The sequence below is a fragment of the Diadema setosum genome, chromosome 13 (genome assembly GCF_964275005.1).
Source record: "Diadema setosum chromosome 13, eeDiaSeto1, whole genome shotgun sequence".
In the NCBI taxonomy this organism is placed as follows: domain Eukaryota; kingdom Metazoa; phylum Echinodermata; class Echinoidea; order Diadematoida; family Diadematidae; genus Diadema; species Diadema setosum.
The window spans coordinates 26,485,306-26,629,484 of NC_092697.1; the positions used below are offsets into that span (position 1 = coordinate 26,485,306).

The following is a 144,179-nucleotide window of genomic DNA, read 5'->3' on the forward strand; positions in this document are numbered from 1 at the left end:
GGATATGACAAAAGTTATATGTACATACAGTCAACCTTGTTTAAGTTGCCCTCCATAAGTCAAAGTCGAAAGTCTTTCACGTCCTCCTCTTTTTCTATGCTATTGATTTTAATTCCTCATAAGTTACATTTTCTCTAAGTCAAAGCTATTTCTTCAGTCCAAATAGATTCGACTTTGGCAAGGTTGACTGTATACTGTACATATTTCCCAAGCGCTGGAATAAGGGCCCCATACTTTCAAAATACAACTGTACAAATGTACAAGTGCCCAGTAGTTCTACAATTTGCCAGACTGTGACTTCTTGCTGAACTGTTTTTGCACCTTGATCAAATGACAAGATTTGAGAATACCTCTCGAACTTTAACAGTGTAGGTGTGCTCCCCCTATCTTTGCTGCCATGTGGATGTAGTCAGGGCTGCCAACACTGGAAACTAGTCGAGAGTGAGACTCCCATAGGCCAATGCTATAATTTAGGAGTCAAAATGAGTGAGATCAATAGAAATGCATGCAAATAAAATAAAGTTTTAGAGTGAGAAAGGACCAAACTGTGCGAGTCTCACGCTCAATGCGTGAGAGTTGGCAGCCCTGATGTAGTGTACATTGTTTTGGTAATATGTGGTCATATGCATTATGTGTTTATCATACTTTCAGTGCAACAGATAACCATTTACATGTACAATGTATTTCTCACAGTGATGAGACACTTATTTTGGTGTATCATATGAAATGAGTATGGAACAATTTTGATTTTTTTTTTTTTGGTAATGTTTTTCGAAATATTTAAGTATGGATGTCCATAGAATTGTTCTTTGTGAAATAATGTTCTTTCTGACAATCAGAAATTCCTTGGCTATATAGAACATGATCCTGTGTGTTTTCTAGTGAAGTTTGTCAGTGTGAGCCCTTTGAAGAGAATAAAGATTTTATATGTGGCGATATTTAACATCACAGTGTCTATTTCAAACCCTGAGTTATTGTGTGTACTCACAGTACAACTGTATAAAAAATCACTATACCTTGCGTAAACTGATTGGTCTATGTGCTGTATTATATATATGCCACATACATGTATGGTGCAATTGTAAATACATGTATGTGTACTGTGCAATGTACTAGTAGTTGATCCATTTCGAGTGGACAATTTCGAGAGGCCTATTTATAACACAGGATATTTCAAAAGTCAACTGCTGCCCTTCATCAATCCCACAATGATGTACATGTATTAGAAATACATGTATGTCAGTTTCGTAATCTCATAAAGTTCGGTGGAATTTTGTCATTTTTTAAAAACGTATGACAAATGTTACAAAATTCTAAGAGCTAGGACTTTTTTCTTAACACATACCTATGCAATGACTCTAAAACCAATATTTCACACAAGCACTTTTCTCTGAATTTACATTTTAATACACCTACCATAACTATCTGCATGCTTCAAAGATACTTGTACATGTACAGTACATGTATTTCCAGGGTGCAGAGTGAAATAAAGGCCCGAATTCACAAAGGTGGTACAATCTTGTCCATGGTTTAAACCATGGACAAAGACTGTATTTTTTTATGGGGCGCCAAGTGTCGCATGGCCTATTTCGTAATGAAATGAACATTTCGTTAATGAAATGATAATTTTGTCAATACGAAATGATCTTTCGTTGATGAAAAGTCTGATTTCGTAAATGAAATAGGACACGCGACACTTGGCGCCCCATACAAAACTACGGTCTCTGTCCATGGTTTAAACCATGGACAAGATTGTACCACCTTTGTGAATTCGGGCCATAGGGATTGGAAGATGTTGTGGGAAGAAGAAAAAAAACCAAATCTGTAGTGTGCATCCATGAATGTGATGGATGTACAATGTATCACTTATCTGTTTACTCAACTTTAATTATGTTGTTTTGCTGCTGTATGTTATATCATAATACGTATATTTAAATAATGCTGTATTTTTTTTTAATGTCATACTTCTTCTTTTTTTTTCTTTTTTTTTTCCTGATCGATGCGCTTAGAAACATCAGTATTAAGCGCTATATAAATGTTATTCATTATTCATTATCATTATCATTACATGAATGTGTGTGCATGTGCCAGCGTGTAGATATGTTTGTGTGGGTGTGTGCATGTATGTGTGTGTGGGAGAGAGAGAGAAAATATGACATGTAAAGGTGAAGGAGAGGAAGGAACGCGAGATGAAAACAGGAGGAGGAAGGATGGGAGGGCAGGGTTCATACAGGTCATGGAAAACCTGGAAAGTCATGGAATTTGGATAAGTCTTTTTCCAGGCCTTGAAAGTCATGAAAAACTGATACATACGCTTGTATTTTCATCAAAAGGTCATGGAAAGTCATGGAATTGCAAAAATTATAAAAGTTTAAGTTTGTCTGTTGTTTGTGTGAGATGTGTAGGTACCCCCTTTGCTTTGCTTTGATTCGAGATCAAATTTTCAGTCTAATATGTAAAAAAAAAAATTAAAAATTGTATGAAAGTCATGGAAAGGTCATGGAAAGTCATGGAATTCAATTCATGAGAGAGAGTATGAACCCTGGAGGGGTACAGGCTGGGGTAAAATACAGAGGCTGCACGGTGGTGATTGAGCAATCTCGGGTGCACTTGATTGCCATGCAGTCTCTGCAACTTCTACAGTGGAAACTCGGTATAACGAGATCCTTGGGTCCAAGACAATTTGTTCTTTATATCAGCTGTTTTGTTATATCAGTAGTCAAGAAACAATACAAAACAACAGAAATAAATCATTTTATCTTATTTGCGTCGACGTAGGGCAATTTGTCAATCAGTTGCAATAAAAACACCTCAACGGAAGAATTTCATGAACCAACACTTGCTGTCGGGCGGAAGCTCGGTGGTCTAGTGGAGATGATGCCTGTCTGGAGATCAGGAGGTCGGTAGGTTTGAATCCTGCTCGAGTACATACACCAATGATTTTTCATCATGGTTACTACTAAAACACTGATCAATTCAGTGCCTACATGTATTTCAATACATTGATGTAGGACAATTTGTCAATCAGTTGCAATAAACACACCTCAACAAAAGAATTTCTTAAATTTAAAGAAATAAATTAAGTGGGACCAGAGAAATTAGTTTGTTACAATGTATATCAGATCTCTTTAGAGCGAGCTTCCACTGTACACAGACATCGTGGACTGAGCAGTAGCCAGGCTGTGCCTCTCTGGGGATTGTGCAATGCCATGTAAACCATGTCAAAGCTTATGGCCTTAAAAATTCTATTAACTATAGAATAAAAAACAAACAAAAACAAAAACTACCGAAATCACAGAGACTTCAGAGTCCCTGAATACAAACAACGATCCCACAACCACCTCCTGCCTCCACACACAGGGGCAGGGTGATATAGGTACTGTAGAATGCAGAATTCTTAGACCAATCACAGGCTGAAGATGAAGAAGGTTGGTTGCACTCCATGCACCTCATTCCTACTTATTCCTATAGACATTTTAAAACTGTGCCATAAAACACAGAATGCTTCAAACAACTGTTATTCAAACACTGAAGACAACAAGGAGGTAAATGCACACATGGGTACTGAAAATATATTTTCTTTTTATTACACATAATTAAATGTACAGTTTAATACAGGAATACCACTTGGGCATGTACATGTACAAAGATGTACAAACAATTTTCTTCACCCTGTTTGGTTGATTCTGCAGCTTGATACAGTATTCATGATTCACCGAAATAGATAAATGAAAGTAGCACACATGGGACCTCATAATCCAATATAGGACTGGTAAAGGGAAAAGCCATGACTAAATTTGATACCAGCATCAGCCCATGCTGTTTCATCATTTTTCATGTAGGCCTAGTGATGCTGATGTTCCATCAAATGAATTGTAAGCTTTCTACGTAATTCCGATGCACAGCCTGGCAATCAAGGCTAATGCAGCCCAAGAGAATGTTTCTGTTTGCTGGCATTTCATTCACTGCATTCAATCTCTGCATTTACAGCTTAACTACCAAGTGAAAGTCCACTGTACCATTCTGATGCTTTTGACTGAAGCAATATCCGGTATCTCTTCATTCCATAGACTGATGACTGAGACTACTAGTTTTGTGCACTCTTCTTTATTGTGTACTGTTTAAGCTATCATATTCATGAGGGTTAATTTCCGAGAATTGCGTGAATCATCATTGGACTGTGAATTTAACAACATGCGAAAATGGTACCATGCGCTTGGGTAATAGCGCCACTTACAATAGCCTCAGTGCAAATTTGTGAAAACACCATCTTGCGAGAATGTCGGTGACCTCATTCGCAAAAACATCTCTACGCCAAAATAACAGATTATACAGTACTCTTTTGTAATTGCTTTGTAAGCATCTTCTTGAAGTTTAAATGTACACGCTGACTGCTTTCCTCCGATGGTTTGTTTTTCCGAACGTAATTTGATTCCACAACTTGATGTTGCTTAATGATAGTGCATTTCAATTTTTATTTCTGTTTTCTGGCAAATGAGTCTAGTCAGGGTCTAATAATTTAAGCTTGATAGTTTACCAGCCTGGTGAGAGAGTCTACCATGGGTATCTGATGCTTTGCACATGGTATTGTAACTGATACAAAGTGATATCAATTTGCAGCCTGGTGGTCGAGTCTAGTGCAGGCATCTGAGGCTTTCTCCTTGTTGTTCTCCAGCTTGGCGATCCTGGAGCCGAACTGGATGGCTCGCTTTGGTAACCGTGACGACGCCCCCAGACCGAGCTGCTGGGCAGCGACCCGAAGCAGCAGCTTCTCACCAACTCCCCTGGGAAGACTGAGATCAGCCTAGAACACACAGAGGAAGAACAAACTAAATATGGTTAATGGTACTGCACACTTATAGAACTGTATGCCATCCATCTCTTGAATGTAATACTTTGCTAACTGGGACTTGAAGACAATTTGCTAGTGACCTAATTTATGATCAAGAACCACAGTAACAGAAAGAGAAATGAGAAATATCCTTTTCAGGTGAAAACCTTGTAATTTACCACCTTGGATTATGATATACCACGTAACACATTAAACAAACTTCTTACACCAGCCTAATTGATTGCTCAAAGCGTTCCTGACCAACTGTAGCATCACTACATTTATGCATTCTAAATGTTATCTGTGTAAAGAAAAAAATGAACAAACAAGTATTTTGAGAATGTAATTTAAGCTAGAATTTTCATCAACTTTCAATCAATTCTCCACAGATTTGATATTATTTTAATAAATGAAGTATATTGATGCAGACGTTAATCACGATGGCCAAGGCAACAATGCACAAGTAAATAAATTTAAACAAATGAAATAAAATGGGGACAAGAAATACTGGGTGTAAAATCTCTGGTTATTGACAGTATTTAAGAGTCTGGACATCCAATGCCAATGGTGAAAAAAGCAAAATCATAGCAGACGGGCCTATAAATCAGAGAAAGAGTTTAGCCAAATATGAAAAAGGGGGAGGGGGAAATAAAAATGCACAAAGATAATATCCACATCCTCAAACTGTAATTAATTTTTTTCTGGGGGGGGGGGGGGTGCAGTGGAGAATAGGAGATAGGGATCACTTTGAACCATGATAGGCCAAAGCATGTGGCTGTTTCAGATCTTCAACGGTCTACGATGAGCAATTAATGTCACTTGTTCTCAATTCTACTTCCTTGACTGGGATTAGCTTTGCTGACATGATTTAGCAGTAAGTCAGGCCATCCCTGGGCAAACCCTGGGGTTGCTTAGGGTTGGGCACATGGGAGCATGCACAGAGTCTGAATACTATGAGCATGGCACGACTACAGATACAATGTTTTCAACCTGATACACTCTTGTAGAAGACTATGACATGGAGTCGGTGTGGTGATCATCATGGTAAAGCACACTGAAGATTGGGGTCATACCTTCAACCAGATGGGAAGACCGTTGAGGTAGGAGACGACATTCTCGTCCAGGTAAGGGTAGCGGGACTCCCTCCCATGGTCAGAAATCACTCTGGATACACAAGGAGTGTATAATAAGGTAGACAAGACAAGATTAGAGCAGATACAGAATGTATGCATAAGATATAAACATATTTACATACAGTCTGTGCAGTTTACTGCCATTGAGTCATTTAACTTTGAAATGGTCATATCTCACTTAAACTGATGGATTGCACTTCATCATACACAACTTTTACATTGTTACCTGTGATGTGCATTTACCATTTGTTTTGACAGTGCATACAACTTGACACATTAACCAAAGACTTCACCGAGAACTTTTGAGCTGACATTTACTGTGATATTTTTGATATCACATTTCCATTTAAAAAAAAAGTTGTTTTGGTGGAGTAATATGGTTTGAAAATTATCAAAAAGAAACAATGAAAAGTTATAACCCAAAGAAAAATCACATGGTGAGATTGACAAATAGATATCAAGGAATTATTATTCACAAGGCTACATTTTTTAACAAAGATACCCTTTGCCGAGGTGAATACTTGAATGTGTAAAAGCATGTGTATGTTTCAGGTAGGGTGCCAGGGTGTTGCAATGCAGACACATAGGCCCGAATTCACGAAGGTGGTACAAATGAAACCATGGTTTAAACCATGGACAAAAACTGTGGAACGCCAAGTGTGGCATGGAATATTTCGTTACGAAATCAGTCATTTCGTTGATGAAATGATTATTTTGTAACAAAATGACATTTTGTAACTAAATTAACATTTCGTCCACGAAATGATAATTTCGTTAACGAAATGGTCATTTTGTCGACGAAATGACCAATTTCGTAACGGAATACTCCGTGCGACACTTGGCGCTCCATGGTTTTTGTCCATGGTTTAAACCATGGTTTCATTTGTATCGCCTTCGTGAATTCGGGCCATACTGTACATTCACACTGTGCTAATTTCATGATACAGGACAGCTTATCAAATCCTGGCCATCAGCAGGAGTTTTACGATGACATTTATCGCAGCTAAACCTCCAGCTTCACCCGGTGCATGATCTGGTCGACAGGAACTAAGTCTGCCATAAACCGGCAACTGTCCTCAACCCTGTCCTGATCGTTTCCTCTGATGTATCAAGTAAACACAAAACTTCTGTAGTCCCACATGTAATCTTTCAATGAGTTCCTTTTCAATGGTTATAAATCAACTGTGTGTCCATTAACCAGAACATGATTGTTTCTCACAGGGTTCCCATGAATGTGGTCAGTATCAAGGGACCATTGCACAGCCAAACCATTTGGGGGCAACTCTTTTTTAAAGCAAGCACACTACCTCCTGAAGAGGGACCATTTTTATGGCAGTCACAGCTGCACACCACATGCAACATTCTCCGAGAACTGCTACGCCTAAATTTGCACCTCTCACTACATACAATTGTAGTAGGCCATTTCACTTTCATATAAGTTGAACAAAAAATAGTGGGAGTAATAACTCAAATTTAGTAAAATCATGGTCAGCTTTGATGTTTTCAAAACGATGTCAGAAAGCTGTAAAGATAAAAGAGCATAGTAACCGAGGGGGCCAAAAGCTAAAAACAGAGGTCGAGTTGCACTCTCTCTACAAACTAAGTAGACCATGCTTATTTTCAAGTTTTTATTGTAACAAATAACATTCCACTGGTCTACCTCAAAAAATTTGTTGCGAAAGCCTCCAAATCCAAGATGGCGTCCAAGATGGCCGCCATATTTACTGAATTTGTTATTTGCAAGATAGAATTTGATTGAAACATCAGACTTCGACAAATTTGATGTCATATGAAAGAGAATAAAATTATCTACAAGTTGATACCATTCTTGTGGGTTATTGTGATCATTGGATTGAGATTTTAAGGAAAAAACACTCATTTTTTGATATTTTTCTGAAAAAAGGAAAATCATGAAAATGCTTGATTCAGCATAAATCAAAGAAAGACTGAAGGATTATCTTGAAACGTTTCAAGAATTTTGTTTGACATATAATTAATATTTGGAGAAAATTAGGGGACAGTACCACTTTCGGTTCAGGAGTTATAATGTCTCAAACTTGAAAACTCACTACGTAAAAATGGCCACTTTAGTTGTGACCAAGACCTTGTTGGTCATAATAAAGTCTGCGCGCGCTAAGACTACTACACGCACCACTGGCACTGGCGCTTGTAGCAGTACCAATGGTGCGTGTAGTAGTCTTGGTAAATGCAGACTTTTTCTTTGACAAACAAGGGTTTGTGCCTGCAAACTAACTTTTCATACCAAGTGGTAGCTCAGGTGATACTGATCGCTATTATTTCAAAGTAGATTGTTCTGAAGCAGATGAGATGAAGCCAAAAAAAAAATTCAAATAGAGGTAATAGCTTGAAACTTAGCATCAACCTTGTTGTAGATAGTTTAAGACAGAATTTAGATCAACCGCTAAAAAAAAAAAAAAATCAAGATGACAGCCATCAAAGTTGACATAGTGTATTGCGCCAAATTAAATGTATTATTTCGATTTTGATACAATTTTGTCTGTTGCGCTATCTTAAACCGTCTTAGGTTTTTATGGACATATTTTTAAAACCAGTGATATTCTATTCTCCGAAAAAGAAAGAAACAAATCGAGTGGAAGTTTTTACTTTTGATGTGAGGAGTGAATAACAGAAAACGGTGAATTTAGAGTGAAATTGGAGTGACTTTTGAGTGAAAATGTTCATTTTCACTCATTTTAGAGTGACCTTAGGCAGGGCCCCACACTAACTTTTATTTTTGGTGGCCCAAAGGCAAATATCCGACCTTTTTCGTTGGCCCGATCAGGCCACCAAATTCTTCATTTCTGACATTTTGTTGGCCCGATGTGCGTTTTTGGTGGCCCTGGGCCACCGGACCACCGTTAGTTTCGAGCCCTGCCTTAGGGATCACTCGTCACTCTTCGAGTGATCCACGAGGTCACTCTAAAATGAATGAAAATGAACATTTTCACTCTCGAGAGATCCTTATATCTAATATGGGAAGGCATCTAGACATACCAATGGCATAAGTTCAGATCAATTGTGACACTATAAACCCACATGAAATCAGCCTAAAAACAATGTAAGAAAATCTGATAACAGTAAATACAGTTTTAGCATGCTTATTTGTAAATGTGAATATACAGCACGAATAATAAATTTGGACAATTTTATTCGAACAATATACTGAAAAGTAATTTCGCACAACACATTTAAGAGCAAAGTTGAGAAATTGCCGCCATGTCGGATTTTTGTTTTGTTTTGTTTTTTTTTTTGTTTTTTTTTGGGGGGGGGGGGTTCGGATCAGAAGGGCTTTCAAGGACATCTGCGGATCAGACATTATTACACACATACCATCATCATTCACGTTTCTACAACAGCAGAGTAACATACAAGTAAAAAAGCATATCTTTGATACAGAAGCATTTCTTTTTTATCAAAGATTGGGCCTTACCCAAACACAGGAATGAGCTCCACCCCCCCCTCCCCCCCCTCCCCCCCCCCCCCCCAAAAAAAAGACCCTCAATATGGTTTACACTAGTACAATATCGTTCGGATGTATAGAAACATGTAATAGACAGCAATATAAGAAGATTTAAAAAATATATCAAATTATAAGTTACAGTATATAAGTTGAGATTTAACTTTCACGCAAAACACACTAAAGGTATTGTTTACCATTGGGATAAATATCACATTCGATTTATATGTGCAGGTTAGTTGTATCACAAAACATTCTACCATGTAAAAACAAAAATATATAATAAAGCCTAAACCATACGGAGATATCACCATTTCTTTTCAAGAAACCATAACCATAATAACTGTTAACAATTTAGTACATTAAAAAAAAAACATTCCTATCAGATCTATTTAGTATATCGAACAATATTTAGCATTAATTTTACTGATTTAAGTTTGTACATTAGTTGTTCTATCCCTAAGTCACAGTTTAGAACTAGTTTGAGACATTATAAGTAAAGCTGGGTTTTTGTTTTACGTGCACTAATGGGAAATAATGCCTTGAACGACAACCTTGATTAATTATCGCCATCTTGAATTTTGTGTGGATACTATTTTTATCGCTAAATATTACACATTGGCCAAATTTGTGCCAAATTCTAAGCTCCTATCTCTTTTTGGAAAACACTTTCTGTTCAATCTTATCTGCCTCAGGACAATCTACTATGATGAAATGCTACAGTATAGCGACACCTATACACCACTTGGCATGAAAAGTTAGTTTGCAGGTACTTGCAAGTCACTAAATCATAACAATATTGCATGTGACCATGTAAACACATTGTATGCAAAATTTATAATGCATAAATATAATTTTTTCAAGTTTTAGATGTTAACTTGTCAACAGTGTATGATATTACCTATAATTCCAGAAATATGAATTATGTCTCAATCACAGTAAATCTCAATCTCAAGTTTCAAAACAATTCTTCAGTTCTTCTTTGATAAATATTAAATCATGCATTTTTACATTTCTTCCTTTTTTCAAAACAATATAAAATATGTATTCCCTCCCCCCCCCAAAAAAGAGAAGTAAACAACCCCCCCCCCAATTCATCACAATACACAGCTAAAGTGGTATCAACTTTTATGAAGTTTTGCTCTCCTTCATATGACATCAAATTTGTTGCAATCCAATGTCTCTATCAAATTTTATGTTTGAAATGTTAAATTCAATAAAAATGGCGGCCCTATTGGACCGCATCTGTACTTTGGAGGTTTTTGCAACAAATCTACTGAGGTGTACTTACGGAACATTGCTTAGTATACTTAATATTATGTATGGTCTTGTCTATAGAGAGAGTGGAACTCGAAAAGTAAGCACGATCTAGGATTTGACCCTCTGTGACGTCTTTGGGAACAGATGCGTGCAAATATATATTATGTAAAATTGGATTTCAAGTTTGAGACATTATAACTCCTGAACCAAATACAATACTGACCCCTAATTTTTTCCAAATACTGATTATATTATGGGAAAGATGTTAATTTCTGCATGGTTTTCATAAACATTTTTAATTTTATTTGTTTTTTTACTTTTTAGAGAAATATTCATGGTGCATTCTGAAAAATGTCTCCATAAAAGCCTAAGATGTTTTGAAATACCATTAAAATGTTCAGAATATATAAAAACCATATAAACAGACAGCAAAACAGACAAAATTGTATCAAAATCAAAATGATACATTTACTTTGGCGCAATACACTATGTCAGCTCTGATGGCCTGCAATCTTGAATTTTTTGAGTGATTGATCCAAATTTTGTTTTAAACTTTCTATGCAAGGTTAGTGTTTCAAGCTTCTACCTCTATTTGAAAGATATTTTTTGCTTCATTTCATCTGCTTCAGAACAATCTACTTTGAAATAATAGCAATCAGCATCACCTGAGCTACCACTTGGTATGAAAAGTTAGTTTGCAGGCACAAACCCTTGTTTGTCAAAGAAAAAGTCTGCGTTTGCCAAGACTACTACACGCACCACTGGCAGTGCTACAAGCGCCAGTGCCAGAGGTGCGTGTAGTCTTGGCGTGCACAGGCTTTTTTCACAACCAACAAGATCTTGTCACAACTAAAGTGGCCATTTTTACGTAGTGAGTTTTCAAGTTTGAGACATTATTACTCCTGATCCAAAGATGGTACTGACCCCTAATTTTCTCCAAATATTAATTATATGTCAATCAAAATTTTTGAAACGTTTCAAGATAATCCTTCAGTCTTTCTTTGATTTATGCTGAATCAAGCATTTTCATGATTTTCCTTTTTTCAGAAAAATATCAAAAAATGAGTGTTTTTTCCTTAAAATCTCAATCCAATGATCACAATAACCCACAAAAATGGTATCAACTTGTAGATAATTTTATTCTCTTTCATATGACATCAAATTTGTTGAAGTCTGATGTTTCAATCAAATTCTATCTTGCATATAACAAATTCAGTAAATATGTCGGCCATCTTGGACGCCATCTTGGATTTGGAGGCTTTCGCAACAAATTTTTTGAGGTAGACCAGTGGAATGTTGTTTGTTACAATAAAAACTTGAAAATAAGCATGGTCTACTTAGTTTGTAGAGAGAGTGCAACTCACTCGTTAAGTAAGCGACTTTTTGGGGTTTGGCCCTCCGGTTATAGAGAGCGAGAGCACTCAGGTTTATACAGGAACCTGCTGTCTCTGGTGATAAAAATCATTTGTTGGTTCCACCTGTAGGCAACCATCATCCTACACGGATTAAGCTGCCAACTTGACATTGATATAGTGTTCCTACGGTTGTAAAAATGCATTCTCCTATACTTTTCTGCAGATCACCACACTGCATACACAGTAACTGCAGCAAGAGGATGGTGTTAAAGACCGGTAGCGTGGGGATACCATGGAGTGTGAAGGCTGGCCTTGTGCAGATATATTTGAGAATCCTTCTAATGAATTGTAAACACCTTTATCACTGATTTCTATGCGAATACACACACAGCTGAAGAATCTTGACTTCAAGTTGACTGTTACCAATGAGTGTATGCTTTGATGCACATCTTCCCTACGGACCCTATCCGTGGTTAACGAATTTACACCGTTGGGCAGTGAATGAAGATTGATTCAATTGGACCATCCATGTTTCCCTACATTACCAGGTCTTTAGCCCGTTGAGGACGAGTCCTGAGTATACTTGGGCAAGCGTCTATGGGAAATGTGTGTTGTAGCAAAATCGGTCCGTCCTCAACAGGTTAAAGTTAGTCTGGTCTGCAGGAGTTTGAGATTGTTTGTTTGGTCTCCGCACCTGTCATCTCTTCCCAGATTACGGGCCGATATCCTGTCCACCTCCATCTGGATTTCTTCCAGGAGTCCTGGCCAGCCTTCAGCGCTGCACATACAGGGAAGATACAGAAAACAAGAAGAAGAGTTGGATAATGTTCCATGAGACAGGAGGAATACTGTCGCTTCTCATGCTACCGGTACATATCATCATCATAATCCTCCTCATTACAATGATCTTCATCATCTCCATCATCCACATCATCATCATTGAATTATTGTTTTAATTTAATATAGTCATAATGATGATGTTACATTGTATGATGAAGATGATTATGGTAATGATACTACCACTACTACTGCTACCATTACAACTGTTATTACTGCTCCTACCTATATGAATGACGGCAATGATATGCAATATTAAAATATGTCATTCATGATAAAAGACAGCTACATACATACGTAGATACCATGCAGCTCTGCTTCTAAGACCATCAAACTAATGGCGATAAAAGTGATGATATAATCTCTTCTTCTACCATTACTACTACTACCATTACTACCACTACCACTCATGACGATGGTAACAACTCCACAACAATAACAGTAAAAAATAGACATATCTATTAATTATATATGCCTCGACTGCTGAATCCAGTTATAATGAGGTATGATGCCGCACACTGTTAACTCGTTGAGGACGAATCCCGAGCATACTCGGGCAGGTGTCTATGGGAAATGCGTGTTGTAGCAAAATCAGTCCGTTCTCAAGTGGTTATAGAGCTGTTGTTGTTTTTTAACTCTTTGAAGCACTTAACTCTGAGCTGGACACCATACAAAATGAACCATGGAGGGTCAGCCACACACCAAAGGCTTTTCATAGGATTTAATCTGTCAAGAAATTGCAGTCCAAAGATCCAAGGAGGGTGCATGTGATAATGGCACCATTTTGAGGAGAAATCATTCTCTATTGAAGACAAGAGGGTATTTGCCATCTGGTCTACTTACTTGAACTTTGACCTGTGCCTGGAGTACCCCGCCAGCTGCTCATCGGCACCCATCCCGACGAGGACGACCTGTGCAGGGGAGAATGAATCATGACAGAGCAGTCACATTAGACGCGACATTTATTTGGCTCTCGACGGGACTCATGGGCTCATTGTTGCATGCAAATCACATTCAATGTCAGGTTTGATGAGATGCAGTGAGGATAAATCACTTTGAAGGAAAAATCCAAATTTTCCTCATGTTCACCAGATGTGCTGAAAATGCTGGCACAGTCAGTTCAATGTCCAACATTCACCAAACGTCTGAGATTTGTTTGTTTGTTTGTTTGTTTTTTACAAATCTATAAAGAAAACATAGATAAGTGTACAACTGCACACAGTATCTTTCACAAGTTGTTGTTGTTGTTTTTTTCAACAGTTTTGCACATTTCACGCTGTGTGACACCAATGCATGAACACAAACTTGCAGATGCCTTGTATACTGTATTTTGTCCATATAAATCTGTAATCTGGGATGCAGCACATCAAAGGCCCATGAAATGAGAATATTTGAACTTGTATCAGAACAACAGAAATAAGCTACAAGATGAGATTTGCTTTTAGCGTTGAGGTCAGATGCTGAAAGAGTAGACTCTCAGCTTTAAAATAAAATAAAAGCAAATGGTTTTCAACCCATCAAAATTAGGAAAAAAAAAAGACTTATAGAAGACACTGAACTACACTTGAGGAAAGAAGAGAAGTCCATTATAAGCCAGTCCAGGCCCAAGTCACATCGCATGCAACATTATCCCTTCCCAACGGAAGGAGGGAAGTTGGGCCCATCCACGCATGAGAGCAATGAACTCGGGGCAAGATCCTCAAAACCAAGTTTCCCCCCTATGCCTCCATCACCTTGGCAAAGTTATTAATTGGGAGTGACCCTCTGCGGGACTATTGTTTCTCTTCGTCTTTTTGTCTTTAAAGTGAGGGGATACTTTTTGTTGGAGAGGGTTGATTCCATCTTAAATCACAAAATCACCTTCAAGCATTATAGCGACAGTTGGGGTTCTTTGTGTATTTGTACAATCAAGAAATAAACAGCAAATTTTACTGCATAATCAAATCAACGATGTGCCGATTTCCACTATAACACAAAAATCCTCCCCCCCCCCCCCCCCCCCACAGTGTCTACCATGTGGTTGTCAATGTAGATGTTTTATTTACTGCAGCATAGCACTGGTTCAAAATATCAAAAAGCATACAAATCTATTTTTCAGGAGCTGGAAGTGTTATCGCAAGATTATCAATATGATGGCCACAATACTGCCATTTCAATCTGTCACATTACTGTACAGGCAATCTTATTTCTTTCCTAATACTTTTTTTTTTTTATCCCGCTTCTTTTTTTTAAAATCCAGCTGCTACATGTACCTTTCAACCAAGCACAAAAACCTTGCCTTTAATCATGCATATCATGTCTTCTGCTTTCCATCAGCTGCTCTTGAAAAACAAAAATCTAACAATCCTAATGGGAATGACTGTTAATGGGTCCACTGGTAGGGGAGAGAAGGGGGGGGGGGGAAGGAAAGGGGAAACCCCAATTGGGCTTCAGCCTCAAAGTTTGTTTCTCCCCCGCTCGCTCCGAAGGTGCGAAAGATGGGTCGGCCCAGATTTTCACTACACTTCGGAGGCCCATAAACGCTCGGCGTGACGGCTGGAAATGAAATGCATCGGACGTTTACGGAGGTTAGTAGGGGAAGCAGCCGTGGCAGTAAACACAGCTGATTGCCTGCTGGATAACTGGGAACACATGTATGTTTGACACCGCAATCCTATCGAGGGTAGCCTCAAAAAACCATCTCCTCGTTCCGACCCATCTTTTTGAAGACAACATTCTTCAGAGGATAAGCAGAGGTTGTAAATAAACTGCTTGTTTCATAGAGCCAAAGAGGACTCACATTCTTTTTTTTTTTTCTTTTACATTCCACTGACAGTGATCAAAGAGCAAAATAAATACAGTGGGTGATATATAACTGCCCCGCACATGTACTTTGAGCAGAGGGAAAGTAATGAATGTCTTTTGAATCATTCTGCCAGTTGTGACATTTTCGACCATAAATTATCATTCCTCCAAGTTTTTCTTGCTTTTATTCAAACTTTGATTACAATCTGGAACATGTGTGTGACTTGTATTCCTGTTTGGAGGCATTGCCCTCAATCTCTGACCGAACATTTTATAACCTCGTTATTTGCATTACTTAAAGTTAAGATTCCATCTTCACTTCTTCTTTTTTTGTATGACACATACACTTGTGGAAGCACAATCTACGGACTGGTAATCCATTTCTCACAAATTCCTGTAATATTGAATGTGTATGGCATAGATAATTAGACAATATTGAGCAAAGCACTGCTTGTCACATTCTAGAATTGACATTGCCCCCAAGCTCAGCAAAGAGACACAAATGTGGCTTGAATATTACGACTTTCAGTTTCCTAAATTAGCATGTTCTACATTGTAAATGATGTAGTAAAGTGCAAATCATGAACAAACTTTGAAGCCATATTTAGATTAGACCTCATCTAGAGCAAAGGCACTGCTGTTTCAGAGTTTGGTTAAGAAATGAAGAGAGCAGGCAAAGTATTTCTTCAAACTAATCAAAACAGCATCGCACAGCGGAGAGAGACTCCGAGTGGATCGGTTCGACAACTGCTCTTCCCTCAATCCTAAAATGTGTCCGCTGAGTCTTTGGCTAACACCACGACTCAAAGCCTCCAATGCCTGATTTATTTAAAGACTCCAGATGAACGACAGTAATTGACTCCTGCAAGAAAGACTCATTACATTTTTGATAGGTAAACAAGCAAATTTGAGACTCTCGGGGGATGATGTAAAAAGTATATAATCAGTCATGCACACAATGCAAGCCAAGACTGAGAGCTGACTGCGTGAAAACGTGAATTTGGCACTTCGCCATGAACACATGACTGCAGGCTCTCTGAAGGAGGTGAATAAACATGAACACAGTTAAAACGGTGTAAAAAGGGACATGTCTCATCGTTCATGCTCAAATCTCCCAATGGAGAGGTTGTAAACAAAACCCTTACGATGATCCTTTCTCGACTGGACTTATCACAGCAGTGCACCCAAGACCTCAATGAGAATGAAAATCACTCTCCTAAGGATCGCTTTCAATCGAGTTCTTTTGTCTTTCAACCATTGTTCCCTCCTGCCATCTTTCTTGCAAACAACACCTGCCCTGGAGCTGAAGAAAAAAAGACAAGTGGAAAATGGCAACACTGCTGCCAGAACCAGGCAACGCGTCCAGTGTGGACGCAGCGCCTAGCGACACATCGCCACGACTCAGCAGTGACGATGTGAATGTGAGGCCCAGGGGTGCAGTCCACCCAGGTGCAGTGGGTCCGTCGGTTGCCCCATGTCTCAAAGAGCCAAGTGCTATGTCGTGACAAAAAAAAAAGAAAGAAAAAGAGGCAGAGTTGTAATTTGCACGTCAACTTTATGAGGGGAAGAAGAATCACGTGTCAAAACACGCTCACATCCCCCGCCTATAAATCTTGTGCCTCTTTGAAACAGGATGCTGCTCAACTGAGCAGCTTGTATAACCCATTCAAAAACAAACACACACACATAAACAAAACAAAACAGCAAAGAATCAAAGAATGAAATGAAAAGACATGCAAGCATGCCGACTTTAATCCTACGATGAGAGGAGACAAGTAAGCTCTCGGACCCAAGAGGAAGGGTACGTTGAGAGGAAGCCAGGGGATAAAGCTTGGTGATCTCCAGTCACCCAGTGAAAACGTAGAGAGGGGTGGAGTTTGAACACTGACCCACTTGATGACTAGGGTTCAAGCTGGCTGAACATATCAGCTAACAATCTCTTACATACACTGGGCACATTACCAACTTTATACACTGATTTATTCCAGCTCATCCTGACTAAAATCTCACTTTTGGCTCATGTCTCACTCTTTACCCTCAAGATGTCATTGCATTACTACTATCTATGTGTTTCATTTTAAAATATACACATCTGCCCAACCCTAAATTTTGATCCTTTGGAAACTGCTTGCTGGGTCACATTTCAACTGTTATCTTATCATAATCATGAATCATTACTATCATTATTGCCATTATCATTTATTATCCTTGTTGATATCAATACCACTATCATTACTTGTTATTCTACTTCCACTGCTTCTTCTTCTATCATTATCATCATGGATAATGACCCTTTCATGCTAGTGACTCGGGTGAACACGCAGAAGATTCAACAGGGAATCCAAGATGGAGAACTCCGCAAGAAATTTCTTTCATACTAGCAAATGAGTACCCGCTTGAAATTTTTTCGCCCATTCTTCTGCAGTGCAATTATACACTGTGGCGCATGCACAAACCACTTGCAAGGTGTTACTGGTAAGCTAACCTTCACTTTTCATCCATGAGTTTTACTGCAATGCCCTCCCATGCTACAACTTCATCCACTTGTAACCCAAGGGATCTAATGGGGGCGCTGTGGCACAGTGGATACGACTCCCGACTCCCGATCGGAGGACCCGAGTTCCAATCCCTCCCAGTGCTTACATCCTTGGACAAGATGTTATTACCCACTATGTCCCTCTCGACCCAGGTGTATAAATGGGTACCTGGCAATGGTAGGGTAATAATGATAGCAGAGCCCTCTATAGTAAAGCAGTGGCAACGCTGAAGAGGCTACCCTGGGTAAATATATAAGACCTTATTACCCGTGTGTAAACCGAGAGATCTTGGGGACACCCACTATTTACCAGGGATTGGTGAGGGTGAGATTTCTGAGAGTCACACTGCATTTTACCCTGAGAGTTTACTTGCGATGCCTTTCATGCTACAGCTTTACCGGAGAGAAAAGGTCAATACATTAGTATTACCAACACCCTAATCGTGTGTGTCAACACACACACACACACACACGGAGCGACAACAAACTTTCACTCTCTGGTATCTTGTGTATCTGTACTTGTCTCCTTTTATTGTAAAAGGAAAAAAGGACGATTGCATGAAATATAAAAATCAAACCCGCAACCGTTTAAACAATGCTCCTTGTTCTTCTTTTTTTTGTATACTTTATGATGAGGCAATAAAACAACCTGTCAAGGCCTGTACTGAACATCTCTGAAATCCTCCTGACAGATAGCTGTCACTCATGATTTCCCCCATCTCTATTCCTACTTCCTGTCACATGACCACCCAGAAGACATCTGTATGGTCAGACATCCCTTGACCCAAAGGAAGAGGTTTGCTCCTTGAACTCCCTCTCTCCCAGGATGATATTTGTTTGTTTTTTGACTAGCTGATTTTCCAGAGTACTGGGGCTTTATTGCCATATACATGTGCAGTTGTATGATACAGGGTTCCATGACATTTGCTCTTACGACAATTGCTCCCATGAAATATCTGCACCCCAAGCCAAACATAAATTCTATCTACAAACATGACTCAAACTCTAATCTTAATCCTCACTTCGAAATGAACCTAATACCTGTCCCCATCACAACCGAAACCCTGACCCTAAGTCCTTGGAGAAAAAAAAGATCGCAGGAGAAAATATTGTGTCATTATGATACACTTTCCAAAGGGAAGACCAACTTGTTGGCAGTTTGATTCACATTTCACATCTTGTGTGAGGCCAAATGAAGTGGGAGAAATTTGCTAATGATTGCTCATCATCAGCAGAGTCTCCTGTAGGATATTACTGAACTGACCCTGTATTTTTAGTACGACAAATGATTACTAGTTTATATTAATTGCAATATCCTATGATATGAGCACTTACTTATTCGGGTGTAACTGTAACATCACTCACTGTCTTCACATAAGTTGTAAAGTACATTAAAGGACAAGTTCACCTTCATTAACATAAGGATTGAGAGAATGTAGCAATATTAGTAGAACACATCATTGAAAGTTTGAGGAAAATCGGACAATCCGTTCAAAAGTTATGAATTTTTGAAGTTTTTGTGCAGTCACCGCCGGATGAGAAGACTACTGCAGTGTATGATGTCACATGTGTACAACAATACAAGGAAAATATAAAGAGAATTTCACAAAATTTCATCTTTTGAAAAAAGTACACATTCCCTTGACTCATTACTGACATATGTTATAGGTAATATTATTCCCATTGCCTTTAGAAAGAGGCAAGTCAAGTGCTCTTTTATCATGCGAAAAAAGTGAAAATATGTTGAATTTTCTTTACATTTTCTTAGTACTGTTGTACTCCATATATCATGAGCCTTAGTAGTCTCCTCATCCAGCGGTTCCAACACAAAAATTTTAAACATTCATAACTTTTGCATCGATTGTCCAATTTTCCTCAAACTTTCACTGATGTGTTCTACTAATATTGCTACATTCTCTCAATCCTTATATCTATGAAGGTGAACTTGTCCTTTAAAAAGTCTTTTAATGAATGTAAACAGAGTTTGCATTTTGGTAGTGGTTAATAGAAATGGGGGGAGGGGGATGGGAGAGTTGTGATTGCTGGAGACGGAGACAGACAGGCAGACAGACAGAGGAAGAGGGCAGTAAGAAAGAGGGAGAGAGAGAGAGTTTAAGAAACTTTAAAGGGACAAAGGGCAAAGCAACAGACAAGGATTTTTTTCACAGTTTTGCTCAAGATCAAAAAGCTCCCCAGTGCAAGGGTGCTACCTGATTAAAGGCATAATTTACCATTTGCAGATGTAACAAAAACCCAGCATTAGTGCTTTAAAATAGTTCTAAAATATGAGTTAGGTATAGAAACAACCACTGTAAAAAATTGAATCAGTATACAGGTCCTCCATATTAGATATTGTTAAATACACAAAATGTGAACAATAGCCATGATAAAATGTTTCCAGACTAAACCGTCTACAGTTATGGTTTATTGAGAAAACTACTGATATCTCCTTATATTTTAAGCTTTATGGCAAAAATTGTAAATGGTAGGATGTTTTGTGATTCAACAGAACTACACATATGCGTAAATGTGATATCTCGAACATCTTTTAAATCACTGCTCCCAAAAGTAAACTGGATCTTTAAGTTTGCGCTATATGACCATCAAATTCTCAGTTTGCAAATGATCAGCTAATGAACTCAGAAAAAAAAAAATGTCACCCCATCACTATTTACTACATCACCTTACAAATAAGAATGGAAAACGTTGCCAGACGAATGTGCAGGGACACTAACTGCATGTTGTACTGTTTATGGGTATATGAGATAGAATCTGGCTTTTAAGACAAAGAAAGGACAAAGAAAAAAAGTATATCACACCTTGGCTGGACTATCGTAGATAATCCCTGGAGGTGCTTGCTCCGTCTTTCCACCAGCAGCGACGACGAGCCTGCCCCGTCCCCTGGCTGCAAACCAGATGGCGCACCCTATGCTGTCGTCAAGGACGGTCTGCTGAGGGTAGACCAGGTGACATAGCCTCTGAGACCTGCAGTTCAACACAGACCAAAGTATCTAACGATTTTCTCTTTTTGTTTGAAAAAAATAAATCAATCTGTCAACCACAAAGACAACAATTTGTTGTGAGATCTACAAGCGTAATGATTAAAGAAAAGAATATTATTATGTTCACTATCATAACGCTGTAGTTAAGCATTTCAAAAATGCATTCAATGACTCACTGACTCAATAAATGGCAGTTGTCTGTAGCACACATGGTTTGAGGAAAAACAAACTGTGACACTTATCTTCAGGTAAGAGCAAGATTGACCAAGAACATATTTATATAAAAATAGACTGATGTAAATACTTCTCAGTCATCCATTTAAAGTACAAGATCAAAGAAACCAATTGATAATTGGTGAAATGTTGCAATAAGTGAGTTTATTTCCAGTTTTTTTAATTCAAACAATCATGCGACATTGGAGAAGTACATTGTATATACAATTTGTACCACAGTAACTATGTTTTCAGGGAGCAGCTTGCAAAATTAGAGATACTTGGAAGTCTTCCAAAACTTCAGCCACTATTTTCTGGTCTTTTCTCCCTCTCTCCCCGTCTTCAACACCCACCCCCCCCCCAAAAAAAAAAAAAAAAACCAAAAACCCAACAACAACAAACAATCAAACAAACAAACAAACACAAAATAAAGGGGGAACACAATAATGTTAATAGGAAACACTGAATATAATGGATGGAAGACAAGAATCATTGCAGGCAAAAATTTGAGGTGGAGCTATCTGGCAGTTCAGATTCTTTCCCCCTCCCTCCCCCACCCCCCCCAAAAAAAAAATGTAAAAAACTTCTTTAAAGGACAAGTTCACAATCATATAGAGGACATGAGCATTGACAGAATGCAGCAATATTAATAGAACACATCTCAGAACCTTGAACCTTGAAGATATAATCCTGATAGCAGCTTGTCCATAAAGCTAAACAGGGATGGGTGAAAGGTGAAAGTGAAAGGTTTGAGGAAAATCGGACAATCCATTCGAGAGTTATGAATTTTGGAAGTTTCAGTGCAGCCAACCCTGGATGAGAAGACTACTACAGCTTGTGACGTTACATGTGTAGAACAATATATAGAAAATGTAAGGAAAACTCAACACATTTTCACTTTTCTCACAAAATGAAAGAGCACTTGACTTGCCTCTTTTAGAAGGCAGGGGAAATAATATTAATAAATCAAATTAATATATTTGATATATGTCAGTGACAAGTCGAGGGAATGTGAACTTTTTTTTTTCAAAAAATGAAATATTTGTAAAATCATTTTATATTTTCCTTATATCATTCTACACATGTGACATCACAAACTGTAGTAGTCTTCTCATCCAGTAATGACTGCTCATAAACTTTAACAAATCATAACTTTTGAATAGAATCACTGATTTTCCTCAAACTTTCACTCATGTGTTCTACTAGTATTGCTGCATTCACTCAATCCACATAAATATGAAGGTGAACTTGTCCTCTAATATTGATGTTTGTAGCACAGCACCTAATCAGTGACTGGGAAACTGTTCTAGTGAATCGGAGCACATCTTGAGTGTTTAAGCAGCAGCTGCAAGTACAACTACAATCGCAGATGTTACTTCACACATCAACACTGCAGAAACCAATGGAAATCTTTGTGAAAAACCTTAAGGGGTGTTTTCTTGACCCCGATGTCTTAAAGTACTTACGAACCCCACTGTCAATTGCTAGGGTCTAAGGGATCAGGGTGCATTCATAATGTATGGAATCAGCTCTCATACTCTGGTGTTAAGTACATCTGTAATTCAGGAGTTAAATGAATCACACCCCTTGAACTCGAAGACATCTGTTAGTTGTTTGTAGGCATGAAAGTAAAACTGTCATGCTGCAACCTTGCATCTAAGTTTTCAATTTACTTCTAGTCAGCATGGAACATTATTTTCTGTCAGATCCTAGTCATCGCTCCAACCATTTTGTAACATCAGAATCTATATACAGTATTCTCTTTTTCATTGAATACTCCACTTAACCCTAAAAGGGGCGGGGGAAGAATCTGCCTGCCCCCCCTCAACGTTTCACGCAATAATTCTGTAATGCGAGAAGGCCTCATCATGGGGCTTCTTGACTGTCTTTGTTCAAGTCATGCACAACTTTTGAGACCAAATTTGTAATGTCAGTGCATATTTTTACAAAGCTACGCCCATTTTTTGCAATGGCATGTCACCCCAAAACATGAACAATTTTTTTGTGATTTTGTGCACATTTCCTATGGAAAACTGTGCTCTGTCATGAAACTCATAAAAACCTGATTATTTTTTTTTACTATTAATCACTTCATACATTGATTAATTCTATGCTAATCATAGTAGAAAAGTGGTCAGTGACAATTTCCAAACAAAGAACAAAGATAAATCAAAAGTAAAAAAACAAAAAAACAATCGAATCCGCCCCCTCTGTTTTTAGCACAGCCAAAAAAGCCTGGCCTGATTAGTTAGGGATGATTGGGCAAAAAATCCTCTGCCAGACACTGCCTGATTAAGCAGGGACTACTGTACCAACATTCAAACAAATAGGACTTTCTTGAAAATAAGTGTGAATTGGTTTTACAAAGTCACTTTGATATTTGCCAATACAACATAAAATAGTTTTTTTTTTTCTGTGTTTTGGCTTGTTCAATCCATACCATATCAAGAGAAAGAAGACAGAGAGAGAGAGAGAGGCAGAGCGTAGTAACAGATAGTAATACTTATTAACAGTTGGTAAATGATACTTTTGTTTTTGAGAAAAAAAAAATTACTCCCGTTTACTCCCATGGTACAAAAGAACAACAGAAAGGAATATAAAACATATAACACACCTAAAACACATAACAAACAATGCCATTTTGTGATAAAAGGGTCACGACGGGTCAGACAACATAGTGACATGCGCTGGCTACGTCCCTGCAAAACTACCTGGGAAACATTTTTTTCGGCAATCAAAATCGGCACACAAAAACACATGCACTCCTTTTGACAATAAAAACAAAAGAAAACAGGACATTGACATACTAGGCTATTGTTAGGTAATGACTATCATTTTGACACATGCTGCTTGCAAGATTAAAAGACATCGGTCTCCATGCACAGTGGGGTGATAAGATGGGCAGTAGATTGACAGAGAGAACAAGCAGCAAAGAATGTGAAGAAAACAACATAATAACCCTGAAAGAAAACACCTGCAATTGTCCTGTATCATAAAGCTGGTTGAAGAGTGGCAGGACAAACAAAGCTATTTTGTGATAAAAGGGCCACAATGGGTCAGACAACATGGTGACATTCATTGTCTACGTCCCTGCAAAACTACCTGGGAAACACTTTTTCGGCAATCAAAATCGTCCCCAGTACGATCGCTGCGACATATTTTATCAGAGTTCTCTGCTACAGCTAGATTTCTACTCATCCTGTTATTGTCCTCCCACAATCTCACCACCAGGCATCTGTCCAGCTGGGCGGGATCTCCCTTCAGTACAAACATTTAACCTGCCCCCTACTGGGAGCCCTAGAACAATGGGCATAACTCAGCGTCTATTGACTCAAGAACATAATCCAATCACAAGGCTGGCAAACACAGTCAAAAGAAGCAACAAAGAAAAATTGCAAGTCTTGAAGACAATGCTAGATGAATGATTGTGCCTCATTAACAAGCCATTGGGGGATGGGGGATGGGAGGGGAGGGGGGTAGGGGTTAGACAAGGCAGGGAGGGTAGTGGAGAGGGTGTGGTAATGGGAGGGGGGCAAGGTTGGTGGGCTCAAAACCAAATGATGCACCATGTCTCCAAACTGGGGCTTTCATAATGAAAGCATTTGAAGATTTCACAGCTTTTAGCTTTTATGAAATCCACTTACACAGTATTTATATCTGTAAATGAAGAAAGATGCAAATGTTGCAGACACAGATAATTATCAATAGTATTTTTTCCTTTCTCTATCTTTTACCTGTTCTTATACCCATCAAACATTTTTTTTTAAATGCAAAATTCTACGCTTACAATGTACTCTGTTCAATCCTCCCCTTTTTCCAAAAGTACAGCTGTAAGTTACAGAGATGGTACCTGACAACTGATACTATGAATCAAACACACCTGTCACGGAATTGCACTGTTTGTCATGCTCAGAACTAGCCAAATTTGGGGCGAACCCCCTAAAAAGCGTGTGCAGTGCACCACAAATTCCCATACAGGAGTATACAGAATTTTGAGCATAAGCTGTGTGAGAGGGGTTCTGTCATGACATAGGCAAGGAAAAAAAAAAACTATTGCAGAAAACAGGTGTTCTGTCCTCCCAATGTGTGACAAGTGACGCTTTCTGTAACTATTCATCCTTTGAGCTAGTAAGACATATTTCTTTAAACTACATGTATTTCTACAGCTACTCAATGAAATAACAAAATGACTGGCCTTGATGTCTGACCCTTGACCTCCAGAGATATCAAGCTCACTATGACCTTTAGTGATAAAAAATGCTGTCAAGGTCAATCCATGAAATTTCAAAAAGTACCTTGACCCTTGACCTTGATCAGATCTACCACCTACTCTGGCCTATTCTAAATCAAAGGTTTTTGCAACTGTAAAATAAACTGTGAAACTGTTACTTTTTAGAGAATATTAAGTGATTTTTATGCTGTTTTCTGAGTTGGTCATAAACAATTATCATAATTCATTCTTTCATCCAAACATAAACACATTAAATGATACCTTAAAGACATTGGCTGACTTAAATAATAACATCACAGTGGTTCACGAATAGAAAAACTGTCAAACTTTGTCAACTATTAAGTGGGATAATGATGCCAAAATAGACATGAAAACACTCACAATTTTAATACAAAGTTTGAAAATTATGATGAAAATAATATGGACATTAGTATTACTTAAGTTACCATATACGTAAAAAGTGGGGATTAACACTGACCAGAGTCAAAAACTTGGACACACCTCGTAATGGCATTAGTTTCTAATTTGTTACCCGTAATTAGGATAGCTGCTAAATCTGGACAGAGGGCATATTCCTATCAAAAATGTTGTGGCAGCTGTGTGTAGGTATTAAACGGAAGTGACTGTAACAAGTGCATTTTTTTTTTCTCTCTCTCATATTTTTCATGCAGTGGAACCATTAAAAATGGGAATGTTTCAATAACTGAATCCAAATCAAATTCCGAGCAACTATGTTTGTTGTTCTGCTTTTTTCCCCCCACCAATCAAGGACACGTGACAGCTTCTCTTACAAGACACCGTGACACTTCACAGCCGGCATATCACATGATTTCACCTGTCAATAGCATTCTAGAAGTGTCTTTCACCACCAGGCTGGAAGTTACTACACACAGCTTAAACCATCTTGCCAGCTAGTGGTAAGAGAGCCAAGATTTTCTGGGTGGAGGAATTCTTACTTTAGCTTGTTGAAGTACATTGTTCTCTTTTTTTTTTGGGGGGGGGAGGGGGGGGGGGGGCTTTGATTTGCTTTTAGAAGTGAGAGAAAAAGGGGGAAGAAAGTGAAAGAGAAAGGGGATATTGGGCTTGATACAGGATCATTCCTTGACTCTGGCCAAATTTTGTGTCAGCACGAACACGCACCCAAGAAAAGAAGACGAAAATTTGTACAGGCCAGGGAAATGAAATATCTGGCATGCTCTAAACATGGATTCCTGGAAAATAGCACAAAACAGGAAAATGAGAGCATGTCAGATGGCAAAGTAGTGGCTGCTTCAAATATCAAATGACATTGAAGCACTTTCTTTCTTTCTGTTTTTTAAGCAAGGTGATGATATTCAGAGTGAATCTACACAGCATGTTCAATTTGACTCTGGTACACAGAGTAGAATCAAATAAGGGAAAGTTTGAGTAAAACTGAACAAATAGAAGGAAGCTATGGATTTTTTTAAAAGTTTCACATATTTCTAAATAACACCAAATAACTGGTATCAGTTAAAGTCACATGGCCTGTGGTATTCAGATTGGATGATGTAACAATGTCATAACTGTTGCTACAGCCTCACTAGTCTCAAGTTAACTTGCTTTAAAAATCCTCACTCTTTTGTTTGATGTGACTGCAAGAGGAAGACATTAGCTTTAAAAATGTTCAGTCAGCATCATATCCGCACCCTATATAGTACATGATTCTTCTTTAGGGTGATACAGATTTGGAGTAGCCATTGCATACCATCAAATACCACTTTCTTGTTTGTTTTTAAAATTAATAGTTGGTATCGAGAAACTCTGATCAAAGAGGACATTCATTGTTTGTTATTCTTTTTTTTTTTTGATCAAGAAAACAATTCAGAAATCATAATTACAATATAAATCATGAAACACCCTCCCTTGCCATCAGAGCACCTTTGCCTCAGTTGGCAAATCCACTCGGTATACCCACTGGGTGTACCCCACTGGGTATCAGTTGGCTCCATCTCACAATCACTACCACAAACATGAACATCCGCAGCCCCCCAGAGGACAGGAGCAGGTTAATGCCACTTGATGCGTGGACCATATTTCTTCATTACCAGCCATCCGATGCAGCCCCCCATCAACCCCATTTCCCCCTTCCCCCATAAAGATACCATACATGTAGTTCTTGCTAAATCTCTATAGTCAAAATCCCTCATGTTCTTCCTAGATACAATTCCTCTCTAGGCACCTGTATATTCTAAAATACCTCCACCCCCTTCCTCCAAAGAAACATTCCACCACATTCGCATCATACATGCTCCATCTGTTAACATCTGGTCTTCTGCAGAGCACTGTCCCACCTTTCGTCACTTCATCATCCCATTGCGACCGGCTGCCAAAGAAATTTTCCAAATTCGCAAAAAAAAGAATAAACAAAGGAGAAATGTTGCATTGTTCCCTCACCTCGCTTCTTGGAGCTCTTCCAAAGTGACATTAACCTGGATGGTTTCACGGAAAGTGGTCCGTGCAGAGATGGGGGTAGGAGAAGATGAAAGGACAAAAATTAACCAAACAACACCAAAAAAAGAAAAGAAAAAAAAGAAAATCAGCATTGTTTGTCATGAGCAACAAAGAAGAGAATAAACTGCAGTGATGTTGGAATCTACAAGAAAGGCATTGAATGAACTCTTCCAAGGTAACAGTACTTTCACTTTCTCTTTATATTTCCGTTAACACTTTTCAGGCTTAAAACTTGGAGGGGGGGGGGGGGAGGAAGTGGAGAGCATTTTAGAAGAAGAAGGAAAACGTGGTGTGCTCATATGGGATTGCTGAGTAGAGCACCATCTGTTGTTGGGGTGTATGTAGTCATTAACCAACAAACATTTCAGCGTCGGCAGAGCATACTACTCGGAACCAGCGCAACAAAAAAGTCTTCAGATGATTTCGGGTTCTTTTCTCAGTCCCACACAGTTGGGGAAAATATGATGCTATTATATGAATATCATGAGCCAAAACAAACACAATTATGCGGTGTAGGGATGAATTCATGTCACTGTCTGGTCCATTTCCACAAACTCTGCATCTTTCGTGAAAACACAATGATGATGTGGCATTCTCCGCTTCCCACGCACGTAGAGAAAAGCTTCATTCTTTGACGTTAAACCCTTTAATACTGCTTCAATCTATTCAATTCTATTTTTGGTGCTTTTGAGTAGAGTTACAGAGGCCCTGCTTTGTTAATGATCTTTAACTGATTGATTGATATGAAGTTCTGCCCTAAATTTGGAAAGGCCACCAGACCCTTTATTCTACAATGAGCGTTATCAAATTTCATAACATTACATCACAAATCTAACTGCATCAGAAGTGATGCAGTGAAATATGACCTTGATCTTTGACACGTGATCATGGCAACATGCTGAAAAAAAAAACCCAAAACATATTCCCATCAAACAAACTAATATGGATGAATTTCCATGCTACACATAATAAGTTGTTATGAATAAAACATTGATATCATCTGCAAGTCACTGCACTACACCTAACCTTAGAAACTGGATAAACATTTTCAACTTTTTTTTCAACTTTTTTGCAATTTTGCAAGTCTGAGTAAAGATTCGCGAAAGTACAGCGCATAGCAGAAGTGTTATCTACACAATGCATTGAATGCCAGTGGCGATGCGCGAAAGTTTCAATGCCTTGAAAAGACTGTTGTTAATATCAATTTATGAAATTTTCATGCCACAAATGTGTCTGGTTTTTAAAGTATTTGTTGTGGTACTCATGCTAAAAGTATACACTGACAAGTACAATGAAATGTGGAGAGGTCAAAAATTGGAACCTATCCATGTCAAAATGGACAATAACATCAATTGACAGGGCTAGATAAAAGGGGTGATGAAGGATTTTAAGTCATAGTTTAAGTTTATCCATCTCATGACAGGTAATAGAGAATCATGTTCCAGCATACACAATGTACATGTATCTCCTTCCAGAATACAAACAAACAACTGTTGTAGCAAAAATAAGTGGAATTTATTTTCCGAGTAATGTGTACTGTGATGATAGGATTGGTGGTTTTTTAATGTGACTGCCTTGACCTCACTGGAAATGTGACAGATCTACAAAAATATTTCCCTCTCGGCTCAATATGTACCTCCACGAAATTCCATCTCCTCTGTGGATTCAGAAGTTGAAGCTCCAGCAGCCCTGCCCTGCCCGTCTCCCGGTCTGGTACATCAAAGGAGGAGGAGGAGGTGGTGGAGGTGGAGGTGGAGGTGGAGGAGGATGATGATGAGGAGGAACACTCTCTGTGGATCATTAGAAAGTGGAAGGGAGGAAAAGGAAAAACATATATATAACTTCCTATCTTCTATACCTCTCTTCTCTTTTTCTTTAATATCATTTATCTATCAACCCATCTACTAGTACTATCATCCATCTGTTTTCACCGCTTTGCATAATATGTCGGCAACTTAATGTATCTTTTCGCTGCCTCTGCATATTCCTACTTCACACCTGTATCTCTCAGAGAGAGAAGTGACAAGGAGGGGGGGGGGGGGGTAGGGAGGGGGAGATATTGAGCTCTACCCTCATTTATCTCCCTCTTTGCCACCATCTGATTTAATTTTTCCCCATCTTTTCATGTGGGTGAATGAGCATCAGTTTGACTGGAAGTAAAAAGACATTATCACTCTCACAGGGAAAACAACATTTTTGCTGCAAAATGTACAGATACTGTATGCATTAGAAATGTGTTAAATAACACTGTAATAACACAATTTCAGTTTTAATAGGTAATGACAAAATGTGAAATATTAGCTGAAAAGTTCTCCAAAGTACTACAGTCTCAGCAAAGTAAACCAAATTGTGGTTACTACATATTCTTTATAATCAATTATTGATAATTACCAATTTGAGCCAAAGCAGAGGTATCCATCAATCTTTTGCGTTTGAGTAAATTGCAAGCAGATTGTTAGGAAATACAATTGCCAGGGCATGACTGATCATCACATTATGTTTGATATACCCCCTACTAAATGGGGAGGGCATTCCATGAATAAACGTTGTGTGCATATGATCTAAATTATTTCACACTTTTGATTTCAAAATTCTCCAAAACAACTTGTTATCCTGGCAAATCGTGTTAGCCAGGCAAGTTTCTGAGTAGATCCTGTCAATGTACTACTGTGCAGATTCCCAGATGGTGGAATATTAATTTTGATATATGTTTATGTTTATTAATTTTGATATATGTTTTGGCTTAAACTTTCACCTTGTTTGCTAATAATAATATCGATCATCTCCATTCCAACTCATTCTTCTATCTCTCTCTCTCTCTCCTGCTATGTTTTCTTCTTCTTTTTTTATCAAGAAAAGCTTAACCAAATTATAAATTTTAAGATCACTGGTTGATGCCAGCTCTCTCTCTCTATCTCTGCCTCCGTCTATTGCTGTCTTCAGCATGTCTCTCTATGAAAGAGGGTTTTTGCCAAGTTAATAGTCAAAACATATGAACAATTTTTCGCTTATTAACTCTCCACCTCTCTCTTCCCTTCTCTCTCATGCTCTCTCTCTCTCTCTCCCTCAACCTCTCTTTAACTCTCTTTAGAAGAGGGATCCTGTCAGTGTCAGCTGACATGATGGATCAACAGCACGCAAAGTGAAGTATTTCAAGCAGCTTTCCTGAATACCCTAACGCCACATCTGGTGACACAGTTAGCGCAGCGTAGAGAAGCATCTCACAGAATAAAAACATGACAACGAAAAGGAAACATGAATAAACAACACAAGCTTCCCCCTCCCATCACCCCCCCCCCCCAACACACACACGCACACATTCTTGGCACCACTCCAATATCCATCTCCTGATTAAACTGCACATGAACTCAGCGAACAATGCTGCAATGACTCCTTAAAGGAGACTCTCTCCCATACAGATGGCAATCTGTTTTGGGTGTAGTAAGCAGGGCATACAACTATTGTGGTATCCATGACAAAGGATTTTGGCTATATGACCGTTATCACATCTTTCAGCAATGGTTCTTTGTGGCAGTAAGCCAGTTTGGAGTAAACAGCTCATTTACAAATTGGTACAAATGGCCTTTCTTTCTTTTAAGTTGGAATAGGCACTTATCAAAATGACACACTGTAAAACACAATATTTTCGCGGCATGAAATTTTCCAGAATTGGGGTCGACGGCCTTTTTCGCGGCACAAAATTTTTGTGAGTTGCCTCTAACATTCAATGCGTACAGTGTAGACAAGAACTTTCACATGCATTTTACAAAATTCCAAGAAATGTTAATACTGTAAGAGTGGAAAAAGAATACACTGAAATTCCTGCAAAGCGCATCAACGTACAATTTGAAATGAAGGAGGTGCAACTAGTCCATTTCCTATGGATAAGAGTCATAAAATTTAAAATCTTAAAAAACAAGAGACCCTCGGGTCTAGCGCTCACCTGAGTATTCACCTTTTACGCAGTCACTAATCTAAATTACGCACAGCTCTACCAAAATTTGACCAGGCATTCTCAAGTAGTAGACGAGCATACCACAATTAGGGCTCAAATTCGGACCACCTCCCCCCCCCCCCCCCACTCATACATTGTAGTATCAATTTAAGCTCTATCATTTCTGGTTCTAGAGAAGATTTTTAAAGATATCTTAATTCGGGTGGGGGGGGGGGGGGGGGAGTTGGGCCCCCTGGGTGAGGCATGGGCCCATTTTAACAAATTGAGATCCTAATCCCCTAGGGATGCTACCTGCCAAGTTTGGTGAAAATCCATCATGAGGTTTTTAAGAAGATGATGAAAATGTACAATTTAGGCCCCAATTGGACCTCCCAAGCCCCCACCCCAAGGGGGACACCTCTGGATCTGCCATGAACAAACTTGAAACTACAGTTATTAATGTACTAACTCATAATACTAACTTAGCTCTATCACTTCTGGTTCTAGAGAGGAAGATTTTTAAAGATTCCTTAATTTGGGGGGGGGGGGTTTTGGGGCCCCCTGGGTGGGGCATGGTGCCAATTTTAATAACTTGAGATCATACCCCCTAGGGATGCTACCTGCCAAGTTTGGTAAAAATCGGATTGGGGGTTTTCAAGAAGGAGATGAAAATGTAAAAAGTTTACGCACGACACACGATGGACGCCGGACGAAGAGCGATCGCAACAGCTCACTTGAGCCTTCGGCTCACGCGAGCTAAAAACTGTATGACTCCATTTTCTCTTTTTTTGCATCAAGTAGCCCTCATTTGTTCACCGGTGGGCGTTGTCCAAGTCAAGCGTGTTGCTTATTGATAATGGTCTCCTCTACCTCCACCACTTAAAGATCTGTAATAATATTTATGTATTATTTCACATGATTATATAATGCAAAATTGTGTTTATATTTTCATGACTTGTGAATAATATGTTCAATATACTTATTTTCTGATATGTACAAGTGGAGAAATAAAACTTACTGAGACCATGGACTGTTGTAGGTCCATGCTGAGACTGAACTGAACTGAAACAGTGACGAGACTTTCACATGGAGTGTGCGACTTTAAGGCTCAATTCACCATTCTCTCTCTCTCTCTCTTGTACATTACACATTATTGGGCTCATTGGCACACTGCCACAAGCGCGCGCGCACACACACACACACACACGTACACACACACTCCCCTATACAAACAACATACAAACCAGAATATTCCAACACTGAAGGGACTGGGAAATGCCTCCAGCATTTAACAGAAATAGAGCAAAGGCAGAAAACATGTGTATTCCTCATTACATCCCTGGGTCTCCCAAGATTTGTAAATGTCCCATGTAGATTCGGTCCTTTGAAATTTGGAATTTTTTGGCACAGCACACTGTTTTCTGATGTGTGCTGCCACAAGTTTAGAGTATTGGGAATTGTGCGGAAACTAGGCGGACTTTGCAACACTAGCTTTAAGCTAAAGAAGACGAACATGGCATGCATATCCTGCTGACTGGAGCAAAGAAAAAGAAAAGAAAGATGTTGTGACTAAGAGAGGTTTCAGACTTTAAGAAAGAACTTATTTGTAAACGTGTATAGAAACAAGTTTCATGCTATTAAATGGAGTGATTTTTGGCAGCCTGACACTGCAACAGCGCACCTTAATCATGTCCTTGCATCCTGAACACGCTTCTCAAGTTACCCTTGGGCAATCGCAGCCTGGACTGATTTCAAGTTGAATTTTACCAAGCCTGGGGATTGTTTGCGGGCAGAATAGAATGACCTCTAAAATCAAAATTGAGGTGAAGCCTAGCTTGACCTTGTATTCGCTTCTGTGTACATAATATGTACCTACTCTTGCATATCAGGGATTTTGCATTTGATTGACAGGGCAAGTAGGTTGTGACATATGTTGCTGTTATATGGAATGTCTGTTGCCATTATGCTGCCAGCAAAGCAGAATCATTTTAATGTCCAAACACTCCATAACCCTAAACTTGTATAGAAATGACTTTCAGAAATAAGCTTATGAATAAGTTCTTTTGAAAGTGTGAACATCCCCCCCCCCCCCAAGACCATGTGAGACCAATAACAGATGAAATACAGTGTAGGTTTCCAGCTTCTGCTATGTTGTTGCTATTTCACTGGACCAACAATGATAATAACAACCAATATAACCAACTGACCAATCAATCAATCAATCAATCAATCAATCAATCAATCAATCAATCAATCAATCAATCAATCAATCAATCAATCAATCAATCAATCAATCAATCAATCAATCAAACAATCAATCAAACAAACAAACAAACAAACCAAAATTGCCTCACCTTTTGGCTTGCCCAGAGGCACATTGCTGTCCTTTTCCTTTTTTCCTGGGGGCCACGTTTTTCCTCTGCTCGAATGCAACATTGAACAGATCTATGGGATGGTCCACAGGCACAAACCTACGGGAGTTCAGAATGGCTGTGATGACGACTGCTATCGGTATTTTGATACAACACCACAGGAAAAACTGAATAATTGTGCCACGTGATAGCTGTATTGAAATATCATACTCGGGACTCATCCTCAACGAGTTAAAGGAGATATCATTTGTAGATGACAGAATGAAGTGCTGAAGACATGATGAGAAGATAAACAAGAGACCCAGTGGATCAAGCCCTCACCTGAGTATTGCAAATTCACCTTCAAAGGAACTCTTTCAGATTATTACCCAGAAAGAACACAGCAAACTTTGGGGGGGGGGGGGGGGGGGCTTCAGGGGCCTCCATATGGGTATGGGGTCCATTTGTATATTCTACAATTGTTGTATTACAATGGCAATAGTACCTATCAAGTTCCTAGAAAATTTGACCATGTATTTTCAAAAAGGAGATAAAAAGATATGAAACTGGTCCCAAATTTAGTCTGGCCCCAAGGGGCCATCCCCGGATCTGCCATAATCGAAGCTTGGAAAGTACACTCACTGGTGTACTCTGAACATTTCTGGTTTGAATAGAGGAAGATTCGTTCATGCTTCTCCAATTTGGGGGCTCTAGGGTACCCTGGGACACCCAGGGTGACAAGGTGTTCACTTGAACAATCACCCTGGTGATAATACAACGTGACAAGTTTGGTGACAAATTTGACTGTGATTTCAAGAAGAAGATGAAAATATGGAAACTGGCCCCAAATTTGATCGCCCACCCCACAAGGCCAAAAAGGGGGCACCTCCAGATCCGCCATGAGCAAGCTTGAAACCACAGTCACCAATAAACATACTCATAGCACTACCTTACCTCTATTACAAATGTACTTCTGGTTCTACAGAAGATTTTTAAGATTCCTTAACCCGTTCCACCCACAAGTCTCGAAGAACCTTCAATGCCCTTAAACAAGATTTCTTTTGCCTGCTGACAAAGAATGGACAGGTTGGTAATCCACCTTTGCGAAAGCAGTCAAGCAGTGCATGATTCCCCTTCCAAGGCAAACTGTAATGTGCCATTGAACAATGCAAAATATCGATTGGACTTGAGATATTGGTAAAACATTTCCTGGGCTCGCAAATAAATCTTTTGCTACATAGTATATATGCTATGAGGGCATGTGCATGGGGTCCACAAAAGTCAAAATCTAGTGAGGTTAGGCTAAATTGCTATGTGCATGTCTTCATACGAGTATTGCACTAAAACAAGCACATTATATTACCTTGGAAAAGGCAAATTATGCAAAAATACAAATAATCATAGACAGAAAAAGAACAGATAGCAGAAACTATAATCTTTTGATAAAAGTCATAAACATGAATTCAGGCCACAAATGCAGACACTCTTGAGTATATTTTGGGAACCATGTATACCAGGTTCTTGATGCCATGGGGACCTGGTATACCGGGTTTCCATAAGGAACGGGTTAATTTGGAAGACAGGGAGCCCTCTAGGGATCTCCTGCAGCTAGGACAGAGACAGACAGTGACATCATACAACAAGTCTTGTTTTTAAAGATTAATTGTACACAGGCATCTGGCAGTTATTCTCATATGTTAGTCATTACTCGCATAGAAACAACAGGAATAATCATATAGACAGTGACTTTATATCAAAATTGTGACTTTGAATGACAGCTCATTCAATAGACACGGAGCTGGACAGCATCACACCATTCTATGCATGGGGATGATGACTTAACTTTCATTCTAACACTCACATGATTCTTAAATAATATCTCATTCCTCTTAAATCTCCCCTAACACGTTGCTGGTGTATCACTGATTTAAGTCGATGCACATTCTGGTGGGTTTTTCTTTGAGGGCAGTGGGGGTAAAATTTTCCTTGTACTTCATTCTGTTCGGGGCAATTCTACCGGTAGTTTATGTATTGATAATTGGTAGTGCTTGTTTGCTTGCTTGGTTTTGTTAGTAGGTGTGAACACATCCCCAAATCTAAGTAACTTCCACAAATACATGAATACACATCCAATGGGATGAAGATCCTCATTTTACCTGTCAGCAAGAGCTGCTAGCACTATAGAGTCCAGACCACCAGAAAAGAGAATACCCACTCTGCTCTGCGCTTCTGGGACTGGACAAGGAGGGCAGCAGACAGGTTGGCCCTTCTCCCCGCATACTGACTGTCCCTCTTCCTGAGTAGCACAGTTAATTTCCTCACTGTGAAGCGCATGAGGGTGCAGTGGACTCGGTGTGCCTTGGGCCTCACTCATTGATGCTGAAATACCACATAGTCCGTCACCGTGGCAACGACCATCATCATGCTCTCCAGAACATGCGGTCCCGGATTCTGGGTCAGCACAAGAATGCTTTTCATCTCCCCCGCATCCATAAATAACACATTCCGAGTCGGCTCCCCCCGAACGGCTCTGAATGCCGGCGTACTCCTCTCCGCGTGATCCGATTTGTTTGCCATCGATGTTACATAAGCGACCACCGCAGCCTCCGGGAAGTGTGGGCAATTGTGCATTCACGTCACTCACACTGCACATTGCCCTCTTGGCGGAGTATTCTTTCCGGAGGGTCCTCTCGGTCCTGCTTAGATCTGGGCAGAAGGAAGTCCGGCGGGGGACCCCCATCACCCTCACCCTGACTGCATCCTCTAGCACCTCCAAGAGCTGCCTGGCCGCCTCCGCCACGTCGTGGGTTGCTTGGAGCGAGGTCCCGTCACCCTCCCCTCCGACTGCTCCTCTGCCTTCCCGCATAGCAGACATTGCGTCTGGGTCGGGAATGCCCGTGTTGAGAGGAGCCACGGGGCTGCACAGGGCACACCATCCAACACTGCATCGGCAAAGTTCACTGAACTGGGGGCACGGGTTGTCATCCCTCGACGACATCGTCCAGACTTGACTACAAACATCACCGGAGGGGGGCGACGGGGATGAGACTCGCTCTGGGATGGACGATGGGAGTGAAGTCTTTCGCTGCCATGGATACCATCTCACGTCCAGAGAATGAGACAGTGAGAAAGCTGCCAAATCTACACTGTAGATACCACAGGCTGGAACCTCTCTCCATTCTTCCACCTAATTGACACATATATACGGTAATCATGAATGTAATGGTATCACAAGTAAAATACATCTACAGTGAATGAATGAGGACAAGGGATGAATTCCAACTTTCCACAAACTTTTCAAGCATCAAGAAGATGGCATTTTGGTATCAGATTTAAAGTAAGGAATTGAGAAGGAAGCAAGTTGCTATGGCATATGCATCACTGATAAGCTGAGTTTTTCTCACTGTTTATGCAAATGAATTGGACTCATGGCAATTTCAGTGATTCAAACATTCATATTGCAGAGAAAATTGAATGACAATTCTTTTGCAATACAAAAATTCATATCAACACTTACCTCTGATATCTCACTCTATTGCTTTCTGAGAATGGATCATTATTTTCACTGTCTTGTACTCTAGATCAATGACAGATATCATTTTTCCATTTTCAGAAGAAATGGATGGCAGAGGAGGTTGTGGTAGCCTGAAATTTTATCATTCTCCTACCAATTCTTAGTGATGATATTTGTTCACATTTTTACTGGTTAAAATAGCAAGCTCAAGTGTTTTGTACGGGTCATTAAATTTATTTGTTTATGAACCTTATTAATCATTCAAATTTTCAAGTCTATAATGTCATTATGAAATTTTGTTGTTTCAGTCTTTTCTCTTTTGTCTATTAGTACACCAGGGCCCCGTTGCTAGAAACTTTGCGTTTAAACGCAACTTGCAACTGATTGTCACTGGCCAATCAAAATCATTGTTGCATGCATGTCTTCTTAATAGGGCAGACCCTGAGCCAATCAGAATGGTTGTTTCAAAATTAGCAATTATTTGCAATTGATTGCAACTTTCTTGCAACGGGGCCCAGAGGTCACAAATGTTGAGTTCTTGCTTATTGATTATCAGCTGGAATGGCACTTTTTTACCAGTTGTTGTTGTCTTTTTCATTAAATGTGATATATGCACAACACAAACATATATAACTATAATTCATGTACTTGAATTGATGCATTTTATTCTACCATGCCCAAGCAGTGGATTGAATCAAATTGTAATTGAATTAAATCGAAGCAAATCAAATCAAAAGAAACATCTTCCACACAACCCTACTCAAGACTAAACACTTCTTGGACATTATTTCAATACATATTTTCAAAACCAGCGGAAGAACACTACATTGTAAGTGTCACTTTGCAGTAATATTTTTCTCCACAGAATTCCTCATTCATTTGCTATGCACAAATTCAAACATACCTGTACACACACACAAAAAAACAACACAACATACACACACACACACACACACAAACAAACACACTCACAAAACATACACACACAATAAACACAATCACACTCACAAAACATACACACACAATAAACACAATCACATTTCTCCTGATTTGCAGTGTGTGGGAACATGTGTATTCTCCAAGAAGCATGTTTAGAAGACTTATGGACATAATTTATAAATTCCATTTCTTTCTTTTTATTTTGGGGTACGGAAGTGGGGCTGAAATTCAAGAACTAAGCATCTTTCACGTAGATAGTCGTTTTATAGAGGACACACACTCTGCGAACAATGCCACTGTGATGACACAAGCCACAGCGCTCTTTGTCTAAACTCAATACCACGTTATGATGATCTGTAACACTTGTTTCTCTACATGGTTACATAAACAATTTTCCATTGAGTCATGCCATCCTTCATATCAGGGCTGCACATGACTCTTTACAAATACTCTTTTTTCTTGCAGCATACCATGAACATGGGTGGCAAAGAATGCGGACCCTGTTATTTCGTCCACAGATAAACCAAATTGCGCCATCTTACTGCCCCATCAACTTGGCACCAATCAGCAACAGTGCTGGGTTAATTGGAGTAGACTTGCCTTATCCAATAAGAGGCAGCCGTTCAGAGTTCAAACACATGACCTACTTGTCGGCAGCTCATCAGTAGGCCACCATGGAAGAAAATCAAGCGATAAAAAAACAAACAGTAACAACAATGACAACGACGACAAAAGCGCCAGCAAAGAACTCATTCACCAGACCGAATCCCGCTAATTGGGCACACGTACGAGACACGCACGTGATGTGGTTTCTACATTCTGAGAAGCGTTGCGTAGTCTTGACTCATCCAGACATGAAAAGCTTCTGATCCAGTATTTTATCTTTTCCCATATACCTGGTACGCTTGTCTCCGCTCAATCGGGTCATGTCTGGCAAAGAAATTCTCACCCGATTAAGCGGAGGACCTGACTAACCAGAAAGCACGTGAGTTGATTCCCAACGCAGATACCACATACTAATCACACACCTCTATGCATCATACACACAGCATGGTACGGTTTGTCGTGGAATGTACCCGATTAAACAGAAAGTACCGTACTTGGGGTTTTTTTTTCCCCTGTCCCTAATGCAAATGGCCATGGTTATAGCATCTAAAAAAACAGCAACTTCCACAATGAGCAGTCATGCATTACTCAGGCGCCATCCTTCCAGCCTAGCTAAGTTTGCTAATTACTCATGAAAAACGGCAAAATAAAAGAGAGAGAGAAAAGATGTTTTGCAAACCTTTCCAATTTACCATCCACTTTGACCTTTTGACCTGCCTTTTTCTTTGTTTGCATTTTTAATTGATGACGCTGTGTGAAAAGCTTCATGTTATCAGTTCATCACTGACCTTGCGGCAGCAAGTGTTATTATAGGTGTCTGGTGAGATCTATTTCTGTTTTTTTTTCACAACCTCCTCATATTTAATCTGATCAAATGTTTTTAAACATTGTTGGAGTTCTCCAATGAATGTGATGATGTTAACTTTTGACCTTGACTGACCTCTTCACCACAGCGACATTATTCAATAGCAATTCTTTTAATTCATCAAGTTTGTCTATACTTCAAATATCAATTTCAAGTCTACCAAATATTTACAATTTATTTCCCAAAAGAAAATTGTGCAATTCCAGATTATGACCTTTGCCATATGTTTTGACCTGTGACAGCTATATATCCCAGCATGCCATACCACTGAATCCCTTTGTGCTGCTCTTAATCATCATCTTAAAGAAAAAAAAAAATGTTTCAATGCTGTACATCCATGGGACAGAAAAAGGTCATATGACCTCTCTTACTGCACAGGAATCAATATTTCTGCTGACATGGTCTTTCATCATCAAATTATTCATCTGGAATAGACATACCAGGCGATAGAAGTTTGCCTCGGGATACAAATACATGCATATTATACATGCCTGCTTGAATAAACCTATCATTAAACAGGACCTTGCTGTGGAGATGCACATGCCCACCACATGTCAGCCAATCAGCTTTGTGCCCAGCCAGTTTACCTGGACACGCCCACAGGCTCTGCATATCTGGAATGGCTGGGATTTCTTCTCATGAAAATGCGTGGGAGGGTATAATACCATGTAGGCAACCCATCACATGTAAATAATCACCGATGTAAAATATGCAGGTAATTTCTTCCATATATGTGTACAGTACCCTACCAATATCTATATTTATAGTTATACACACCCAAATAGAGATCCTCACAGTATTTCATCACCTCCAAAGTTACCTAATTTTAGGCAACGCTCAAGGGTTTTGTATGCAGTTCAGGATGTAATGACCATGAAAAGAAGAGAGAGAGAGAGAAAAGCAATGCATACAGGAGTAAAAACAACACAAAAAAAAAATCAGAAGTTTTCTAAAACAAGCCAATATCATCTCTTTAAAACCTCACCATAGTGATTCACACACCAGCACACTGACTGTTGAAAAGGCACAGAGAGCGTCTGCGTGATAAATTAGCACTCAAAAAGTGCCAACAAAATACAGGTTCTACAATTTGGTAGCATAGTTGCAAGCTCTTTGTTAAAAAAAAAAGAAAAAAAAATCGCCACAGCTCCTCTATCGTCCTCTTCTCTCTGGAACGGGGAGGGCGCTGGAAATGGGTCAATCCAATTAAAAGCTAAAGCTGTCAAGAAGATGGTGTTGAGCAGATGGACCTCAATCCGATCCGATACCGCTCGACACCAAGTTCCCCGTGGTGATTGACAAGGGGACGTACTCCACGGCACAAGTCAGCTCAAAGAGCAACGGCAAGATCATGATCATGTTCAATGTACCGTTGACAGTGAGGACAACGTCTTCGCAGGAGTTGCGATGGATCGTCGAATGTAGCGATTCGTCACTGCTCCGTCTCTCAACATCGCAAGCTTTTCCTCCATCGCTGTCAACAAGTTGGCACATTTCACCACTCTGTTCACACTTCACCACTCTTCCACCTCACTCGCTACCACAGGTCTGTTATCAATGGATGCTGCGCAACCCAAACTTTGATGGTTTTGTCACTGTCTGAGACTTCATTTTATTTTTCTTTTGTATTTTCTTCTTCTTGTATTCTTGATTACACATGACAGGACCAAAACTTTTTTCACTGACACATTATTTTGTTTCTAATGTGATTTTCTTTACATGGAAGAATTTTGGGCAACAGCATGATCGATAACTTCAATTATCACTAGGTAATTTTACTAAAAAGAGAAGGAGGAAATAGGTTAATTTCTTGTGCATCATACATATTGCAGATCTGTAAAAAGTACACAAAAGGTGGGAGTGCATGGCCAATGCCCAAGTTTGGAGCAAGAAATGCGTAAGACCTTTTTTTTTTCTCTAAAGATATTACAAACTGTTGGGACTAAGTGATATGCATGACCTTTTACTGAACTTTGGTCCTCCTGGCACAAGTCACATACTTTTAGACCTCAAGCGATTTCTTTTCCCTTTTTTTTTTCTAGCTCTTGTTGACTAAAGCAAATGTGGTCTCACATGATTTTGTCACTCCTGTGGCAGAAGCAAACCTTGTAACCTATAGTCTCTGCTTTTTGATAATATATAATTTTTGATATATATATATGTAACAGTATGGTTTTTTGCTAAAACAAAAGGAAAGAAAGATTTCCAAGAATCAAAAAATTAAACAAAAAGTAACATAAAAATACATTTTCTGGAAAATGAGTCACCCTGCGTCATTCAGGAAGTCCAATCCTTCCGGTCACATTCTCCACTTTTACTTGCCAAATTTGGGCATAATGTCCACTCTCTGCCCTCCTTGGGTCAAGCTATGACCTCATAGCCAGACATAGCCCTCCACCCAAACAAAGTGGCAGTAAAAGTGACGTAGAACTGTGCGTCGGTGGATTGGAATTTAAAGTTAAAATATATCTTTGGGAAGGGTCCTAAACCCAATAAATAGCGACGTTTTCCTCTCCTCACTTCATATTGGAATCTTTGACAACGAAGAAACAGCAAGATATTGTGAAGCAGAGCGAGTGATCGGGAGTCAGCTATCTTTGTCTCCGGCAGGGGTAAGTTATCTTCTTTGTCAAGCTTAAACTGTGAAGTCTAGTTCGAGTCTAGTATGTTGTCCAGATAGTGTTAGGATTATCTATGAGCTGCTACTTGCGCTATAGATCAGTGATAACATTGTTGCTATTTCAAATAGAGTTGAAATAGGGATCCTCTGTTATGTTGAACAGAGTGATGCGAATGTGCATGGGCACATCATGAGATTTCATTGTCGTTCATATATATCTGACTTCTGAAATGTATGGCTCAAACCTGCCTCAGACTCAGATTGGTTGATATGACATTGTTTATCGGTTATCGAGCTCCTACATTATGTGAGTGGACGTTGAGTTGAGTTGAGTTGACAAATCGGAAGAACTTGTTAGAAAGCTGGTTAAAAGATAGACTTGACAATTTGGAGATATATGTTCATTCCTGCTTTCACAACATCTTGTTAGCTGACATTGTGTGTGTGACGACATTGTGGAGTAAACACTCGTGAATGTAATGTTCTAGTCATATTGGAGTATGCACTGGCTAGGAACCCCCCCCCCCCTCTCTCTCTCTCTCCTTCTTCTCCTCCTTCTTCATTCTTCCTCCTAATTCCTTTCCCTATTTCCATATCTTGCCTATTGAAGATGATAGGAGTGTTTAACGGTATAAGGCCCGGTATTGAATGTATACTGGAGGTTCTTTGAGAGAACATAGAATCTTGCTTTATTATGTTGAGTTGTATAAGAGAATATTGAGATATCAATATCTATACTTTGAAGTTTGATTCATATTGATTCTTTGATGTCTGTTAATTACATTTTTGCTAATCATTCTGCTTTAGATGCATTATTCTGATATATGTGACTACTTGCCCAGTTAGTGAGACATCTATGAATTCGAGAGCAGCGTAGAACAATTCATTCGAGCAAGAAACACTGTGACGTCAAGATTCTAGAAAACAGAGCAAATTCACTTTAACCTAGTGAGCGGACTTCAGACAGAAGGTCATTGACAATCCTCTCTGGTCAGTGAGAGAGCATTCTTGACACATTTACGACCTAGGAGCTTTCACATGGAAACACCTGTTAGAGAACAGTAGAGCTATAGTTAAGCCAATATAAACGCTTTCACATTGGAGTTTGTATCAGAACTTCTGACATAAAGTTAACTCTTTGGACTGTATAGAGAAACCTAATGCGAATTAGAGATTTGCTATTGTAAATATGTACTTATAATGGAATAGCTATAATCACGCGACTGAAACGATTACTCAATGAGCATAGCATGAATATATCAGGATTTAACCATTCATTGCTGAAATGTCAACAATCAATGACTATGTGCCAATTACAAGTTGCAGAAATTATATTACTGAATGTCGATACAGAGTGTATTACGATGCAATGATGCAATAAAGCATCACGAATAAGAGTGAACACAACTGAATTAAGACTGTGTATGCTATATTAATGTCAAATATTCATTCATGTATTCAATGACAATACAAATGTACTCATTATCCCTTGTACATAATGTTTACATCTTTCAGGGTTTGGGTTCAGTTGATGATCAGAACCTGCGAATAATAAAGAACACCCGTAACCAACATAGTGAGTCCCGGCTCTATTTGTTGTCGTTACAAAAAATTGGCGTCACGGACAGGATTCGCAGATCACTGTTCACCTACCTGCCCCTTTGCTGGAGAAAATGGAGAAATCGGAGATTGACGCCCTGAAGGAGAAGGTGGCGGAGCTGGAAGCCAAGCTTGAGGGAGAACGGGATGACACCAAGGACCAAGCCTCAGCAAGCACAACTACCGGCATCCAGCCCATCTTCTTGACACAAGGAAGGCGGCTGGAAGTCTTCAAAGGGAAACCGGTGAAACCAGGAGATCCAACCGTCCAGGACTGGATCATAGACATGAAAAGCCAGCTTGCTGTCCGGAACTTGGGTACTTCAGAGCAGGCTGCTTTCGTCCGTGATCACCTAGGAGGGAACGCCCGGAGGGAGATCCTTGGTCGTGGTGATGCTGTAGCCGAGGACGTGAAGGAGATCTTCGCTACTCTGGAGAAGGTCTTCGGGAGTGGGGACTCTCTTCCGGTTCTACTCCAGAAGTTCTTCAGCTACCAGCAGGCTCCAGCAGAGGGACTGCTGGAATGCTCACTCCAACTGGTGACCCTCTATGACCGCATATGCTTCCTGGACAGCTCCTACAAGGGCAGCAAGACGGAAACTCTAAAGGGACGGCTGGCGGAGACTGTTTGTGATGAGGGGTTGCGGCGAGAGCTCAGACGACTGAACACCGAGTCTCCCGACCTCGACTTCTTTGAACTCCGAGACCGTGCCCTAAATTGGTTTGGGCTGTCGAGGAAACCTAAGGCAGCCACCTTGCAGGAGACCTCGACGAGCGAAAAGGCAAGCATCCTGGATATCCTGAAGAGGCAGGGTGACCTTCTGGAAAAGCAGCAACGTCAGATTGAGGCGTTGACTGCTGAACGTTCCAGCCGACCAAGGATCACCTGTTACTACTGTGGGAAGACTGGCCACATTCAACGTCAGTGCAAGAAGAGGATGGCAGACTTGAATCGGGCCAATGAGGGTCAAGCTATCACCAAGCAACCGGCGTCACAAGCCCCAGCTGAGGCGCCAAAAGAGTAAGGCCCACCGTTGAGAGCCAAACGGTGGGTAAGGAATGTCATGGCTCAGCAGTTTTCGAGAAGGCGGTGGGAAGCTGTCCGGAGGTGTCGGTGGATCTTGGAGGGGTGAAGGACGTCAGATGTTTGCTGGACACTGGTGCGCAGGTGTCTACGATTACAGAGTCCTTCTTCAATGAGCACCTCGCTCATGAAGAAATTGTTGACGTTTCAGAGTTCATCTCTATTACAGGTGCACAAGGTCTGGCAGTTCCTTATCGCGGCTATGTTGAGTTGTCACTGGAGGTCATGGGAAAGAGGTTTCCGGAGATGGGTTTCCTCGTCATGCGTGATCCTGTTCACCCGCCCATGGCCGAGCGTAAGAAGCTTGTTCCTGCTGTCATCGGATCTAACGTCCTTCGAGACGTCAACAAGGCACTGAAGTCCACGTCAGAGAGCCAGTTTCAGCAGACACTAGCAGAGTCCAGTGAGGGAACTGCATGGGTCCATGTCCTTGCCCTGTATGAAGAGGTGATGGCCCGGAAACCCCAAACGACTACGGAAAAACGTTATCAAGTTCGGTCTGGTGGAAAGAAGCCCATTCTTCTACCAGCAAGGTGTAGTATTACGGTAGACTGCACTACGCATATGCCTAGACAACCTTGTGTCGCAGTTGTTGAGGAGAGGGATACCTCAACACTACCAAATGGACTCGTTCTCCTACCTACTCTCGTAAGGGTGCCCTCCTCGGGAAGAGTTCCTGTCCAGATGGTAAACTTCAGCAACAGCGACATCTATCTTCATCCTAGGACGCCAGTTGGTCTGCTGGAGCTGTCACCAGGCAATCTAGAGTCATCATCTGAAGAGCATACTGTTGGTCTGGAGGAAGCATACAGTTCGCCCTCCTCGACTGGAGCTATCAAGGAGATGATGGAGAGGATGGAGGTAGACGAGGAGATCAAGACGTCCCCAGAGCAGCTTCAGGCAGTCGAAAAGCTAATCCAGAAGCACTTTGACAGGTTTAGCAGAGATGACATGGACATTGGGTACTGCGACAAGGTGGAGCACAAGATCATCCTCGATGACGACCGCCCCGTACGCCTACCCCACAGGAGGATTCCCCCACATCAATGGAACGAGGTGAGGGAGTACCTTGAAAAGTCCCTAAAGCAAGGCATCATCAAAAGGTCATCGAGTCCATATGCATCTGCAGTGGTTCTTGTTCGGAAACGTGATGGTAAGCTACGACTTTGTATTGACTACAGGTCCCTGAATGCCAAGACTCATAGAGATGCCTATCCCCTCCCCCGCATCGAGGAAGCCCTGGATGCTCTGAAGGGTGCTAAGTACTTCTGCAGTCTAGACTTGGCACATGGCTTCCACCAAGTTCCCATGGCAAAAGAAGACAGGGAGAAGACAGCATTCCGAGTGGGGACAGGAGGTTTGTATGAGTTCTTACGAATGCCGTTTGGACTCTGCAATGCTCCTGCAACCTTCATGCGGCTGATGGACCTGGCATTCGGCGATCAGAACTTCCAGTCTGTCCTCATCTACATGGATGACATCCTCGTGTTCGGATCAACGTTTGAGGAGACCCTTCAACGTCTTGACATGGTGCTAGGGAGACTGGCGGACTTCAATCTCAAGGTAAAGCCAGAGAAATGCAACCTCTTCAAGAAGGAGCTGCGTTACCTGGGCCATGTAGTTTCTGCAGGAGGAATATCACCCGATCCGGAGAAGGTCAGAGCAGTACAGGAGTGGAACACCCCTCAAACTGAGACTGAGCTTCGCGGATTCCTTGGTCTATGCAGTTACTACCGGCGCTTTGTACCAAAGTATGCTGAAGTGGCGGCACCCCTGCATGCCCTACTGGGGTCAACATCAAAGAAGAAAAGGTCAAAGAGGACTGCAGAGGTCAAGGCTAGGACTCCACTGTCTGAGGCGTGGAATGCGGACTGTTCTAAGGCAATGGAGGACATGAAGCGTCATTTGACGTCAGCACCAATACTGGGGTATCCAGACTTCAGGGAGCCGTTCATCCTGGAGATAGATGCCAGCCATCTTGGACTGGGAGCTGTGCTGTCCCAGCAGAAGGATGGTAAGAAGGTGGTCATTGCTTATGCAAGTAGAGCACTGAGGCCGAATGAGAGGAACATGCAGAACTACAGCTCGATGAAGCTGGAGTTGCTGGCATTGAAGTGGGCCGTAACCGAAAAGTTTAGGGACTACCTGATTGGAGCTAGCTTTACGGTGTACACGGACAATAATCCGCTTAGTTACCTCAACTCTACTGCAAAGCTGGGGGCCACAGAGATGCGCTGGCAGGCAGAACTAGCTCAATTCCAGTTCCAGATAAAGTACAGGCCAGGGAGGATCAACACCAATGCTGATTCTCTCAGCCGGAAAAGACTGACCATGGACGTCAACGTGGGAGACTGGAAGAGATGGAATGCTGCCCTGAGACCACGATCCCGGAAAGAGGCACCATTTTGCCGGCTGCACTGAGAACGACAATCGAAGAGGTGGCAGAGTTGCAGTGTCATGATCAAGTTCCTGACAAGGAGGTGGGTTCAACATTCACCCTACCGTCCATACCCAAGGAAGATCTTGTAAGGATGCAACATGGCGACGCAACTCTCTCTAAGGTCTTGGCTTACAAATCCAAAGAAGTTCAACCTTCACCGCAGCAGTTGATGGCCGAATCAAAAGCTGTCCGAAAGATTCTCCGTGAGTGGGATCGCCTTACCTTTAGAGATGACATCCTTTATCGCAAAGTCTTGATTGCTGATTCAGAATGTTACCAGTTGTTCGTTCCAGAGACCTTGAAAGGACGGGTGCTTCAGGCTGTCCATGACCAAGTTGGACATCCAGCCTCGGAGAAGACAACTGCTCTTGCCCGTCAAAGATGCTACTGGCCCTCCATGGCTGATGACGTCAAGAAATACTGTGAAAACTGTCAAAGGTGCCTGCTGTCAAAGTCCAGTAACCCCAGAGTGAAGACTACAATGGGAGCGCTCATTGCCAAGAAGCCACTCGAGATCCTGGCGATCGACTTCACCACGTTAGAGCCGAGTGGGAAGATCGAGAGCGTCCTGGTGATGACAGACGTCTTCACTAAATTCACCCAGGCTGTACCATCTCGGGACCAGAAAGCCTCAACTGTGGCCAAGCTCCTTGTCAACCACTGGTTTGTCCGATTCGGGGTGCCAAAGAGGATCCACAGTGATCAAGGAAGGAACTTCGAAAGTCACCTCATCCGAGAACTCTGTGCCCTCTATGGTATCCAGAAAACCAGGACAACACCATATCACCCAGAAGGTAATGGTCAGTGTGAGCGATTCAATCGCACGCTCCACGATCGTCTTCGCACTCTCCAACCACAGCAGAAGAAGAAGTGGACTGAATTCCTGCCAGAGATTGTGTATTCTTACAACTGTACACCGCACTCTAGCACAGGGTATTCGCCCTTCTATCTTTTCTATGGTCGGGAGCCAACACTACCAATTGACCATGTGTTAGGAGCAGCCACGCAGCAAGATGAGGATGCAGACGACTGGTTATCCTCACACCACCACCGTTTGCAGACTGCTTTCAACTCTGCTGCTAAGATGACGGAGAAGCAAGCTCTACGACGACAGGCACGGGCGAACGCCAAGGCGACAGACGAGGGGCTGCGCATAGGAGCCAGAGTCTTCCTTAGGAACCGAGTGTTGGGGAGAAACAAGATCCAAGATGTTTGGAGCGACATCCCCTACAAGGTTGTCGCTAGACCAGACCCGACAGGCAATGTCTACATTGTGGCCCCCCTACATGGTGATAAGGCACACGAAGGAAAGGCTATACACCGCCGTAACATCCTGGACAGTCGGCAACTTGTCCCCGACATTGCACCTGATGTCCCAACGGAGGCAGAGGCATCTCTAGCTAAAAGTCCAGATGTGCCACAACAGGAGAGCGACGACAGCACACCGATGGTAGTCCACGTGAAATTGACAGCGGGACCAGAAACGACAGTCGACGCTACACAGGTGCAGCATGAAGGAGGCGAGAGCGATCATGACGACACCAGTAACGACAGGGACGACAATCAACAAGGTGACAGCGCCATCGTGCCTGTGGCGGATGACGGCGAAGCAGTCATCATGAGGGAGGACGACCTCCCTGCTTTGGAAAAAGCAGGGGAGCGCCCAGAGGATGGACCAGAGTCAGCTCCACCCCCAAGGCGCTCGGCTAGGCTGCAGGGAAAGCCGCCGCCAACCGTCACTGAGGAGATTCTCGCAGATGTCAGCAAGTCGCACTTGCTACTACTTACTCTACTTTCGGGTAGAAATTAAGAGTCTCATTAATTGACATTAAATGATTTTGTTTATTGGTATGTTGTCAGGGATGCCAACATGAAGCAGGGGAGAGTGTAACAGTATGGTTTTTTGCTAAAACAAAAGGAAAGAAAGATTTCCAAGAATCAAAAAATTAAACAAAAAGTAACATAAAAATACATTTTCTGGAAAATGAGTCACCCTGCGTCATTCAGGAAGTCCAATCCTTCCGGTCACATTCTCCACTTTTACTTGCCAAATTTGGGCATAATGTCCACTCTCTGCCCTCCTTGGGTCAAGCTATGACCTCATAGCCAGACATAGCCCTCCACCCAAACAAAGTGGCAGTAAAAGTGACGTAGAACTGTGCGTCGGTGGATTGGAATTTAAAGTTAAAATATATCTTTGGGAAGGGTCCTAAACCCAATAAATAGCGACGTTTTCCTCTCCTCACTTCATATTGGAATCTTTGACAACGAAGAAACAGCAAGATATTGTGAAGCAGAGCGAGTGATCGGGAGTCAGCTATCTTTGTCTCCGGCAGGGGTAAGTTATCTTCTTTGTCAAGCTTAAACTGTGAAGTCTAGTTCGAGTCTAGTATGTTGTCCAGATAGTGTTAGGATTATCTATGAGCTGCTACTTGCGCTATAGATCAGTGATAACATTGTTGCTATTTCAAATAGAGTTGAAATAGGGATCCTCTGTTATGTTGAACAGAGTGATGCGAATGTGCATGGGCACATCATGAGATTTCATTGTCGTTCATATATATCTGACTTCTGAAATGTATGGCTCAAACCTGCCTCAGACTCAGATTGGTTGATATGACATTGTTTATCGGTTATCGAGCTCCTACATTATGTGAGTGGACGTTGAGTTGAGTTGAGTTGACAAATCGGAAGAACTTGTTAGAAAGCTGGTTAAAAGATAGACTTGACAATTTGGAGATATATGTTCATTCCTGCTTTCACAACATCTTGTTAGCTGACATTGTGTGTGTGACGACATTGTGGAGTAAACACTCGTGAATGTAATGTTCTAGTCATATTGGAGTATGCACTGGCTAGGAACCCCCCCCCCCCCTCTCTCTCTCTCTCCTTCTTCTCCTCCTTCTTCATTCTTCCTCCTAATTCCTTTCCCTATTTCCATATCTTGCCTATTGAAGATGATAGGAGTGTTTAACGGTATAAGGCCCGGTATTGAATGTATACTGGAGGTTCTTTGAGAGAACATAGAATCTTGCTTTATTATGTTGAGTTGTATAAGAGAATATTGAGATATCAATATCTATACTTTGAAGTTTGATTCATATTGATTCTTTGATGTCTGTTAATTACATTTTTGCTAATCATTCTGCTTTAGATGCATTATTCTGATATATGTGACTACTTGCCCAGTTAGTGAGACATCTATGAATTCGAGAGCAGCGTAGAACAATTCATTCGAGCAAGAAACACTGTGACGTCAAGATTCTAGAAAACAGAGCAAATTCACTTTAACCTAGTGAGCGGACTTCAGACAGAAGGTCATTGACAATCCTCTCTGGTCAGTGAGAGAGCATTCTTGACACATTTACGACCTAGGAGCTTTCACATGGAAACACCTGTTAGAGAACAGTAGAGCTATAGTTAAGCCAATATAAACGCTTTCACATTGGAGTTTGTATCAGAACTTCTGACATAAAGTTAACTCTTTGGACTGTATAGAGAAACCTAATGCGAATTAGAGATTTGCTATTGTAAATATGTACTTATAATGGAATAGCTATAATCACGCGACTGAAACGATTACTCAATGAGCATAGCATGAATATATCAGGATTTAACCATTCATTGCTGAAATGTCAACAATCAATGACTATGTGCCAATTACAAGTTGCAGAAATTATATTACTGAATGTCGATACAGAGTGTATTACGATGCAATGATGCAATAAAGCATCACGAATAAGAGTGAACACAACTGAATTAAGACTGTGTATGCTATATTAATGTCAAATATTCATTCATGTATTCAATGACAATACAAATGTACTCATTATCCCTTGTACATAATGTTTACATCTTTCAGGGTTTGGGTTCAGTTGATGATCAGAACCTGCGAATAATAAAGAACACCCGTAACCAACATAGTGAGTCCCGGCTCTATTTGTTGTCGTTACATATATATATATATATATATATATATATATATATATATATATTTGGCAATGCTTTACTTTAAAACGTTTTTTCTCTCCAACACAAATCACTACCTATTCTCTCTCCCTTTCTCTCTTCCATCTTTCCACCCTTTATGCAAGGTAATCTATCGATATGGTACCTTGGTCGCCAAAATCAGGTCTACCTTGATGGGGTAGAAGTCACTGCGTGGGACTCCGAGGGACTTCCCTTAAATTGTGATGCTACTAGCCACAGTCTGTCACATAGATGATACATCAGGCAATGTTCATGTATGTAAGCCTACCACATATCTACCCCAAGATGAGAATGTGAGGGGTATATTTAAGGACAGATAGAATAGAGACAGATGGAGATGGAGAGGGAGAAAAGTAGGCAGACTGACTGATAGGTGGGAAGATGTAAGATGGATGGATGAATAGGTAGATATATTAGATATATTAGATATAATGACAGATATATAGACTGATAAATAGACAGGTAGCTGGATAGATAGACAGGTAAATCGATAGGTAGATAGATAGATAGATCATGGATAGATAGACAGGTAGATAGATCATAGATAGATAAACAGATAGATAAATAGATAGATAGATAGATAGATAGATAGATAGATAGACAGATTATACTGATAGATTATTCTGATAGATAAATAGATAGATAGATAGATAGATAGATAGATAGATAGATAGATAGAGATATAGATAGATAGATAGATAGATGAAGAGATAGATAGATTATACTGATGGATTATTCTGATAGATAAACAGATAGACAGATAGATAGATAGATAGATAGATAGATGGATAGATAGACAGATGGATAGATAGATAGATGGATAGATAGATATATGGATAGATAGATGGATGGATAGATAGATACAACTAGAGCAGGACAGATAAAGGAACAGGGACAGGTAGACATACCGGTACTCAAAGAGAAAGAGAGAGAAAGAGATAGCAAGATAACAGAGAGATAGAATCTTGAAGAGAGAGACACACAAACAGAAAGAGAAAGACAAGAGATATGGAAAGATGAGATAGGTGAGAGAAAGGGGGAGGGATAGAAGGGAGGGGGAAAAGAGAGAAAGAAAGATGGAGGGAGAAAAGAAGAAAATGATTCTACAGTCTCTGGAACTAAAAGGAACCCAGCCCTGTGGTTCTCTAACCTCTGATTGGCGTCGGGGGAGCTAACCCACTTTCTACACACCTAATTCACTTTCTGCACCAACAGGTGCTGCTACTTGTTTACAAATCCCATGAAACCACATTGATGCATTCCTGGTCTTATTGAACTTAGCCTCTGCTTGGCTGCTGATATTGCGGATGATTTACTGAATGATATCAAGCACCATCTCCCGTCATATCGGTAGCAGATATACATTTCTCTCCCCATCTCCTCTCTCTTTCTTTCTCTATTTTTCCATAATATATCTTGGGAAGGGGGTACGGAGGAGTACTGGTCACATGGCATTGAAGTTCATGGGGGGGGGGGAATGAGGATTGTATCACGAAACATGATGTGTCACTTTTGCTTTTACTTCACCTGCCTGCCTGAATGAGCTGTCTCCTTGCATTTCCCCTGCCATCTCTCGAGCCCGCAAACTCGGAGAATGAGCAACGACTTTATTGCCAGCTATTTTTCTTCGCCCCCTCTTCTCCTCGGACCCGCTCAGCTGGGTGGTGATTACACGGCCAAGTGAGTCAATACCGCAGCGTGCAGTTTTTAGGGTGAAGCACTCCCAAACACCAGCTGTGCGGGCAGGTGATTGACACCACATGAATATTACCCTTGTTAGGCTGTTATCGTTCTTTAAAGGCATAATTTACCATTTGCAGATGAAACAAAAACCCCAGCTTTAGTGCTTTAAAATAGTTCTAAAATGCGAGTTATGGATAGGAAAACCACTGTAAAAATTTGAATCCGTACAATTGATGCTAAGTATTGTTGAATACACAAAATGTGAACAACAGTTATGACAAGAATGTTTCCAGACTAAATCGTCTACAGTTATGGTTTATTGAGACAAATACTGATATCTCCTTATATTTTAGGCTTTATTACAAAAATTTTATATGGTAGGATGTTTTGTGATACAACAGACCTACACATTTGTATCGACATTTGTGATATCTCTAACATTTTTTAAATCACTGATCCCAAAGGTAAACAGGACCTTTAAAAGCCGTGATCAAACTGCTCAGAGTCAAGTTCTTTTCTGTCTTCTGCTCAACAGACCAGACTCAAAGGTAAGGTGCAGGGGTAGTTTCCTGCCTTCTTCCAGCTGGCTTCTGCCTCATGTAGACCTATCCATTTTAAACCATGGCGATCCATTCCAGCCACAGGATCCTATGTCACATGCACCAAACCAAAATCCATTTGCTATCTTTTTCAATTTGATTTTTCAATTTCATTATCCATTTCTCACAATTTAACAACAATAGTTAGGTACAACAATTTAATCCCTTTACTTTCCTTTTACACCACTAGTTCTATAGTTAACAACACAAGACTTGCAACACAGGAACAGACTGACCATGAGTAACAAGTTATTAAGTTGCTACATGGTACAGTTGAACCTCTCGTATCCGGACAAGTCGGGACCGGGGCTCATCCGGATAAGGGATTTGGCCGGATACGGGAGACTCAATGCTTTATACATGTACATATACATACACATGTACTGATGTAGCCCATTGTAGTACCACATGTAGTAATGTGTATACTGCAACCTTTTCATTGTTACATTTGGGGATGTTTCGGGATGTTGAAATGTCTGAAGGTAAGCAATTTGGAAGGAAATTTGATGCAATGTATGATAATCATATTGGAAGTAATATGTAATTCATGTGTGTTTGGGTAGGAGTTCTCAAGGAGTTGGGAATCCCCCTTTCTTCCCGTAATTATTAAAAAAAATCACGGCGAGATTGCGTCCGGATAATAGAGAGATCCGGATAAAGGGAGGCCGGATAATAGAGGTTCAACTGTATGTTAAGTTTTTGAAAGGGACTGGCTGCAGTATTGCTGCACTGTGAATTTGGTTAATTTTATTGCAATTTGCAGCAAATTGTAATTTACTGCAGGTGTGGAATATGATATTCACTTTACTATAGCTGAGAAGAGAAATCGGCAGCAATAAGATGACATGGACACACATGTTATCAGGTGCCTTGGCTCAGGAGTAAAGGAACATTCACATCTTTCACAAAGTGACCTGAATATACAACAGTGTATTTCTATTGGATATCAACAGAATATGAATTAGTCACAATACACTATCAATAATATCGGGCATTAAAGCACATGCCTGCTTCCAAAATCTTTCTTCCAAGTTGAGTCAACATCAATACATTAAGGTCCCTCCAAGATTTCACCAGGAAAGTGAAAACTTGTATCTCGAAACAAACCAAATTCAAGTCTTCCCAGGTACTAGATGCCTTTCTTTCACATTTATCAGTCCCTCATCAAATAAAACATACTTTCTGATGTTTACCTGTTATTGTATTCTCTCTATTCTGCATGTGTACATCTTCTACAATGACTTCTGTTTTCTCTCTATGTACTTCCTCTTTACTTGGCACAGCAAGACAATTCTATTTTCGAGAAATTCCCTCTCTTTCCTTCTTCCTTTTTTTTTTCTGAGTGTCCTTCAAATATTTCAAAGAACTGCTCCAGAATTAGGTCAACATTGCCATGAATGACAAGATATTTGGAAGGCTCCCCAAGCAGATGTTCTACATTTGACTGCAAAACAAAACTCCTGTGCACAGTTGGAGGAGGAATGTGCATCTTGAAAACAGGGCAGAAAGAGAGATTTAAAAAACAGTAAGATACACAACCAGTTTAATTTCATTGTGTATTTAGATATTACGCACATTTCCATCATATAGCATTCCTATGACAACCCTTAAAGGACAAGTTCACCTTCGTATACATGTCAATTGAGAGAATGCAGCAATATTAGTAGGACACATCATTGAAAGTTTGATGAAAATCAAACAATCTGTTCAAAAGTTATGAATCTTTGAAGTTTCATTGCCGCAATCGCTGGATGAGAAGACTACTACAGCTTGTGATGTCACATGTGTAGAATGATATAAAGAAAATATAAAGAAAATTCAACAGATTTTCACTTTTCTCGCATAATAAAAGAACACTTGACTTGCCTCTTTCACAAGGCAGGGGGAATGATATTATCCTTGACATATATCAGTGACAAGTCAAGAGTTGTGTGAATCGGTCTACACATGTGACATTATACACTGTAGTAGTCTTCTCATCCAGCAGTGACTGTGAAGATACTTTAAAAATCCATAACTTTTGAACAGATTCTCTGATTTTTCCCCAACTTTTACTGATGTGTTCTACTAATATTGCTGCATTCACTCAATCCACATGTATATGAAGGTGGACTTGTCCTTTAAGCTTGTCTGAGCTTACTCTGAAGCTACTCATGTCAATTAGAATGGACATTATTTTGAGCAAGAGCCCTACAGGCAGGCAAACATTCACTCATTGCACTTGCTGACTGTGAGTTAATCAATTTTTCCAGGAAAATGAGCAAGTGGGTTTGTAGCATCATGCATGCAAATTGGAGTGCTGAAATATATTTTAGATTTTGTAAATGTATTCAAATGCTATGCATGCTTTGTTCACAAAAGAACAGCCACAAAGCTTGCCAGAGGTTTGCCCTCTCTAGCAACAACTAAATGAATGCTAATACTGAATTCCAGCTTTAGAACCTTACTGTAAAACGAGGAATTTTCGCGTGCACTTTAATTTCGCGAATTTCGCGAGCGCCAAGATTCGCGAAATTAAAATGCGCGCGAAAGTTCTTGTTTACACTATATGCATTGAACGCCAGTGGCACTTCGCGAAAATTTCATGCCACGAAAAAGGCTGTCAGCTCCAATTCGCGAAAATTTCATGCCGCGAATATATCATGTTTTACAGTAACTGGATGAAGCAGGTGAATAAAAAGGTTCATTACAAGGCGGTACAAAGAGAAATATCCATAAATTGTAAAACATTACAGAAATGTTCTATTGAATGCTCAGCACCAGATCATGATTTTTAACACCCAAGTCTCTCCCTGGGTGTATTTTTGTTAAAGGCATAATTTATCATATGCAGATGAAACAAAAACCCAGCATTAGTGCTTCAAAATAGTTCTAAAATGTGAGTTAGGGATAGAAACAACTGATGTACAAATTTGAACCAGTATAATCGATGTTATACAAAACGTGAACAATAGTTATAATAAATGTTTCCAGACTAAACTGTCTACAGTTATGGTTTAATGAAAAAAATAGTGATATCTCCTTATATCTTTAATAGTCTCTATTGCAAAAATTTCATATGGTAATGTTTCGTGATACAACTGACCTACACATATGCATCAAAAGCAATATCTTGAACAATTTTTTTTAATCATTGCTCCCAAAGGTAAACAGGACCTTCAATATCTGTGGAGTTTAAAAAAAAAGCTGCAGAATTTGTGCATTATCATTCTGAAATCTTACAGAAGGGTGACAATGCCTTTAAAAGCTGTCTCTACCCAAGGAAAGCCAATGCCATGCCAGCCAAGCTTCAACTCCACAGGCTTCTAATTACACCACAAGTTGCTAACCGCAGGCCAATGACACCTGCATGATGTACAATTACAGCATTTACTAAAAGGCCACCACACAAGGTGCAGCTTTCTTTTATGATAGATATATATTTTTTTCTCTCTGTCTCCTTTTCTCAACTTTTCTTCTTTTTTTTTTTTTTGGGGGGGGGGGGGGGGAGTTTCAGCAGTCAAAGGCAGTTGAAGTGAGATAATGCTTCTCAAAGTTAATCCATTGAGGACGAGTTCCGAGTATACTCGCCGGGCAGGTGTCTATGGGAAATGCGTGTTGTAGCAAAATTAGTCCGTCCTCAACGGGTTAAGATGAAACTCTCTGGATACTACAGACACGATGAAGCATTTCTTATGCTATCTTTCAAGGTTTAGATACGATCAGCTTTTAATAGATGGTAAAGACATGTTTGAGGATTACCCATAGATGTTCCAGCTGAAGTTTAGATATAAAATTACCTCTTAACAGTAACGACATGTGGCACAAATTTTCATGCTAAATTCCACAATTCCACACTGTAAACGCACAAAAGGTCAAATGCGGTACCAAAATTGGCTGCGCATTTGGCCAAGCTCTGGAGGTAGTCTCGGCAGCGGCTCAGCCCGGGCTCGGCCTGGCCTTTTCTCACTGTAAACGCAAACTGGGCCAAATGCAGTACTAAATTGCGACCGGCGCACTCCAAGTAATAATCATTTGTTTACAAGCAGAGCGCCACTACGACAAAATATTGAAAGGTTTGAATTAAAAGCCCGGGCCGAGCCCTCCACTGCAAACGGACAGAATTGCGGGGCCGGGTTGAGCCCGGGCTCGGCCCAGCCCTGCACTGTAAACGGGATCCAAGATAGTAAAGACACACTTTGAGAATTACAAATAGATGTTACATCATATGTTTCTAAAGATATAATCGCTTCAAGAAAGGAAGGACGTGTTGCACATATTTTTTTCTGCTGAATTTCAAAGGGTACTGTAGATACACATATTGGTATCTGTGTGGTATGAAAAAAAAATGTTACAAAACTAATACAACAAATTGTGAAATACAGTAACACAAACCTTACTAGTTTGAATATCAATCTTACACATAGAACATGTATAATTATACACACTGGGTGACATATTGTACAATACAATGTGTTAGTACTCATCAGAAAACAGTCAGACGAAATCTAACGTATTAATGACAAATTATAAGCATCACTTGTGATTGTTTGAGTTTTAACAGACACAAGGAAAAGCCTTGACACTCTGATTTTAGGTAACTGCTTTAACCTAGAGGCAGTTTGATCTACTTGTTAATATGACAGATATGTAATCCATTCAATCTTTTGTTTCCTTTCTTCTGTAGGTGCTTCCCACCCTCATCTCATTCCCTCACTCTATTTTCATATGTACAATGTACCCATCAATCTATCTACTTTATATCTAATCAATCTACCGCATGTATCATTTGTTGGTATATCTATGGATCTTTCAATGAATGTAGGTATGTATGTATGTATGTATGTATGTTGTATGTATGATGTATGTATGTATAGCATAAGCATGCTGTGGTATAGTGAAAGCATACTGTATGTACACTGTATGCTGCATACAGTATACATTGTATGTATGTTATAGGTGGTAGGCCTCTTTAATATGCACACAGAATAGAACATACAATGTATGCATGCATCTGTCCATCTCCCCATCTATCAATCAAAGTATCCATCAAAATGCCATTAACAAGCTTCCTGTTCACTCCACTTCCCTCCTCCTACGCCTCTTCTTCTTTCTATACAGCAAAAAGAAATAATTGATTGCTCTTTAAAATGTTTATGAGAGGTGAAATTCTTGAAGTGTCGGTGGCTGGCGAGGAAGGACGCTGTTGATTCTTTTGTACGGCCTGACACACCAGTGCCTGGCAGTCAGTCATCACCCCCTGGCATTTCAACTTGGCATCTCGACACGAAGTACCTGACATTTTCCCCTTCACAGAACAACTTGGAGTTCTATGGGTATTGCTCAGGTAAAGAGACACTGAAGAGATATTACCATGGTACATTGATTGTACTACCGGTTTAAAATGTATGTCCCCCCCCCCCACCGCACACACATACAATCACACTTTTTTCTGTCTTCTTTCTCTCTTTTTATCATTGTGCGCAGGGTCAGCCAACCATATTTTACTCAAAGAATAATGTCAAATCATTCAAGATATTGGCAGCATGTGGGTGTGCACAGAAATTGAACAAAGGAAGACAAGAAAAACACTTTTCAGAGTGTGTTTATAGTGCTATGGCACACTGTACAATGAACCCTGCTGGAGAATGTTCATTGCACTGTTTTCTTGGATTATGCATGGGGCTATGACAGTGTGAAGTAATGTACACATTTTTAATCCATCCTTCCACTGGAGGAAGTACAAGAGCAAAGTGACCTTCACCTGTGATATTATGCCGGTATTGATGAGAAATGTTTCTCTATGGAGATCTGACATTTACATGCATTGTGAGACTTCATGCACAAATGCATGTACATTACTAGTGTGATAGGTCAATGTGACCACTTTCATTATTTTTGCAAGCTCTATACAATGATGCAACTGATATATCTCTTTGCACATAAGGGACTCTTTAAAAGAAATGCGCTATGACAAAAGAACCAATAAATAATATTTCTATCATTATCACATCTGACATTTGAATTGTCACATTCAAACATTCCTATCTGCCTATGGAATGAATGTTGGCAAAACACTAGTCAATGTAGTAAGTAAGCTTTCTTCATTCCAACTCTATTCTGCTAGAGGCTGTAAGATATTCAGTTCATGTGCTTGTCTAATTTTCTATACATTTCATTCTGAAGCAGATGACACAGAGACCATACAATAAAGCATCCTATTTCCACAGGTCGTTAGTGGAGTGGTGACGTATTTAATACAGATTGTGTTTCTACCACTTAGGCCCTACATGATATTCCCTAATCCTTTCTAGAAAATACTAAATTGGTTCACAAATATTATTCTAATGGTGCTGGTGGTACTCCTGATTAACTCACAATTACATTTCACTCATTCATTCATTCATTCATTCATTCATTCATTCATTCATTCATTCACTCATTCATTCATTCGTTTATTCATTCATTCATTCACTCATTCATTCATTCATTCACTCATTCATTCACTCATTCATTCATTCATTCATTCATTCATTCATTCATTCATTCATTCATTCATTCATTCATTCATTCATTCATTCATTCATTCATTCATTCATTCATTCACTCACTCACTCACTCACTCACTCACTCACTCACTCACTCACTCACTCACTCACTCACTCATTCATTCATTCATTCATTCATTCATTCATTCACTCACTCACTCACTCACTCACTCACTCACTCACTCACTCACTCACTCACTCACTCACTCACTCACTCATTCATTCATTCATTCATTCATTCATTCATTCATTCATTCATTCATTCATTCATTCATTCACATTAAATGCACTGATTCATCCAGCTGTCCATTCATCCATTTATTCATCCTGTCATCACTCAATCAGCTATTGTTCATCAATTCACCTTTCCTTCCATGTTCTCATCTCTCTTATTCAACAAGATACAAAACATGGCAAAGAATCTTACAACTACAATTCCAGGCAAAGTTTGTATAAACATATGCACCAAGCTTGTCTCTCACTTGATCTCCTTTCTCCTGTCATATCACAAGATGGGGGGAGGGGGGGGGGGAAATATTAACCCTATTCTGATGTGCGTGCGGGCACAATACAACTCATGCTGTAGTACTTGCTCAATGCTAGAAGTGCAGTAAATATTCTCCACAGACTCCTTCCCCTCTCTCACCCACCCCCCCCCCCTTCCTCCAGCCCCCTCCCACTACCCCAAACCATCTTCACACCACTCTCTCATCCCACTTCATTCAGTCTGGCCATCAGGGCAAAGCACAACAACATACCTGGGGGACGCTGGGCCTGGTCTTGCGGGCAACGGATGAAAGAGATAGGCTGGTGACCCAGTTACCAGTCTGGGTCAACTGAAAGAGGAGGCTGCGTCTCCCGAAGAAATCCCGTCCGAACCACAACCTTGAGGTCGACTCCTGATGTTGTTGTTGTTGTTTTTTGTGAGTTTCGTTTAATGTAGTTGTAGTCATGAATGGATTTTGTTTTTATTGTTGTTGTGGTTGTGACGTTCGGGGGGGGGGGGGGGGGGGGAAGGAGTTGATTTGGGGAAGGGAGGTAAATGAACACAGGTTTACTGTTAAGACATTCACATACATACTTGAAGATGAAGGCAGTCCCCAAATTTTGACAATGATCTCACGGGTAGGGTAAGACACAAAACGATATGAACACAGACTTCTGCAACCATTTAATTTCAAAGCTGTGGTTAGATGAAGAGCAGGCCGAAAACTTTCTGTGCATCACGATAGACCATGTAAAATTTCTGTTAATTCTATGCGGTATATAAAACAGATATAGACTGCTTTCGTTCAGGGCATTGTTGATATCATTGTCCTAATGGATGTCAATTTGAGATCCAAAGGGTGGGACAATAATAGCAATAATGAAAGAAAGATATTATTCGGAGGGGTGAAGGTTCAGGTGCAAGTTTCTTCACTTTGCCTCCCTCTACAAATTAAATTTGTTAAGATCGCAACTGCTGATCTGTAAATTAACAAATCAAATCTGTAAATTTACAGATCAGCAGTAGCGATCTTAACAAATTTAATTTGTAGAGGGAGACAAAGTGAAGAAACTTGCACCTGAATATCAATAATGCCCCAAAAAGCAGCCTACACTGTATACAATCTGTAAACCGGTACTAATATTAATAACTCATCTCTTTGAAAACAATTAACGAACATGGTTTACCATGTAATGTGCATGAATGCATGACCAAATCTCATAATGGGCAACAGGTACAATGTGAAAGACACTGTCTGGGGACTTAGTTTTAAATAACTGACAAACTTAAATTGACTGAGCTGTACGATCAGTGGCGGATCCAGAGGGGGTGCATCGGGTGTGCGCCCCCTCTATATTTCTGGTTAAAACAAAAGACATAAAAAGAAAAAAAAATGTGTGTGTGTGCACCCCCCTTTAATCTTGCAAAGGGGCTTCCCCTTTATGGTATTCCTGGATCTACCCCTGATGATGATGTTCAACTGGGTGACAATATATTCTAGTATGATACAAAGTTTGAAAGCGATGTTGTCACTATCAAGAGATTTAGGAATGCACATCACCACAATGATAAACCATTTCAGGGAATAATTAATTCTAAAAACCATTCTCCAGGGAAAAATATTGCATATCGTAACATCCGATCACACACACGTTCTAACGTTTTTCAAGCATTTGTTCACAACCCTTCATTCTTCATAGCATCATACTGATAGTATCAAAAGATCTGGGCTTATGTAGAGCCCTAAGGGGGGGGGGGGCAATTTCTTTTCTTTCTTTTTTTTTTCTTTCTACAAGGGCTGCAATACAGAACCTAAATGATAGTGCATTGGGAGGCTGGCTAAAAATGATGTACATTGTGTATCTTGACAGGAATGAACATGAATGATTATACTAAAAGTAGCAGCATACAGACTTTAATAACAATGGCAAAATCCTGAACAATGTCAAAAGGTTTGCTTTGCAAAATATACAGTGATGTTTACATCACAGACAAAACATACTATACCTCGAAACCTACCATAGTGGTTTGCATGGTGGTAAATCCTTTATTTTCACAAAAGATATGTTTCTTACAAACTATACAAACAGGTGGGATCAAAATGTCAGTACAAATGTAGCTGCACCCTTACCCTCCCATTGTAAAAGCAAATATTGTACATCCGCACACAATGACAAAATACAGCATCTAATGTTTGGAGGCATTGTTACATGAAAGACCGTGTGTACAGTTTGATCCAGTAGCTATGGAAACACTGTGTAAACACATTCCACAGGTTCTCCCAGAACAAACTGCTATGAAAATGGCTTTTGAAGGCAGACTAACTCTGCAATATGCCTGTAATTGTTGGGAAATTGACAATGACTGTTTTGATCTCTGTGCTTTCCAGACTGTCTCAATTCATGCAGTGTTTTCAAAATGGCACCTCAAGGCTGATGAGCACAGCTTGTTGTATTACCTCAGTCATCATGCAAAGCTTACTGAAAGTCACTCAAGTTACCTAATCTGAGAAATAGTTGGGCTTTTATGAAATTGAAAACCTAAATATAGCAACAGCCAGAGTCCAAATTTAGCTATAATTTTAAAGACCTCTTTCAAAGTAATGCAAACATAGATAGTCATCTAAATACCTTGTAACATTTTAATTTTGTACACAGAACATTCCAACAATTGAAAATGAAAAAAAAAAAAAAACAACAGTCAACCATTATTTGTTTGGTTGGTTTTAGTTTCTTTTTTTTTTTTCTCTCTCTCTCTCTTTTTCTCACTTTTTTTTTTCTTCTCACAATTCTCTCTTGAATGGATTTGAGTCTTTCTTACATTCAGGTGATCAACTGTAAAGTGCTGGCGCTACACGTATGTGATGAGATTCCAAATATATAATACAGGACTCTCACTCTGCTGGGAGACCAGCTCTCCCTCCACTCACTCTGAACAATCAAACAGGTAAATATGTCTACGTACTATGATAAAAATGCATATAAATATGCATGTAAATATTTGTTTATTGTATTAATATTTTCAAAATTGCTTGCTCATGCAAACAAACAAAAAATGTACATTATGTATTCATATTTTCATGTAACTATATTTTGTTGTTTACAAAATCAAACTGAACAAAGAGTAAAAAACAAACAAACAAACTTACCTGCCAGTATATAAAGCTCCAAGGACCTCTGATTTTCTCCAAAACTTTCAGAACATCTTCCTCACTTAAGCTATCTCTTAGGATGTCCAGTAAGACTTTTGTGTCATTAGTTCCATGTACCTACAGGTGGGACAAATTTACATATCAACACATTATTAATTTGCTGTCCTGATATCCCAAATATTCAGCTGGCAAAATAATTTGTCCTACCATGCAGCAACTCAACACATTTTAATATTACAACAAGAGCTATTTGATTCTGGCCACCAATTCACTTCGATTCTTTACATTATTTTCATTTCTACTCTCTTCGTGTATAATGTTTAGGGGTACATTCTGTACTTGATTTTATTCTTATTGAATCCATTCAAATAATTTTGTTGGTGTTGTTTTGGCCACAATCTCTGTCGTATATTTGCCTATCAATTAATTGAATACCCTGACCACATACAGAATGTTTTCATTTACAAGCTGACACTTTGATGAAGGTTCAATCAAATTTTATTTCCTAAAAATCATATTACAATGAAATATTTCCATTGATAAGATTGCGGTAGAAGATAGAATTTGATGAAAATGAGATGCCACTGGCCTGTAATGCCTACTAGAATGTAGTCTAGTTTCCAGACCCTTTGCCAACTGGACTCCACGGCAACAAAGTCGCCACCATGCCACAAAGTTGCCGCCTTTGCCAAAGGCAAACCACCTTAAACACTTCCAGTTTTTGATGTTGAGTGCGTCAATATTCTGTACAGCAAAATAGTACAAGCAGAGTGTCTGGAAGCCAGACTAACTAGAATGTCACACAGGAGACCGCATCGTTTGAAGTGTGTAAAAAAAAATAAATCAAATTAAAAAAAGGCGGGGGTGGGGAAAGGCCCTACAAAGGCTCTGACTGCCAAGCAGGAAGCAAATTCATAAAAGCCCAGCTTAATCGTGGCATTCATTTGGACATCCGGCAAGCTAATCTCACTTCATGATTGTGATGCTGTTGCCGAGGGAACAAACAAAGTGAGTAACAATAGACAACATTAACTGTATCCCTGGTTACGTGTACATGCTGTCTCCTCAGCTTGAACAGGTTAATTTTATAAGGTGATGGCGATGATGACTTGGGTGACATAAATATAATATACAGGATGCATTCAATTTTGTGCACACACATAGCAGGTTGAAGAAGAGTCAACGCTTTGAAGTTTACTGCTGGCTATTACCCAGGAGATACATGTACATTAGGCAATGTTATCCTGACTCTGCTATAAGTTGTATTGATCTATTAGTCCAATCTTCACTCTCAAAATATCTCTCCTACTACTCTATACAAGTGATACACACTTTAATACTTGTATGCAAAATACCAACAAAGTTTTATGAATAACTCAACTTGACGCTCTACTCGAAGCAATACAAAACATTTTATCTTTATTGATTAGGTAGTTCTCTGATACATGTGCTCAGGAAAGCTACAATTCCATGAAGCCTCTGTGGTATGGGGTGTTTAACTCTTTGACTATTCTAAACCTACCCGGTACCTCAGTTAATGGCTTGCTAACAATGAATATTTTGCTCAACACATGACAAACTAATACAATAAATTGCAATACAAGTGCCACAGTTTGTTGAATGCATCACAGACACAAGGTGTTACATCACAGCAAAATTTGCAATTTTCTCTGTAACTTTGGTGTGAAGTATTTCTAGCATGACCACTTAAATAAAAAGTTACATGGCTTTGAAAAACAGAACGTTTTTCCAAGTGCTCATATGTTGCAGTCTCAGAGTAATGTGGCTCACAGGGGGTTTACACTGTGGCACGCAAAGAGTTACAGTAATCTATCGATAACAAATAATGACGTGTATAGATCTACTCAAATACAACAGGGACAATGTTCCTCACGATATAAGAAATCCATCAATGATCCAAAATTTCTCAAACATAACATGAAACAAAATTTACATATTTGGGGGCCAAACAACTCATTATAATGAGATCTGGGGGTGTTTCATCAATTCAGTCAGCGCTGACAAGTTGTCAGTCTCTGACAATTTCAGTAAAATCTTTGGTTTTGATTGGTTGAGAAGCTTTGGTCTCTGACTGGTACTATGGTAATTGTCAGAGACTGACAACTTGTCAGCGCTGACAACTTTGATGAAACGGTGCCCTGGTGCTCCAGAGGTATATTGGTATGTATTGAAAGTCTGTATTATCACTGAGTGAATACAGTGGAAGATTACAGGATACCAAGTACACCAAGATAGCCAAGATGGGATGGACAAACCTCTATTCCACCAAAGATCTCTCCATTCCAGAGCAGGATGTTTCCTGCATCGTCTGAGACAGGTTGTGCGGTTGGTTCTCCTCGAAGGTGCAGGACCTGCCCAATGAATGTCCCATAAACTGTCGGGCAGCCATCTGCCTGTGGCTGCGGTCCTGCGAGGGTTTGGTCCTCTGGTAACCGGCTGAGGTCCGGGCACAGCTCTCCCTCAGCTTTCGATGAAGGGAGGCACTGATTCTCTTTGTCCACATTGGGTCTTTGGGGTACGCACTTGCACTGTTTGGTATCAGTTCCACCATCTTCGCTCGAAAGTGCTGTCTTACCAAGTTGTGATGAGCAACGGCGGGAAACCAGGGCTTTATTTTCTATGACTGATGCGAGATCAGGTCCCCTGTTCTGCAAGGTAGCCAGCAACTGAAAAAAAAAGTATATAAAACAGTGTACATGCAAATGAAATTGCAAACTCTGTACAATCATGAAGGTGCCTCAAGTTTTGAATTAAAAGTGTAACTATGTTATTGTGCCATGGCTCTTCTAGTGTGGTAAAGGACTCATCTTCTAGTATCAGCCATTGAAATTTCTCTGAAATTTCATTAAAATAGAATTTGAGATTAGAACAGCATGTGTCAACATATTTTACGATGTTAAGTTTTTTTGATGAGAACAACTTCATGACGATAATGAAAAAATATTTAGAATGACAGTAATCATTATGATATAAACAAAGAGTATAAAATAAATCAATCAATTTCACTTAATAAATAAATTGATAAAAAAGTACTAAAAACACTATTACTACAACAATTACTGCTGCTGCTACTACTACTACTACCACCACTACTACGACTACTACGATTACTACCACTTCTAATAGTGATAATAATGATATCTAATGATATTCAAAGCAAGAGAACAATAAAAGAACAAGAATGAGAAGATGATGAGAAAATGTGCCCAAGAATCATGGAGAACGTGGCAGGAGTTTTAACATTAATCCCCTGTGCCGGTAGCGTGTATTCTTAGATTTTTTTTAACAAAAATCTTATTAGTAAGCACTGATACAGAGGGGACAATATGTTTATTAATAATTTCAAAGCTGAAATAAGAATACTGTTTGGGAAACATACCTTTTGGTCTAGTCTTGTGACAGGCACTGTGGAGGAAGATACAATGCAGAAAATTCCACACATCTTCCTCACTGATGGTCATTTGTGCAAATCTGTCAACCTGTCAACCAATGCACACAAGCAATAGCCTTTAATCATAACCATGATACCTTACAATAAAATGATCAGTTTAAAAATTGACACTTACACAAGCTGGCACTATAATGTACTTTTACATCGATGTTGACATCTCAAAATCCACAAACCTAAATTACACCAAAATCACAGGATATATTTGCCAGCTTATTTTTAATCACTCTCGTAAATTTGAACCAAATTGGTAATCTGAAAGCTAAGATATCAACGGTGACGTCAACTATCATGATGTCACTCAAAACAGCTTGCTCTTTATGACCCTCAAAATTCACGATTGCCGCGTATGCTGCCTGCACAATCTGAAACTAAACTTAGCAATCTAAGATTATGCGACATATTTTTTAAAAACTTAGTACCAACCTGGAGCTAAAAATCAATGTACAAATTAATGATTATGGCAATTGGAATAAAAGACAGTTGAAAAATTCAGTTCCTAGAGCACACAAGAACACACAAACAGACATACTGAGACAGACAAACACACACACACGCAAACATACATTTTTTTAATTGACTTCCTTCTACTTGCCATAAATCATGTAGACCCTACACTGATTTTCAGCTCCAGGTTACTTAGTATGACGCACAATGTTAGAGAGGTATCTTCAGTTTCTGATTGTGCAACAACCTGAAAGTCGAGGTCGATATCTCAGCTTTCCAATGACTGATTGTTTCAAATGATGCATGTGATTTTGGTGGAATTTGATTATAAATGTGAAATTCCAGATGTCTACTTGGACACGAAAGTACATGATCACCCACAAGCCTATGAACAGACCTTGTTCCTCGGGGTCTGTGGATGATGATCTGTGCCTTTACTTAGCATTGACTTCTGAAAAAAAAAAAAAATTCAAGAGAGCTCTGGTTCTTGTTAAACAAAACCAAGGTTAAAGACCCTACAGGTGTAGTGCGGGGATCCATGGACAGAAAGGCTGGCCCAGCCTCAGATATATTCGAGAATCCCCGTAACAATCTGTGTACAGCTTTATCACTGATGTCTGTGTAAATAACACGCGCAGTGGTGGAATCTTGACTGGAGTCAACCATTACTGATGAGCGCGTGCTTCGGTGCGGTGCATACATATTTTCTGACCGGCACTCTGTTGTTTTCGAATGTGGTGTTTCTCTGGTGGGCAGTGAATGAATCAGGCCACCCATGAATCCCTATGCTACTATTTCTTTACAGTATGCAAAATTTTGTGAACTAACCTGTATACCGTGCCATCCAATCAGTGTTAACAGCTAAGCTACCTTGTGTCATACCACAATTCCCGCTCTTCCCTTATGATTTGTCAGTAGCACTTAAATAGTAATCAAGTAGTATCTAGTAGGCAGGTCTACTACAACTTGTACTTTAAGTAGACACTACAACTAGTACAAGGAAGCTCTATTAAAAAAACAACAACAACAAAAAGAACAGCACCAAAATATATGGTCCACGGTTCGACCTCCCATGCCAATATTCCACGCACGGCACGGAGGTGTGCTAAAAGTAAACAGTGAACAGGTTACACAGTTTCTAATCAACCTGCATGCACTGAAAAGACTCTCAATATGCTTAGGGCATTATCCTGAAATAGTCCACCACTCCATTCCCTGCCATTCATTTTGTCTGGTTGTCATCATGGATAGGCATAAGCCAGTGTCAAGTGACTGTCGCCGTCGACTGCTATCCACCTCCATTTCTAGAGTTTGCACATTGTGTAGCCCGACCAGACGCTGTTAATACGCTACGCGAGAAACTCGCATGTACAGCGGCGACTGGGCTGTGTATAGAGTAAAAGCCCCAATTTTCGGACACTTAAGCTTTTTTGCAATATTTATTCAACTCAAATAATACTCCACAAAATTATATCTATAATAATGTATGTTAAATATATCAACCTAATTTTTCCCAATACTGATTTTGTTAAACAGATCATAAAATTTCACAAAATCCCCAAATATTATGACCTTGTCAATTCCCCAAAATTCGGAGTGTCTCCAAAATTCGGACACGCGCGCAATGTCAATACGCATACAAGGCCGCTGAAAAATCCATGCGCGCCATACCTTGTTGGCGCAAGGTTGCATCGGGGATGCTGCGGCGCCTGTTTATGTTCGTGTCCGAAGTTTGGGGACTCTGCACTTGCATTCAGCCCCTGACCCTGTACATTTACTCACTGCATCGGCACGTACGGAGATTTTGTATTTCTTTTGTGTTTTTGAGGATACCATCACACTCTGAGCTTGCGATAAACGAAAAATCTCGCAACAGAACGGCGTAATTTTTCAATTTTTAGCGCTTTTTCGGCGACCCCGATTCTTTACATGGGACCTAATTCACGTGCGCTTTGGAAAAGTTGCAGCGATTCCGCGTTTTTGATGGCAACATTTGGGATTTTAGATGGATTTTTGGAGGTGACTCAGGCACTTTCCTGTGGTGAATGAGTGTGCTAGTATGTGAAACGATGTGATATGCTTGTGTTGTGACAGTCCACTTTGCTGCCTTGTGATAAGTGGTAAGTCCAGTGTCCGGATATTGCTTGGAGGCCGGCCGAAAATTGGGGTTCTTACTCTATACGTTAGGAGTCCTAGTTGTCTAACTATACACAGCCCAGTCGCTGTACATGGTACGTCGCGACAGGGCTGTACGCGCGCGACCACCAATCACTAGGAGAGGCGACGTAATCGTACACGATAGCTTTGACTTTTGATACTTACGATCATTTTTGTCACCTCAAACTCATCGAGTATACTCTTCAATATTTACTCTACATCTGATGCTATATATATTCAAATGTACGTAATGAAACTTACCGAAATTGATCATCATATCCAGCATGTCCACACCGTACACAATCTTTCACGCCAGGCCAAGCTCAGATATCGGGTGGTCACGTGATGTGAATGCCCTTTCAAGCAGCGTACGCACGGTTACTAGTATAAGGTATACAGCTATAAACTGTACTGGGTTATTGTGTCGCAGACGCCAAGGTTTGTTCGACACTTTCAACGCACACGCGCTCGCTCTGGAGCACATCCGGTCACGCATGCGCATAAGTCAAGGCGCCATTTTGAATCCTGCAACGACGAAGCCCGGCGGTCAGGAATTGCGCCAGAAAGTGTCATTTATTTGTTCCACGGACTTATCGCAAGTGGTCTCCATGGACCCAGTGTGGCGAACTATTCTTCTGTAGCATTTAACGTGAGTAAAGTATTCTGTTTAAAGGAGAAAAGTATACATGTTCCTAAGTTTTGTAGTTGTGTTGAGGTTCCTCACTTCGAGGCTGCATGCCGTGCGTGTCAGACGCTGTTTTCGCATAGCGTAACAGTGTCTGGTCGGGCTACTAGTTGTCTAGACTTAGTTACACATTGTGAAGACGCACTCGCGGGTACTCGCAGACAAGAGGGGACCGATATCACGATTTCATGGGTCCAACCAATTATATAAACTCAGTGGTCTAACTGGTTGTCTACGTTACTAAACCGTAGGCCTAGGCCCAAGTTGGGAATACGATAATAAAGAATAGATCTGTAACAACCTGTTAATTCGTCTCGTGCCACACTTTGACAGCATAATTTTGAATATGTGGGACCGTTATATGTATCGCTGGCAGACGACCGCGATCTAAGCTACATAAATTTGACCACAAACGTTCAAGAAGTGAATAAAAAACACATCATATCAAGAAATGAAATACCGTGGTTACGACTAAACTATAAAATGAAACATAAGCCCGCAATTTCAATTAAAAAATACACATCAACTTACCATGCGCTGTTCCCCTGCATTTACAAAATTACTGGATGCCCGCCCTCTATAGACAAATAAATTTACCTCTTTTTTGTTTTTCTCTCTCATACATTGCTCTCTCCACTCCCCTTTCTCTCTCTCCGGCAGCTCCTCCGCTCCAGTCTTCCAGATTACTTAGGAATTATTTGCTATAGATCTACAGTAGTTTGTTGAATTCAGTTACGAGTTGTTAAAGCCCTACTCGGCTAGGACGGCTTGACATGATTAAAAATTCAGTCAGAAATATTCTTCAATGACGTCATATCCCATCAACCATTTGCCTCCACCCTCCCCGTGCTGATGTAGAATTCCACATCAAGGGATACTAACACTAGTTGCATACGTCGATATCTGTGTAGTTGTTTTGTTTTGTTTTGTTTTATAATGTTTTGTTTTGTTTTGTTTTGTTTTGTTTTGTTTTTAATCTATGATGTGTCATTTTATCACCTTCGTAGGCATCTGTTAAAACTTCTTTAAAGGGGAAATTTTTGACAGTCAAAAGGCAGGCTGAAAAGAAAGAGAAGAGTTTCATTAGTACAACAGTAAAATTTGATCGAAATACGGTTAAGAAAGAAATTGGTGAAGTTATGATTATTGTGAAGTTTGTTTAATTTTTGCATAGTAGACCCACATAGTTTTAGAACTGGATTTCAAATTGATTACCCCCTTGCTTCTTTTCTCTCTGTATGCCCTCTTTTGTATCAGTTCTTACTCTTCTATCCTCTTTTCTGTTAGAACTATCAAATGAGAAGAATTTCATTTGATTTTCAATCTGTTCTTGACAACTTTCTTTGTGTCAATATACTGTATTTTCATGAAAAATTCAAGTGTTTATTGTTGTAACTATACCCCTTGACAGTATTTGTTTCGATCGTAGGAAATCACAAATTTGGGGAAAACTATATATGATAATTTTGATTTTTTTTTATTTTTTTTTTATCGCGATGACTTGACCTTGCCGACTATGTCTTCTTAATTAACGGTCTTGCGATATATAATTTGAAAAGTTGTGGTATAGAAAAGAATGAAATCATGCACAAGGCAGTGCTGAAGCTCTTTCACAGTATGTGTGACTAGCTTTATGGGGACATCATTTTGAAGAAAAAAAAAAGAAGAAGCTCTATACTAATTATCGCTCTTATTTAGCGGTGGCCATGGTTACATGAGATCATTTTTGTTTTATTCAAAGTCATGAATTGACTGATTAAGATGCGGATGAGTATTGGTAGCCATGCAGTGCAAACCTCAGTAATCTTGATCACTCATTGACCTTTAAACCACATAGAGCGTGATTCAGCAAAGTTTGCTTTCAATGAAGCAGCCACTGACTTAACTTGTATGAGATGTTGTGATAGTGTGCAAAAGATTGAAACGCCGCGTTAACTCTTTGAACCCCGACCCTCCCTGCCCAACAACTCTATATCACATTGATAGGACGTGAACTCATCAAATATCATTTTTCCTGGTACAATGCACTGCATCCACCTTAACAATAATGACGCTGATAACGACAATGTTGTTGTTGATGATGATGATGATGATGATGATGATGATGATGATGATGATGATTACGGCATGATATGATAATGACGAAAATTACAATAATGCTAATAACAATATCACTTATGCATGATATTGATACATCAAAGTCGCATATTTCTAGATTAAAACTTGAAAGGTATTGTATCATCAGCCCGAGTGCTTCTCTTATTCATATACTTAATTGTTAGCTTTGTATTTCATGTTCTATATTTATAGTACCTAGACAACATTGTGTTATGCCCACTGATTTACCCGAGGTATAATAATAATATAGAAGGAACTTTATGGGGATGCAGGGGGAAACGTATCTATTCCAAGGATTCGAATTCAGAACGGTTTTTTTTTTTTTAAGAGTACAAAGTATGCTCATGGTGCTTCAACCGTTGTAATGTATCGAGCCTCTTGCTGATTGTCATGCCAACTGGATTCTATTTGTTCAGAGAAGACATGTATTGAATTTTTTCTTGGATGAGTGTTAGTCTTTAATCCCGCGCCATATTCCTGAATTAGTTTAAATGAATTAGTTCGGCGGCATCGTGAAAAAATTCCATCAATTGTCTATCAAAAAGCATCATATTCGGCACACAGGTCATGTAGACTGACATATTCTAAGCACATTTGGAAATTGAGCCCTTAGACATTTGACGTCTTCTCCCGCTGCCATGGTAACGAATGATTTTTATTTGGGAAAAAAAATCATATATTTCTAATAATACCATACTGAAATGTAAGAAAAGTTACTACAGTTATAGATTTGGTATTACTGAAACATTTTCAATTAAAATCCTACTTATCATCAATCATTTTTTTAAAATACACATATTTTCAATTGAATAGTATTAAAATTTTATAGAATAATGTGATATACAAGTACTCATTCAGTTGCATAAAATCCTATAGTCATACTGTGACGTCTTCCCCGTTGCCATGGTAACTAATTACTTTTTGACAAATAAGACAAACTTCTGATCATACAATATCAAATGAGACAAAAATTACCTAATTATTACCCCTTCCAATGCAATCAAAATCTCAGTCGTTCAAGGTCATGGGGAAAAATGTCTGTTGCCATGGTAACACTTGGAATTTTGGAAACTTACGTATGTTTTAGTATGGTATATGATTGGAAATATGTGTTGTTGTTTTTGTGTTTTTTTTCAATAAGAAATCATTCGTTACCATGGCGACGGGAGAAGACGGCAAATTTCCAAAGCGCTCAATATCCAAATCTGTTTAGAATGATATTATGTCAGTCTACATGCGCGCCGAATTTGGTGCTTTTAGACAAATTTGGTCAATTGGTCTGATATGTATTGAGCTATGCCGCTGGACTACAACCCCAAGAAATGATTTCCTGCGTATATACGAATATGAGAGTTGTGAGATGATCATAGATTTGCCTCTTCCATTCTTCGCGCGTTTGGTGATCACACGACTCGCGGAATTTTAACATCACACAATTTTCTTTTTTGTTTTAATGATGACATTAATGTCCATCATTCCTCTCGTCCGATTTGACTATAGACAATTTGAACACGGTGTAAAATTGCCCTTTCAAAATAATGGACCCGCTTAATCGGCATATTGATAAGCCGCGTGTTCCGATCATCGAGATAAGATTACGGATCGAGGTCTAAATGATGCATCTGAAGTACCATGTTTTATATTATACGGTTAGTTGACCGAGTTGATTGTGTCAAAGTGACATTCGCGAACTCTCTTGCCTGTACGCCTGATCAGAATGCCGACATACAACTTTTGTCTTCGCCAGTGTGCAATGCCTATTGATAAACTACCATTTGTAATGACTGTCACGCCACGAAAAGGATATTTGACGCAACATCCTTATAGAGTGGCCAGACTGGTCCACTGCAGGAGGACCATAATGTCGACCGTATTAATCATTTCGCTCTTAATACGCACTCTGAGACAAATGAAAATACTTAGGGGTCTGTGTTTTATCATCTTCTCCATCCTTCTCCAGTCTCTTCGTTTCCATGTTGGAAGAAAAATGAGAATGAAATAATTGAATTGAATTGAATTGAATTGAATTGAATTGAATTGAATTGAATTGAATTGAATTGAATTGAATTGAATTGAATTGAATTGAATTGAATTGAATTGAATTGAATTGAATTGAATTGAATTGAAATGAATTGAATTGAATTGAATTGAATTTCAATATCCTTCTCGTTCTCTTCTTCTTCAATAGCAAGTAAACCAAATTTCTTTGGAGCAATGTAATTATTAGTCATTGTGTCACAGTCACCTTCCGAATATTTGATTGAATTGAATTTATTCTCATATTTCACAAGAAAATCAAATGCAATACATTTTACTGGATAAAATGGGCAACAAAATTATCATATTGCAGTGCAAAATATGAAAAAAAAGACTTATTGCTACAAAACTAAATGTAATGATATCAGGCGAGTCGACAATTCAAGGCTATCTGTACGTATCTGAATCTGTATCTGAATATCTAGCTCCTCCTTTGCGTATGGGTTATGTAATGGATTGCTCTTCACACAGAGGCATCAGTCAATTGCTAATGAATCCATGTCGATGATATTAATCAATTTCACACTTACCGAATGAATTATCCACGATCTGAATTAGGTTTTCTATCGCAGACACCAAAAAGAGAAAACATGAAGTCAATTTTGTCGTAACGTCTCTCACCTTTACTCACAAACCTACATTGGACATCGAAAATAATATTTCTCCTTCTTCTCCATTTATTTTATTTTTCTTTCTGCACCTCTTTCGTATTTCTCATGTCATGTCTAATGACTATTAATACTTCTCTCAGATAAGCCGAATGCATTTACAGGGAAGGAGTGTGGGCAATAAGGGAGACAAGAAGAGGGAGGGACCTAGAGGGGGCGGGGAGGGGGCAACGGGGGAATGACGTGTTGGTGGTCTCACACCCACTCTACCTCATGTCGCTTTCTATATACTGGTACTAACATGGGGACGGTGTGGCTTAGTGGATAAGACCTCCCGACTTCCAATCGGAGGACCCGAGTTTGAATCCCGCCCAGAGCCTTACATCCTTGATGAGTATGGTCAAGAAGTTTTTACCCAAAATGTCGCTTTCGACCCAGGTGTATAAATGGGTGTACCTGATAAGGCTAGGGTGATGATAATGGCAGGGCCCTCTGGCAGAGCAGTGGCAACACTGAAGAGGTTATACCCTGCAATGAGACATTGTCATTATCATTATCATTATTGTTATCAACATACGAATCCCCTTTCTTTACCAGCAGCCCCTCCACCCCCAATCTCCATCTTCATCTCTTTTGCTTCTCTCCTTTCTCACCTTCTCATCCTCTCCTCCCTTCTCCACCCCTCCCCCCCCCCCTTCTCAATGAGGCGGCGAAGAGAGCGTCGTCTGAGTGACAATGATGGGGAAAAATCGCCAAAAACGCAAAAAATCGCCAAAAAAATCGCCAACCCAAACACACGGATGACGAAACTTTTCTACTTAACCCTCGTGAGTCATCAAGCAAACTGACGTCCAGAAATAACAGGCAGTAAGAGCACTTTCGTAGCGTCAATAAGCACCGATTATTTGGTGTTTTAGTAGTAGCCATGAAAAACAAATGGGCGTACATGCTTTCATTAATGTGAATACGCAGTACCCGCTGATAAAGGAATTGGAACCTCCAGGTGAACATTTTTGAACAAAATTGAAGGTCTTACCTTATCATATTGATGATATATGATTGATAATCACATTGATTACACATCTTTCTTACTTCACGTTCAATCGTGATAAAAGTTCTCCAACTCTGTTTGTCTAACTTAACTTTGTGCATTAAACGCAAAGATGTGGAAATGCGTTTATTGCTTCCACGGCTCCGTTTCTTTTGATGCTATTCTGATTAAAACACAATTGTTAAGAAGATGGGCAATGTGACGGGGAGATTGATCTTTGAATTAGTAGACCTTTAAAGATGACATTATCAAAGTTTCATTTTACTAGTATAGAGTATGCATGCGAAAAGCGGCTATGTACATAACTGCTATAACCTATAACTGACATCTGTGCACACAGAGCCCGAGCCGTGTCTAGACTGTCCCTGGTCATTGTACATGTTAATGACGTGGGCCGACATTTTTATACTACACAATCACTTTCAGGACTTACGTGTACATATTACAGACGAAACTGAGACGGAGGAAAACCGTCGCGCCGGAAATGGCGCGCGCGAAACGGATATTCGTCCGACGTTATCGGTCCTTCTGCGGTCTTCCATCCTACGCTGTTCAGATGCTCAGCAGACTGTGGCATGCACATTCAGGAAATAGCATTCGGGTAACATAATTTGGCGCTGAAACTATCACCAGTTCCATGTGCAGATAATGGTTCACATTGTAACTCGGCAATCCAGTGACCATAACTCTCCACTAATCCGCATTGTCAGTGGACAAACCTCTGAATCTTGAAATAGAAGATTTGTGATTCGATACATGCCCTTGCAGTGCGCACATTCTTGGGCAAGTTTTTCTACCCAAAATGTCGTTCTGATCTTGCTCACACATGAATACGCATGCATTATGATTAATTATGTATATATAATTGCAACTCTAAGGAATGCTTCCGAAGCAAACGACAGTTTGGAAGATTTCTAGGGGAAAAAAACTACTAGTAAAGATATGTATACAAGACAATGGGATAATGAGAGTCGTCTATTCTAATCTAATTGTTGTGATATTGACTGATGATTGTGAAAGCAAACTTCCCTCAGATGTCGTTATAAATCAACTCGTGTACAAACGCGGACGTCCTCTTTAAAGCCAGGCCTTAAAGTAACCATTTACCATTTGCAAATGAAAAAAAAAAAAAAAAAAGCTTTAGTGCTTCAAAATAGTTCTAAAAAAGTAAAATGTAAGCTAGGGATCGAAACATCCAATTTAAAAATGTTAATCAGTATAATTAATGTTAAGTATTGTTGAATATACAAAATGTGAACAGTAGTTTTATTAGAATCGTTTCGAGAATATAACATCTACAGTTAAGGTGTATTGAGCAAATTATTGATATCCCCTTGTATTTGTGGTTTCATTGCGATTTGTTAATAATGGCAGGATGTTCTGTGATACATGCGACTGAACTACGTATGCATCAAATATGATAACTCGAACATTTTTCTTATCACTGCTCCCAATAGTAAATATGAAGTGGCTTTAAGCCTTTCCGACTTATAACTAATTTTGAGTTGTCCTAATGATGTACTGACGCTGACGTTATCATGGTGGTCATCTCTTTATGAGGATGCGCCTAACATTTTAACATTTATTGTCCAAAAGTTTAAAAAAATCACCGTTTTGCTCGATTTAATCCTTTTTTGTAGGCTTTGTCTTAGACATGTAATGGCGTGTCTGTAGCATTTACAAACTTGTTGATGAAAACTGAGAATGGTTGAGAAAGTTGTGATGATGTATATTACGGACGGGGGAAACTGTCGGTAGGAAAGGAAAGAAGTCAACGTGTCTACGCCATAATATCAGGTTTGTATCAAATTGTCTTGGGAGAGCGAACTGGAAAGCTTAGGGTGAGCATACGGATGGATATTTTCCACGTATAGTCAAAACCAGCTCGACAAAAACACACAGCATTCTACTTCATATCACTTGTACATGATCAGACAATAACGTACATTTAGTGATTATGACGTATAAATTGTCTTTTTTCTTCTTTTTTTACGTTGCCCGTCAGCGATGGAACGGAAACGTCGGTTCGAAATGCGATCTCGTGGATCTATTCGTATAGAGCTGGAAAATCGTCGTATCGTCGTCTACTAAGATGTGAGCAGATTACTCCATCGACACTACAACGAACGATCACTACCAGAATTGCCGGCCGGACGTGCAGGTGACACACGATGTGAGCAAGCCATGAGCAACAAACATGATGTCTTGTGTTTTGGTTCCTGAAATTTCTTCTTGCCTCGATTGCAAAGGCGTGGATACCAGTTACCATGGCTACGGCTTTTGCTGTCACGCTAGAAGTTTGGTACCGCACGACGCTGCGTGAACGCAATTTATTTTCTGTTCTTTTCTTTTTCTTCTCCCAGTCATTCAAGGTCTGGACTGCCCTGCCGAATACCGGCAAAATATTTACTCGTTGACACGCTCGTAACTCAATTGGTAGAATTCGCATTCTGCGGGGGAAAAAAGAGAAAAAGGAAAAAGCTGTCACCATAAAGGTAAATTTAATGAAGCCGACAAACTTACTAGAGACGATGTCCGGAAAAACAAGTTAAATTGCGACGGTGAACGCTCATTCCTTCTTGTTTACGTAACCAAACCTCTTAGGAGTTGTTGTTTTCCATATGTCGAACAAAACAGTGTAAATAGTTTTGGCACTCAGTCGAAAGAATGACAGATCAAATCGAAAAGTTGCTTCTTCTGCATGGGACAACAACAATGACCGAGGGCACTTCGGTTCAAAATAGATAAAGGGAAAATCTCAATGTCGATATTGGAATCAGAGATAGTGATTCAATTTGCTCCCAGGCCTGTTAAAATTCCAAATTTAGTGACAATTTAACTCGAATACACAAAAATAATTGAACGAAACTTATTGCTCTTCCCTTCAGCATGAATGGAATGTCTGAAGCGGCCTTTGAATGTCAGTATGACGTGTACACTCTTTGCAATGTTTATCGTATAATAAGGTCTTCTTTGTCCAGGGTACCCCTTCATGTGTTGCCAGATTCCCATTTATACACCTTGGTCAAGAGGGACATGATAGGTAATATACAATATTGTCCAAGGACGTAAGCATTGGGCGGGAATCGAACTCGGACCCTCCCGACTGGGACTCGGGAGTCTTATCCACTATGCCACAGTGCCCCCCAGATTATGTGGGTTTATCAAAACTGACACGATGTTATCACCGTCTGGGCCCAGAATCAGGCTTTCATTCTATTTTTGTTTATCGAAATGTTGTCCTTCACAAAAGTCTACTTTTGGAACATTGATATCAACGTATTGTGTAACTCAGCTTTGGGACAGAAATTCCGTCTATAGAGTGATAAGTTTGAAGATGGCATACATGGGAATAAAACCTTCAGGATTTCGACCGACCGAAACAATCCTTTCGTTAAGAAAGACTGGGTTTCCAAAATGCCTTTGACCTCAGTAAATGGTATTTCCTAATGAAAAGAAATCTACGATGTTAGCAGAGGGCAAATGACTCTTAAATCACTTGTGCTGATAAACACTCTGTATATAATAACTGCTTGTCCGCTCCCAGAGTACAGCGATTTATAACTATGCGTTTACCATGCGAAATACCGCTACCATTGTTGAGCTAAGAATGACTGTGCATCTTCAACAAATGCGTTCTTTTGTCCTCACATGAAAAGACGCGGGATTTATAATGTAAAGCCGTTCGGCTGTCACTTTCTTTTGACACAAAGCCATTTCTAACGTTTGAAATGTGAAAGACGATATGATCAGCTGATGACACAAGAGAATGACGAGACTCAAAAGAAAGAGGATTTTTCATCCCTGTTTGCCGATAGCCAATTGTCCTCGTTCAAAGTGGTAATCCAAATATAACAAAGGAGGTCATAAAACTGCAAGTGGGCAGAAAACAAAATACGAGTGCGAGTGTGTGTGCGTGTGCGTTTGTGTGAGAGGGTGTGTGTGTATATATGTGTGTGTAGGCTGGTAGGAAAAATATGACCAAAGATTTTTTGATGGCCCCCACTTAGGACGGAAAAACAAGTCTGTCGACTTAGTGAAAGACAATCGATGTTTACAAGTCAGACACATCCCTCGGCGCCCGCGCGTATTCAGAGGCAGAGGACGGGAAGGAAAACAAGATAGTAGAAATTATACAGAGAGAGAGAGAAAAAAAAAAAGAGGAGAGGGAGAGATAGAGAGAAGGGGTAAAGGGAGATAAGTGACATAAAGAGACTTGCTCTTTTGACTCCACCGATCGAAATGGAACTTTGCAAATGCTATGAAGATCAAATAGAACAAGTATAGAGACAAAACTCGACAATAAGGAAATATATAGTAAATCGATATCGTTAACCATAGAAAAGGCGACATGGACGTCAGAAACGTTGAAGAAGCAGATGGGGGGGGGGGGCTGTTGTCATGAGACGGACCTGTAGGTCTTTTCACTTTGTTTTTGTGTTAGCCTTTTTTCCCTTCGCAGCGCGATCAACGGTGTCATAAGAAGTATTTTCCTTTGTTCACATCTTTTTTATACCAGTGTTTCACATGATTTTTTTTTTCGAACTCCATTCTCAAACTAATACTCAAACACATAACTTCACGCCCATACAAATAGGACATAGTTTGCACATACAGTCATCCATGCTTTTACAAGAAGTGTCAGTTCGATTTAATTATCAATCATAGAATATATTTGTATTTCATTATACATGTCAAATTTCGTTTGTTGCATGTTTTGTATTTCGTCTGTTATTGCGTCTGGATTGACAAAATAAAGATATAAGTAAACACAAAAAACAACAACCAGATTAATCAAATCTGTCAAATGTTGCAATGTATTTTTTTTTTTCAATTGTTTCTTTCAAGACCAAGATTTAAAATTTGAGCTTACCAATCGGGGATAATTTGGGCTCAATCTCACCAATGAGTGCCCTGTGAAGTTTCGAAGGTATGTATTTCAAAAGAGCAACGCAAGTCACTAGTCTCTGCGCCATAATTGAAAGATTGCACTTGATTTTTTTTTTCTGCACATCTTAGAATGAAAAATATGGATGTTTTCTGTGATTTTCTGAAGAAAATAACATTTGATATTTCGTATGCCGGGTCAGGAAAGGAATGTTAAAGTAGATATATTTCAGGCATCATGATGGAGTTCTACATTCTAAAGTAAAATACATCAGACAAATCTAGACAAAGTTATATTGAAACGCCAAAACGGCTTTTACGCATGCAAATTTCCATAGCTGTCATAGAACTAGTGCTTCAATATTCTATTGCCGAGGGCAGTGAGGGTGATGGACACACTAATTATATCTATATACATACATACATATATATATATATATATATATATATATATATATATATATATATATATATATATATGTACATATATAGATAGATATATATTTAGATATCCTCAGATCAAAAGACAGGATTATATCACCCTCTCTCTCTCACACACACACACACACTCACACACACAAAACAAACAAACAAACAAACAAAAAACTTGGTGCTCTCAATAATGCTCAATGCATTGCGCAGTATTTAGGATGACGTCATTTTAGAGAGATGGTATAGTTTCGGTTGAGATGGGGATTCAGGGTTTAAGTTTTTGCGAGATGATTAGAAACCACTAATATGAAATATTTAGAGCCTACAATTGTAGAGATATTAAAAGTTTATTTGATAAAAATCAGTTTTAAAATGACTGAGATATCCAAAGTAAGTAAAAGTGATCCTAATAAAAAGTGGGACTCATCAACTTTCATTAGTACCCCCTATAGTTTTTGCATATATCAGCCATTTCAAAACTGATTTTTATCAAATAAACGTAATTCCTCATAAAACTGTACGCTCTTTAATATTTCATATAGGTGGTTTCTAATTATCTCGCAAAGAATTGAAACCCGAATCCCCATCTCAACCAAAACTATACCATCCCTTTAAAATCACGCGACGATCATCATTCGCTGCTGTTGATCATATCGTTCCCAATGATAATCGCCGCCTTTGATTGACGCCATCACCCTTACTCCACCTTCAAGATCCTCCACCTTTGACAAACGAAGAGTTAAGCATTGCTTTGGATGTTTCTTTTCATAACTGTTTGTGCGGCTAATCACCGCCTCTTTTACCTCAGAGGGGAGCGCAGGGTGTGTTGCTGTGGCTTCTCTTTGCTTTGAGCGAAATCGTATATGGGCGACAAAAGGGACCGCATTCCGCATGGCTTTCAGAACGAGTGTGAAGATGTCCTGCACTGTGTTAGTAGAATAGAAACGCAAAAATAACACCGAAATAATATGTTTACATCTCTCGCTGGCCCCTCGAGCAGAATCCGAAAGCCCAGTACACTTCGGGGTCTTCATTCGGAGCTGCTCAGATCAACACCGAGTCATTTTGTGGCGATAATATGAAAATCTGTCGACGTTATTGTGCCTGGAATGAGAGGTTACAATCAAATATAAACGACGCCACATGTTTTGGAGGGCGTAACTCCGTAATTATCATCTTATTGTAAGTTCACTGGTTTCGGAGATTTCGGCATCAGCGGGTAATTGAATGTGAGCTTGATTGAGGGCTGCTAAAGGGGATTAATAAGGAGGAGAGAAAGCCCCACTCCTTGCCTCATCCATCAATAAAAGGTTTTACGAACACATACTATAGGCAATGTTTGCTTGTTTGTTTGTTTGCTCTTGTGCTTTTTCTGTCATTGGTGCAAAATGATGACGATTACCAGGGCATATTATAACCATCATGAAGGATACACATTTTGCTCTGGTATGGCGATGATCCCAAAATAACAGATTTCTTTCACGGAAGGATTTACATTAAGCACACTGTTCAGTCCTGTAACGTCATGCCCCGAGGCAGAGTAGATGGGTAATGGATTTTATGAGGTTGTTATGAATCAAAATTAGTCGAATAGATCCAGAACAATTTTCTATCTATAAACGGAATCACTGTATCATAACGAAAATGATAGTAATGATAAAAAACACAAACAAACCTCCCCCCCCCAAAAAAAAAAAAAAACCACACACACACACACACACAAAACAAAACAAAACAAAACTCAGAACTAGTAAGGATTATCCCGAGTTTGAATGAAACATACATCCTTGGACCAGATAAATTTTACCCCCTCTTTTCGTCCTTGCCAGTGTGTTTAACCCTTCGTGTGCTTGAGTGCCGATTGGCACCGAAAATCTCATAGCGTTGTACACACAGTTTAACGTCCCTTATACTGTATCTGATATCGCGATGTGGCAGGGAACTCTGAGAGAGCAGTGCTTACAATGAAAACGAAGACCTGGCCCTGTTGCATAAAAGTTATGATCAAACGCAAGTCAAGAAAATCATACGCAACTTGATTTTCAACCAATCAGAATGGAGCATTTGGGACTTACGTTTGATTGTAACCTTTATGCAACGGGGCCCTGGGCACCGTTTCATGAAAGTTGTCAGCCTCTGACAATCATCATAGTAACAGTCAGTAACCGGAGCTTCTCAGCCAATCAAAACCAACGATTTTGATGAAAATTTTCATGAAACAATGTCCTGAGTAATTAAGACCATATCATCATTATTATAATCATTATAATGATCAAATTTGTTATCGTTCGTTTACTTTACTTCACTTTACTTTACTTTACTTTACTTTTCCGGAACGATGGTGTAGGTCAGAGCCTGTTCATTGATCAGGAGTGTATCCTCGGCTGCTCTCGATCCTTCAATAGCCTGGTCTGATCTCATTCAAAATGTACCTTAAGGTGATATTCTAAAAATCTATGGGACATAGACATGGCAGGGAGGGGTGAAAACTGCTCGGGACATATAGGACTAATTTTTACTCGTAGTCAAATACACAATTCTTCCAATGCTTTTCCAGCTTATACTCTTAAAAGGCATTCACAGAACACGCCGAGATCATATCCACTGTGGAAGAGAATTCCACTTATTGGTATTGTCATGATTATCATCGTCATCAACAAAGATGTCAAAAGTATCTGCGGTAAAATTATATTTTCTCTTTAATTTTAAAGCAAATTTTTTTTATACTAACTATTCTGTATTCTCTTTGAAAAAAAAAATCGTTTTTATTTCTGAAATTTTGTAAGCGCTTTGAGCCTCATGGGGAGAGCGTATGAAACATTAATTGCATTATATTGTATTGTATTGTATTGTATTGTATTGTATGATATATCTGACCAATTGTTCAGTAGACAATGTGTTAAATTGCATATGCCTACAGAATCAGGCTCCTGATGCATTAACAGTTGTGACCTCTGACCTCCAATCAGAAGAAGGAAAAGAAGTAAAACCAGACACAGATTACTTAACTTGTTCTCGTTTATGTTGTTACCATAAGAGGTGTTTGTTTGTTTGTTTTGTTTTGTTTTTCAATTTCTCGTGACGTTCTCTATTGATCGCGATAAATGTCGTCAGGAGTTTGCGAATGTGCTCTCATTTAAAAGCCTCATGCGTCATCTATTGTCGCATGACGTGGTAAATACACATGCGGATTTTTTTCCCGCTCATTGGACACCTGCATTTGCCGACTTTAAAGGAGACCTCCGGATATTTCAGACTTTAACATTAATTGAACAATCATGAATTGGTTATCCAATGTACTGGATATTGAGTTTCAGAAGTTATAGCGTTTGGGAATACGGAATGAGAAAGTTCTCAAAATTTATAACAAATCGCAATGAATAAGGATGATGACATAGCAGCTTCAAGTATCAGAACAAAAGAAGAAAGCATGGATAGATTCTACACAGGTGAACTTGTTAAACAAACCCTGTTATAATGGAATTTAATATTTCATTTCTGAAATATGGGAGCGTCCTATGTCATCATTGTTGTTAAGTGTACGTTGTTTGAGGTTTTTCGGAGTATTGGACCACAATGAATTCCACAATTAATCTATAAAATTTGGAGCTGTAGATTTATGTACTACGTAATGTAAGATTATGAAAATCGCCTGATTTTTCCTTTAATCGACGCAACCATTCACCCGCAAGCTCGTTTGTTGCCGAAGAACGAAGGTTACTCAAACATGGCGGAAAATACACCCCAGCCGCATGTGTAAGTCTAACACCTGTACAAAGAATGGATCATGTATTCTCCAGCCCCGTCAGTATGTTGTACATAAATACTAAAAGTCTTGAGTAAATTGGGATATATTCATAAAGTAAGAATGCCCAGTCTGTCAGGAACTCCGAGTAGTTGTGGTTGATGAAGGTGAATTCGTCTGCAAAATTTCCCCCACTTGGAGGTTAGAAACGCTGTCCCATTATAGATCTAAAGGAGTTCGACGTATTATAGATTCAAAATGTATTAAAGGACCCATGAAATGTAAATGCATGTTGACTTGTGTTTTATGATTTAAAAAAACCCACTAGTCATCACTTATGTAGCAAAATGAATATCAAGATACGAACGTGCTATACATTTTTTCTATTTTTTCCCTACAAATTATCTTCAGATTAGTTGATACGGCCACACAAAAATATAATCTCTCAAACCAAATTTCTGAATATGATACAATTTGCTAATCACTGCTAAACTACTGATATGATAAACAAAAGACATTGAATTGTACTCTCCCTTAAAGTGAGCTTAACTGTCATGTTTCCGTACAATGTGTTTGCAAACCATACTAACAGTATTAGTAATATAGAAACATGCAAGTCATGCTCAGTCTATATTGGAAGGTGCATTCCACTATGTTTTGTTAATCATGATCTAATGGTTTAGTCAGTGACTGACAGACGTATGACGTCATCGACAGAATCTTTGTTTGGATTTTGCGTGTGTGTGTGTGCGTGTGCGTGTGTGTGTGCCTGGTCGAATCCAAGCGATCTGAAGAAAAATAGAACAAAAATATTATGAACTACATGTAGGTATAAGATGTTCATTTGGCCACATAGGCCTAAGTGATAATCAGGGTATGTTATAAATCAACACAAGTCTATATGTTTGTATTTGCATTGGATGGGTCCTTTAAGTCCTTGAAATCACGGACAGTCATCCTTGAAAGAAGTCTATTTTCTATTTCTTTTGAGCTTTAACACGTGTCTGTATTGGATATTATTTCTAGGCTGTTGCTCATAAGTCATGAATGTAAACTGCGCGCTGATCATTCCCGGAAAACACACTATATTGCAAGTGTCCGCACATTCACCCACGTATAAGTCTGTGAAACTTCCCAAGGCGGGGTTTCTTATAGCCCCTGATGTGAGACCATTCATATGTTTTACCATGACTTCCAGACGCTTCCGGTGTGAAATTTCTTTTTTTTTTATTCGTTTAAGATCAAACTGTAGTGATGATTAAACAGAAAAAATGACTATCGAATATGATAGCAGTTGACTCAAATCAGAAGCTCAGCGTATCACAGAACAGGAAGCTGTTCGCAGTTAGCGATGATTCTTCATTAATGAACCCGAATTTTAAACCATCGAAATAAAACAGTTGTAAAGCAAGATATCCCCCACTTACGTAATCTCACTTGTTTAAGTGAACAAGCTTTCTTGATTGTGTAGAAATGTTCTTTCCCTGCAACGTAACGTTATCGTTCAGGCGCTAACATTTCTCATTACACATTTGTGTCTCGATCATTGGGTCGTTTTTATCTAAGAGGACACTTATCTGCTTATATGCGCAGAATGAAACTACGGACTGCCTTGTTCAGACAGAATAAAACACAGATATTGAGAAGAAAGTCATGATAGTAATACACGTAGTATTAGCAGGTCAATCAAATTCATGTAAAAATGAAATCTGAAATATTAACTCCCCTAGTTAATGACTTTGCATCCTTGATATTGACTATTATCATTATCATCATTATTACCACATAATCATTACATATTATCCGTATATGATTATCATTGCTATTAAAATATCTTTATCATTATAAGCAGCACCTCCTCCTTGTCATCATTACCACAATCATTATCATCATGGAGTCTGTCATGTTTGGTTTTAAAAAGATACCAGCTGAAAACTGTTCATCCTCTTTGTCATACAAATACGAGACGAAAGTCAATATATTGTAGAATACTGAGCACCGAAGTGATGACGTCACAGTCTTTTGTTACAGCTTGGGTTGGAACCAGGTGCGCGCATATACAAACACTCTGTCCAGGTAAGGTTGTTGAGAACCAGTCTCCATGACGATGAATAGCTGTGACATCACACTTTGGTACTCAATTTGTCCTGATTGCACACTACACCTCGAGCAAAATAAGAGGGAACGAAATGTTTTGCTGGATTGTAGTCCGCGTGAAGCAAAAACTGCAAGGGACGTGGCCACAATACTAATCATGGTTTCCTTAAATGTGTAGATTATTATTGTAAGTCCAACTTTAAAGACATTATTTACCATTTGCAGATAAAACAAAAACCCAGCTTTAGTGCTTCAAAATAGTTTTAAATGTGAGTTAGGAATAGAAACAACCAATGTAAAAATTGCAATCACTATAATCATAGTTAAGTATTGTTAAATATACAAAATGTGAACAATTTTGTTGAATGAAATTGTTTCTAGAATAAACCGTTATGGTTTACTAAAAAAAATGACATCTCCTTATGTTTTATGCTTTATTGCAAAATTTTTATATGGTAGGATTTTTGTAATACAACTGATCTAATGTGATAGACGAACATTAGTTAAATCACTGCTCCCAAAGGTAAACAATACCTTTAAAGACTCTCCACTGCAGTTAACGGGGATTCACTGACTGCAGTACATTACGAAATCGACATCATCCGGGATTTTTTTTTTTCTGCACTTACGAGGGAAATTACCTATCTCCGACATTTCAATAATCAAATATGTAACAATCGATATGGTGATAACTGAACCAAGGACATTTCTTCTTTCCTCAGTGAGTCGGGTACATTGTTTCAAGTGACTTTCGTGTTCTCCCTGAATATATACCGGTAAATAGATAGATAGATAAATAAATATATGAATACATAAGTAAATAAATAAATAGATGAATAAATACATAAATGAATAAATAAATAAATAAATAAATAGATAAACAAATAGATTAATACATAAATAAATATAAGTAAACATACATAGATAAATAGATAGAAAAATGAATGAATACATATAGATGTAATTATATTCAAATATGTAGGCCTCCATATTAATTTGTATGAAAGAATGATGGCAATATAAATGCTTGTTGGCTCTAATAGTTTAAACTCATTCCACCCACGCTGTTCGTCCCCATTTCCCCATCCCCCTGTTCCTCCCCGTCCCATCCCGTTATATCTTCTCCCCCTCCCCCTCTCGCTTTCCGACTTTTCACTTTCCACGACCTCCGCCAATGACCTGGAGTAACATAGTGACAGCTTTCGACATGTGAGAAACATACTTGTGCCACAGTGGAAGAGGCACACTCTCGGGGTGGATGATTTAGAGAAGTCATAAACATCATGCGCTTCGTGGTTGCCATGGTGATATTTTTCCTCGCTCAGCTGGAGGTCAGAGGTCGCGTCAAGAATCACTATAAACCGCCATCGCCAGGTCGTATGTGTTTCTCTTAATGCTCAGCTATGTCGGGTTTGCCCGCAGGACACGCGAAACCTGGTTTTCCTCCGACTCAATTTTCATCCCTTTACTTCACTCCTGCCTCCTCCTCCTCATCCTTTCTCCAGTCCTTCCACTTTTCTTATTTTCATCTCCCACTTTTCCATCCCTTATCGTCTGAACAAACTGCTGAATCTCTTCCATGCGTCTTCTATTATTGCCGCTCTGTTTTGATCGTCTTATATAATATACCACATACTTTTATGTAGGTCTACCTACAATGTTGAATTAGAACACACTGTAATATAAATGAAACTTCCAGAATCCCTACGTGTTTCGCTTATGACAGTTTTATATCTGTCATACAAAGCTTGAAACTAATGTGAGCACGTCTAACTAAATCCAGAATATATAGTTCCATTCCGGACTACATTGTAAAGGCCTACGTGTCAGATATAAGAAGGACTCATTAAAGGCATAATTTGCCATTTGCAGATGAAACAAAAACCCCAGCTTTAGTGCTTTAAAATAGTTCTAAAATGCAAGTTATGGATAGGAAAACCACTGTAAAAATTTGAATCCGTACAATTGATGCTAAGTATTGTTGAATACACAAAATGTGAACAACAGTTATGATAAGAATGTTTCCAGACTAAATCGTCTACAGTTATGGTTTATTGAGAAAAATACTGATGTCTCCTTATATTTTAGGCTTTATTGCAAAAATTTTATGTGGTAGGATGTTTTGTGATACAACAGACCTACACATTTGTATCGACATTTGTGATATCTCTAACATTTTTTAAATCACTGATCCCAAAGGTAAACAGGACCTTTAAGTGATTTAGGTTTGCGAGATGACAACGGCACATACTAAGATGACAATATATATATATATATATATATATATATATATATATATATATATGGAGAAAGAAATACTATTTATAGAGAAAAAAAAACAGAGTACATTGTATAAAGAAATATTGTGTCTTCACCGCTTCCTTTTCAACGGATGCTAATATATATTAGCAACATAATAATGATATTTAATTAAACCCTTTGTTATCGGCTCTCGGCCACATCTAACTAATGGTGAGTAGTTATGTCGTTGGTCTAAAAATTTGGTCAAATTATTGCAAATTTTAGCTCGTGTTTGAGGTCGGCCCGTCGGCTCCATGGTTGTATATTTCGTAGATATGAAGGAAGCAATTGAATGATCAAAAGCACGTAACCGCTATGATGTATTATATATTGTTAACCACAAGAAAGAATGCCTACTGTTGACATCGATCATGATAATCGGTACTATACAAGCTGGTCAAGAACCAGTGGAGTTCTAAACTTGACCCGCATCCACCAAGGCGAAGGAGCGGAGGAGGAAGAGGGGGTGGGAGGGTGTCGTTCCTCTTCTCAGTTTCCTAGCGGGCCAGCTGACCGACTGATAGGCCAACTTACGCGACCTGACGGGACGAAGTGTCAAGAGTAAGTCATCTGTCATCTATCTGTCTGCCAGAATTACACTCGGGCTAGGCTTGAGTGATAACGACGGGTCGGGCGAACGTCGTGTGTATAGCTCAGCACTTCGAACAATTCGGTTATGTAAATCACTTTGCCATCACGATGATGTATGGCGCACTTCACTGGGCTTTACGAGTTAGTCTGTGCTTGTTAGACTCTTTAAGGTATTTAGGTACATGTATAAGCATTATACCAGACAAGATACGAACAAAGGACGTTTGCTCCTGCGGCCAAGTCTGCGAGTGCGCGGCCCACAGTTTGAACTTACACTCCGCATCACACGCAATGATTATTTTCATATTGTCTGCGCTCAGCTGAGATGAGTTAGATGAAATCTATTTAATCCTCGAGAAAGGCAGGAAAGGAAATGGAGCAAACGTCATAAAAATCTACATTTTAAAGAATATCTCATTCCATGACGAGCAGGTGTTAAATACACTCCTTTAATCACAATTCATTTGCACGGTCACTTGGAGACATACTAGTATATGTCTTTATCAATACATTTGTTCTGTACGTATGACTTATGTTCGGTTAATTTGTCAAGGAGTGGCGCTTAAAGGCATTATTATCATTTGCAGATGAAGCAAAACCCCAGCTTCGAAATAGTTCCAAAATATGAGTTAGGGATAGAAACAATCAACAATGTTAAACAGTGGCCTATAATCAATGTAAATATTTACCGTCCATACAGTTATGATTTATTGAGAAAAATAGTGATATCTCCTTATAATTATTTCAGGCTTTATTGTAAAATTTGTATATGGTATGCTGTTTTGTGATACAACTGACCTACACATATGCATCAAATGTGATGACTCGAACATTTTTTTTTTTAAATCACTGCTCCTATTGGTAAACCATATCTTTAAGATATTTTCCAAAATGTTAGCATCAGAGGTTAAATGCGTTTCTATTGGGGAAAACTTCGTCCATTTCTAACGATATGCACTTACGACATACAGTAAGTAGCAGCGTGCGCAAACTCCAAAATCATCTTTCGCAGTAGGCACCAATAACATGCAGGCAGTTTCCTGTGTATTTCCATGAACGCTATGATTATTTTCTTCAGTCATCTTACTTCGTATAATACATTCTATTATCTCAGCTTCATTATTGCAATGTCAGGATGACGCTATACAGATTGAATGTTATAATCTGTCTTTTACAAAATATAGAATAAGTGTAGCAACGCGTTATCATGAATTGAGCGAGTGATCTTTAAAGGGCTCGTATAGTTATGTTTTTTTATGGTTTTTAACATTTTTGGGTGAGATAATGAGAAACCTCTTATGAAATATGAAAGAGCATGTAATTCCAAGAGGAAGTCAACGTTTATTTGATAAAAAATGGTTATGAAATGGCTGAGATACCCAAAACAGAGCAATACTAATAAAATGTGGGACCTACATTTTATTACGATCGCTTTGTTTTACTTTGTTTCTGGATGTCTCAGCCATTCCAAAACCGATTTCATCAAATAAATTTTGAATTCCTCTTAGAATGACATGCTCTGTACCATTTCATAAGTGGTTTCTTGGTATCTCGCAAAAAGTTAAAAGCAAAATCCTCAGCTCCACCAATACTGTACCATCCCTTTAACATCACTATTGTTGGATAAAATATGGCCCTAAAGAAGGTCACAAACCGCATATGCAAGTCATCCGGAGTGTCCGAGAGGACAGAATCATTTTAGATGGAAATGATATATAATGATATATCTCAAACTTTGATTTGATTCATCGTCATAACAGAACACTTACCGCATTCACTAGTTTTTTTTTTTTGTTTTTTTTTTTGCTTTTTATATAAATTTCAAAGGCATGTAATCATTCGATAAGATGAAGGCGAATTCAAAGGGGATCTTCAATATTCACTGGTATGCATGAAAATGCTTTTATCAGGCAAGCTTTTCACACACACAAAAAAAATAATGGCATACTCAGATGAAATGAGAAAAGAGAATCTTTTCAGTGTATGTGTTGGATTGTAGCCGAGACTGTATTATGGGTGAGTTATTGTATAACCACGATATAACGGTGTTCTCTTTTTGACGGAAAAACAAGAACCAATGAAATACAATATCAACTATGAAATAAAGTATATTAGGTGAAGTCTCGAACAACTGCGAACGAGAAATTGAAAGATCCGATTGTCGACCCTACAAAATCTCAAGTCGTTGGTGCAGTATTTTCTTACTAAAGGTGTGCAATCCTCGACGTGTGCGATCAATTCCATTCCTTTAAAATGTACAAGGCCTACCGCAGTTCATCATTTTTTCCCGTTAGATATGAATTTACGTCCCTTTCTTTTATATAATGTCACTTTTCTCACCTCTTGTCTTGCCGCTAGGTCTATGTCCTTCATGCCTACCAGCTTCGCCCACACCATCTTTAGTAATTTCTGAACGACAGATCTTTTGAAAATACAAAGCAGATGCCACAAGGCTGATCAAAGCCATGCGCCTCTCAAGTTCATAAACTTTGAAGGACGCAAGAGATTAGAATGATGTTTTTGCATGTCATAGAAATTACATTCAAAATCGACGCGATCGTGGCACGCTGGTAATATGACAAGAAGGTGTAGGTGGAACGTGAAAACAAGTTCTCCGCCGTCATTGTATTATACCTTGGTGGGAGGTACAATTCGTCCAGTGCATGGGAAAGCCTAGTATTGTAATAGAAGCAGGAAAACATGTACTTTGTCCTACTGATGCGAGGGAGGGCAATCGTAAATCTTACCGCGGACTGCGGGTGATTTATTACAGCAGTCTAGGTCAGGAGACTACGATGGCTAGGTTACAATCTTGCTGTCAGCACAGGTAGACTGCAAACGACTGTGATTGGTCGAAACACACGCTCTATTGACCAGCTTTACGTTCGCTCTCGTAGCACGAAAATAGCGGCGAGCTTTACCGTAAATTCGCCCTTCGCTAAGCTGCCTTCCCTCGCAGCTGCATCGACGGTAGTCCAGTCGCCTGCCAGCGCAGTCGGAGTCCTGATCTCCCCGCCCTTAGGTCGAACTCTGTTCGCAAGTTCCCGGCCAGTTCTCGTCTTGAGGAGTTACTATGACGGCCAGGTTTTCAGGTTCGCATTTGCTGAACTGCAACGCGATCTTCTTCGCGTTTGCGATGCTGATGTGGTGCTGTCCCACCACGCAGGTTGCAGTGAAGCGAGATCGGGAGCTGACTGCCCAGGCACCCCTGGCCGACGGCACGAGACCAGATGGCCATTCGGCGTTGGTGTCGAGTATTGGAGCGTCTACTATCAAGCAGACATCGGCAGTTGTCGACAGACAAGGTGACCGATCAGCGTTTCCTCGTCATCCTTCGTTTGCGGTGGGAAACGAAATCCCCACCAGGAGAGGGGCACCGATGGATTATCGACCGGTAGACCTTCGTCAACCATTGGCGGCGGAACAGGAGCCGGCAGTTGGTGGTTCTGATAGAGGAACGGATCATTTCAGGGAGCGGGGTTCCTGGAGCAGCACTGGGATGTTTAGGGCAGATGGGAGGGAACAAGACAGGGTTGAAGATCAGGTGGCAACCCTCGAACCTAGGACTGGAGAACGAGTGGGAGAGGATATACCAGCTGCCACAGGCGACGAACGAGGTATAGCGCAGGAAGCGCATCTTGCAGCGAGTGAACGCAGGACGGAAAGACCTACAGAAGGTGAGAGTGCATCTTCGGGGAGTTTGGATGGACCTCAACCGACGACATGTGACAAGTGTCAAAAAGCGCGTAACGAAGATCTGATCGGTGAGTACGACCCAAACGCACTCGTGCAGCTTCGCATCGAGACAATCAAGCGACAGATCCTGGACAAGCTCCGTATGGAGCGACCTCCGAAGGTCAATGTGAGCTCCATCAACATCCCTGCCCCCCTCTCGGAAGGGGCTTTTATAGACGAGTTTGACGACGGTGAGGAACAGGTGCACGATGCCGTGCGCCATCTCGGTCCCGACGCCGAGTACGACACTACGGAAGATTATTATGGGAAGACCACTCGAGTTATCGTCCCAGCTAAACAAGGTTTGTCACACACTTTTTCTATACACGCTCTCCGTTAATACCATTAATCTCCACCAACAGTCCTCACGTCAGTGTTGGGGATGGGAAATGGGACGAAAATAAGTCATACAGCATTGACTGCGTAGCGTGCGTAGCCATGGTAACGGTGATGCAGATTGAACGTGACGAACGTGCTCCATCTTGGCAAGCGTGAGTGAAATTCTACCGTGTAGTGGTAGCACAGTCTCGCGTTTCATCTTCCGCCTAAATGTTAACCGTTAACCTAGTATTAAATATTGTGATGCCACCAAAATGACATTACTTTGTGTAAGTTGCTCCCAAACCCTCGTTTAACCTATTTGAGGAGCCTCGTACTTGTCCTATTTTTTTTTAAAGATGCTATAACACTGGGCGCTGAAGCGGAAAATGTCGGATGTATACCCCAGCAAGCGACCCCTCGAAAATAAGATGTATGAGATGGAGATGAATAACTTCGATCACCACGAAAAGAATCATCAAATTACTTGTCTTTCCTCTTGCCAATACGCTTGCCACGTGTCAGGTTGTTTGTGCATATTCCTTCCTTCACTCGTTTCATTTGCAAGGTGTCACTGATTTTTGCCCCTATAACAGTGCTACTGCTGATGCAAGCAAAGTATTTATTGCAAACACGAAACTTTGAAAAACTTGGGGAATGGAAGGCTACGCTGAAATGTCCCTGTTGTATTGGATCTAATGTGGAAAGCAGCGAAATTATCTTTGTATACTGCTCTGCAGGCAGAGTCCTATGGTGTAAAACCTCCATAACCATAATCATGTATTTGTGACGCTTTTTAAAGATGAAACAGCATAGCAGCGTCATCCTTGTCAAAGACGTTGAAAAATTAGAGTTAAAACATAAAAGTTGCGAGTGCTCGGATGAATGTCATAAATGATAAACTTTGCACGTAACCAGGCCATCGCATCAGTCCCATACGGCTCACTGCTTTCATCCAGGGTAGCTCAATCTTTGAGGTATTGTTGAAACGTATTCGTGTGTGTTGGAGTGATTCCTGGTTTGAGTGGGTTTCTTCATGTCATTTGATTTGAGGGTTTACAGGGGACAGGGATTTTGAGCACGAGGAATATAACTGTCTTTATAATACACTGAAAATCTTTGTCCTTGTAAAGATAGATTTTCAGAATTAGCTCCACCCCCGAAATCAAACAAGGAAACAAAACCACTCCTGAAAAAAAAAAAACTCCTGCAATAAGGCGTGTTTACTTAAGATCAGATGTTCCCAATCGCCGGAAGTTATAAGTTTCGAATGACAAAAAAAAAAAGAAGAATATTATATGTAGTAACCTTGGTTATCATCCGATCAGATTTGCAGCATTGATAAATTATTTCGCTTCGATTTTACGTCGATTTTTACATTCAAAGGAAACTGCAACAGGTCCAGCTGATCAAGCACGAAGATGAAGTAGTAGATGAAGTGATAAGAACAGGAGGTTGAGGGCATGCTTATCGAAGACTATCATAACCAATATAAATGACATGTGAAGAACGGAGTAACGAGTTCCTGAAGGACTCAATGTGTCATAGGTGGGTAGAGCAGATTTCAACTGTCTATCAAACCCCTAACTGTAATGGGGAGCTATATAAGGCGGGCCTACTTAGCACATGTTAATACAGCTCTAAGGTCATTGCGGTTCGGGCAGTTTAATCAGATTTGATAAGTGTCGGCATAAGCCGATCACATATCACCGATCACCAATCTTATATAATATATCATCTGCGTCTTTTGTTCTTTCGTATGGTTAAGCTTCCTTCGAGTGATTTTTTTTTTTTTTTTTCGTTTGGCAATGTGCTAAAGAGATATCGGAAAACGGGTGCACACACGCGAAGGAAAGTCACTACCTGTTATTCACAAACACGCAGCCACCCTGGGACAAACGGCAAATGCGCGCCCCTCGATCAGATCCCGGCTCCTTAGCCTCTTACAAAGGTCGCTTTCAAACTTAGTCACCCATTTTGCTACAACTTAGTGAAGAGATGTGCCCTTCCTTTGTCTTGCCGCTGTCGTTAGATGTTGTTTCTGGCATTTTCTTTGCTCATCGGGTTTCTTTTTTTTTTCCAGCTGGTGAATGCGGGAAAAGAATAGAAACCATATAGATGAATGTACCCCTCTCGAGTCGGAGTTATTACACATAGATGTACGTCAGTCAATGGTCAACAATCCCGGGAGTAAGACTACTTGTACTAGCCCATACAGCTGTTTTCTTCAGACACAGTGGTTCTCTGTACCATATTCGTTCGTCCCTGCATCGGATGGTGCTCGCGGAGCAACGACGTAGGCCTAATACAAAAAACAACCCCTTTCATCGGAAAAAATACACGATTGTTTGGAATCAAAGCAAGAAACCATGCGATTGTAATGTTTGTTCGCAGCCCTTTTCTCCTGGTTCTCTTTTCCTCCCTTCCACGAGCTGCGTGTTGATACAGACGGTCACATTTCAGCGATTTAGCAGACTGTGATCAAAAAATTGTTTTCCTCAGTATTTATCTAGGCAAAGGGGTACATTGTGTAAAGGCAGAGAAATTTCCAGTTTCTCTGAAGCACATTTCAAATAGAACCAGGTCTCTAGCCGCACTCTATCGTATAAGAGAATGCAATGTAAAGTATTTGAACCACATGAGCTACCAACTCAAATCTCTGTAGAAATCTGCGAATCTAAACAGGGCGCTTTAACATACCTGTTCAGTTAGTTATACCATAGGCGAGTTTCTCGTATACACATGACAATTTTGTTCACAAAGATTGTAATGAACGTAGACCGTGCTGGTAGTGTTTCGTATCGACTTAGCCGACTGCCATAGTATGCTATGAAAGACTAGGAAAAGATTCAAAAATATACACATGACGTAAGAAGTGAAATGAATACTAGTAGCTCGTCACTAGGCACTTGGTCAACAACAGCTTGGCCTACAATTATACATTGGGCCTTGGGGTATACACGGTGAACTTTGCACACACAAAAAAAAAATGATCGAGTGATCACATTTGATGAGCATGTGTAGGTCAGTTGTATCACAAAACATCCTACATAATAATTGTAAAAATTTTACAAAGTTAATGAAGCCTATAAAATATAAGGAGATATCACTGTTTTTCTCTATAAACCATAAATGTAAACAGTTTATTCTAGAAACAATTTCATTATAACTATTTTTCACATTTTTATATGACGATGCTTGACATTGATTATACTGATGAACACTTTTATATTGGCTGTTTCTCGCTTAGAACCATTTTGAGCCACTAAAGCTGGGTTTTTGTTTTATCTGCAAACGGTAAATAATGCATTTAAGTGAATATCCCCTTACGCAATAGAATCAACACACCTTTATATCCATTCGGGGACGAATTTTCTTTTCGCGTCAATTTTTTTTTTGGACTTGTTGGAGGACGACTGTAATACATTCGCAGGAAGATCACTCCAGTTATTAAATGTCCCAGAAACTACATTCACTATCCATTTACGAAACATAATCGCTCAATTATTACCACTGCATAGAGCTTTTTGTTGTGAAGGATCGCAATCTTTTTAACAGTTTTGAAGGTTCGTGTGCAAGACTTGAAAGGCCGTTCCACCATCATCATCTTGTTGTTTACGTAATTCGGGCCATAGTCCTACTGTAAGCAAACGTAGAATATTAAAAGTCCACTTTCTAAATTACTTAGATTTGAAATCAATCTGTGAGCTGATGAGATTGTGGTGAGGGGCTAATCCAACATCACAATGGGAAAGAAATTGACTTCTAAATCTACTAGATTGAGAATTTTAATTTAATTTTGGATTGGTCCCTCATCTCAATCTAAAGAATTTAGAGAGGAAAGCTTTCGTATTTCTGCGAGTTATTTTTCATAAGTAGCACTGCTCCATTTACATGATTTTACAGTAGTTATCATATAGTCAACTTGAATGATAAATGGAGTGGATGTTTTTCATTTGTAAGTCTTGGAGCCACTGGTAAGAGAACAGTGCGCTTTTTTAAAGTATTGCTCATTATTCATATAAGAGTACCAAAAGATATCTTCTGGATCGCTGATATATTGTTGTACCTTCTCGTCGTCGGGGCTGCAGAGTGACATTACAAACATTGCCTGTAGACTTCAGTATGTTCGACCGAAATTGAAATCATTCCGAAAATTTCGATCTTTGGTCCTGTCAGCCAGGCGCTTATTAGTTTTTATCAGAATGGCACCCTTCATGAAAGATAGATAATCTATGTAACCTTGTCGTTTGTTCAAGGAACACTGTGTGCATATAGTCAGCTATGCTTTGAAAGGTAAAATAACATCTTTATGATATGGAATTGGTATTGTTTACACTTTGATTGGAATATTTTCTCAGGAACTTTCATGATGACAAAGGACAAGGTGTTCAAGTTGTTGAGGAAGGCGACCCAAAAGGTTTGGATACCTATATGTGATAGCGGTAGCCCTTTTGTGCAGTTCCTTCTGGTTTCTCACAACCATGCGTTCTCAAAGGGAATATGCAAAGAAATGCATGTTGACTTGCTTTGATTCATATTACCATGATCGTCACTTACGTTACCAAAAGAATTCTAAATGTATGTGCCATATATTTCATAACAATATTTTCACAATTTTCCTTCATATTACTTGGATACTCCCCCCCCCCCCAAAAAAAAAAACCCACACATTTCAAACCAAGTTTCTACTATAGTGACATCATCTGTCAGTTACGTAGCTTCTGGGGTTGAAAGGTTAAGATAGAATTGTGAGACAATGGCAGTAATGGCATCACTTCATGGAGGAAGATCTCCACCCTATGATATGTCCAATTTGAATTCAACATGTATATTGTACAATTAATCTCGGACAAACGATCAACGATAAGAATTGAAGTGAATTGAATTGGATTAAAATTTCATTTTCTTTTGTAGTTGCTAAAGAGGAAATGAATGCTTGCAAGCGAACAATCGCGGGACTGATGGCATAAACGGATGGTATTGGTTGAGATGAGGATTCAGCCTTTAACTTTTCGCAGGATGCTTACAAACCACTTCATGAAATGTTAAAGAGCATACAATTGGAAGAGGAAGTCAAAGTTCATTTGATGAAAATTGGTTTTGAAATAGTAAAGCAATGATATCCTAATAAAAGGTGGGTCCCACCTTTTTATTAGGATTGCTTTGTTTTGGATATCTCAGCCATTTCAAAACCAGTTTTCATCACATAAATTTTGAATTCCTCCTAAAACTTTCTGTTCTTTCATATTTCAAAAGTGGCTTCTCATAACTCAAAAATTATCATCGAAAAAACGTTGGAAGCCTGCAGCCCCATCTCAACTAAAACTATACCATTCCTTTACTATCCCCTCCAAAGGACCCATGCAAAGAGGATCAAGTGCCTTTATACCCAGGAGCACAAATCGCTGCTTTACAGGAGGACTCGTACCAGTGTCCCCATGATTGATGTTTTCGTGAAACAGTGAAAGTGGACATAATTTAACATATACATATTTAATAACTCATATCATTACCTCACAAATAATGCTTGCAAACAAATCTAACCTAAAACTCTGGTTCTGTGTGTGTGTGGGGGGGGGGGTCCAAGAATGAAACAAAAATAGCTGCTTCAAAATTTTCTTAAGCTGTAAGATTGATGACTTTTTAAATGGTAGTTAAGTTGGGGTTGCAGAGTGATCGACACACACACAAATACAAGTTTATTCATGATGTTCTAAGTGTTCAAACCAATTGGAGACGTACGAGGTGATGAAATCACTCTCTTGTCTACGTCACTCTGTAGCAGACATCACTGGTTGTTTTCAAGCGGGAAATGATAAAATTCTGTAGTATTTTTTACCTTATCGGCTGATTCATTTTTTAACTTTTTAAGTGTTTGATTGCACTCTGTCTAAGAAGGCCAAGTTAAAATACGGCATGGAATTACTTAGACGCAAGACGATTGCGGTTTTTTCTTTAACATTACACATGTCTCCACTTCAATAGGTTTATCCTACACACACACACACACACACGCACACACACACCCACTCGCACACAGTCGAATACATTCATGATATTTGCCATGGGCATTCGTCGGCTTGGTAATGCAGTGCAAGCGACGATTGAAAAAACAAGTTGCCCCCGCAAACAAACGGTGTGGCTGCTCGCACGACCTACTTCTGACAAGCTGGCATATCACATCCACGGATTTTACAAAGACATGCCGACGGACCAGCGTCTGTATACCTTTTCCCCGTAGTCTTTCCCTTTCTTCATCTCTCCCTCTCTTTCTTTTGTTGGTCCATGGCATTGAACTGTTGAAGGCAAATAGCTGGTTTTCACCTGTGCGCGAGTCGAGCCAATGTTGAGGTGGGTGACTCTATATACATGTGGTTTTAACCCACCTCTCTGTTACAGGCCAACTTCTTCCCTCGATACACTATGAAGTATACAATAGAGTCAAAGACAAATGCAGTGGGCGGAAGAGACAGAAAAGAATAATATGAACGACACACACACACACACACACACACACACATTCACATTAACCCAAAACAAACCCAAACGAAACGCCACTTAGCAGAGGAGAAAAACACGCATTGTGGTAATGTGCACTGTGTTTGCTGTCCTGACGTGCAATTTGTATCAGGTTGATAAAACTGAAATTGAAATTGACGCCATTGTATAGGATCAACCCGAGCAAGGCCACTGTGATATAGCGAATACGTTCTGGATTCCTAAACAGAGGATCGTAGATTCGAACCTGCGGAGTTCACCATCTTCCAGGATGTTTTTGAACCATTCCGGGGGACAAAGGAGTTGACAACAACTTTGCTTACCACGAGTACTATTTTGTGTTTATATCTTTACAATATTCTCAGGTGTTAGTACTCTGTTTATTGTCAGGAAGAGGCGAGTGTCAGTTCTCAATTAAATTCTCGGTTTTCCCTGGTTTGAAATTGTTATCTCCAAGCTTCAACGAAGGGATCAATGTTTGTTGATTGTGCCAGTGCTTACCATAATTAGACAACAACGTTTACTTTATAGATATGCATAAAGATCTGGATAAACAACGAGGACCACTCTACATCAATATGTATTTTATTCATGTTGCTGTTGGTCGAAGGTCAATTGTTTTATTGCTTTCACGATGTGTGTATCAATTGAGCGATTGTGTAGAGCTCCATATATGATTTGCTATTCGAATATATTTGGATGATATCTAAACATATTCTATTCAATATAGTAAAATAATATTGTTATGTTCGAATGACACATCATTTCTGGGACTCTACAATAATACAATACAATCATACGTGTGGTTCTACTCCGAAGAGTGCACGTCGAAAACGTTCAGTAGTATGTATTTGTTTAACGCAATATTACAATACCTAAAACGAACGTTGTTTTCTGCGCTGCTCCAGGTAAGCAGTAAGTGCCTTGTTCATTGCACCATATCCACCTTCGCATGGGGATTTCAAAGGGATGGTATAGTTTGGGTGAGATGGGGATTCAGGCTTGAAGTTCAGGTTCACAATTTATTTGTTGAAAATCGGTTTTAAAATGGCTGAGATATCAAAAAAAGAAAGAGGTATCTACAAGTTTGGTTCCACCTTTTATCAGGACCACTTTGTTTTTGGATATCTTAGCCTTTTCAATACCGATTTTCATCAAATAAACTTTTAATTCCTCTTTAAAATCATATACTCTTTGATATTTCATATAAGTGGTTTTCTATTTATCTCGCAAAAAGCCAAAACCTGAATTCCCATCTCAGCCAAAACTATACAATTCCTTTTCACCTCAATGTGAAAATACAACCAATTACTTCCAGATGTGTCAGGTGGCAGCAGTCAATGCTCCTTAAATGTCCTTTCACTTCCTGTGAGGCTTGTTGTGTCTTCTTTCAGTCACGGTAGAATAATCATTATGATCATAAAACTCCAAATTTCTTGTGAGCCAGTCAGTGTATATAGTTTTCGATGTCCATCACTCAGCCATGTCTTTGCAAATAATCTTTCAAATAAATACGCGCACACGTGCGAATATACCCATCTTCAGCACACAGGGGGGTGTTATCTCACACCCACGAACAGAAAGAACTCATCGGATGATAATTGTGTCGTTAGCGTTTGTCAAGACCCGACTTTCGACTAACAATGAGGAATGCTTTGTTGTATGTTATAATCTGATACAGTGCCCGGGCGATAGGCAGAACATATGCCACATGAACCCTTCTAAAAGTTCAATCGCACTTTCAGGCTCGCAGCAAGGTATCGCAAATCTTTCATTTAAGCGGAATCTCTTACGTGATTTATCGACGTGCACCGTCACGAACTTTGCACGATTACTTTTTCTGTTTTCTTCGTTGTTGTTTTTTTCTTCCCCAAATGTTGTCGATGCGTCAATTTGCATCGTTGCGCTGATGATAGCCAAATGAGTGTATGGACACATGGCCCTATTTGTTCTTGTAGGTGATAGGGTTTATCTTTGTGCTGTCACTTGAACGTGTCTTTTTGACTTCTTTTCAATGACGACGGCAAACAGTAGGGTTAAAGGTTGATTGCTATCAGCTGTACAGTAGCAAGTGAATACAAGAAATTCATCGAAGTATAATATGCAGTCAGCTGACTCATGGAGTGCTGGGGAGATTAGCAGCACCTGGTTTTTCAATAGTAATCATTATTGTCATTTTTCTCTGGTATGTATTGCAAATTGCTAAATCAAAATATGTTCCAATTTCAGATAAACTTCCTCCATGTCTAATAGAAGTGAGATTGGCCTCTGAAAATGTCTCTTCTGGTAACTTTTGTTAACCGTTAAATTTCGCGGTGGTGTTTAGTTGTCTAATCATGGATGGTGATTTGATGCTGAGTGGCAGAGTTGATCTTATTGCCTTTAAATGCGATAGCTGGGTTTCTTGTCCTCTTTATATTATATTTTTTTTAATAATTTTGATTGAGCTTAACCCATAGATTTCATTGGCGATCTCACTCGGTGTGATAAGATCAGCCTGAGCTAAGATTAAGAAGTCCAAAATTATACCCTTTGGACTCTCCGCATAAATGTCAGAAAGATACATTTTCGAATCGATGTGCTGTAGAGTTTATTGCTATCTTGGATGAGGTGAATCATTTTGTGTGAAATCATGCATATGTAACAGTTATTGACGATAAGTGAAATTTCTGAATGAATTATTAGATAATGAACTCTTTTTAATTCAGACTTTTAAAAGCGTCTGTTTGAAGGTGTCAGCAATACATCAATGTTCTCGTGTCCTCTGGCATTATTTCCTTGAAACCATAAATAGGAATCTGTCCATGTGTGTATTGTCATATAGGGTTCAACATTATCATCTTAATCAATTGAAAAAAAAAATGGTGAAAGAATGGTAAAACCTTGATTATGATATTGTACCTGCCATCATTAAAGAATGTGCTGGCATTTTAGACGATACCAATACGCTTAACCTGGCTTTTAATGATATGCAACTCATTACATTGTTACATTCTGTCAATGCCAAGTATGGACGTGATAAAGAACACGTTCTAAAATTATGATTTTTAAAACTTCCACTGTCTTGTTTGCAACGATCTTTAACCCTCAAAGTGCCTCAATAATTACCCGTTCACAGGTATGTATGTGAAATTTGTACACATTTTGACTTATTGGTGCAGACAGGATTAATTTCAACGTTTATCAGATCACCGAGGACAGTTGGTCTTCGTCACAGGAACCACTTGTTTGATCATGTATTCCCACCTATTCATGGTCATGCTGGTACTCTGCAACCTTCCTGCTGTTATCATAACTTAAGTGCACAGGGAGAAGACCGTTTCTTATTCAAGTTTCTATGTACGTGAATTTTCTTCCATGAAATGTTGGGCTGTCGTTGGTACGCATGTGAGCTATGGTAGAATTTGATGGAAGATAGATAAGAAAACACACAGATAAGTTAAAAAATGTCAACTTGCAAATATGATTGCTTTCATGTCTGACCCCGTTGATTGTTACTTCCGTTTTAAAGTAAACATAAATTAGGAGATTGGGAGTTTTGAGATTTTCTTTATTATGATTTATTCTGTTATAATAAAAAAGTCATGTTTAGATTTTTGTTTATATAACTGTAAAACAGGTTTGAAAGATAGAGCCATTCGTTTGTAAAATAATTTTCCGTCAACCCTGAATAATGTAAGTGCCTACTACCACCATCAGAATTGTGATCTGTATTGGTTATGTTGATTATTCGATAGAATGGAATGGATTAAAAGCACATTAAATGAATGAATGAATGCAAACCCGGAGAAAATAATGACGCTTTCGAAAATGTAAAGGGGAATTCTGACTCATTTTTCAACAACACAATATAAGATATTTCAAGGCTAGTAAACTGTCCTCAATGTGCATTTCATTCTTTGAAGATTTCTACCTTTTTCCTATATGTTGTGGGTAACTTATCTAGAGAGAATATGGTGCTATCCGGTCAGGATTATCATTCTCCTGTTTCGGACAAGGTTCAACCGCCTTCTCTGATATCGTCACTTTCGTTTCAATTAGAAGGTGACCTCAATTCCGGTATAAGTCGATAAAGGCTGAATAACAAGGCATTCTGAGAAGAGACACAGCTTCGTGTTCAGGTACAAAGACGAATGTATGACATGAAAACACGGTAGTGGGTCTGTATTTGTGAGCTTTTCTCTGTAGACCTTCAGAGTGTAGGGTAACATTTATTATGCATGTACACAAAATTATCTGGACAACATCCATTCAACCGCTAGAAAGCTGTTGAATCAAAATAGCTTTGTAGCTACAGTAGCAGACTGCAGGCATTGACGGGGTTTCCAGTTGCTATAGACCTATACGAGTCGTTCTTGTAATATCGTTTCAATCTTTCAATCCATTTTCAATTCTTCCTCACTTTACCAGTTTGAATTATCTTATGCCAAAATAAGTTACGTTGTATATTATCAATGTTCAAGGTGCTTAAAGTGTTCCTTCAGTTTTGTTTGACTAGCTGTGGAGATTATCTGTCTGTAACTAGATCAATTACCCAAAGCATTTTCATACATATCATAGGCAATACCTGAAGTATGTGTTAGACTAAGTTCTAAAAATGTGGTGTAATGGGAGAGCAAAGTGTGATTCTCCAAGCCAACATCAACATTGTTAGCTTCCGGAGTAAGTCACCAGTGCGTATGACCGCTTTAAAGGGAGCTTTTCCGCGTGCAGAGAGCTATTTCAGAGGCCCAAAAGAAATAGGTGATATAAAATTTAAATCACCAGTATTTTGCCAAAATGTTTAAATACGAAAATGTATACTGCACCTCAGGGGTCATTCAGACCCCTTACCAGGTCAAGTGACTATCATATCGCCTGCGCAGGAATCCTAAAACCTGTTTCGAGACTCACCTAATTGATTTACCTTGGACGTCAAGCCAGGAATCAAGTTCTATTGTCCTGGAAGACTTGTGAAAACATTGTGTTGAATACGTAAACCATGTAGACTGTATAAACCTATTAAACTGTATAGATCAGAGATGTGGGCATGATACTGAACTTAGGTAAAGAAAGCACCGTGCACCGGAGGGTTTAAAGAAAACTGATGGAGAGCAATGACCAGGCGCGCTCTTTACATTTCTAGTACAAGCATTTAGACTATAGGAAAAAGTAGGCACATCCCGTAGATTTATTTATTTATTTATTTATTTATTTATTTATCTATCTATTTATTTATGTTTGTTTGTTTGTTTGGTGTTTTTTTTTTTGGGGGGGGGGAGTCTGTGTGTGCTTATTAATATCCCATTTTGGAATATGTAGAGATTCCGTTGTGATTTACTCATTTTTATGGTCATTTTTTGCACAGATTTTCATTTTCTACTTATCTTTCTTCTTCTTTTTTTTTCACACAGAGGAATAAATGCCACACTGATCATCAACATTTCATGGCATTAACAACAAAAATCATAGCGCCTCTGGTTCTTTTGCCATTGACAGGGGATGTTGACAATGATGGTGCAAATAGTAGCTGTATATTTACCGTATATTTATGTATTGCATCGTCACTGTACTATGCACCCGCTACTGTGCTACTGCTATTACTGCTACTCCTGCAGTATCCCTGTTATGACTCTTATTTTGCTTATTGAATTGTCTCACAGGAAACGTTACGGAAAATTTCGGTCTAAGTTGACGGCATAAAACTTATACGAATATCTAAAGGACGAGTATTTGACAACTCAAGACAAACCTTGAAGAATTTCAAAGCTATAAAAATGGAATATACAAAACAGAGAAATTATACTCCCGATGATGGTCTCCTAAAATCTAGCTTCATTTACCTTGAGCTATCACCTTCGTATTGCTGCCCATAATCGACACTTAAAGACGCTGTCTGGCGTTGTGGTGACTCAATTTTAGAAGTTGTCAAACTCTACTGGCAGAGCTGTAAAATGATGTTCAAATGCATGTAAACACGCTTCAGTACTCTCACGTTCCCAAAGATTTTGAAAACTTTGCTGTCTCTATATATCAAGAGATTATTGAACAAAGATATTACTTTGCTAATAGACACCTAACCGAATGTCTTTCAAACTGAAAACACCGCTAAACATGACTTTCAAGCAATATTGAAGTCAACATACATGTAGATACCCCTTCGAACACGAGAGTTTCTTGAACCAACCAGAAACACAGAACAGTGAGTAACAGCGCTCGATGGGCACGAAAGATAACACGTATGCTTGTCTTTCAATACGTATTTTCTTTTTAAAATCCCAATTCTTTGATTCTGAAGTGATTTTTGTCGAGACTTGTTTTCAGGGGTTTGGAGAAACATATATCCATCTTCTGTATTAGTCTCACTAGTGACGTGGGAGACATGTTTTGGTGAGGTTAAATTGAGGTGAAATTAAGTGTAAATTTTGAAATCATTTAAGAAGCGGTTTCCAAATAATCAATTTTTGAACATTAGATTGATTGGGTTCAAGTATAAAAGTTTCAGTGAACGAATGCTGCCAAGTAAACGAAGGCCAATAACTTTCGAACCGGAAGAGATTGTATTTTTTTGTTGCCACCACAGAATGTTATAGTCGTCAGTATCACGTAAAGTAATCATCTGTGTAAAAGTTTTGATGATAACCGCGAATCGACCGCGAAATGTTCACCTGCAGAGCTCATTATGGATATCTTCATTTTTCCGAAATAGATTCTCAGAAGAAAAAAAAATCATTTGCATGAAATCATGAGTACGAATTTAGGTATGAATCAGAGTAGGTATATGGTTATTAATGAATTCTGTAAGACTTACTTGAAAATTGTGAGAAAATAACAGGTAATTTTCTTGGTATATATCATTATGTAAGCATACTGTGATGTCGACAGTGGCAGATGGTGTGATGAGGCAAAAGAAACTACAGAGTTAAGACACCGCAACTTTCGTACTTTTGTCCGATTTCAAATAACAAACTTTCTGCATTTTATTCATTTACACTTTTACACTGTTCACTCACGTCTGTTTATAACAATTAATTTCTTCTTCAATGATAGGAAACAGTCTGACAATGATTGTATAATTCTTTAGAATACATTCCACACATTTCCAATGTTACAGAAAGCATGGAGACTCGATCTCCTATGGTGTAAAGCATTCACCAGCTACCCTTCCTCAGATTAGGGCATTGAATTTTATATCACGATGAGTATAGTCTCTTTCCCCTTTACTTTTCTTTCTTTGTAGGGGGGATAAAAGGAGGTTAGGAAATGTCTAGTTTAAAATTTATCAAGTTAACAAATTTTGGCGTTTATTCAATGTGCACCACTTCAGCTAATTATTATGCATTTAACCTTCTATTCATTATCTTTGTGTGTTTATTTCTTCCAACAGTATATTATACTTTTTTTTATCTTCCATAGTTGTTGCTAAGGTTATAGGAACCACAGGAGAACCCTGCCTATAGTCGTAATGATTGGAGGAAATTGTTGTAGCCATCATTTTGCGTGTAAGTGCGGTGTGTTGTCGCCTCCTTCTTTTTCTCCGGGGACTGTATGTTCGAAGGGTTCATATAAGTCACAACACAGGGGTTTTCTCGAGTTCAGTGCCACTTTCCTGTATCTTCTTGTGAACTGTGCATGCATTGCAACTGTTTGCGGGGGATTTCATTGATCACGACATGGACACCAACAGTTCTTTGTATCCTAGTACTACATGGGACAATATTTAGCTCCTTCGACGCCTGTTAAAATTGTATTAAACGTTAACATTTGTGACAAGACCGTTTCACACCAATTTCCGCACTCTGACGAGTCACTTCTATCATGCTCATGAAGTCAGAGGAGGGTATTCTACTCTCTCGGAGCCTTGACGGTATTACAATAGTTATGACTCATAGTGATTCCTTCTACTTTTATATTTATCTGACATATTTTGTTTTCAATTTGAAGGAAATTACATGCATTTACAGATGATTCGTGTGATCTCACAATCTTTTGGTTTTAACATTGTGTTTTCTTTTGTTGCTTTTGCAACAGTTGTCACATCCTCTTCGCACTTTCTGCACTGTCAGCTTTAAAACATTTGTGTGGATTCACACTCAGCAGTAAGAGACTTACATAAAATTTGCGTTCACAACAATACCATCATCATATAAGATATTAATTATGACTATCGTTCTAGGCCCAGTTGTTACTTTATTATTGTAGTTGTGGCTACTATTTTATCATCTCAGTTGTCTTATCTTTCATCTATGTTTCTTGGCTTTTACAAGACATCAGATTGCCCTGAAGAACGAAGTCGGTTGATCGCCCGTTACGCGCCGGTCTTGTCCAATTGCTGCGAGTAGGTTTTGGCGAGTTGCCATTCGAGATGCAAGTGACTCCTGTCACCAGAGCGCCGCCATGAGGCCTATATGTCGAGGACCACGACCTTAAAAAACCATCGTTGACAGATTGCCTAAAATGTCTCTCCGTGATTGCATGGGTACATTCTAGAGTCACTCCGGAAGTCATTCCACAGTCTGTACGTCTTCGGAGATGGCTATATTTAGATATACATAGAGTTATGATTCAGAAAGCAACTCCGCAACACCTGTAAGGCACTTGCTCGAGTCCGATTCTTGCCTTTTGTACCGCCCTCGCATTCGTTTACCAGGGTTTGCTAAAAGCGTGCAATCCATTCGCATTACGCGGAGAGTCTGCCTCCCCCCCCCCCCCCCCCCTCCCAGCCCTCACAACCAATGGATTTATGCTCACCTCCTTTTAGGTACATGCAAGTGCAGTCAAATGGAAATATTAATGTTATACATTATATAGATGATGACTGGCGGGGGAGGGAACATACCGAATGTTCCACCGGAAGGGTTTGAAATGCTATTGAGGGAGGTTTGGGAGGAGAAGTTCCGAGACGAAGTCGAGGGACTTATAGCATCCCGAAATAGCATTTCAAACCCTGAGGGTGGAACGTTTGGTACATGTTCCCGACAACAAAAGTCATCATCTGTTATTATTATTTTCTGGATTAGTCAAATCTGCTTTTTAGCTCACCTGAGCCAAAGGCTCAAGTGAGCTATTGCGATCGCCCTTCGTCCGGCGTCCGTCGTGCGTCGTGCGTCGCCGTCGTCCGTCGTCCGTCGTGCGTAAACATTTTCATCTTCTTCTTGAAAACCCCAAGACTGATTTCCATCTAACTTGGCAGGTAGCATCCCTAGGGGGTTAGGAACTCGATTTGTTAAAATGGGCACCATGCCCCACCCAGGGGGCCCCCAGGGGGGCCCAAACCCCCAAAATTAAGGAATCTGTAAAAATCTTCTTCTCTAGAACCAGAAGTGATAGAGCTAAGTTAATACTATGAGTTAGTACATTGATGACTGTAGTTTCAAGTTTGTTCATGGCAGAATCAGAGGTGCCCCCTTGGGACCCAGGGGAGGGGGGTGGGGAGCTGTCCTAATGGGGCCTAAATTGTACATTTTCATCTTCTTCTTGAGAACCCCATGACCCATTTTCACCAAACTTGGCAGGTAGCATCCCTAGGGGGTTAGGATCTTAATTTGTTAAAATGGGCACCATGTCCCACCCAGGAGGCCTCCATGGGGCCCCAAACACCCCAAAATGAAGAAATCTTTAAAAATCTTCTCTAGAATCAGAAGTATAGAACTAAGATAATACTATAGTATAAGATAATACTATAGTATTAACTTGAAACTACAGTCATTAATGTACTCACTCATATATGAGTGAGTACATTAATGACTGTAGTTTCAAGTTTGTTCATAGCAGATCCAGGGGTGCCCCTCTTTGGGGCGGGGGGGGGGGGGGGGAGGTCCGAATGGGGGCCTGAATTGTACATTTTCATCTTCTACCTGAAAACCTCATGATGGATTTTCGTCAAACTTGGCAGGAAGCATCCTTAGGGGGTCAGGATCTCAATTTATCAAAATGGGCACCATGCCCCACCCAGCGTCGGGGAATTTGGGGAGATTGGGGGCCCCAGGGAGGAATCTTAAAAAATTTGGGCCCTTTTTTTATTGTACATTTTTATCTTCTACTTGAGAATGCCTGGTCAAATTTTAGTAGAGCTGTGAATGATTTAGATTAGTGACTGCGTGAAAGGTGAACTTGCGATACTCAGGTGAGCGCTAGACCCGCGGGTCTCTTGTTCACATTGTATGGAAAAGGCAAATTTATCCTATCGATTGCGTGAAAAATATAATCGTTCAATCGTTTGGTATCGTTTGTCATTTGTTACGTGCAAATATTTTCCCATGGGAGAACATTACAAAATTTTTCTGCCCATGGGCGAACATAACCAATGTGCCTCCATCACGTGACTGTGTTAAGCCAATCACTAACTGGTATTTGACTAACCCATTTAATATTGTACTATAAACAATGGACCAAAAAAAAAAAAAGGTCGATTCTTGGAAACTTTGGAGTCATGATGCCAGACATAATGTTCAAGTAAAGTGTAGTGCTTGAAGTGCTTGAAGGGGAATCCAGGACCAGTTCAAGTTACTTTAAAAGACAGAGTGAGACTTTGTAGGCACAGCAGTGGAAATTTAATCAAAATCGGATAACTATTTTGGAAGTTATGACATTGTGAAATATCGCAAATTTTTGCAGTTTTCGAATCGGACTTTAAGTTCTCGAACAGTTTATGTGAATTGTCACTGAATATGCAAATGAGTGAGCTGATCATGTCACCACCTGACAATTTTCTATTGATTGTTTATAAAAACTGATGAAAAATTAATTTATTAAACATGATGATAATCACGAAATGATTTTCAAATATGTTATTCGTAAAACATCAAGATTATGATCAGTCATAATCATACATTAGGATTTAAAACTGGGGCATAATTGCCTTTTAACCGCCACCCCAAAAAAGTGAAATGAACAAGATTTTGTGCAAAGGCTACATGGCAAGTTGTGAGGTTATGGCATCATGTCACTCCGTTTTTGCATAATTATTTGACACAGTCCAAGAACTGTTTTGTACAAATTATAGCGAAATTACACAATTTCGTAACTGCCCTATTTTTCCGATTCTTATCAAATTTTCACCATTGTGGTAATAAAGTCTTACTCTTTCTTATCAGACTATGTTTTACCTAGTCCTGAATTCCCTTTAACCAGAATCGTGACAATCAAACGCGTTGCTTGCGTACACTCCGTAAACGGGATTTGATCTCACTTGTCCCACATATCAATACCCTTGTTGGATCTTTGAAGTATTCATATCTTTTCTCTTGTGCTCATCATCCCGTACAATAAGAGCCGTATAGGTGTTGCATGCATTAACCATTTCAAACAAAATCTAACCAGTTTGTCTCTACGATACACACTAAAAAATACGGGTTCAAATTTGAACCCTAAAATTGTCGTTATACAACCACCCTATAGGGTGCAACCTTGCACCCCAATAAGAAATTTTCACCCTTAGAGGTGCAATACGCTGAATTTTGAACTTGCAGGGGTGCGAATTTGCACCCTCAGTTTTGTGCTAATCAAGGGTGCAAACATGCACCATAAACATTGATACATTGTGAGTTGAAAATTTGGACCACGAGTACCAAGGTTTTACTTGTAAGATCAAAATTACACTCTGATGGATATGTCTGCATCTTTGTAGGTACGAAAATAGATATTAAGAGATTTAATTTTCTACTTGCATAATAAAAGGTGCAATGTGTTGTACACCCCAGGGTGCTGTTATTATAGGGACAAACAGGGTACAAATTTGAACCTTTATTTTTTAGAGTGTATAACTCTTCTGAACATCAGTTACACTAGGCCCTACCTACACCGAGCTCGTATTGTTATTTGGATTGCTCTGCAATGCATATGGGTCTGGTTCACTTCATCCTGATGAGCTCTTTTCTGTGCTATTTCTATAGAGGGCAAATTTCTTTGTTGGTTTGATAACTTTGCTTTATTTTACATTAGTTTTACAAGCCTTCGACCAATTTAGAGCAGAGGATGTCGGTTGCCATTTTGTCACGTTCAACTTCTAAAACAACAACAACAACAACAACAACAACAACAACAACAACTACGAGTCAACACTGACAAAATAAAAAAGCAGACAAACTGATCTTCTGGCAGCAGTAGTTCCTCCACGAGGCAGCTCTATTTGCAATCACCCTGTTTTTATGAACAAATACAAAGATCCACCACGAATTTATAATACATTAGGCTAATCTTGTACATCAGGGATATCCCTCGTGCAGTATTCCCAATCAGACTGATGGCAGTTCTTTAATAGTGATGAAAATAATAATAATAATAATAAGTATAGAAGGATAGTAATAATAATAATAATGATAATAATGATACAAAAGTAATAATAAATGCATCTGTTACTTAATCGCAACCTGTGAGTCACACCAACTAATCATAGCGAAAAGAAACTTCAGCATCACATTTCTAAATACAGGGACAGATCTAGCTTTTTGCCGGGGGGGGGGGGGGAGGTAAGTTTGGTTCATGACAACCACAAAAAAGCTCTTCACATTTTTTGGTTCCATTTCTCACCCCAAATCGGCTGACAAGCAAATCAAGAAATAGAAAAGAAAACAAAAGGTCTTCTTATTTTCACTTCTCCGCTAACAGGGAAAAAAAGAAAACAACAACATACGTAAAGCTCAAGGGGGGTTAAACCCCTAACCCCCCCCCCCCCCGGTGGATCCGCCACTGAAATGTATTGGGTAATGTTATTTAATTACCGTACCGCGTAAGATATTTCTTGGCGATGAGAAGTTATTGACACTGCATATATTTACAACGTTTGTAGATTGTAAAAAAGAAGAAATTACAACGTTGTACCATGATCTTTTTCTGTTGTCCCTTTGTATGTTGTTGTTGGGTGTTTTTTTCTTTTCTTTTCTGGCGAAGCCAAGAACTTTTGAACTCCCTTGTCCCAACCAGCGTCCATGAACATAGACAAGATTTCGTCACGCGATCTCCCACCCTGACTAGGGTTAAACCAACATTGGATGGTCTTTTAATCATATACGCGAGCGCCGCCATTGTTCTGCTCGCTTGCGAATGTATCTCCCAAACATACTGTGTCGATCCCGCCACATTTCAAGTCGAAACTGCACGAATGTGAACAACTGACGTGGCTGAACTCTCTCACGAATGGATCGCTCGAAAAGGGGAAATGAGTCAGCCATTGACCGAAAATAAATATTTTGGGGAAAATGGGAAGATTACGGGGGTCAGTGATGATCAATACCATACTCGCAGGAATATACCATAAAGACACAGACACACACTGGCACAAGCCATATCGAAAAATGAACTTTGATCGCGGTATATAAATAGCGGATATTCTCGATCTGTTTATGTTGGAATGAAACACCGAACAACGGATACTGAGTGGGAGATATAAATGATGAGCCGCTGGCAATAGGTATGAAAAGGATTTCTGTCAGACTCCAAAGGCACCCTAGACCATTTTTTTGATCAAAAATGATGTGACCCTCTCTTGAGAACTGAAGTGTGCTGTAATATTACAATAAAGATCCTTGATGCTACGATATGACCCTAGTTATACAAAGCATAATGAATATGCAATACATTATAATTACCACAATAATGAACGTTACGTCTCACGTTTTCTCTGACATACATTATGTGCATAATCGTGTTCCATGTACACAAGTCGTGAAACGCGTACACGCAAAAACTTCATTGTACAGTGCGTATCAAAAAAAGGTAATCCAACTTTGGCGGGCTACCATTTCTTAATTGTGAGCTATGGAGAGCACAATGTTGGTTGAGAGGAAAGAGGAACTCTTCCTCTTTCCATTCTTTTTCCATTGGTACCTAATTATGTTATAATTATGTTGTCTCAAGGGAATCAGTGACGATAAATACATGAGCGCACCCACAAAAAAAGTCGCAATATGTGTTACTTTTAATGGAGCATGAAATTTGAAAATATAATTTTATCAGCTTAATTATTTTTGGAAAAAATAAGCACTAAATGTTTTTATTCTATTTCGTCATAATGAAATCAAGTAATATTTATAATATTTTTATCCACATAATTTTATCCTTTGTGCTTTAAGAATCGGATTGAATTATCTTTTTGTGACCCTCCCTGCTTATGATTTTAAAACATATTTTGTTTATTTTCGTTTTTGCCTCTATGAAAAGATGATGGTGAAATTCAAGTAATTATCTAGAAACTCATAAACCTATCCCGGAGCCGTGTATAAGTTGTACCACATATCAACTTTAGAGAAAAAAAAAGCCAACCGAAAAAAGTGCACTGATATTTCCTTTAAAGCCAAATACGTTTGTTTCAATTAACTTCGTGTTGTTGTTTTTTTTAATCTTCGAATTTCTTTATAATATATTTTCTTTAATATCTTAAAAAAAAACCAAATATGCATAGAATGTTAAACATTTTACCATGTGGCCTATCAATGCTTTATTTATGTCTTAGTCGCGAATTTGCCCGTAAACATGATATTCTATGTTTTTATTTATCATAGGTCCAGATTTTTTTTTTAATGCACAAATGCAACCATGACTTTAAAAAGATATATCATTTTGAACTAATGAAATCAAGTCATTCTCATAAATTAATAAGACTTGCTTGATTTCATTAACACCAAAGTGTATTCCTTGAACTGAATCATCATTGCGGATTTGTAAGCTATGATTTCAGAAAATAAAATAAAGAAATAAGGAGAAAGAAGATCTCCCTGTCTAAACTCTTCTTTCTACTTGATATCGAGTATCACAACCTAAGAGAAGATTATGCAAATTCTATCTATCTTACGCACTGCCTCCTCAGTATTTCTGGTCTTTATGAACCTACTTGATCTTCCAAAATAACAGTATTCAATAATTCTTTAACCATTTTTGCTGATATTTTTGCAAATATCTAATAATCAGCAATTATTAAAAATTCAGGTCAATAAATCTCTAATAACGAGTTTTCTCATCCTTCAAACTTAGAGTAATTACAACTTCTGTCTTAAATAGTGATAATCTCTTTATGTATGGGCTTTGTTTTTAGCTTTAACAACTATTTTTCCCAACATCGACCAAAATGTATCATAAAATTCAACTGTGAGCCTATCATTCCTGGTGATTTGTTTAATTTCATTTATTTCGTAATACTCAATAACATTCACTATACTTATACGTCATAACAATATTCCTTAAATTTAACAGTTAATCTTAGCAAATAATGAAAAGAGATGCATTATAATTACAATTGTAATGAGTTTATATTTTACTGTATAATTGAGCGTATTTGTTCTTTTTTGTTCATTTTCTGCTCACAAGTGCTTATATAGGTTTGCAACTTTTGATCGGTTGTACAGTGAGATGTCATTTTTCTAATTATTTTGCAGAAAATTGTTGGGATTTTCACGTTGCTTTGTAAAAATTGATTGCAAAAATCGATTTAGTCGTTGGTTTTCATTATTTTGATTGAAATGATAAATCCATATTGTATCATATCTATCACGATTTAGATATCTATTCCCTACTGACTTAATATGATCTAACATGGACAACTTGTGCTGTGAAATTCCTCTGATATAAAAAGAAAGTGAAATAAAATATTGAGACAAAAGGTTGGAAAACGTGGAGCAAATATGCACTTACACACAGCCACACAAATTTGACATGCACACCATATGAACATAATTCTCATGCAAGTACGGAGACATGCTTAGCTCAAGGACATTTAGATCCATGTAAAGACATTCAGAACACCTGTTGTAGTTAGTATAACAACACACATCAGGCATGAGTTCCTGCTCATCTGAAGTACCCTCTGTCAAGCAGAAGGTTAACTGTTATGAGAACTATTGTCAGGGAAATAATTGACAAGGTGACCTATGTATTTTTTTTAACAGTCTTCGAACTCTGGCGTGGGTTGTGTTTGTTTATTAATAGCATGTACATGTATACATACATACCCATATAGGTAAGATAATAGAGATACATTTATATACAAATAACATAAATGTATAGAAGTGCACCGGCGTGTGTGTGTGTGTGTGTGTGTGTGCATGCTCAAGCAATCCCAAAACATTTGGAAATTTATATTGGTGCAAATTTAAATTTGAAATGATATGCCTTGGGCAATGCAGTTCTTAATAGGGTCATCCTACGAGACCGACACCCACGAGTCACACTGCCCACGAGTTCGACATTGAAAAAGGTCCATGTGTCATAGCCCACGAGTCATCCAACCCATGAGTTCGACACCAGGTAATAACAGCCCACGGAGTTCGACATTACAAAAGGGGTCTTAATGTGTCGGTCTCGTGGGCCTTGTTTGCTTTGTGTCGAACTCATGGGCTGTATGACTCGTGGGCTGTATTGATTCATGAGCTGTATGACTCCTGGGCTGTGTAAGTCGTGGGTGACGTGTCAATCTCGTGACGTGCACCCGTTCCTAACGGGGCATACCTTAAGTCTGACAGACAAATCTTACAATACGTAAAACTATAGAAACAGCCGAGTGTCGGTATTCTGACGGTGGGTCATGCATGCAACCGCAGTATGTCATTCTTATCGACAATAGGTAATCGACAGATTGTCTGCTAAATATAGCTGGATCAATGTAATCCATTTATACCGCAGGCCAGTATCATCACCAGCAAACCAGCTCGGTGATTGACGTACAGACATTGACACGCTCGTATCTTATCGGTCGAGCAGCATTTCGGCAGCGATTGATCGCAACCCGAACAATGGGCGAGACCCATTTTCAATGACTTGATCAGTTTTCAGTTCAAACATCAGCTGTGTTTGACTAGATAAGGACAGAGAGAAAGATCGAGAAAAAGAGAAAGAGACAGATCATTGTGTGAATAGATGAACTTTGCGTTTTGTGGCAGTTGATGGATTCCTGGTAAACTTCAGATTCTTTTTTTTTCTCTCCTTCAAATCTGGTCTAGTTATTCCATTATAACACCTGTGTTATTTTCATTGGTGGCTTTGCCTGTGTAATCATGATAACACACACACACACACACACACACACACACACACCTAGTTGACATCCTGTTAAAATGGTATTCAAAAGACAGGGGAAAAAAGAAATCCGATTCAATAATGTCAGCACTTCATTCTGTATGTTTTCATAGACATTTGTTGTTGTTGTTATTGTGTGTGTGTGTGTGTGTGTGTGTGATCGTAATTTTAATCTACTCATGATTGAAACCTCCTTGTGCATATTCCGAACTTTGTGGATCAGCAGAATCATTTATGGAACTTGTGAACAACAGCTGAAGACCAAACACACATGAGTGATAATACGTCAATGATACAATATTGTGTGTGTGTGTGTGGGGGGGGGGGGGTAGGGGATGCTTTCCCCCTAACCCTTCCCCGAACACTTTGTAGCACAGTATCTTTTGAAACAGAATGACAAACATATTACGAGTTGACCATGTTCTCACAGACACTTCGAGAACTCGAAAATTTAATTTCTTATGACTTTACTTTTGCCGAAACCGAGATACAATATCTCATAAACAGTGGTAATTTAAATCGTTTTGCTGGTATCACAACGATACTACACACGTAAAACCCATTAATCTATCTACATATCCTGCTTCTCAACTTTGTCAACTTGCAATATTATCGACTTTACCGGCGTCTTCAAACACTATTTAAAGGGGGATGAAACCCATACAACCCTTTTCCCATTTCTTTTGGCTTGTCTCTCTCAGAAGACCGGGTAAATAATGTTACCTTCAACATATATCAGAAGAAAAGAAGAATGAATATGTACTTTTTATGAAATATGAAATTTTGTGGAATTTTCTTTCTTTATATTCTTAATTTTGAAGTAAATGTGTGAAATCATTGTCGTGTGACGCCATTGTCATTGTCGTAGTCTTCTTACCCAGCGATGGCTGCACCACAACTTTAAAAACTCACGATTTTTGATTATCCGATTTTCCTCAAATTTCACAGAGGTGTGTCAACTACTATATTTGGCATTTACTTAATCGATATACTCATATATATATATATATATATATATGTGTGTGTGTGTGTGTGTGTGTGTGTTTACATACAACTTATAATGTGAATCTACTATTCTACACAGGCGGTAGAAAGATGATTTGGTTTGAATATTTCAATAGACGAGTAATAATCGTTTTCAGTTAAATTGTCATTGCGGTTCATCCCTCCTTTGCTGACGAACGTAATTCTATCGAAGGATTAAGATAAACTTTTACGAATCTAAACTATTGTGACATTTTCCTCTGCTGCCTGCGAACCATTCACAAGTCGAGTGACAATGGTTTTCAGTTCAATTGTCATTACCGTTATCCATCCTGTGCTCACAAGTGTAACAATTCTATCAAAGGATTAAGATAAATTTTTTACGAATTTAAACTTCTGTGACATTTCTCTCTGTTCCCTGCACACCCATTAATCAGGTTATTGTACTAACATTAGTGCATGATTTAATTGTGTTGATGCACAATGATAACATGTTATGTAGGGCATTTTTACTGCAGCTGAACTTTGAATCGTATGTTTTATTGTGCCATCGTTCATGCACACAATAATGTCATATGTGAACTTTGCTCATTGTGTGTACACACACCGATCACAAACACATACACACACACACACATTCTTAAAAGCATCGGGGTTTTTGATACATTTGGTTTACAAGCACTGGCATAAAATGTATTTTAAGCATACAATATCCAAGGTTGTTGCTGACATAGTTGCATCACAAACAACGTTGCATATGTCACTCCTAAATATCATGGTCGGATTTTCTTTTTTAATTTACCGAAAAAGTGGAGATTTGTAAAGGTATAATATCATCAGCTCATCTGATTTGCACGTACAGTTGCGGCCGAAATAATTTTGTCCTAATTAAGTAAAGCTGCTCCTACTCCCTTTTGGCTAATTTTACTTTACTGATATCAACTTTAAAATTAAGTGGCATGTTGCTTTAAAAGAGTGTACAATGTTATCAGCGCCTTAATCTGAGTAGACAAAGAATTGTGTAATAACAGAGGTTATGAGGAGTTGTCTTTTTTTTTTCCGACCGTGCAAACTTGTACTTCTTTCCCCCGAACTTGCAAATTCTTGCAAAACAACATTTCCGACCCAATCTTGATTTCCTGACCTCTTGTCCGATATCAAGGGTTATTACCTTGGTGAATTCATTGAAAGGACTGTGTGTCTTAGGAAATGGCAAATTATTTGCTCATGTTCTGTTCTTTTGTTCCATTTTCTTTTCCTTTCGTTTTCATTTTCTTCATCAGTAATCGTTTTCCCAAGTATTATGATTGCAAGTGAACAATTGGAATGGCACTTTTTTTTTTTGCTTCACTTTATCTTGAATTCTTGGAAGATAACTTCTGAGACCTTCTGAGTACTGTTTCGACTTTTATCTGTTTATCTTTGATTTTAATCTTAAATTCTACATTCAGGGAGTGATTACGTTTTACAAGTAATATTTTACTGTATTTCAGTATGTAACTTCGTATGTTTTTTTTTTTTTTTGTGTGTGTGTGTGTTGTTCTAATGCAGAACCCCTGTGAGAATTATTTCTTCAACTGAAAGGGTTACCCTGTGAAAATAGAACGGAATAATTAAAAATAAATAAATTCTCATCTGTCAGTTTTTGCACATAAATTCATTATTTCTTTTCTATGTCAACAGTCGGATAAGTAATGCCCTCATCTCCAAAAGTAATTCGCAAAATCTACAAGTTATGCTTCTCTTGTGAATTCCTCTTTTCCTTATAGAGTTAAAAATGAAATTGCATTTGCTTACTTGTTCATTTATATAAAACAAAGATTTTATTATCATAAATGTATCCATGTTTTGTTGAAGCTTATGTGATCCAAAGTTTCTTAAAATATCATGTACTCATGTAAGCGTTATGCATATTGCTTTGTATTACTTTATGTGGAAATAAGATCCTCTGAATTTGAGTTTGAATTAAGTGTAGTATGCCGGTAGAGAGTTAATTTGCAGATGAAAGGTGGAAGGTGTTCATGTGTAGTCTTCACATGTGAGGGTTAATATGGCTAAATGACCAGTGGTTAAATGAGCAGTGGTTAACCTTTCATTTTTACATTCCTCGACACACTGATGTGCAGATGTAAATCAAGCTATCTATCTCATACAGATGAGCCCCCATACGGTTGTTAATTGTTTCTCATAGGACACAAAAGCAAAACGTACCATGCCATTGCGTTTATACAGAAACGCCTTATTTTGGGTCACGATCAGGATCACGAGCCAAAATTCGGGAATTGTTAAATAGACAGTGGTTATTGGGGGATGTTTCACGAAGAATTTAAGTCGAACTGAACTGGTTTCTCTTTTCAGTTCTATGTAATGTTTTCAGAATCCCCTTTAAATTGTTATCACAATTTACAGGAAAAACCCTTTGTCCCCTTACTTTATTTTTTTTTTTTCAAATTAATGCCTGTATGAAACAGTCTTCAAATTGTCATTCCTATATGAAAGTTAGAATATTATTGAAATAAGACACAGCCTATACCATAATTTTAAGATGAATTTAGATTGACTTAGATTCTTCGTGAAGCACCCCCAGTTCGTTAATCCGTAATAGAAATAAGGTTCGGAATTTCGAAATTCGCACGTTCTTTTTACTTTTGGATTGAAATGGACTGAAATGTTTAACAAAAGACATTGGAATGCACCTTCGTCTCGACTCAGCATAACTTGCATATTTCTGTGATATTAATGCGACTAACAAAAGACATGGCGAGGGAACATGCAAGTTATGCTGAGTCTAGCCTTTAAACAAGGCGACTCGCTCTGCGTGCCCCCGTATAGCGCGTTTACCCCACAAACCTGTTGGCCGGCGATCCACGCGAGTGGAGCGAGCCGCCTTTAGCCACTCGTTCAGGGATGTGTACTTTTGTCGTTGTTGTTGCTTTATATTCTTTGACAAATTTGCGTACAAATTTGACGCAGAAAATACACACGGCACCAAGGCAAGCCGCGCGCGCTTGCTTACAAATTTGTACGCAAATTTGTCAAAGAATATAAATTTGTTAGCAAGCGCGCGCGGCTTGCCTTGGTGCCGTGTGTATTTTCTGCGTCAAATTTGTACGCAAATTTGTCAAAGAATATAAAGCAACAACAACGACAAAAGTACACATCCCTGATGAACGAGTGGATAAAGGCGGCTCGCTCCACTCTGTGGGGTAAACGCGCTATACGGGGGCACGCAGAGCGAGTCGCCTTGTTTAAAGGCTATGCTGAGTCGAGGGGAAGGTGCATTCCAATGTCTTTTGTTAAACATTTCAGTACTTTAGCAATGATTGACAGATGAGGTCATCTCAAGAATATTGGTTTGGAAGGATTTTTTTGTGGGCGTTCCCAAGTAATCTGATGAAAAATAAAAGAAAAATCGTTAAAAATATGTGGAATTTTCTAGATATTCGTTTCACCGCAAAAGTGATGTTGGGGTATCATATATCAACACAAATCAATATGCATTTGGATTTCAGGGCCTCTTTAACCAGAGAGCTTGAGCGAACAGATAATGCATACAGTTGAGTACAGTGCACTCTCGTTATAACGAGCATGGTTAAAACGAAATGATCGTTACGACGAAGTAAAGATTCAGGCCAAAAGATTATGATCTAGATATAAACACATGTATATGTACCGGGTACTTAATTAAAAAAAAAAAAAAAAAAAAATCGATACAACGAAAGGAAACGGCCGGGCCAGAAGACTAAGTGATAACGGGAGTGCGTTGTAATTCAAAGTTTGGTTTATGTCGTTAAAAATGTAAATTTGATTGAGTTTTTCTTGACGTAAAAACGCCGAAAAATAAAAAAAAAAAAAGATTTGGTGACATGTGGATGATAATTAAAGGTCAGTAGATTTTATAATTAAATGCTCTCTCAATGTATTGGAATGTACGCATGATTCCAGTACAACGAACTTACCATTACAATTGTAATGCTCTGTCATTGTTTCCATAGTGCTTGTCAGGCAGAGCGAATTCTACAGACATTCATTTAGCATGATGTGCAATGCTGAACTTGGTCTGATGTTTTATAACAACAAATGGCTGGGCAATTTTTAACGAATATCAATTGAAAGGGGCTTTGTTGCTCTCGTTGATATACTGGGGCTTTGTTGCTGTTGTTGATGTACTGTTAAGTAGCTTCCGTTCCAACCCAGACGGTATCATTGAGCTTCTTTCTATATTCCTCTCTCTCTCTCTTTCTCTCAGAAGCGCCACCATGTCCACTCACCTCCATGTCATCATCTTGCTTCGGGTTCGACATATCTTCGGTAGTTCGGTCAAGGGTCGCCATGGCCGAGCTATGGCTGTACTGGACAGGCGAGCAATCGAGTACGAGGAACCACACTCTGACGATTAGCCAGCTGTCGGGGTACGGGCTGAGGATTCGAAGGACGATCGGGAGCCAGACCGTGCCACCAGGGCAGCCTGCCGGATGGCTGAAGGTGGACATCAAACACGCCGTGCGGAGATGGCGATCGCACTCGCACCACGATCACGTGGTCCACGTGACCTGCCCCACGTGTGAGTCCAATGCGCTGCTTCCCCTTGGGCGGGAGTCCAACCACCGTCCGTTCATTGTCATCCGCGTTACCGACGAGGAGAGATCGCGGCGCCGGAGAAACGTCAACTGCCTGGCGAACACCACAGACTGTTGTCGGCAACACTTTCGCCTCAAGTTCATGGATCTGGGTTGGGACTGGGTAATATCCCCGCGCGGCTTTGACGCCAACTATTGCCGTGGATCCTGCTCTAACTTCAACAGTCCGTCCCTGACGCACACAAGTATAATGCACACTCTGAGATCAAAAGTCCCAACAGTCAACATTCCAAGACCGTGCTGTACGCCCAAGGCCACGGGAATGCTTTCCATGATTTACATAGACGAGCACGGCAAATTCTACACTGTGGACCTGCCACAAATGAAAATCTTGTCATGTGGTTGCTCATGAACAACTGTGTCTGCATCATTATGAGCTTTTCTGACCCTTGATTTGCAAATGTTAAATTCTGGTCTGAAACTAAATTTTGCACTATTCTTTGGTGATGGCAAAGGGCCGCGTCTGAAAGAACACGGACCTTCAACTGTGAGAGGTGTAACAACGCTTCGGCCAATGGCTAAAAGCCTGTTGTAGACCAGGCAAGTTGATGTATGGTCCCTCTTTGATCCCACCGTCATTTCGTGATGTAGAATCTTCTTAGGCTGATATACTCTTTTTCTCCCTCTCTCTCCCTCTCTGATGAGGTGATGAGACCATGATGTTTAGCGCCGCCTTTGTATCCAACAGCTTGCCATGAAAGGAGGAGGGAGTTCCAATCCTTGCTTGCATGCATTCGGACCTAAACAACAGCAATTCAGTCCTGGCAACGAATTCTCGTAATAGGATGGATTTACACCACACACAGTACGAGAGTTCGAACGTGGCAAAGACGTTGCATGCAGCATCTCCAACTGAGCTTTGGAAAGCCATGTAGGAACGCCATTTATGCATGCATGAGGGATAAATAACCAGCAAAGAAACAAAATAATACGACATCCAGCCTTTTGTTATGTTACGTGCATTTTTTTTCAAATAATCAAGTGAAGTGAATGACGTAGGTACACGCACCTGGAGATTTCATTTCCACAGGTGTTTTCCAAATGTATTATGCAAATGAATTTAACAAATAATAGGGGCAAGGTGTCATTGATACCGTTGGCTAAAAAGTTTGTACGTTTTAGTCTACTGTAAGGGTGGAATCTATTTTTTTTTTTACCTATATAGATCCCCCAGAAAGTTGCTTTACAGTAAGGACCTACCCATTCATTCCCTTGTAATAGCTTTTGCCAGACTTATGGTGGATGTACATTTCACGTTGGTAGATGCCAGTAGTTGATTTCATAGGCGAGGCATTACCTGGCAAAACACGTTTTTTAATGTCGTAGCCCTCTCTCGGAATATTTCCCATGCATTTCGTTTGATAGCTAGTGCAAACAAATAAATAAACAAGAAAACGCAAAGAAAATCGCCCTGCTATAATGCCGAAATGTGAGCAAAACGGTCCAGTTTTTGCAACAATTATTCGGATGGTAGTATATTTTTTGTCTTGGTTTAAAGCGCCACTGGCTGTATAAAAATTTATGAGAAAGAAAGAATATCAGTGGGAAAGAAACGCAAATCCTTTGTCATTTTTATAGATATGATTTTGGTATTGGTGCGCCTTTCAACCTTCCCCTTCCCATTCACTTTGCGGAACGGGCTGCTACCTGTTGCCGTATTTTAGTCTGTCAAGTTCCTAGTAGGAAAAAAAAAACTTTCTTTGTTCTTTTGCAGTTTTGTTGTGTGTGTGTTGTTAATGTGGTTAAATGAGTGTATTACATGTTCACATTGCACATCCGTTTCTTAGTGTATCAGTCTATAGCTTGACGTGCTTCAAGGGCCGTCGATTCATTGCGCTTAAGAGTCATATCGCTGTCTCAAAATTGACTCCAGATGGCAATACGAATGTGAATCTTCGTAAGGTCTTCGGGAATTTTTTGTTTTTGTTTTTTTGGCTTGCCAAAGATCTTGCCACCGCTCACGAAGTTGTTGCCGGAGCCGGAGAACCCCCACCGGCTGTTGTACGATGGCTCATTTTTTGACCCGAAGTTTATACGATCATAGCCGAATTCGTTCACTTCCTTTAATAGTAGTGTTGTCCATCTTTGCTCAATTTTGAGACAGTTTGACGCCTGTTGAATGGACATTCGTTCACGTGTATCCCTTTATCAATGTTCCTGGGAAGTCATGGAACGAATGAGACACTATTTAACTTTCTCTTATAGGCGTTGTTATTATGAAATGTGTTGTTAACCGCCAGTAAACATGAGGGTCCGTGGCTGGTTTTGATTTACTATTATTATTGTAATTCAATTTGTGGTTTTTTTTTTTTTTTTTTTTTTTGGGGGGGGGGGTCGATTGAATTCAAGAGGCGCAGGCATTTGTTGGGAATAAAAGAACAAGACATTTCAATTAGAAATTAGAATGGAATCTGTTTGTGCAGTTTAGCTGTAGGCCTCGCACTTGCTTACGTGCTTCAGCATTCTTCAAGAGTCAGTGATGTGAGGGACAATGGAAGTGACACTCATGCGTTTGCTGTTCACAAAACTACCAATACATGTAGCACATTACAACGTGCGCATATTTTTGCCCACGAAATGGCGTTTTCCTTCGCATTTCTGCAAATATTTGCTCCTTAGAAGGGACTTGTTTCGTATGAGGACCTATAAACCATTGCAACTTAAATGACCATTGCAACATAATGTCCATCCATGAAAGTGGGTCCTGAGAGCATAGTCTTGTAACCTAACGCGTTTACTTGTAAAGACTATACGCCTCATTCATTTATATTCGAATGCACCCGCAACAGTATGATAGTGTGTGCAGGTGCATGTATAATATATGCATAAGTGTTTATTAAAGTGTATGTGTGGTGTGAATGTGTGTATATGGGGGTGGGGTGGGACCATTTTTCGTACCTTTGAATGCTGTAGACCCGATTGCGTACTCGGTATGAGCTGTACAATGTGTCCAACAATACATTTAGCAGCAATGACATTACCCCGCGCTAAGGCCGACAGGAGATATTTTTGTGTGCGGCAGTATGCGTTTTGCCAAGTAAGAGATGACGATGAAATTACTGCGACTGAAACGAATGCATGTCCCTTATTTAGGTCTCAAATTTACAGTATGCGTGGCTAACGTTATTGATGATGTAACGTTACCTTAACTCTTTTATTCTTTCACTAATGTTGTTTATATCGTGCAATGTTTATCTTGCTTCATTAAAACGAAAACCTTGCTATATACTAAAATGCAATCTCGTGAGCTTGAGTATTATCTTTTTATAGAAGCAAATCAGCTTGACCTTTCCTTCAATCACCACTGTCCTTTTTTTTTTCCCGACGTTGATAATGGAAGTGATGATGTCACAATGAACGAACGCATTACCAGTGTGTCAGGTCTGCCCCACTGGGGTGCGTATAGTCGTGACTGATAAAAGTCAACAGAGCGCTCATTATATACCAGCCTGCTATTGCAACGTCTAAGGAATTATATTTATTAGCTTAAAGCTTGGTATTTATTCTTCGTCATCATCTTATATTGTCATTTTTGCAATTAGGCCGTTCGTAGACAGTATTTATCTCTGTGAAACAATAGAATTGTCAATGTAATTGACAAGCTTACTGTCGCAAGGAATGCCATGGAAGCGGTTCCATGAAGTAAATAAAATGTTTATGGCAGTAAATATTTTGCCAACTTATTATGATGTTTATATTTTGGTGTCATTTTTCTTTTTCTTTCAGAAGGAAGCGCCATCATTTAAAATGTGTATAAAGTATTTCTAAAAACAGACGGAAGAGATGCGACGAAGTTTATTGCTGTTGTAAAATAGATTTATAAAACGTTATGTCCGTATTAGTTTTATGCACCTATGTAGTTAATGTACCGAGGTTAACAGGTTAAACCGTTGCAAGAAGATGACAAATGTATAATAATATGAAACGGCATGCATCCTTGGATAGGATCATTCACGCTCTGGTCAATATCATGAACCAGTGAAAACGGTGATCAGTGAGGGGGTTCACACTTATTACAAAACTCGTTTGCGGACGTGCTTAGAGACACGTATACACTAAATGTGCAAATGCAGTCATTTTTGCAAGCCTGAGAGAAAACTTGAACAAACTCGCAATGACTTCAAAGAAGTTATGGGACTATGGTTAGTTAAAAAAATGTACTCTCTATAACTCAAAATCATAATAATTATCATGGATCTCTCCTCTCTGTCGCAAGAGCTATACTGTAGATATAAATTTCGTTAATCCTGATTGAAGAAAAAGAGTGAAGGCCATCATCAACAATTGATTCAGTATAATGCTCATGCTTTTGTAGTTGTAAGTGTGATATTGTATTCAAAGTAAAAGAAGAAGAAAAAAAAAGAAGAGTACTGTGGCCTGTTGAGCCGAGATATTGCAGTCAACCGTAATTCCCTTGATCATAGACTGCTAGTGTGCCAATGTTAGATTATTATTGGTTATCTGTGAAGTGGGCATTTATCTGGAACAGTTTTCTAGAGTTGCAGACTTTTTTTTTTTTTTTGGGGGGGGGGGTTAATAGGGTTAAAGTAACAGTGTATTTGTGGGAACTGTCGAATAAATCTTTAATATGATGTATTATTTACATTTATTCCACTATAACTAGAGTAAAGAGGATATAGTGAAACATGTTTATGGCGACACTTCGGGTTGTCCGTTCGTCCTTCTTTCCATCCGTCCGTAATCGATCTGTGGACGACGTTTGAGGTATCCAAGTGAAACTTGGCATGTATTAGCTCAAGGTCAAAGGTCAAGGTAAAATCGTAAGGTATATCATGGAACTTTCTGTTTTTATGTATTAGGAGGTTCTTGAGAAAGTTTTAAACCATAGGGTGAAAGGTCATAGGTCCAAAGTCAAGTGAAATGCGATGTAGCGAAATAGCGGAGGCGCATACCACTCGCCATTGCAACATTTTCTAGCTCTTTTTTTTTAAGGTATAAGCCACATGTTATTACTAATATTTCATTATCCCAACACTGACGGATCAATTATCTCAATGAACAATAATGTCGTAGTTCGACGTAATTAACTTTTTAGGAAGGTAAACTGTTAACAGACCCAATCTGACAAAGGAGGTGTTGAACTCCTGTTCAATGACACCTCTAAAAGTATTCTAAGTATGTGCCAAAGTGGACCTGCTTCACAGACTGAAGACAGTTAAATATCTCATTGCATAATGACCAGCCACTCTCTAAGGAATGTATTTCTTTAGATTGGTGATTACTTTTTGCCATTCCATGATACTTTGGTACATGTGCGAATAGAAATTTCACAAAGACTGCAGAAATCAAAATTCAAATACTCGAGTTGACCCGTCTGTACACTAATCTGACATCAATTTATGAAGAAATTTTAAAGGTTATATCATATCAGTTTCATTTATCTTACGTAAAAACAAAAGAGATGAAATCGGCTTTGCAGGAGGATGCCGTTACAAACACTTTCACAAGTATACAGCTCAGATTTACAATTTTGCACATATTTCTAGATTGGATTGACTTTTGTTTCTAATGCTTTATCAGGTGAAATTTCATTTTATTTAGTTAACAAGCAAAATACACCCAACATTATGTGAGCGTTCAAAACGAATGTCCGGATTGCTCAGAAAGATGTCAGCATCAAACACCTAAAGCCACAAATGTATATAAGGAATTCTTTGCGCTGCCATAGAAAACTGACAGCTGTTTGAATAATAATCACAGCCAGTTGGAACTCCATCTCTTGAACCTCCTTGGTTGACAATAAATTCAAGGTCTGTTTTTAACTTGACTACAAGAATAGTGTTTCCACGCAGTCAAGAATTAGGGTTTTCTGTTTATCGACCTTTCAAAAGATACTTCAGGCGATTTTATTTTATCAAAATATACCTGTGTTACCAAAACTACATGTACTCGTGTTTTAACGGGACGTTTGTACTGGTGACACGTGTGTTGTGGAAGCCTCATCGTCTCGTAGTAGGTACGTACAGTTTTGTAAGACAGTGGAACCTCGTACGATGCTAATTTGCCGGCTCCCATTCTTTGTATTTTTTTTTTGTAATTTATTGTACCCTAATATAGTAAAACCCTGATGTAGCGAGGTATTATTGTCATGGTTTTCAGGTCCTTGTTAAGACGAAGTTCTCATGTAAATGAGCAGGGTTGAGGTCATGATGACGTGCTATTGACTAATTGCAGAGAGCGCTTGCAAAAGACGCTGAAATTATGATCTGTATGAGGACCCGAATTTGCCTTTTCGATTGAAATTCTCGTGTGCATATTTGAGCTCCGTGAAAGTCGCATCGATCTCTCTTGTATTAAGTGGGTTTTTTTATCAACTAGTACATGTTCGATGAATGTGTAAAATCTACATTCAGCATATTCCAGTCTTGGGATTAGCTTTCTGTTATGGTGACTGCAAATATTTGAAGACATTTTACTATCCATCTCATTTGTAAAGAATAATTGTCTGTAGGTCGGATATGGTTTTAGAGAAACCCGCCACAATTAGTACAACTAACTGGCAATTGATTGTAAGTTTGTTAGTTGTTGTTTTCATTTTTGTAGAAGTGATAAAATGGTGTTTTATTTTATTTTTTCTTGGTGTTTGGTTGTTGATACTCAGTATCCCTTCTTTTGAATGAGACATACAACCTTATTTTGCAAATAAGTGTTTGATTCTTGTCCAAGTCAGTGATACGGTCATCTTAGCGATGGGAATACAAGACCCGTTGTACAGCAAGACACTATCCCTGTGGGTTCTTTCAACACGAAGCTCCACAGGCCAAACCTTGAACAAACAGGAAGAGTAGATATGGGCAGCCAACCAGGCCATTTTTCGTGAACGTTTAGGCACGCGTTGTTAGTTTTAATGTGTGCGCATGATCTCTTCTCGTTGAAGAGGCATACAATTTTGAATGAGGACAATGCATTTCCACCTACACTGAATACCATTATGGCGTTTGGGGGTGTTACGAAGTTTGAAGCGGAACATCTCGTGAGATTAAACATATCAAAAAAAATCAGTACGACCTGTTGATCTCAGAGCTAAGTTACTGTGCATGTAATGCACATGCAGTGTTCTGGGAAGACTATTTGTTTCTTTTTCCCCAACATTGATTTCTAATCACACATCAAAGCTTGGCGATACAAAGTAAACAGAAGAGTGGTGCATTGGCCTGTATATCGACGCTTTGTTTGTAAATTCATGTGATGCACGAAATGTAATGAAAAGATGTACTACGTTGTATATTCTTGTCAATGATGGGCATTATTAATATCAATGAACATCTTATATGAAGGATAATGTTGTAACACTGCCTGAATGCCTTGATTCCATCTAATCTTTCCGGGATGTCTATATAAATGTATTAGAGTGGTCACAAAATGTTTAAGACCCCAGTAAGGGCCTTTACTCTTTGCTTCATTCCTCCCCGCGTACAGTGTAGCTACCATCATGCGCACAGCGCATGCGCGCACATGCGTACATTCACGCAAACAAAGAAATATGTACACACCAATACTTCGACACACTCAAGTGCCTTTATCTCCTCGAAAACCTGTTCATTCTCTTTCCGTTACGGAAATTAAGCAGAATGACATGGATACACTGCACTTTTCCCGTGTCTCTTTTATCATAGTTACTATTTAAATGTGTTGCGACATTGAGAATGGCTTTGTCGTTTTGCCGACGTCGTGGAAAATGCAATTATCAATTTCCCTGATTGTTTGTTAGTATTTCTGTGTATATCAAGAAAGTCACCAGGATATAAAATCTGATTCCTCAGAAAAGTGTCGATACTAATGTCTTCATGTTCGATTTAACGCATATACCATTTTGCCTCCTTCCTTTCAAGGCGGATGCTTGAATAAAATAGGAAAGGGGCAAAATCTGTATCCGCCTTTTAAATCGGGGTCGTTGCATGAGAGAAAAGTTCTTTAGGGTAAAAGATATGCAGGCTGCTAATTACGCTTTCAAACGCTCAAACCGGATTTTTACTCGGTCGGAAAAAAAAAATGTTGCAAACACGATTAATGCCATCTGCATGCATCTAGAACCATAGGATCGTGATGTGATAGAAAGTATTATTGATTGGGCGAATGGCAATTCCGGCTCGATGGGGGACGAGACCTGAGGATGCACTTTGTAAAACGTGTTCAGAACCGATGTTAATGTAATGTTGATGATGATCCACACGGATGAGTGCGAAGGGCTTGTTAAGCATATGGTTTAGGTTTTTTGTGTTTGTTTATCTCCTGGCAGTATAAAAGGAGAGTGGCATATTGATCATCTGGCCTTGACAAACACGTTTCCAGTCAGCACAATGCGCTTGTTGGCCTCGAATAGAATGTTTGCGGCTCGTCTTGTGATTAGCGTTATAGTTTTTCATCAACCATTCTCATTCATATCCGATCATAGATATGAATGAATTTATTTCTTCAAACATTCGATCGAATTGTTATCAACTAACATGTTGATTACTTGAAGTGATTATCCTGTAAATGTCTTTATTAATGTTCTTTATTTATTCTTATTTTTACTGCAACTTGCGGTGTGCCAAACCACGTCCATTCAAATGTAAATACAAGTGGGAATATTGAATTTCCCAGGCTCCATCCACTGGACTGCGACATTACGGAGAAGGCAATGGCCATCTTTGTAAAGTGATTGGATATATTTATGAATTTTATGTATTGTGGTTGTTTCAAGCACGAACGGGGAATTTTAACAAGCTTATAACGCGTCGTACGTCAAATAAAGTAAGAAATGAGTATTTCATGTAGCAGATAGTAAATACGTGTGGTGTTAGTTACGGAGATATAACAACGAAGGTACGAACAGAGATTTGCTAGTAAATGATAATTGCGTCCAGAGAGAATTAGCACATAATTCCATAGCTGAACAATTGGCAGTGTTAAACAAAATAAAAAAAGAGGAAAATGCTCCCCATCTTTTTCGTTGTGTGTCGTTTACGTAACTATGATAACGTAATAGAAGATGAGCTAATTTTGTAATACATGTATTTTCATTATTTTGTCCTATGAGAACAAAGCGGTGGCAAAGTATGAATGCACAGTAATGGTGCCAAATGCGTTCTACAGGTTAAATGTCATAATTTTTAAATTTTATTATTTTTTTTTCGGCATGGAAGACTTATTGGATGGGAAACAATCGTTTCCAAATTTGGTAGAGAACACAGATATGCTGTCCTGGATTTCTACGTCTTCGTATCTCAATGGGCGTTGTTTCTTTGATGTGTGTGTATTTTCATCACCTAATGTGTCCCGAAATCTGCTCTTTAAAGGATGGTGACCGATTTACGTTCATCATAAAAAAAAAAATGTGAAATTTAGCCGTTATCTGCGGAATTCACTTTAATGGTGAATATGAATATGTATGTTAACTATGCATCGTTGTAAACGATTAGAGTCGTTTTTCGAAAGATATACTTTGTAACAAAAAAAAAGTGACTTGTTTTGATGAAAAAAATAAAATTTGATAAAATCGATCTTTTAATACATGATGATAGTGTCACTGGATGTTTATTTTTCGATGTGTTTGTCATTTCTGCAAATGAAACGTTTGTGCGAATATTTGAATATATATATATATATATATATATATATATATATATATATATATATATAAAGGAGGGGGAAATAGAAAGTGGGATATACAAACATAAACAGATAAATTTTGAAAATATAAATGCTAAAGAATTCCAGCGTAATGCATGCACATAATATATATCATAGGCCTGCCTGTATCTACAAGTTACCATTTTACACTACATACAGGCGAACAATTTTATTTTGCATCAGAAAATTTGATTCCGGAAAGTGTTATTGTATCTTCCAGTTCCCCTGCGAGTAAGGGAGTCAGAGATCAAATTTCAGAGTGACGGATTGAAAACAACAACAACAACAACAACAACATATCTTTACCATGTAAACGACAGACTTGAAATGAAAAAAGGAAATAAAGAAAAGGTTTGTGTATTCGGAATGAGTTTATCATCATAAGTGTTTCAGGACAAAAGTATCACATTGAATATGTAAGACGCAAAGGCCCATTCACACTAACAGTAAAATATTGGTCAGCAAGGTCAGGTACAAAACGTCTCACGGAATATAGCCAAAAATATTGCAGACCACGATGCAAACATTTTGTAATTCATCTTCCGTACTATTAACGAAAATGTGTTAGAAAACCTAGGGAAGAGGACATCAGAAAAAAAGGTATCTCTACTTGTCATCAGGGATCATTTCACACATTCTTTACGATTTCCATTTAAACAGATTATGATCAAAGTCATCGTTTTAATTGTGCTAAGTTTTTTTTTTTTTCCCGCCCATTTTCATCACCATTTTCTTTCAGTTTATCAATTTCCGGAAGGTCCGGTCCGGAAGAGGTTTTATTGTAACAGGGCATAAAAATGAGTGAATTAAGGAAGGGCCGGGAGTGACAAAATCTGATGATAAAGAATATGCGCTAACTGTTTTCATTGATTTAACTTAAGTATTTTGATGTTACAGATCAATTTGATTTTGTAACTAAAATTATGTTATTGCGGTATTAAAGTGGCACCTCTTTTTAATCACCGATAATTCATCTCACAAATTGCTGTCGATTTATGTACTGCATGATGTGAAATTTTGAAAAACGTCTGGAATGCCTTTTTAATTGAATTATTATGCCACGCGTTACCTGGCGTGAGTATCCAAATTAGCGCTGTTCAAAATTCACTCACTTGCGAACATCATCTCCTCTGCGATGAAAAAAAAATTCAAATTAATCAGTAACTTTAAAGTATTGCTGTCAGAACTATCCACACGATGCATATGTTGTTTGTTTGTTTGTTTGTTTTTGTTTGTTTTTGTTTTTTGTTTTTTGCTTTTATTGAACATGAATTCACAGGTAACCGCAGTCTCACATACTAGACTTCTTTTTGCACGAGTGTTTGCCAAAGAGGGTTATTAACGATAAGTTTGAAAAGTGGATTTCATAATTCAATCGCAATATCCAATATGTTTGGATTTTTTTTTCGTACGTCACGAACCTCTGTATAGTGTTTAGATGCATACAAGAATGCTTGAACGGAGGGGGGGGGGGGTTACTTGCTGTAAATCACACAGCCAGCTGTCTTAGCATTTGCGAGCGAGGTATGCATAAATCAGCAAATACACCACATGAAAGTCAACGTGAAACACCAGAGGAATGTCTTTCGGGGGAGGGGGCTGATAGGAAGGAAGAGAAAGAGAGAGGGGAGGGAGGGGGTCTATCTGCACACACCTGTGCGGGTTCTTCTCTCCCGTTACCTTTTCATCGCGTTCATGAGAATCATCGTGGCAGCATGAGGAATAAAGGTCACATTTCTTCCACCGAGTGACGTAGCTAGTTGCGACGTTTGATTTACGAGCCACCATGGGGAAGTATTATGCGCCACTTTCGCCGGGCAATAAACTTGAATGATCAGGGTTTAAAGGTGAAGTTGAAGACCTGGAACACATGTGGGAAGCCGAAGCAGACTTGTTCTCGTTTACGTGCATCACATTGTACGTAGGCCTAATAGCGGCTGGTATCTAGAGGATTGAAAGCGACTGAGCATGCGCAAACCAAATGATTCCACCCTCCCTTTCAGCTCAGGTAATATACTTCTATTCATCTGTAAGAATGTGCCAGGAATGACATTAAAGATTGAAGCATCAAATAGCTAAAGCAGAATAATGTACTTCCTATATCCGCACAATAGACCAGCTCGTAATTCCACTTTGCGCATGAGCAGGAAAAAAAAAAAGGGGGGGGGGTTATGTTCCAACAGGCATTTGGGTTCGTCAATTCACTGAGATAAGCATCTGTGATGCGATGGCTATTCATAATGATCCTGACGAACGGTGTTTCCCAGCATATTCACCAGACAGTAGGCCTAAGCCTGGTATTTGGCAATATTAACAGGAAAAAAAAATAATTCATTCAAGGGAAAACAATGAAATGATGTATACTATCTCCAGGTGATATATTGACAGATTATCGTGGTCACCTGCTCTGCGCAAGATTCGTGTAAACATGTATTCCATAGGTTGTTACGTCGGGCGCAAGCTCATGCATTATGCTGCTTTCAGAACATTACAAGTGAAGTGCCTAGCCAACTGAGAAAAACGGAATGTCATTCGTGCCAATGTACACGTGAGCTAATTACAGAGAACATTCGTGGCTGGCGGAAGCAGGAGGTGTGTCTATCATGTACTAATTATACAAGTGGGACTTGCATATTATTATTGTCTCCTGATATTGATTTTTTTTTCGGGGGAGGGAGTGGGGGGTCGTAATTGAGTCAGTGTACTGTACGTGAGCATGCGCAGTAACTTCACTGTTAATCTCAGTCCACTCTATACACCACATAGCGACTATAGTACTCTATAAAGATCTAAGTGCCATATACATTGTCCCTTGATGTGATTAGTTGTGCTGTCAGAATTGTTTAGACAGGGAAACTAGAGATGATGACAAGTGAAATAAAAGATAGGAATGATGTATACAAAGGAAAGCGGAACAGGATATATCATACAGCTGCTTTTGTAGCTGTTTTGTATCTGCAAGTTTTCAAATATTCACCATTGTCCACGTAATCGATACTGGTTTTTATATCTTATTTTTAAAGGTGTTGTCGCTTCCTAACCATATGCTAACCTTAGGCAACGCAGAATAGCCGAAGGCTGCTAATTGCATTCAACTTAAGAAACGAATTGTCAAAGATTATGATTTAATGAGAAAACGCTGCCCCCCCCCCCCCCAAAAAAAAGAAGCAAAGTGCGTAATACTCGGTATCTGTATCCTTCTTTGCCGCATATAGGCCTATTCGTATGGTGCATCGCAAACTACTAATATGACGAACTACTTATGATGTTACTTGCTTTGTTTGAAACACACAAAAATGACTCTAATATATTTTAAAAGAGAACTACACGGAAAAGTTTGTTATTCAGTGAATATGAATGTCTTATTTGGAACCTTCCTGGAGTGACGCACCTTGAAATTATATATGTTTTCACATACGTTGCATTTATTGTGTCTTAAAAAAAAACAAACATAAAACGATTTGATCCAATCAACAAACGCTTTGGCGTCGTAGTTGAGAAGAACAACACTGGGATACCTGATCCAATGAGATACTACCGGGTAGTCTGTATCAACTTCCTTCGTCTGTGTTTCTTGCTACCAAGGGACGGTGTTGCGCAGACGTGCAGGAATGTCTTTTTGATTTGTTTGTTTGCTCTCTCTCCCTTCATAATAGTATGATCGTGAAACGCCAGCTGGTTGGCTCTTTGGATGATTTACGCCGTGTCAATTTGTTTTGAACGAAAGTCGGGATATTGTTCTGGGATTTCGAACTCCCCTTCCACGATAACAGACGCGCCAGCGCGCGCGCACATACACACACGCGCACACACGCACACACAGACACGTATACGCAAATGATGGCAATTGCACACAGAAGCGCGAGCACTCATGGACATTTACACGGATATTCACGAAGCACGCATGCGCATCTCATGCGCAAACGCGACACAAAGGCATGGAAAACTATAAAATAATCTTATTTGTTTGTTTGTTGGCTTCATGTTTTTGTTTATGTGTTTGGCGTGCATACGTTCATGACATCTTGCTGCTGAAATATTGATTACATTCCAACCGCCTACTGTTACAGACACCTGTTTTGTGAAAGAAATGTTCGGAAAGGTCAGAACAACACAGAGGAAGAAGAACTGGAGTAAAAATCCAGTCACACTCTGGTATAGTTCCCAACTAGAATCAGCACCTCGCATTGATCGTGTATTTAGATTCGTGAAAAAATGTGCCATCCTATTTCATAAACCTATGTAGGAACATCGAGACTGTCTAGATGCACACACTCTTCAACATACACGGACACACGCATGTTATGCATTCATACACTGATTAGGGGATTTCATCTTTTTATAGTTATATCAAAGCAGGTATGGAAACTGTTGCGTATGAGTATGTTGTTTCTCATCAACATCATCACTAGACTTATGAAACTAAACGGGGAAATATGAGAAATATATCTATTGAAGCAAGAGCAAAGACATCTCAAATGTAGAAGACAATCTTTATAACAAAATGAATCATATCTCAGTATTGTAGTACATCGTGTACATGTTCATCTTTCTTCGGGCAGCTCTATCATCTTAATGCAGACTTTGCCTCAACACGAATGCCCAAGACAAAATCCCATGCCCAGGTTCATGTAAATGTAAACCTAATCTCTACCAAACTCACTCTTGGATCGGATGTCCAATGTATATTCCAGGTAACGTGCGATGCCCAACCGCGGATTCCTTATTTGAAAATTCTAAACCACTTTGCTAATGAAGTAGGTTGACAGTGAGAAGAATTTTAGTCTTGTAGAAAGTTCTCATGAGGACAACTCGACCCGACAACATCAACCTTTAGGAAAATATAGAGTCCACCTGTAACAGAGAAATCGAACCGAAACATCAGCAGGTATACTGAAAACCATTAAGGCCTATTGCTTCGGCTAGAAGGATCGCTGTACATCAAACGTCGAAAAATTAATTAATTTTATTGACAGATTCATCGAACAACATTAACACACAGAGACACTTCAGACAAAATATCGGGGTCTTCAGACTTTCAAAGGCGATGATTTTCATTCAATTTATTGCATAATTCCTTCTTTCTTTAAACATCACTGAAGAGAGCTTTAAAATTCTCTTGGGGCACGCACTATTTCATTTGCGTGCTCACAGTTCAAACGCAGTTTGTCAGTGATGATGAAATTTTTGCAAACATTTCTTGCAATAGATCAATATATGAAATGAAATGAGAGCCAAGATACAAGACAATACAATACCATACAAAACAATACAAAATACAATACTCTGATGGGACAAAACATGCCAGTGTTTGAAACATCATTCATACAATGCGTTTGGCAAAGAAAAAAAAATCAATTGCATCAACATATAATACATATACTATTGAATTATGCACTGGCAGTCTGCAAATATTATTTCATATTCGATTGTGTGTGTTTTTGTAATGATTACTTACTTATATTTGGTATAAAAAGATATTTGAATTTTACATCAATCCAAACTACAATTAAATCAAATGAACTTTTAGCATACACATAATCCCTTTTCTGCATTAAAGTCTTTTCATTTCAAACAGACAGACAAACATTTGTACCAATCAGCAAGATCTCATCTAACAGACGAATGAAACATTCATTTATATACGAGATTGTGGCAAACACAGGCATAAGTACGTGGATGTCAAGGCACAGTCTTTTCACCTGATTAAATCGGTCTATATACTGTTAAAAGTACCTTATACGAACCAAGAGCGTTTACTCTTTAACAATTATGCATTGTCATGTTAACTCCAACCAATCAATCAAAGCGCGTTGTTTATTTAAATTCCGGAAGATGTGATACCACGCGATGTGATATCACCATCGCGGAAAAATAATTTCGGGCCAAATAAACCGGAGCTGTTCAGAACGTACTCAAGAGGAAATAAAGCAACTCCTCCAGAATCAATTCAGAAAGGTTGACTCCATGTCACGCACTGAATATTGTTTTGGTTGACGGCGACAGAGGGCGCTGTAAGCATCAACGCCTCGCCGTGGACACGCAGGTTTCATCCTTCCCGCTTTGCTACTCATTCTCTTTGGAAGACCAATCATACGTGTAGTAATCGTTGGCTATCATCATTCAAACTGCAACATGATACAATGATGATTGTTGCGCTTAGTTCTTACACAGAATAACAGCTGGGTAGATACGAGTACAATTTATTGCTGGCATGAATAGGACTTGTTATTTCAGCGATAAGTGTTTTTTTATTTATTTATTTTTTTTTTATGGGAGTTTCCTGTGAAAGAATTTGCAAATGACAGAGGGATTTTGTTCATGCATTTCTACTACACGTTTGCTTGAAGGGCTACACGGCCAAATGCCAAAATTTCCAATACATGCTGCCACGGAATGCTTTCATCCTCATAATATTGATTGATATAATGCTTGTCAGCATGCCTTTTTGTCTTCGAATTGTAGATTCGAATTTGACACTTACACTGTTACAGACGTCTTCAAGTTGGTGCCGAAGACTCATAGATCGGCATAACTCACTCACGCGTCATCTACCTGTGCGTCACCCTGCACTATGGGACAGGATGCAATCTTCAGCAGAAGAGCTAACATCGTACATGTTGTATAATACTTTTGATTATCAGCACTGACTGGCGTGAAAATTGATATCCAACAGGTAAGCCTATGTCATATCTCATTCATTTCATAACATGCAATACTCTTGACGAGCATTCCTTGATGAAGTCAGTAACATGCTCCTTTGGTGGATAACAATGATGTTCTGATGACAATCTTGTTCTCGAAACATGCTTTGAAGAAACAATTAATATCTGCTGATTTCATACTTCTTTCTATCACTTTCCGCCGAATACTGAACTGAGAAGATTGAGTGTTAACCATGTGTTTATTAAAATGTATCGATATTTTCTCATAGTAGATTAATTCCATCCTACGGATAGCTATAACATGAATCTCTGTCTCATTTTCGATTAACCCTTTCCTTCATTATGTGCACTCCAACTAGTGCTTACATTGGTTGATTTTGTTTGTATTTTGTTTTTACACTTGACATAATTATGTCATGTTATAATGTTAATGTTAATCACCATCCCTAACGATTTCTAAGTCAGCCAATTATTTTGAAGATACTGTACGTCGAAACTCATGGTTCCATCACTTCTTTGAATAAAATCCGATACCAAAAATAGCAGGTTAAAGGAAACAATGATCTTCTCTCCATGTAGTTTCTATTTTTGGTGGGTGGGATGTGGGAGGATTTAGAAAAATATCAAATTGGCCATTAAATCTTTGGTAATTGTCGCTGTGAGTGATCGATGTAAGGACTGGTGTGTGACGCGTTGACGTAGGAAATTATTCATCTGGGTCTCTGGCAATTACCCCCTGGACAATTACCCCAGACACTTCCCCTGACCCCAGCCCTAATCATAATCCTGAAACTAATCCTTACCCTAACCCAAGCTCTAATCCTAAACCTAACAGTAACCCTAACCCATCACTAACCAGTATTTAGCCGGGGTAATTGTCCTCCGGGGGGTAATTGTCCTGATACGTCTCAGCCATATCCACCTTGGCAACTGCTATTAAAAGGAATCTCATCTTCTTTTTTCATATTTTCATTTCGAGTACAAAAGTAACTTTAATCATAACGTCACTGATAATGATAGTAATAATTATAGTAATAACAATAATGACAATAATAATAATAATAATAATAATAATAATAATAATAATAATAATAATAATAATGTCACCAGAACACTTGCTTTTGCAGGCGTCCAACACCAGGCAAGCCCTCAATTTCACACACAAAGTTGATACAGTATAAAACTCAATCGCAAATCCATGGCATGTGTTCATATACTGTAAACAATTATGATACGACTGTGGGCTGACATTAATCTAACATCATTCATTCATATAATTTCAGAAGATCCCTTTGCACTAGGTCAGATGTTAGACGAGGACGGCACACGCAGTCTGTACATGGTAGAAAAAAAGGACTTAAAAAGTAATACACTTTGCAGTGCCTCATGCTACGACTTTGGTATAATGCAGAAAGAAATGAAATCAGACAAACACGGAAATGATAGCGTCATGTCTTATTCGGATGAAGAGATCACGCACATCCACATTCCAGTACTTTCAGGTTTGGTATGTTCTTTGTGGTCATTGCCGATCCGTCTTGATAGTAAATCAGTTGAACTGACGCCAGTCGTTTCGATGTACAGCACGGCATTAGGAGTGCGCGCAAGCTGGGGTCGGTCTCTAGCATACCACGTGTGTACATGATGTCGGAGTGGTTGTACATGTGGTAGATGCCGGAGTCACACGAGCCACGGCAGTAGTTCACGACCATTTCTGTCGGATGAATGAGCCAGTCCCAGCCCAACTCTGTCTTTGTGACGGTGAACGCCTGCAGACAGCACGTGGACGGATTGTTCGACTTGCATGTCGCTCCGCGGCGCGCGCGTCGACGCACCTCGTCGCGACGCACGCGCGTCAACACCCTCACTTCCAGAATCGGCCTGGCAGTCATGTTGATCGTGGCCTCGTGGGCGGGATCCGCGGTCACCTCGAACACGACGGATGGTTCACTAGACGACCAGGATGGCGACAGATCGATGCCGATCCATCCGCCGGTGTCATTGACACGTTGAGACGCGACGATGTTTGTCTGCGCCAACCTCTGCGTCACCACGACAGACCGCCTGATGGCGCTAGTTGAATTCAAAACATGGATCCACAGCTTCCCGTCCACGACTTCCGCCACCTGTACGCTCTCCGAGAGGAAGAAGCGCATTTTCACCGCCAAGTCGTTGCCAATGCCGTTCGCTGGTCCTTAAAGGGAGAAATATTCGTGAAAGAGAATAGATACAAAGACTTTATTCACGAATGAGATTATGCGTCTTTGATAAAGAGCTTTATTAAACTTTCACGCTTATATAACCATCATTGCTGTTAATATTAGAATCATCACCATTATCATCATCAATATTACATGGTCATCGTCATCATAATGTTATCATTATCGTCATTATTATCATCAATAAAGCTTTTCTTTCGGCAAGCTCTATTCATCAAAGAACTAAAAGGCAACTAACGATGATCGTAACATTTTTGTCATACGGGAGAAGCATGAAATGAACCAAACGAGGATATATCGATCCTGACGAAATTAAAGGGGCAAAAATCTGTGACTTTTCCGGATTCAAAGAGGAGTCCTTTCCATTCTTGAGGTTTGTTTATGTCAAGTAGATTTCTTTCAGGCCAAAAGTCACGCTCATTATTCGTCCATGTCAGATTTTGAAAAACTGTCAATTGGGAGAGCATCGGTAAAAAAAAAAAAAAAAAAAAACAAACAAACAAACAAACAAACAAACAAAAATCAACAACTTACAGGTGGTTATCTTTTCTGGGTAGCAGTATACCTTAGGGCCATAAAAGGATGCAAAATTACTGAAATATATATTTCCTTCTAGGTGCGATGTATTTGTGGAAAGTACAAGGCGGACACATTGACATGATGTCACCTATTGAAATCTGATGAGGTGAGGATTGTAGTGCAAATAAACTGAACGCACAAAGCCGATATATTATTATTATATATAACAGACAAACAGACAAAAAAACCCGATTGAATGTGTGCAAAAATTATCTTTTTAGAATGTATGTTTGTACGTACGTATACATTCTACTATTTGTGTGTATGTGTGTTAGTGCGAATTTGTGTTGTGTACAACTTACTAAGTAACTTCCGCAAAGGCTTACCTATGAAATGACAGAGATCAAATTTTGTGAAAGAATGAGGAAAATGGGAAGTTCGCAGGATGAGCAGTTCCCTCGCAACTGCAACCCGTTGATAGCTCCTGGAGGATTCGACGTTCACCGAGTTCTGGTAGATTCGTTTGTTTACATCTGTGGCTCACGTTCCTGGTTCGATTGGGAAGTACATTTAGCTGCATCATTACTGATTCAGGGAGAGATCTGACCTGCGACAGTCTCCCCTATATTTGTGCAGTTTTTACAGAAAAACCAACAACAGGCCTTCGTCTCTCTCGAGGGTGGGGAGGGAATGTTTTCTCACCAAATAAGTTGCGAAACCTACGCCCCTTTCATCAATGCGCAGATGTACTATAAAGGTGAAAGTATTAGCCGCACCTGGGCGTAATAAAACATTGTGCTCTACTGAGCAAAGATCTAAGAGTTTTCGAA

General features: G+C 39.2%; 3 protein-coding genes across 3 annotated transcripts in view; 1 reads left to right on the forward strand and 2 right to left on the reverse strand.

The window, feature by feature from the left end:
- Positions 1 to 3,565: 3,565 nt before the first annotated feature.
- LOC140236722 (asparagine synthetase domain-containing protein 1-like) lies at positions 3,566 to 71,851 on the reverse strand. Its single transcript, XM_072316646.1, has 14 exons — positions 71,811 to 71,851; positions 67,922 to 68,021; positions 66,798 to 67,208; positions 64,519 to 64,638; positions 61,642 to 61,782; positions 36,574 to 37,604; positions 34,421 to 34,537; positions 29,769 to 29,922; positions 28,076 to 28,110; positions 21,034 to 21,199; positions 13,738 to 13,805; positions 12,752 to 12,835; positions 5,905 to 5,995; positions 3,566 to 4,804 (listed from the first exon to the last, which is right to left on the reverse strand). Exons 2-14 carry the CDS (start codon positions 67,982 to 67,984, stop codon positions 4,610 to 4,612), a joined length of 2,676 nt encoding a protein of 891 aa, XP_072172747.1. The 5' UTR covers positions 67,985 to 68,021; positions 71,811 to 71,851; the 3' UTR covers positions 3,566 to 4,609.
- Positions 71,852 to 94,219: 22,368 nt separating this feature from the next.
- LOC140237003 (growth/differentiation factor 8-like) lies at positions 94,220 to 124,771 on the forward strand. Its single transcript, XM_072316949.1, has 2 exons — positions 94,220 to 95,183; positions 123,920 to 124,771. The coding sequence occupies exons 1-2, from the start codon at positions 94,220 to 94,222 to the stop codon at positions 124,660 to 124,662; spliced, it is 1,707 nt and encodes a 568-aa protein (XP_072173050.1). The 3' UTR covers positions 124,663 to 124,771.
- A 17,312-nt stretch (positions 124,772 to 142,083) lies between these two features.
- LOC140237329 (growth/differentiation factor 8-like) overlaps positions 142,084 to 144,179 on the reverse strand; it is a 3,427-nt gene continuing 1,331 nt past the window's right edge. The window contains exon 2 of the mRNA XM_072317267.1: positions 142,084 to 142,805. Within this exon, the coding sequence (XP_072173368.1) occupies positions 142,084 to 142,805 (722 nt within the window). The remainder of the gene's footprint in view (positions 142,806 to 144,179) is intronic.

Bases quoted from the DNA above. Each gene is read 5' to 3' on its own strand.
- LOC140236722 (XM_072316646.1), bottom strand. From the start codon at position 67,984: ATGTGTGGAATTTTCTGCATTGTATCTTCCTCCACAGTGCCTGTCACA. The intron at 67,209-67,921 runs GTATGTTTCCCA...TTTTTTTTTCAG, and splicing joins TCACAAGACTAGACCAAAAG to TTGCTGGCTACCTTGCAGAA. The intron at 5,996-12,751 runs GTGCGGAGACCA...TTGTGTATCCAG, and splicing joins AATCTGGGAAGAGATGACAG to AGTGATTTCTGACCATGGGA.
- LOC140237003 (XM_072316949.1), top strand. From the start codon at position 94,220: ATGACGGCCAGGTTTTCAGGTTCGCATTTGCTGAACTGCAACGCGATC. The intron at 95,184-123,919 runs GTTTGTCACACA...TCTTTCTCTCAG, and splicing joins TATCGTCCCAGCTAAACAAG to AAGCGCCACCATGTCCACTC.